The following is a 144,179-nucleotide window of genomic DNA, read 5'->3' as shown; positions in this document are numbered from 1 at the left end:
CTTTCTGAACTGACTGGGTCCTCTTCAGTGAACTTTCTGTCTGTCTGCCAGGTACAGTATATAAATAGAGCTTGAATATATCTACATCTGTTATAATGGTGAAGTTACAAATAATGAAAATTATTTAAAGCACACTTTCTTTGGAAGTGTAAGTGAGTAGTTTCACCTTTATTTATCTCTGTGGGTGGGAAAATTACAATGTTGTAGCAGCAAAACAATTCACAAAACAACAAGGTCAAAAATGTTTTGCATGCATGCCTGGAAAATGTACACTAGGCCAGAAGTATCCATATACTTATACATCCACAAATATATAATAGTAATAATAAAGTAATACCTTTAATAATAAAGTAATGAAAAAAATGCAAATCTAAATTCTACAGCATACAATAACATTCCAGAGAATTTTGGGCTTTCAACATTGAGGCAACTGTTCAGGCTTTTCTGTTTCAGCATGAAGGGTTCACATAGCCTACTGTCCATTCTTCTGGCTTCTTCTGGCTATCATAACAATAATTGCTTTTACTTAAACAAAGGAAGAGACACACAGACTCAAAAAATTGTGTATTTCTACCCAGATTACCAACAAACTCATCATCTGCAGGGAGAAACTGCCACTTAATTATACCAAAATAATGATGGATGTAAACTTTATAAAGACATCATTGAGGATTTTGAAGATATTTCAATTGGCCTTCATTACATCTGTTTTGAGTTTCTATTTTGTCTTTTATTTTGTTAAGTATTTATTCATGTTCAATTATTATTAATCTATTCAGCTACTAACATTGTCATTTTTGATACAATATCCAATATCAATAAAAAAAGGACCTAATTGACATGACTTCTGGTCAGTTTTTTAAATGTAAAACAAAAATAGAGACTATAAGGTCTTATAAGACCAGGCAGAGGGTAAAACATAATATCAGTAAATAATAATAATAAAAAAAATAATATCAATAAAAATAAACTATTATTAAAAAGGTTCTTTACAAATCAGATAGTTCCAGTCCTTGATTATGATTGGCCGTTGTAAATTACTCTACAAACATACACCTGTGGCCTCATTACATCAGTATTACTGTGTGTGTTGCTTGGCAATCATTCCACATCTGAAGAACTACATTGCTTGGTGGAAGAATTTTTTTTTTTATCAATAGCATTACATATTTGTGTCTGTGTTTATATTTTATGAAAACTTGTCAGGCAGGTGAAATAACCGTTTTATAAAGGTAAGAAGCCCAGTGAATCCGTGATTTACAGTAAATTTAGAACAGCTGAGAGGTTTTGAGGGTTTTACCAAAGCCTGGGGGTTTTACCTTAGCTGTTCTAAATTCACTGTAAACCATGGCTTCTTGGGGCTTATTGCTTATAACAATATATTGCTTATAACGCCATTAAGGTCATTTATAGCACAGTTCAAAGCATGGTTCTTTATGGGGAAAAAAGGGTTGCAAAAAGAGTTCTATTTGGCACCAAAAAGGGTTCTGCTATTGTTACAAGCCAAGGGACCCTAATCAGGTTATGTTTAGAATTATTTTTTCTTTAAGAGTAAACATACTAATGGCCATATAGACTAGTAGTGGATGCATGTGTGTATTCCTATGGGCAGAGGCTAGTCATCACAAAGGCTATGCACCTAAATCCTAATGAGCCTACTGCATTTTACATTATGGCATGCCTGGAAAATGTACACTAGGCCAGAAGTATCCATATACTTATACATCCATATACATATAACATCCTCATCTAAATAATGGGTTTGGCTATTTCAGTCATAAAAAAATACAAGTAATAATAAAAACTAATGAAAAAAAATGCAAATCTAAATACTTCCGGTTTGGGGAAGTTCCACTCAAAAAGACTGAAACAAATCATTTCAAACCATAAGGATTGAAGCTGTGTTTACTGGAACGTTTCTAAAGCAGGTAAACACAATATTTATTGTCCGTCAAAATGATGGAAATCACTGAAATATTATCACTCAATGTTCCAGTTTATGAACATTTTTGATTAAGGTAATGTTACACAATACAGACTGCATAAAAGCTTTTTGTCTGGCAATGATTATCTACGTTGTCTTCAAACACCTTTTTGCCACATTCAAACATCTGTTTGCGATTACTTTATTTATTTATTTTTAAATCAGCCATGGAGTAAACTTGCCCAAAGGCAAGGCAACTTAAGGCAAAGCTCAACTATATTACTGACCATTTAACTGAAAAGTTGGAACAGTGTTATTATGTTATCACATTGATTTCTCCTACTCATGCATAAACACACTTTTCTTTTTTGTTTCTTTTGTACTCATTGTAATTTTATACAAATCAATAACTACAATTCTGGTAGTCCAAAACAATGGCTCATTTACAACTTTTCAAAAATAAAACAGTAAAATATATCCAATAGACTTGCAATGAAAGAGGGGCCTGAGCAGATCTAATGAATTTCAAAGAGAATTTGGGGTAGGCTCGTTTGACTTGGGCCAGTATAGCAATCACCAAGCACACTCTAGCAACAGCATAGCAATATGCTAACAACCACTGAAAACACCTTACCAACTGGATAGTAACACTATGGAAAGCACCCAGAACAATCTAGCATTGTGGCAGTGAGGTTTCCTTGGACATGCACCACTGACATTTTCTTCCTGAAATTCTACTTACTTGCTTTTTCCATTTTTGAGCTTTTACAAAATGTATTTCCATGAGATTTACTGGCTTAAATTATTGCTAAAACATTTGATAAATAAAACACATTAAAAATGTTTCCTGAGTCAACATTCCTCATATACTCCACTTAAAGGCATTAATAACAAATGGTCACTGTGTGTTAAACTAACTGTATCTGTTTTCCTGGGCAATAATGATGGAAATGTTTGTATACAATACATAGTATGTTTCTATAAAGAAATTGAAAAAAAAAGGAGAAATATTCACTGGGTTAAAAACTGTGATATATATGACTTTCCGCAGTCATATATATATATATATATAGTACAGTTAGATAAATGCTCAACATTTACTGCCAGTTAGTAGTAATGAAATAAATACTAATTGGCTTTGAGTAATTAATTACTTTTGTCATTCCATGCAAAAGTTGGATGTTATTGAAAAAATTAAATATACTATGCTTTAAGCTCCTTACCACATTCAAAGCCATTTCCTTGATGTTTCAAAACTTGCTTGGCATCCTATTTGCACGTTCCTGCAAATGTTGCCAAATGTCAACTGTGACGACTGCCCTGTTGTGCCCTGCAGCTCAGTCTTGTCCGAGCCAAACAGTCTACAGAAACATGCACTAAATATACACTTGCTTTCTTGGCCATATCTCTTGTAGGACACGTTATATATGCCTGTGTGGTGCAAGAGGCTAAAAAAAATTTGGAGGGTGGGATCAATCCTTGTTCAATTATTGTGATTAATCCTATAGAAAAATATGCATTTAAAAATCAACCGCTATTCTGAATGTTGTCAATGTCTATGATGGTTACAACCCTGCCTGAAACTAAATAAAATAATAATAATTATGTAGTAACTTTTTCTTTATCTGAGGCAAAAAGTGGGTAAAGAAATATACAAGACATTTTCAATGTATGGTAGTGACAAGATGTTTGTAAGGGACAGTAGCGTGAATGACCTGTGCATAGATGTGTATACATTCAGCCCTGAATTTCAATGCCCTCAGAGTGTGTTCACAGTCCACTGTAATGAACCCTGTGTATGAAAGTACTGTCAGTAACGTGGCAAAACTTATTGGAGATGAATGCAGTCAGGCAGCTTGGCTTCACAGACTCTTAACATTTAAAACGCATTAAGATGAGAGGTTGACAGCTTCACACCTGCTGTGTTTTTTACTGTTTTGGAATAGCTCTCATTGTGTAAATAGTCTGAGTTCAGCAGCTCATCAAGGCTTCTCTACAGCAATAACTGATAGCTACAAACCAGCCAACAACTATCAAGCTTCTCATCACTCACAGCCTTAAATACCTTCAGGAGATATAGTGTTTAGCCCAGACATTAACAGCTAAAGCAGAACATGATTTACAAATAACATATACTGTGTTTTGAGTTCAAAAAATACATTTTATATTAAATGTTTTAACATTTTAAATATTAAAACTCATGGAACCGCCCTCATTTTGAGTAGATAAATAAATATCATTTTGCTTTATTATCATTTCTAACTTTTTAAATCAAAGTTAACATTTTAAATTATCATCCACCAACTGAATAATTCAGCTGCATAAGGTTTCAGTAGAAAGAACAATCTTTTCGAACAACATTTTCTTTAAGTCTTAAATGTTTGATTATTTCGTTTATCACGTTTGAAGGAAAAGTGTTTAATACCTTTTTATCAAGACATCCAGAGTTTGTTTTTATTGGTCGTGTTCCATATAAGGTCCTAAATTATGAAACTTGGGTACAGTGACCCCAATTGAATGACTCCTGTCCTGACATATGAAAAGTGTCTGAACTGGACACCCACCTTTCCCTATCTAGTTTCCGCTGTCAAAGCTACATTTATTTCTGACCATGCCAACTGCTAGCCATAAGTTCGAACAAACAGCTGCAAGCTTAACTCAGCACAAACTGATTACCTAGAATAATTTAGTTAACTGCAGCTCTGAGCTTTGTATATTTGTATATTAAATAATTTCAAATAAATTATCAATAGCAACACATTATGACATAATTAGCTCTGAGGCCCTTCACAAAGTTAATTTCTTGATAACCAACCTAAAGATACCATATAGTTTAATTTAATGGTAGCTTATTTTTTGTAAGTATTGAATTAATCAGACTCATTTGTTGCAGAATTGCTTAAAAGTAAACCTCTCTAGTGGAGGAGTTCAAAGATTACTTTCTAGAGTGGTCTGATGCAGTGTAAATGAGATTAACTTATAATGACTCATGGATCATTTGATATTTTATATAAGAAGGGTGTATGAATTCCTAACAAGTGTCAGTCTATATTTTAGACTGTTATTCTATATTTTCTAAATATTCTATATTTTGAATGTCATTTTTATTTCATCATTAAATGTAGACTCCAAGTGGAAACAAAAAATAGTCATCCTGTTGACTGATACTATAAACCACATTTTAGAATAATAGTGAAGACAAAAAAGAAGTAGTTTTGATATGCAGTGTTTTAAAATCACAAAACTTGATTCTTTAAAGTAATGGGTCCATTATGGATGCTTCTCCTTCACTCTTGTACAATTAAGCCTTTAACGGAGTGTAATTTTTTAGAAACATCCAGTCGAGTGTATCAGAACCTTTGGCTGGAACTGTAAAAAGGAATTATCAAATATTCTGTTAGTTAGAAAAATTTGCCTGCTCCCTCTTGTGGTCAACAAGTGTAATTGAGGAAGGGAACATTAGGCTGAATACTCGCCAGCTACTGTGAAGACAGACAAAGTTGTCTTCTGCCAAGGGGAGTAATGGGAGCTCAAATAGCCACATACTCGATCCAATTATCAGGAGGTTGTTTGTCTCATTGGTCACATTACTACACTAAACTGTAATACTTTAAATCCTATAATAATTATTATACAGTGCAACCAGTCTAAGGACTGGCACATGCCATATTATGACAGTATGTTGATTAGTCCAATCTGACCAGCCATGAGAAATGTAACGTTAGAAGCAGCAACCACAAACCGTTTGCAGCTGAACCACAGGTTCATATTCACTAGAATAATTGCGTTGAGGAGCTTCAATAACCCATTAAGTGAAAAGGACAATTTTAACCCATCGTACCTGATTCATTTGTAACAAATTCCAGACCGCTAAACTTCTGCGCTATAGCTCTCCTTGAGTTAAACACTGCCATTCGTTATTGCGTCCCCCAGTGGAAGAACAGACTTTCTCCAGATGGAGTTGTCCCAAATGTTTAAGTTAACATCAATATATCGATTTGGATCTGAGTAGTGTAAAGCAAATATACGACACCCTTATAATTACATTTACATGTATTTGTTAATAATAAGTTTTAATGTCTTCTTTAGAAAAAGGTTTCGAATATTTCTAAGTAGAATATTACCAAGTAGAGCGTTCGGTGTTTCTGTAAGGAATGTCACCATCTTGTGGTCAGTGGAGAGACTGCATATTCGAATTTATTGTTTTCACCATTATGGAATAATAGACTGCTCCCAAAATGCTTCCAGGATAAACATTTTAAAATATGGGCTGATAAAGGAATTTCCCGCTTAGAACAGTGTTTTGAGGATGAGATGATGTCTTTTGAGCAGATTAAATCCAAATACAATTTAGGCAATAAAGAGTTCTTTGGATATCTGCAGTTGCAACATTTTTTAAGAGTTTAAACCCAACTGAAATGACCTAGATTAACATAATTGAAGCAATTTATCTATTCGACTCAACCTTTATACAAAATAACCTCTAGAATACATAACTCCCTTACGATAAATAAGCCGCTAACTGAATTGGATCAATCTAAAGTCAACTGGGAACAAGATTTTGACATTAACATAGATGATGGAACATGGGGTGAACTATGCAGGGATGGTGCTACATCGTACTTGAACTCTAGATATAGAATGATTCAATTTAACTTCCTTCATCAACTTTATATCACACCATCAACACTCCATAAGTTTAATAAAAAAAAATTCACCTCTCTGCTTTAGATGTGGAGTGGATGAAGGAACATTTTTACATTCCACATGGACCTGTCCATTAGTTCATTTTGGCAAAAAGTATGCAACACTATCTCTGATATTCATGGAGTCAGTTTTCCAATGGATCCAGAAGTATGCCTATTGGGTAACTATAACATTTCTAATCTTCAACAGGTTTACACCATAAAACGTACAGAAATTCTGCTAATAATTGCCAAGAAATGCATTGCAATGAAGTGGAAATCTGATACTGCTATCCGTATCAGTTTGTGGCTGTCTGAGGTCAACAACTGTATACCTTTGGAAAAACTAACATACTTGTTAAGGAATAAAATAACATTTTATAATTTTATAAAATTTGGCAACCCTTTATCAGCTATATGGAAGATAGAACAGATGGGCTCTCTTTTTGAGGTCTTACACTGTACTAATAACAATACCCTGTATATAACATTACCCTGCACCCATCTTATTATAAATTTTGTTTTTATGCTTATTTTAAGTAATTTATCATTTCTTTTCCCTTTTTTCTCATCTTGTGTATCATGACATGTATAATGTGTTTTGTACCATCTTGTATTGTTTTATGTTACAGTTCAAAAGCAAAAATAAAATATTCAAAAAAAAAGATTTTGTTTTATATTGGGAGCATGCACGAATTGTTTTATATTGGATGAAATAATGTGCAATCTGCTTTATTATTATTATTATTATTAATATTATTTATTATTATGTAAAATTGTTATTACTATTGGTGGTCTTCTGGCCAAGCCATACAAGAACTGAGATGGAGATTTAGTTTTTTTTAATCATATTTACACTTACAAAAGGGCATAATGAGGTCAAATACCGAACAGTATGAACTTTAAGATGCACAGAAATGCAATATTTTGTTGTGTTAACATCAGCAACCAAAATAAATGAATTAATATAATAGCCTTGGCATCAATCTATTACTTTTTAAAAACGGATCAATATTTCCTAGCATGCTATTAGCCGATCAAAACTTCATTGTGTTTATTTGTTAAAACCACTTAATTTGTGCACTGGCAGTTTTAACAATGGCTTTGTTGGAGAAGCCCTAAAAGACAGTAGCAGAAAACACCTCAATGATCACTAATAAAACATTATGAGACGCTCATGAATAATGAGGGGAAAGGTCAGAGTTTATAAAGATAGTAGTTGGTCAGGCCCAAAGAATCTTTTATTACACACCATAAATCTGCCTATAAAGTACATGTTTTTGTGAATTAAGAATCAACTGAACCCCTTCTACTAGTTGCTGGAGTGGTGTCTTTCTTAAATGACAGCAAGCCATGAACTCTGTTACACAGAGGTGTTCACATTATAGCTCCACCAGACATGAAGGCTGTCACATGATGCATGAGAATATAAGTTACTTTCTATTTTACTTACAAAAATAAGTTTGCGTTCCTCTGCCTTCACTGAACAAGAGTTCCATAGATCTTTGTTGGCAATGATTGATCAATACATATGTAAACCCTATTTAGGTTATCATATACAAATATTTATATAAAATTTTTACAACACAAATTGCAACATTTTCCCTGTACAAGAGCAGTGATAAGTCCACATTGAATGAATCACAATTCAACAAATTGTGCAAAATAAGGAAAACAAAAACATTCATCAACATAACTTAAAGGCATTTGGCAATTTGGCGGGTATTTATATCAAAGATAAAGCTCATGTTCAGTATCAATAGCCATGAAAACAAAACTGTTATGACCACTTTTATTTGTACACGGCTAAAATCTCTGACAGATTCATGCTCCACTTCACAACCTGAATTTGTCTTTTAAAGTGCATGCAATAATACCAGTAACTCTGACAGAACTGATTCAATGTAATAAGTTCACATCCTGATAAAACTAATGCCAATTAATTTAGGATACTGAACAATGAATACATTTTTAGTTCTTTTTCTTTTCTTTTTCTAAGTAAAAAGAAATAAAGCGTGGGTTCCACAATATGAAATTAATTAAATGCTCTTAATGTATTCACCATATTTTAAAATCAGACACTGCTTGAAAATCTGCTTCTGTGTAAAGTTTTCATCAACAGTTGTCACATTCTCTGTGATACATACAAAACAGCTAATAGCCACGGTGAAGATGCAGGACACATTCTACAGTCGCAATGTCCTTTGATGACACCAAAGGCATATCCACCTAACATGATGGGATCGTACTTAACATATCAAAGTGCTTACTTGTACTAAAATATCCTGAATTACTAATTTAATACCAAAAGTGGGACAATGGCATGGAGAAAAGGTCAGTTTGTCTAGATATTTCTTCTTGGTTTATGAGCTCAGTGATGCACCACCAAACCACTTTTGTGTTTGTGGCTGTTTAGTTTCTCCTTTCAGAATATCAGTGAAGTTCTCACAGCCGATATGAGTTATAAGATATTGAACCAGCATGGTCACTGTTTGGATGATCTTGGTAAATCCATCAATCAGGGACAGTGCAGGCACAATGTGTCCAAAGACATCAGTGTTGAACAGTCCCTTTCACTTCTGTTGGATCATCTGGCCTCATCCTTGGGAAAGTCAAACGAGGCCAAGCTTCCGAATCCTAGCCGCGCACTCTCTGAATCAAACATCTCCAGTTCTCGCTCTTGACGCTCAAATAAATGCTTGATTTTTTCGGTCCGTTCCTTATGAAGTGAGGCCAGCTCTTCTTCAATCTGTAACAGAGGTTTGGGAAATATTTCAGTCAAGATTCCTTCCATTTTTTTACTACCAAGTTCACAGTTTGACCAGTTATGGCCAAATCTATCCTATATGAATAGGTTCATTTTAAAAAACAGCTCACCTTCTGTTCCAAGTGAGCCCGGCGCAAAGACGCCTTCTGTTCCAACTTCTGCACCTCACGCTCATGTTGGGCCTCCATCTGCGCCTTGGTTTTGTTCTGGTAGGCATCGAGGAGCTCCATCTCCTGATGTAGCTGCTGCCTTAAAGCCTGACATTCAGCCTCCTGCTCTTCATCTAAACGTAACTGAGAGAGTTATATGCTGCAATTATTATCTAAAACGCTCAGTGATGCCTCATTTTCTATACTAGTCCCTACTGAATAAAAACAATATTGCATATACAAGCAGCAATATTACACTTAACAATCAGTGTTCATTTGGACTGTTGGTGTAAGCAGAAACTTTTGGTTTGGTTGTGGAAATTCAATTTGTAAATCCTATTTTAGCAGTTCCTAGCAGAACCACTAGAGGGAAACTCTGAAACGGTTTTAGCCAGTAGCTAGTTTTTGATATATTTCTAGTTGGTAAGGGAAATATTAAAAGAGACCTTCTGACTGTATATGAAAACAAACACTTAATCTCTATTTTAACAGGTTCTCTCAAATTCCAAAGAGGCAATGTGAAAAAAATTACACTACAGATACACTCAGTGAGTAGGCTACTTTACACTGTAAATTTCAAAGTTGTAAAGATTATTGGAATACATAACAAGAAAATTCTATTTAAGTCTTTCTACTTCAAAATGTTCAATGTGTTACATTGATTATTTGTGAATTTGCTAGCAAGTAAGTAAATCCTACTCCTTTTTTGGCAGTGTATGTTTCAATACATTTATCAGGTGAAGAGCCTAAAATTCAAGTTTATAACCTAGGTTACATTCTAACAAAATAAGGACATTCTAAGGACTAAATCTTTCAAAGATTCTGCTAAATCTTTCAAATGTGGTTTGGAACACATTTGAAAGATTTAGCAGGATATCCGGCTACAAAATAAACTTTCAAAAAAGCGAGTTAATGCCAATCAATGCAGCTGCTACATGTATTTCTTTAAATTCAATTCCTTCCAAAGTTACCATAAAAAAGATTAAATATTTGGGAATCTGGGCTACAGGCAATTACAAGGACATAAATAAAGCTAACTTCCTGCCCTTAATAGAAGGTCTGAAACAGGAAATCAAATGCTGGGATCTGCTGCCCCTCTCTTTAAGTGAAAGAATTAATACTATTAAGATGAATGTATTGCCTAAGTTCCTATATTTGTTTAAAAATCTTCCTACTTTTTTAACCAAATATTTCTTCAACTCCATAGAGATACTTATATCAGCATTTATCTGTAACAACAAAAATCCTCAGATTCGGAAAAGTGTATTACAAAAGCCCAGTGCCCTAGGCAGCATAACACTTCCCAATTTTATGCTTTATTACTGGGCGGCTAATATGAGAGGAATGACTTACTGGATGAGGGACAGTGGTAGCCCTGACACCCCTAAATGGCTTAGTTTGGAGAAAATCTCCTGCAAACCTGTTTCCCCATCTTCTTTAATGTGCTCTGAACTTCCAATGCTTGAACCTGCCTCTCACTATTCCTCTAATCCTATGGTGACACAATCCCTGAAAATTTGGAATCAATTTAGAAAGTAATTTGCTCTTCGTAGCCTCTCTTTATGTGCCCCATTAAGTAAAAACCATATGTTTACTCCTTCAATATTAGATAAAGCCTTTGTGGGGTTTGTACATTTCAAGATCTTTATATAAATATCACTTTTGCATCTTTTGACAAACTGGTTAATAGATTTAAGATTCCCAGGTCCCATTTCTTTAGATATCTGCAAGTACGAAATTTTTTCGGTTTCACATGATTGTTTTCCTTCATATCCTCCTACATTTCTATTAGACACTATTTTTAAGATAGGAGAAGACTTAAAACAAATCATAGGCAAAATTTATAATCTCCTTAATCAACATAGCTTGGCAAATTTAGATCATTTGAAAAATGAATGGGAGAAAGATTTGAATTAACAGATTTCGGAAACAACCTGGCAGAAAATTATTAAACATATTTACTCATCATCTATATGTCAACGTCATGTGGTTGTACAATTCAAGGTGGTACACCGACTACATTGGTCAAAGGTTAGGTTATCTAAATTCAGACCAGAGCTAGATCCTATTTGTGATAAGTGTAGGCAGGCTCCTGCAAGCCTTTTACATATGTTCTGGACATGCCCAACTTTGTATAACTTTTGGAAATCGATTTTTGATTCATTTTCAGAAATAATAGAATTGCCAATAGACCCGTCTCCTTTTATTGCTATATTTGGTGTCACAGCACAGAACATGCACCTAAGTAGCTATAATTGTAAAATGTTGGCCTTTTCCACATTACTTGCCAGAAGATTAATATTGTTTAAATGGAAAGACCCTCTTCCCCCCACTTTTTTTCACTGGATTAAGGACGTCATGCATATCTTAAACTAGAAAAAATAAGATACTCACTTCAAGGGTCTACCCAGAGATTCTATGCAATCTGGCAACCCTTTCTGTTATTTGTTGAAAAACTCAAGTAGGGAATACAGTCCCAAATATGTATAATTCATGTTTTGTTTTTTTCTTCTCTCTGTATGTAATTGATACTTTATGTCTGATGGGTAGAGGGATGGGTTGTGTTGGGTTTTTGACTGTATATACTGTATTGTTTCGGTCTTTTGTTTTTTCTTGCATATTATAAAATTTTAAATAAACAGACCTTGTTCAAAAAAAAAAATGTGTGGTTTGACTACTAAAGGGACACTTTCCTCTGGTGCTTGTGTACCTTACCGATTGAGAGGCCATCATCTCATTAATGCTTTGCTCATATTGTTCTGCCAGCTGTGCGAGCTTGCGGGTCTGCTCCTCCTTCAGTGACTTCAGGATGGCTTTGTGGTCACTCTTAGGGGAGACCTCCAGCTGATGGTTCCTCAGAGCTTTGTACTGCTTGTTTTGCACCTTACATGTATCTTGGAATTGCTTTTTGATCTGCATCTCCAATGTCTATAATGAGATGAGATTAATTAGGTATAATTTTTATAATGAATCATACAATACGTTTTCATCCTGTGTTATTGTGTGTACTTTCACTGTTTCTAAGAGAGAAAAACATTTAACATTAACATTTAAATACATTTGAATCAATTTAAAGTTAAATTTGTGACTTGTTCATCCAATGCTGCTACATATAATTGTTATCTTCTCTTTTTGTCATTTTTCTTTTACTCCATATTTTAAGTTGGTTCTACCCACAAGCTGTTTACCTTAAGGTTCCTGGGCTGCTGTCGGCGTTCCAGTGCATGCTTCCTGTGTAGCTCCCTCTGCCGGCGACTGTTGTACTCCTCCTGGTTCTCCAACTCAGTTTGATGCTGGTGGCGCATCAGCTCAAAGCGTAGTCTTTGTAAGGTATGTAGATGCCGCTGTTCCAGCTCTTGGGTGGACTCATCCTGCCTGATCATCAGTGCATGCTCCATTTCTTTTTGTGTCTTCTTCTTGTTAAGCTCCTTTAACAAAAAGAGCAAGTCAGTAATGAATAATATTCCATTAGTATGTGTGACATCAACAAAAAAGAATAAAGTGTATAAAGTAAAAAGTGTTGGGGTTTTTTTGTGCTTTTGGAAACAGATTTCTGATTTGAAACAGCACAAATGCTCTGATCAACACTACATATCACTATATAAAATATATACACACATGCTACCTTTCAAAAGTTTGGGGTCAGTAAGATTTCTTTAAAGAAATTAGTACTTTTATTCAGAAAAGGATGGATTAAATGGAATGTAAAGACATTGTTACAAAAGATTTCTGTTCTATTTATCAAAGAATCCTGAAAAATGTATCATGGTTTCCACAAAAATATTGAGCAGCACAATTGTTTTCAACATTGGTAATAATAAGAAATGTTACTTAAGCACCAAATCAGCATATTAGAATGATTTCTGAAGGATCATGTGACACTGAAGAACTGGAGTAATGGCTGCTCATTCAGCTTTGCCATCACAGGAATAAATTACATTTTAAAATATACTAAAATAGAATTTTTATATATTTTATTGTATTGTATTATTTTCAAATTAATACCATCTTGGTGAAGTGAGTACAATAAAAAACAATAAAAAAACTTAAACAACTTTAAACTTTATTTAAAAAAAAAAAAAAAAAAAAAAGGAAATTTATGTTTTAAGACTTAAGACTTTATGTCTACATGAAACCTCAAAATTCACAAGAACAAAAGAATATGCTTGAGACATTCTTTGTGGTGACTCATATTATTTCTTGCCTCCCGCATTTGCTCTTGTTCAAACTCATGCTTCTTGATAAGGCTTCTTCTTTTTAAAGCACGGCAGCTCCTTTCATAAACCAGTCTTTGCTGGTTCAACAGCTGGGCCTCCTCCTCAGCCTGGGAGCGCTGCATTGTTTCCTTATGCCGTGACAAGCGCTCCTGTTTCTCCTCTTTTGGTGTGTCAGAGTCTTCGTTCATTTCCTAATGTACACAGAAATTTTTTTTTTTACTGCAATATTTTACTGCAAAATCATGTTAATAGAATATAATTGGCATAAGGGGCAATGGCATTTTACTGTATATAATAACATTATAAGGGCATAAGATGCAATGGCTTACATCTATTACAGGTAGTATGAAACAATTAGTCTGACATTGTTCAGGGCCCTGTAACAAAAGGGGCCCACTAACCTCGTCTATGGCAGTGGTTCCCAAACTTTTAAGAGTGGCGTACCCCCTGAGGCATTTAACATCACTTCCACTTAGACTGTATTTCACACCTTTTCCATTTCACAAGTTTACAAATAATCAGATAGAGTAAGAGAGTATGTGTATCCGGCATGCCGTCCGAGGGGAGGGCTCCGAGCTCAGAATTTGGCCCAAACCCAGAGTACTCCCCGTATCCCTGGCTGGGATAGGAACCAACCAATAGTGAGGAGTCGGGGTGGGATGCAGAAATCTGTCGAGGAACATAGGTGAGTCGGCTATGTGTATATATATATATATATATATATATATATATATAGACATATAGAGATATGTCTAGATCACTTGAATGTGGTCCTCCCAAACTTTGCTGATAAAACATCATTAAGGGACAATATTTGCTCCCTTAAATTGATTTTGCAGTGCATTTTTTACCTTTATAAATATCTTTATAAAATAAATAATGTTTTAAATAAAAAAATGTTCAACAGAGAAAAATGCAATGATGATAAAAACGAAGTGATACTTTTGATACTATTAACCAAATCCACCAGTAGGTGGCGGTAAGTCATTGTCTTAATGACAATGAGTCATTATGAGTCATCGATTCATTCATTTATTCATTCATTCAGTAATGAAGCAAGTGACTATATTTATGAATAAGTCATTGAATCATTGACTTTCACGATTTGTTCAAAGCCACAGATGGTTCACAATACACCGCTGTGTTTTGCAGTTTTGCTGTGCCTTTCGCTGAATTTATTTCATTGCAAAATAGTGTAAACAATACTGACAATACTGTTTAAAATGTACATCACTTAAAGTGTCCCTATTATGAATTTTTGAAAATTACCTTTCATGTAGTGTGTAACATAGCTCTAAGTGAATGAAAACATCATGCAAAGTTTATTTCTGAAAGTGCACAGTATATAAAGTTATTGTCTCTCAAAAGTAAGAGTCGACTCAAAGTCACTTAAACGAGTCATTTGTAAAAACGAATCCCAAGCGGTTTCGTTGTGACGTCAAAACGAAACATTAGCATATTGCCCGCCCACTTATTGCACGCGCAGACACCAGGGAAAACTTGAAACCGCTCAAACACTGCCAATACGTGAAGAATCAGTGGTTAAAGTTCATCTTTACAACGATACCACAGCAGTATAGCCCGAGCCTTGTGCTGTGTTCCCGTCATTTTACTGACGACTGCTTCTTCAACTTAAATGCGTTCAGCGAGGGATTCGCAAGATGGTTGTTATTGAAGGATGGGTCAGTACCCAGTTTAATTGTACCAGCTTCTTCCTCCTCCGAATTACAATCTGTAAGTATGATTAATAATTGTTGCTGTTATGTTCTCTGTAGCATGCACAATACGTATTTAGTTGTGTGTGTTGTGTACGCTCCGCGCAGCTTGTAGGTCTTCGGCTAACCAGCTAACAGCAATATGTGTTCACTCGCAGTTGTCTAGAAATGTGTCAAATGTTTGTCATTGTTATAACTTAGAGTTATGATAAAGAGTAGAGCAATACGTTGGTGTACAACTGCAGTGCTTTATCAATACGTTTCTGCATTGGGCTAACGCATATACCATGACTGTTTGTGTGTTTACCACTGAGCTGTGGGCTAGGTTCACTAACATAAACACAAAACAACTTATTTCCTCTCTGAGTCTTTATTTTTAGAACAGAGCGGAGCACCATCATTATTATAATACAATGGAAGTGATGTAAGCACTGTATACTGTACTCCGTGTTAACCAGCAGAAGTCATCTGACCAATCACCGCAGATTAGCGTCACGCAAACGAGGGGTTTGGAAAAATGAATTGTTGAGTGAATCGTGTGGGAGTCGTTGAGCAAATAAGGTAAAATTAAATGCATATTATAAGACAATGAAAGTGTTTTTTGACTTTGCATGTTTGTAAACCTGTTGTTGGGGACTCTCAAAAGAAAAATAGGAAACTTTCAAATTCCATAATAGGGGCACTTTAATATTACCCTTTTGTTTGTTGAACTGGAAAAATTGCATTCTTGCTCATATTATATAATATTATCAACATTACAAACAAGAACTCACACAGGGTATGTTTTTGTGTCGAGTTTGAGTCTTAAAACGATCTGTTTGCACAGTCTGTGTTTATATTTGTTCTTCATGCTAGCAAGTGCTAAATCCCCAATTTTGCAAAGCTACATCGTTGAGAATTGCAGTAATGTAGCGCGATTTTCTAAGGCAGCATACTCAGCATGCAACCAATCATATGCACACTGCTTGTGTGGATGCAGTCAGTTTTGACCTCAAAAGATGAGGTAATTTGATTGGATGTCATGTATTTATGGCATTTTGCCTGTTAGAAATACATGCTCCGTTTTAATGTTATTTTAAGGTGGGGTAGAATTAAATGAATGGCAAAACTCAGCATTTTGTTCACGTACCCCCTCTGTCACCTCACAAACCCCCAGGGGTATGCGTAACCCAGTTTGGGAACCATTGGTCTATGATATACTAGTGGGGCCCATACGTAAAAATTTGTCCTGGGTTTGTCCTGTGAATTTATTGACTGTCCTGATCTCACCTCTTTCATTCTTTCTCTGCATAGTCTGTACTGCTTTTTCTGTGTGTCCAAGAAGGTGGTCAGTTCCTTCTTCTGCTGGACCAAGATCTGTTGCTGGATTCTCTTCTCCTCAGCTGCCGAGGCCTTCATCTTTGGAGAGACAAAATGAAAAAAACATCTAGTTTTGCAACATTAATCACTTACAGATGAATCATGCAGGACCAAGGGAGGAAAAGTGTCACAAAAAGTTCACTGTGGTCAGCTGTGCAATAGTAAACTGACAATATTTTGTCATCATAGTGATTTGCTAGTTTTAATAAACATACTAAACTAAGTCATTTCATTAAAAATCAATTTAAAATAATCCATGTAATCCACACATAGCGGCATCCAGAAGTCTAAGACCACTAGTGAAAATCCTTTCACATAATAATTGAATACAGTTTAATTTAAATACAAATGATAAAAATGTTTTAAACTGCAGAATTTCTTAGTATGTTCACCTTTTGTTTTAATCACAGCACCACTCAATCTGCTTGAACTCCACAAGTTTGTGTAAAACTTGATGATCATTTTCTCCAGTATGATCAGAGATGATCCAAAGAGATTCTTGAGCTTCAATGGAAGCAAGAACATCTGACCGCCTGTGCAAAGGAGTTCAAGTGATCAATGTCACAAATGTGCTTATTTGATAATACTGAAAATACTGAAAAACTTAAATATTTCCAATTAATTTTAATTCATAACCTTTATTTGTTTTACATTTTTCATAATTATAAAACTTTCTGTTCCAAATTTCTAATGTGGTCTTCAACTTTTGGACCCCACGTCATTTTCACCATATATACAGTAGCAACAAAAATGTGACATCTTGTAAACTTTGCATAACCCTCTCCAAAATGTGTAAAGTAAAGTAGCAGCACGCACCTCCTTGTCCAGTTGTGCAGCTTGCTTCTTGGCCAGCCGCTCCAGTTCAATGTAAGTGTTATTGGCCTGGGTCTCCACTTCCTTCTGCAGCCGGAGCTTGTGCTCATCCATCTCAGCCTTTAGCCTGTTCTCCAGGGCGATCAGCTGCTTCTGGTGCTGCCGCCGCATGCGCTTATACCCTGACATCTGCTCGCGCCGCACAGCTTCCTGCTCATGCTCCTGGATCTGCTCACTGACCTGTAAACACACAGTGTGTTGGGGGTCAAAGGTCAGGTAAGCCAAGAAAGATTATTTTCTCTTTGCACCTTTTAAGCCACAAGATATAAGATATTATCTTAAGAAATCTATAAGATGTTCATTGTTACCATTCAAGTTTGCAATTACTTTTATCTTCATTATAATTTCTGTAATATGATTCATTCAAAATTGAAAAAATTGAAAAAATATGTAACCTTATGTACCATACAGTATGTATGTCAATTATTGTATAACCATTAAAAATGAGTATACCATCTTGTTTAATGCTGTTTTTTTTGTGTGTATATAATGATCTTAATTGTTTGATTTATTAAGCCTTTAAATTATCTTCCTTTTTTTTCACCACTAGCATGAGTGAACAGAGTGAACCCCTTATAAAACTCTTAAAAATCTTAAACGATTTTTCTAATATTAATCTCCATACAGTATATACATTTCTGACAGCAGAAGCTACTGAATACATGAAAAGTTGATGCATAATGCGTAGTATAGTTTTTATCAGTATCAGAATTTTGGGTTAAAATTAATATACATGCATAAGAAAAAGCAAGTAGGATTTCACTGTTTGGTGTTTCACTTTTTTATCACATTATTGATTAGTTCATTTTAAATGGTCTTGTGGTGTAACAAATACATTTTTAAAAGTACAAATATGCCATGTAGTTTGTCATTTAATAAGAGATCATAAAAACTGCATACATACAAATGTGCTGCCTGCATACAAAAAATAGCAGAATAAAATAATTTTAAATGCATGTTACATTTTAGCACATGTCAAGCTATTAGTATTTAGGTTCATTTCATTTTACATTGAAGAAAAATATGATTTCAGAGCTAATCAGATTTATCTTGATGGGTTGAACACACTTTGTCTAAGTAAAATATAATAAAAATATAATATGTTCTTTTAATGATCACACTTTCTTCTCTCTCCATATACAGTGGGTACGGAAAGTATTCAGACCCCCTTCAATTTTTCACTCATTGTTATGTTGCAGCCATTTGCTAAAATCATTTAAGTTCATTTTTTTTCCTCATTAATGTACACACAGCACCCCATATTGACAGAAAAACACAGAATTGTTGACATTTTCGCAGATTTATTAAAAAAGAAAAACTGAAATATCACATGGTCCTAAGTATTCAGACCCTTTGCTGTGACACTCATATATTTAACTCAGGTGCTGTCCATTTCTTCTGATCATCCTTGAGATGGTTCTACACCTTCATTTGAGTCCAGCTGTGTTTGATTATACTGATTGGACTGGATTAGGAAAGCCACACACCTGTCTATATAAGACCTTACAGCTCACAGTGCATGTCAGAGCAAATGAGAATCATGAGGTCAAAGGAACTGCCTGAAGAGCTCAGAGACCGAATTGTGGCAAGGCACAGATCTGGCCAAGGTTACAAAAAAATTTCTGCTGCACTTAAGGTTCTCAAGAGCACAGTGGCCTCCATAATCCTTAAATGGAAGACGTTTGGGACGAACAGAACCCTTCCTAGAGCTGGCCGTCCGGCCAAACTGAACTATCGGGGGAGAAGAGCCTTGGTGAGAGAGGTAAAGAAGAACCCAAAGATCACTGCGGCTGAGCTCCAGAGATGCAGTCGGGAGACGGGAGAAAGTTGTAGAAAGTCAACCATCACTGCAGCCCTCCACCAGTCGGGGCTTTATGGCAGAGTGGCCTGACGGAAGCCTCTCCTCAGTGCAAGACACATGAAAGCCCGCATGGAAGGACTCCAAGATGGTGAGAAATAAGATTCTCTGGTCTGATGAGACCAAGATAGAACTTTTTGGCCTTAATTCTAAGCGGCATGTGTGGAGAAAACCAGGCACTGCTCATCACCTGTCCAATACAGCCCCAACAGTGAAGCAAGGTGGTGGCAGCATCATGCCTGGTCGACTGGTTGCAATCGAGGGAAAGATGAATGCGGCCAAGTATAGGGATATCCTGGACGAAAACCTTCTCCATAGTGCTCAGGACCTCAGACTGGGCCGAAGGTTTACCTTCCAACAAGACAATGACCCTAAGCACACAACTAAAATAATGAAGGAGTGGCTTCACAACAACTCAGTGACTGTTCTTGAATGGCCCAGCCAGAGCCCTGACTTAAACCCAATTGAGCATCTCTGGAGAGACCTAAAAATGGCTGTCCACCAACGTTTACCATCCAACCTGACAGAACTGGAGAGGATCTGCAAGGAGGAATGGCAGAGGATCCCCAAATCCAGGTGTGAAAAACTTGTTGCATCTTTCCCAAAAAGACTCATGGCTGTATTAGATCAAAAGGGTGCTTCTACTAAATACTGAGCAAAGAGTCTGAATACTTAGGACCATGTGATATTTCAGTTTTTCTTTTTTAATAAATCTGCAAAAATGTCAACAATTCTGTGTTTTTCTGTCAATATGGGGTGCTGTGTGTACATTAATGAGGAAAAAATAATGAACTTAAATGATTTTAGCAAATGGCTACAATATAACAAAGAGTAAAAAATTTAAGGGGGTCGGAATACTTTCCGTACCCACTGTATACATATGTATATGTATCTCCATAAATATATATATATATATATATATATATACATATATATAAACGTTTGACTAAGTTTGCAATCTGGAAAAGAATCTATATATGTGGGGGGGGGAAGCACAGTACATTATGTATAGCTCCAGAAAAGAGCTCTAAATCACAACAAAATGATTATCTTTACGACAAAAAAAAAAAAAAAAAAAAAAATGAAGCGGAAAATAAGCCTGCGCTCCGGAGACAGAAAGACATGGGGGGGGGGGGGGGGGGGAATGAAAAAGCGCTTATTAACAGGATGTGGTTGCCATGGCTACTGATGTGGGGTTGAGTGGATGACCATGGCAGGCCTGCATTTCTTATGCAAAAACGGCGAGCAGAAGAGGAGAGATAGGCTGCCTACCAAATATGCTGGTGTGATGATGGCAAAGCGTTGGCGGATGCTGCTGCTGCTGCTGCGATGATGGCGAGCCCGGCTCTTGTGAAAAGAAGAAGGCCGCAGCTCTGGCCTGATGTCCCTGTCTCCAGCCTCATCCCTCACGCAAGCATGCTTCTGCAGGGGGGGAGGAAAAGACGAAGTGAGTGGGGGTGGGCGCTAACCGAGCGCCCTGCTGCTGATGCTGAGGATGAGGATGATGCCGCTGCGTCTCCCTGCTGCCCGCAAACAGCCTGCTGCTTCCAGCGCATCCTCTTCACCCTTCATCTGTTACTGGTGTATGTCGCTCACAGGTGCCTGCAAAAGGCACAGCATCGCGATGGATGACGCGCGAGTCGCTCTGTACGGCGAGAGCGGGAGTCCGGAGCCTCTCTTCAGACTAGCGGCTGCACTTCCTGAGAAGAAAGAGGAGGAGGAGGAGGAGGAGGAAGCATACAGATCCGGTGGGATAGAGTGAATTACGCAATGCCTACCACGGGCAATCAGCGGAAAGAGTGTGCGCGCGTGCACGCGTCTTAAACTTTTATCGTTTCCAACTCTACACACTTAAAGGTGCACTCAGTGATTTTTTTTATTTTATTTTTTATTTTATTTTATTTTATTATTATTATTTGCTAAATAAAAAAGTTGTACACGTAAAGAAAGCAATAGCACTTTTGAGAAATGTGATTAAAATTAAATACACTTACAATGAGTGTCATTTCAGTATTCTACTACATGTCCCTACATGTTGAGGCTGTTTCATGTAATCGACGAAGTTACTAATCATAATAATATAAAATGTAATAATTATATATGCCTAAGGAAATTAAACCCAAAACAATGACCTGCAGCATTTGAGGAAAAATTGGCGCGAACAAAGGTGCGTCATGGCGTCACAGCAAAATGCCTCCATCAACACACAATAAGAACTATAGCTAAATTAAACATACTTAAACCTTTTGCTTGCACTTTTAAACACCCAATTCGATAATGTCAACTGTTTGTCATATATGTTTATGAGTTCTTACGCAATATCAAGATTCCATCATCAGTTATGATAGAATTATGCTTCTGTTGCAATTGTGATTCTTATCTCTGGTGCAACAGAGTCAGATTCTAAGTAAAAAAAAAATTTGAGGTGAGTGTATAATAGGTAATTATGAGAAATACATAAAGGAGACTGGGGGATTTCCTCAGACTCTCAAGTAAAGCATTTCCTGTGTGGTTTAGAGGTTAAGAGAAATTATCTTTGATCTTTTTGCCCCATATTTAAACGCAGACTGACACTTAAAAGCATGAATACTGCTGAATTAACACAGTCATCATTCCAAAGAGTTGGCTGAAGTTAATAAACATTTGAAGCCTCCTTGTTAGAGCGTCCAACTCCCACACTGGAGACCCAGGTTCAAGGCTCATGCAGAGCGGGGCGAGTAGGACCTGGGTGAGGGGTTACATTAGTGCCGTGACCTGGATAGGAGAGAGGTTTAGGGGAGTGAGTGTAACAGAGGCCAGCTAGTAGTTGCTGTGTAAGTAAACCTCACTTCTCTGATCTCAAGAGATGCTCTAGCAACTGATGCTAGAGGTTGCAGCCTTTAGCCTCCTTGTTAGAGCGTCCGACTCCCACGCCGGAGACCCAGGTTTGAGGCCCGCGCAGAGCGGGGCAAGTAGGACCTGGGTAGAGGGGTTACACTGAGACTGGGCTGCTATACCAATGCACATGCAAAACCCAGAATGTTAAAACAACAAAAGATATAAGAGAAAGTGACCACAGGCAGCATACAACACTTCCAGCGTAACCTCGTTCCCTTCACACTCTACTTATTGTGCATGCTCTTTGGTAAGAATTGTGGAAAGTACCAGGTACTGAACTACTATTAGGCCTACCTGTGTTTTGCTGAGAAGACACTGATTTCCCCTGTGACACAACTTACCACATCAGTACCACACTTATGCTTGAACAGACAGACTTCTAACCAAAGAAATTACATGAATTTGTCTAAGCATATAAATTTATTTTTGCATATGTGACTGTGAGATCAGACTTAACTGGGTGGACTATAGGAAGTTTGTGTAAATTCTAAACTTTTGGCTCTGGGATTTCCATTATAAGCCTGAGTCATAAGGGGCAAAAATAAAGCTTAGCTCAGTTAACATCAGATGTGTTTTTCTGTCCACTTAAGGCATTCTGCATGCAATAAATGTGCAATTGCATCACACAAGTTGAATAGAAGTACAGCAAATCAAAGCACAGCAAATTCTCTGTCATCTTCCTTCTTTGTCTGAAGCTGATAGGTGGCTGAAATTCCTAACTTTGTGCTTTTGCGTCAAAAGATCGAAAGGTATCAGTGAAAATCTAGAGTTGAGAAACTACCTTCCTATTACAAGACCACTTCCTGTTGAACCAACGGGCACAGAGTTCAGAGCATGGGTGGAAGAGCGATGTGCTGGACTGTGGCTACTTTTCTCATTTTTGTTGTTTTTAGCATGGCATTGTCAAACTTAAAGCAATGTTATCGACTGAACATGATGATAAACAGAATGTAAAAATGTTCAAAAAGTGTGATCTCATAATGCAGAGTATACTTGTATATAAATATTTGCATAAAAAACAAATCTTAATGTAGATAATGTAATTAACATAGAGCCATTGTTGTCATGTGGCATTGCGCAACATAAAAATCTCTTCAAGATTTCAGATAGAGGAAGCAGTAAAATGACATTTTTACCTATAAGCTCATTTGACGTAATTGCAGTTGAGTAAACAGACATGATTGCTCAACCTATCCAGACTCTGCATCACATAAAGAGATGCATCTACACAAAAACTGGGTGGCAGCTAAAGAAGGAGGGAGCATTACACATAGTACATGTGATAATGAAGACGCAAAAAGAAAAAAAAATTCTGGGAACTCTTGTTGCCTCAGAAAGCCGGCCACGTCATTTCCTTCCAATGACATGTGTGGTTTCAGTCTTTAAAAACTTTTTCAGAGTTATGATCATGACCAGTTTGAAACTTTGTCTGTGAACGGAGAATGAATTGTCATGTTAGGAACATGGTCTGCCTATCTCAGAGATCACAAGCAAAATTCAGTAAGTATTACTGCCACACTGCACACATAACAATATGCTTACAGTCATGCTTAACAATGGTCAAACATGGAATATTATTAATGCTGTGATTCAGTCAATGACCCAATTAAAATACACATAAACAAAACACGCATATTTGTTAAAGTGTGTTGCATTTAATTGATTTACATGTACTGATTATATATGTGCACTAATAAGATCATCATCTGGTCATTCTGACCCCAGTGAATGTGAAACTAAAGACATCTATCTGTGAAAGGGTGCACCATAAAATATAAATTTGCTTTGACTTGAGCTAATTTGGTTTGTTGAATGTGACTTTAATTACATTTTATTTTATTCAGGAATAATCCTCCCTCTCCTCATCTTGATTGCTGTTGAGTTAGTGCAACCAACAATGTCATGCCACAATCAAAACTGCAGGCAGCATCTTAAGCATACTCTGAGTCTCACTACGTATACGAACAAAAAGACGGCAGCGCTCTTAGAAACATATGTAAGTACTCTCTTTCTATAGTTACTTTTTTGAATGAAGTACAATGATTAACCTTGCAAATGACGTTTACGTCAGTAATCCTAGTTCAGTTATGACTGGTACAAGAAAGAAGAGATTCTCTGACAATACATGCCTAATATGGTCAAAATTTGCTTGGGTGGTTTCTATATCCAATGAGGTGATTCCTTCCATTGATAGAACTGGTTTGTTTCTAGAGTGGGTGGGAGTCTGCGGTATGTGGGAAGTGTAAATATAGCTATTTAACAGTATATAATGTGGAAATGAGTCTTTCAACAGAATATCTACATTTATTTATGGTCATATGTTCAAAATAGCAAGACACTGAATGGGGCTGGTTATCACAGAGAAATTATGAGTGAAAAAACATTTTTAAAAATTCTTGTTCTTAATCCTGTGTGACATTGACAGTGGGGGGCCTTGGAATAAAAGCTTTATTTAACAACTGTGGGGTATGTTGTCACAATAGGAAGCTGACATTAAATAGCCATAACGGTGTTCACTCATTTACCCAAGAGCTGTTATATAAGACAATATTTGAATTTAATATAAGGAACAATATAACTTCTTGATTCAAAACATAGTTCTTATAGACTCATCTCTTCTTTCATTCAGAAAGCCAGTCAAGGAGACAGTGCAGACCTGATCTGTGATATGCAAATGGACAATGTTCCAGAATCAACGATCTCCGGCCAGACCATATCGGAGCGCATCTTGAGTGTTTACACCCGCCTGAAAGAGTTTCTGCCGCACATGAAGACAGTTATGGAGCAGCAGAAAGACTTCAATCCTCCAACCAACCCTGTGGCAGAAGGGCTTAGCGAGATGATTACACATGTTCACCGCACCGCTATGAGGGTGAACTGTCTCTTACAAATCCTGCAGCCAAATATACCCATTCCTGAGCCAGCTGAAAGGCCAACAGGAATTCCCCCTGCACAAAATATTTTCCAGCAGAAGGCCTATGGATGCATTGTCCTGTCTCGGCTTCAGGAGCTCCTTAGCAAAGCCATTAAAGAGCAGAAGTCTATTAAAGGGAAAATGTGCAGAAAAAGGACAAAAAATGGTTATTTTTGAACTAAAATGCCTTCTGTGTCATAAAATGATGTTGATGTTATATTATTAATATTTATTTTTGTAAATCTATAACTGCTGAAGAGATGTCGAGTATTTGTTTTGTTATATTTATTGATATAATTTATTTATCAATGTTCTAAATGCTTTATCCATATATGTAGACAAAAAAGTTCATCAAATTGATCTCTTTTTTTTTTTTTTTACTTCTATTTGGACCAGAATGGATAATCTTATTTGGCTGTCATGGACTGCCATGGGTCCTTTATTATTAATTTTTTTTTTTTTTTTTTTTTTTTTTTATTGAACTGGGTCCTTTATTATTTGACAATAATAACACTCTATGAGGTTATGTATGTCATCAGAGGCAATTGTTTTGATTACACAGAAATTTGCAGTGATGAACTGTGATGTCACACGTTAGCCATATTGGCTTTTGTGGTTTGTGCTAACGTAGCACGACCTGTATAACCTAGTAAATGTATATGTACTTTTTGAGACATAGCCTTGAGTTGAGACCATTTTAGAAGTCAGGAAGTGCAAGAGACTTATATCAGCCCATAATGACGCATTCATTTCACCACATCAGAAAGGGGAAAAAACTGACTAGCCGTCTCCCCTGTCACAAGGTATAAGTGTGTGTTTGTGTCCATGTAAGTGAATCTCAAGCCATTTGCTGGATAGTTAACATACTTTGGTTAGTATGTTTCACTCAGCACAGCTATGAACGCTTTTTATAATTTTCATTGTTAATAAATTATGAATGTAATTTTGATACTTATTTATATGAAAACTGTATGTATAGTATGTCATGGTGTAAATGACTTTGCATTCATATCTTCAAAATAAACTCGTCAAAAAGAAACTTCTGTTCTTGTACTTACACTGTGTAAAAAATTTTGCAGAGTTGCACACATGGACATTGAGAACTGCTTCTTCCTTTCTTTCCATTTAGTATATTGCTGACACTTTGAATGACGGCAAAATCAAAGCATGAACACTAATATTAATATCATAATAGTTTCATCATAGTGCCATATCATACCAAACAACATGCAAAACAACATAACCATTAAGGATACACAGTATCAGTAATTAATATGTTAAATGTTTCATCTGATTTATTATATTATGTAAGTAATGGCAGTAAAAAAAAAAAAGCCATTTCAGGCACTTTGCCCTAGTCACATGCTTCTGTGGAAATGGAAGTAGGAAGATTCATTATAGGTCAAGTTCTGCATGGCAATGTTTTTAAGGAAAAACGGGGGGAGCTTTATCAGCATTTTCCCTCCATTTTGTTAAACATGTTTTATTATATGAAAAATGTCTTTTTACACTCATCTCAATGAAACATATTGGATTCACAGACAAGGCTTAAGATATAGTCCCAGACTAAAATGCATGTTTGAGCTGTTTTAACTGAAAGCAACTTGCACTGACATCTCTTAAAATATGTCACTGCCATTGTTTTGTCTCAAGATGCACACCAGTAATGTTTTTAAGGCACGTTTATAAAAGCTACTTAAATGCCCTAATTGAACTAAGGCCTAATCCTGGCTTAATCTAAGTCCTGTCTGTGAAACCGGGCCTTAGAAGCATAATCATGCTGAATCAGGGGAGGCCCTTCCCAACACAATACTACTTGCTGCAGGGTCATGATATTCATGCAGTAACCATGGATATTCATGAAACTGCCAGATGGTAAAATGGCCGAAAATTGCTGTTCATCCTTGCTCTCATCTAATTTGGCAGGGTAGGAGTAGATTTATGATGAAGAATGCCTAAAGAATGCCTAAAAAAGTAAATGTCTAATGCTTTAGATCCTGTAATTGCTGCTAAATAACTTTTATAAATGAGAAATGCAAGTCTTCCAATCTGAAAAAAAAAGAAAGAAAAAAAATGAAATCCCCCATCTCTTTTAAATGGAATACATGTTTATGCACAGTGGTGTAATGTAACGAAGTAATAATACTTCGTTACAGTACTTAAGTATTTTTTGGGAGAATCTGTACTTTACTTGAGTTTTTAATTTTCTGTCAACTTTTACTTTTACTTCACTACATTTCCTAAATAAAATGTATACTTTTACTCCGATAGATTTTCCCAAAGCATTTTTGTTACTTACTACAAAATAAAGCCGGAGGAACACAGACCGCAAGCAGGCATGTCCAAACTAGTGCTCGCACAACCGCGGTTGATTTCATTTTCCGGGTTGCGTCCGTTGCTGGAGCAGCTGAGAAGAGTGCGCTGTCATTATACAGTACGAGAGCGACCTCTAGAGGCGAAATAAAAATCGCTGATGCCTCGTAGAGTTTGTTTTGACACGTGACGTGAGGCTGCGCGCTGCACAGAGCGGGACACTTCAAAAACGGATTTAAAACATAGACAACAAAACGGTATGTTATACAGTGTACACTACAGTTCATGTTTTCATATTATTATAAAGTAATTAGTTTGTTGACTAGATGCTGCATTAGTGGAGAACAGTAGTATGTTTGCCATCGAGGCTGAGAGGATGCTAACATTAGCAGTACCTCAAGAGGTTAAAACAATGTGACAAAAACACCAACTGTTTAATGTCACGATTGTTACCATTCATTTGCATTAGTTTATATCCATTTGTTCGCTTTTATGCATTCATTATCCAGCGAAGTTACATATTTAAACTGTATCCTCATGCAGCAACAGAAACATAAATCATAAATGTATTCGATTTCAGTTCTTTTTTTATCGGCACTGTAACACATATTTTGATTAGTTAATCATCAAGTTTTCTAAAATAGAGGCAAATAATGTGTGAAAGTACATATAATGGACCTATGCTATGCCTTTGTGTGTAAAGATGGAAATTTTTAAGCATGACTGGATTTGAAATGGTAACACTTTACAATAAGAGTCCATTTGTAACATTAAATAAGGTTAATAAAAGTATTGTTCATTGTTAATTACAACATTTTAACATTTTAAAGTTGTCTCTTACATTAGTTGTAATGCACTATGAATTAACATGAACGATCAATGTATAATTAATATAAGTATTTTTTACATTTAAAAATTACAATAAACATTTAGCCATTTTTTTAATTCAAAGAAACAAAATGTAAGAGAGTTAAAACTGGACACAATCTTGCTGCTCAAACTGTGTATAGAACAATTTTTAATAAAAATTTTTTTTGTTCCTTCTGTATTTTACATTTACTTGTACTTTTACTTTCAATACTTAAGTACGTTTAATATCAAAAAAATACTTTTCGTACTTAAGTACAAAAAATATCACATACTTTAAAACTTTTACTCAAGTAACATTCTAAACAGTGACTTTAACTTCTACCAAAGTCATTTTCTGGTAAGATATCTATACTTTTACTCAAGTATGGATTTCGAGTACTTTATACACCACTGTTTATGCAGGTAAAATGATCTGGGGATCCACCAAACTCTACCAGTGTACTGCAAGATAATCTAGAAAGCATCTTCCCCTAGTTCATATTGGCAGGATGTTTTAAAACTTTCTAATGAACACGACATTGTGCATAATATTCTCTAGAAGCTGAACAGTCCTGGAAACTTCAGTCCTCAATCAAAACAAGAGCTGCATTTTGTTCATACAAAACAGTTAAAACAGTCCCAGTGATATTTGTTATGAGACTTTGCCTCAAACTTCCTGATGTCTAAAAAGCTGATTTCTGTAGAAACACAGATGGGGGTTTTGTAACGGTGCAAATGCTTACTAGCAAAGGGAGTGGCACATCTTTTCATGAAACAGGAAAAAAGAGGGTAAGGTACAAAAGCTGTCACAGGGGCAGTACCCTTTTAAAATGTACACCTTTCTACCTAAAGAGTGCATATTAGTACCTTAAAGGTACATATTGGTACCAAAAGTGTACATTTTAGTATCCAAATGGTACATATTAGAACCTTTTTAAAGAGTGACAGCTTTTGTACCATTGTTTCTGAAAGTGAGAGACTTTCACAGGTAGCTTGTGGTGGGGAAGACCCCCTAATCAAATAACATACAATCAAAACAGGTGCTCATGTGAGAACTTCTTTCCTGTCTTGTGTTGGCAACCTCACTTGACACTTTCACATGAAATATGAAAGTGATCATTGCCTTTTTACCGTCAAATACTGAAGAGATCTGAGAAATGCTTTGAATTGTTTCAGGGGGAAAAAACTGCATTACAAAAAGTGTTGCAAGATGCCGTTTTATTGTGGTAAATGCAAGTTGCAGATTCAATTCACAGTGAGTGCATGTACAGTCTTTTTTTCCTTTTTAAGGTTAACGGGAGTAACATTAATTCATTTCTTCATTCTGACACATTTTTTGCCCTTTCACAGAGTTTCATTTTTGCAAAAATGCTTTATGCAAAACATTCCTACCTTTAAAACTACATCAGTATGATCCATGCACAACTGCTAACACAGCACAACTTGAGCTCTATGTCTCAAAGTCTGTTATTACTGAAATATACGTGGCTGCTAATATTGATTAAAAGTCTTTGGTGTCCACTAGCACCTACAGATCATCATTGTCATGGTGTCATTCATTGTTTTAGAATATTTTGTATTTTGTATATCTCTCTCTCTTTCTCTTTTTCGCTGCTTCTGGACCCTGGTTGGCCGTGGCATACCAGTCCCTGCCATGTGCGGTTCTGATTAGTTGTAGGTGGGTGTGATGTGGGGCCGGGGGCCTTGGGCTTTCGCCCTCCAGCTTGTACCTTCGCCTGGGATTTCTTGTCTCCGGCTGGTTTAGCACAACATGTCTCGCTGTTTTAATGCATCACATATAAGATGAGGTGTATAGACATTCATTTGGAGCTTAAAACAAGTTTAAAGCAAAAAAAAAAAAAAAAAAACACACACACATAGGGTAAGTGTGGCGTGGGCGTGGCGGCCTGGGCTTTGCACTGGGCTGGTTCCATGCTGCACGCCATGCTTTTTTAATGCATTATACACTAGTTGACATATGCCTATCATGAGTATAACAATGAATGTAGCCATATTTAAAAACAAAAAAAAGCTAAACAACAGGGTAAGCGTGATGTGTGGGATGGCCAGAGATGGGTGTGGATTTTGGGACCCTGGGCCCCGTAGCACCTCACCTTGATGGCCCGTTGCAACATGGCACTGGCGGGGGTCTAACCTATGCCGTGGCCATGGAGGGATCAGAGGCAGCTTTATAATACCTTATCATTAATAGCTGTATCAATATTACCATTATTAATATTATTACTATTATCATTGCTATTACAACTACTACTATTATTATTATTATTATTATTATTATTATTATTAATAGCTGCATCAATATTACCATTATTAATATTATTATTATTATTATTATCATTGCTATTACTACTAATATTATTTTTATTTGTCCTCTTCCTGATCCTTTAACCTCCCCCTCATTCTGGATGAAATGAGTATATTTGTTAATATGGTTATCATTACTACTATTACTAATACTATTATTACTATTTGTCATTTCTTATTAATTGAATTTATCATTATTATTATTGTTATTATTACTATTATTATTATTATTATTGCTATTACTATTGCTATTGTCACCCTCCTCATCCTCCATTCTCCAGTTTTTTTTTTTTTTTTGTGTGATACTTTTATTATTGTCATTAATCTTTTTTTTTCTTTATTTCATTTATTTATTTATTTATTTTTTAAACTCTGGTTATGTCTGTTGTACTTCCCTACATGCGCCTTTATTCATATATTTCCACTCCCACACCCAGTTACACTTACACTTACACACACACACAAATCTTATTGGCTGTTATGTATGTTTTGTTGGTCTTTGTATTTGTATTTTGCATTTAATTTCTCATCTGTAAATATTGTAATTGTCTGTTTGCATAATTAATAAAAAAATAAATAAATAAATAAATTAAAAAAATAACAGCTCCCTTCCACGTTGTGCCTAACCTGTTATAAATTCACTGTAAAAAAAAAAAAAAAAAAAAAAAAAAAAAAAGAATATTTTGTATTGTTTATAATGTAATTTTTGTTGATACACTTCTAGTTGACCTTGCAAGAACAGGCTGAAACATGTTTATCAGTTGTACAAGTACCTGAGTTTTTCTATATCCACTGACACAAACAAAGCTGTGACATTAGCTATATCTGCTGGTTGATAAGAGTAACTGCAGTTCTTTATTTCTGATCATGGATTTAAATTGTTTAATTTTTTTTAGTATTATGTTCAGATTACACAAAAAGAGCACACAAAATATTGCTATTTTCTATATCACAGTGTTAATAATATGCTTGTTCTATTCAGTATTAATACATTCAAGTTAAAATATTATGATTGCATTTGGATATAAACATACACACTGTGTGTATGTATGTAAATATTATACATATATAATTTTAGAATAAAGAGGAAATAATTACATAAAACAAGTAAAATAAAAAAATAAATGTCTGCATAGTATTAATTGTATTGTACCATAATTAAGTAATATCGGCATGCAAAGCCAGGAGTTTTAGATATCATGAGACTTTTTTCTTATTGCTTGTTAACATTTGTAAAATGCACACTCTGGGCTTCCTACAATTAGTTCATAGAACTACAGATCAATCCGAACTATTCTAAAACGGCCTCATCTAATAAAGTGCTTATTTTACTAAAAAGTATACATTTAACCAGCAGTATTTAGACAAGATGTTACTTGCACAATGCAGTTGTGTCCATGTTTAAGAAGCGAATGTGCATACTCGTCTCGATTTCAACTCCTTTAAGAATCTGTTGAGCAGGAAAACGAAAGAAAGAGTGAAGGCAGGTTATAAAAGTTCAGACCATGCTGTCTTATGTTTACGCATATTGTATGTGATGATGTTTAATGCAAATACAAAGTAGTGAATTTGCCTACAAGAAAATAGCCTAATGCTAAATTAGACCATCTGGGTTGTGCATAAAAATATATGTTTACAAACCTTCAAAAATTGCTCAAATGTTATTCCTTCATAGAACTCATCAGGTCCCTGGAAGAAAAACAAACAAGCAAGCAGATAGATTAGCAAGAGATTGTGTGTGTGTGTGTGTGTGTTTTTGTGATTTATGAGGACACAAATTTGTATAATGACATGGGGGGGGGGGGGGGGATTCCTGGTATTCCTGGTATTCCCTACATTCCTCATTGGTCCCCATGAGGAAACAAGCTTATAAATCATACAGAATGATGATTTTTTGAAAATTTAAAATAGCAGAAAGATTTCTGTGATGGGTAGGTTTAAGGGTAGGGTTGGGGGATATAATATACAGTTTGTACAGTATAAAAATTGATGTCTATGAAACACTTGTACATGTTTAACTATACCCGTGAGTGCCACATTACCTCACTTAACATAGTAAAATGTCATAACCAACAAGTGAGGACATTTTACTATGTAAAAAGGCGTATAAATTGGCCCAAATCATGTTTGTGTTTAAATCTAATGCTTTGCACATGTTTCTGTGAGGGTTATGTTTAGGGGTAGGGGTCGAGTTGGGATATATAAAACATCATTGATCAGAAGTCTATGAGATGTTCTCACTAAAATAGTGAAATACTATGCGCCCAGAAGTGAGCTAAATGTTCCATCCAAGCACATAAAAATCCAAGAACATAAAAATAATGAATGAATGAATGAATGAATGAATCCTAGAGTGCACCACCACAGTACAGGTAGGAAAAATTCTTACAAATTCAGGTTACAACTTGCATTGATATAATACTGATATTGTCTGGTATACTCCTCACACTGTTGGTGATCCAGCCTCTAGATAACATACCATGGGACCTACTGAGATATTGGCAACCTCCAGCATTGCAGCATCTGCAATGCCCTTAGCTGTCTCCCTTCCAACAGCTCCACTACGGGACAACAACTCCTCGACTACCTATAGAAAGACCACAACACTGCTGATAATCTTTAAAGAGGATCATGAACTACACACAGTTCAACATACATTTCATAAATGCTTTACTCAGATGGATTGAATTACACAAAGTAATTTCTTACATGTCTGTATTCCTCCAGTGTTATTGTTCCATCATTGTCTGTGTCATGCATGTTGAACAGAACTACAGTAGGAAGAAAGAGAAAGTATATTGCATCACTAGTATTGTGAATTCATGGCTTAGTTCACTGGTATTTATCTCCAAGAATCCTGCTTTCCAGAGAATGTTTTGAATATTGTTTCTGCATGTTCTTACAGCGCAGTTTGGTTCTCCTCATTTCTTCTCTCTGCTCCACTGTGATATGATGGGTCGGTGCTCTGAAGTACGACATTACGGTAAGGAATTCCTCAAAACCAATTTCCTCCACAGATCCCACACCATCTTTCTTGAAATTTCTGTTAAGGACAAGCAAGTATAGTAACATGTTATTGCTCCATTTTAGCTTTGAATGTTAAACTTCACTATTAACCTTCAGGTTTTTGGTTGTCAGATGAATTTTTGACAGAGAGGACTTGGAAAGAATAAAAGACAGTAAAAATACTATACAGTTTCAAAGCTTGCAAATTGTTATTGAGATCTATCTTTAAATCTTTGTTTTCTAAATGATATGAAGAAGGTAGTCAGCCTATCATAATTAGAGATATAAGTAACAATTTTAAAAAAAAATCAAATATAAATTGGCATGAATTGGAAAAAAATTCTTAAGCCACAAAAGCCACCTTCCCAAGTGATGCTAGCCATATAGGGAAGGAACAACCACACAGTGCAAAAAGACTTCCCCTTTCTATAAAGGTGTAGTTTCACATCCCTTATGAAAAAAGACACTTTTTTGCCATTTGTGATGTTGGAAAAAAAAAAAAATTAAACTTTAAAAATGTGACCTAGTATTCAAATGAATTATCAAATTTGTGATGCTGAGGGGATCATTTCAAGCCTCACACAACTATTGTCACTATTAATATCAAACATATACAGTATATAAACAATTACAAACCTTCTATCAAAGAAAGCCTCAATAATCTGGGACCGAATTGGGTTGCTTTCCAAATCTTGGATTGTTTTAAAGTCATCTCTCCTTTAAATGAGAACACAAAACAATTAAGTTTGACATGTAAAGGCAGGCATTATGGTTTGCTGTATAACCAAATTAAACCACCCAAGCAGACCCATTACTGAAGCATAATTATAATTCTGTCATGACAACTCTCAGAGTGTTTGGCATGGTAATGTATATGACAATGTAGATATGTTTGGTCTTGGCAGAATAGATCTGTTATGGTGCTGCGTCTGCTGTTATTGCTGCTGCTGCAGAGCAAGTACAGGACCTTCTACCACCTATACATACACGACACGCTGCTGTAAGCAATATAGCATACATGAATTACCTGTAGCAGATCTATACAGGTGGAGCTGGGGAAGGAGGAGGGTTTCTGAAAGCTAACAAAACTGCTTCAGGAAATGCTAACCAAGTATTTGAAGATTGAGCAGCGAGCTCATTGGCTACTGATACAGCAGGAAGCAATCAGCTGTGTGCTCTTTACAGAATGATGTGATTGCAAGCAAACTGAGTTAAGGACCTATTAGTCTGCACCATCTAGAGTTTTATGACATAACTTTGTATTTTTTCTAATAGTAAGTACCAGCCAGTGGCGTTTCCACCGAGGAGGCAAGGGAGGCAGTGCCTCCTTAAAAAAACTGGATGAGAAAATAATCGATATTACAAAAATAAAACAATGCAAATATTACAAAATTTGACATTAAAAAGTTTAAAAGTGACTAATTTATTAAAAGAAACACTGTCCAACAGCGACACCTGCAGGTGAAGTTACAGAGGGGAGCCCGCGTCTCTTGTGCCTCCCTTGAGCTCCATAGAGTTAAAGCAGAACCCCTAAAGCGTGCGGTGGGTTTAGTGGGGGGTAACTGAGAATGAACGGGGGAAAGTCACGTGAGAGGAGGCAGTGCCTCCATCGCGCTATGATTGGATATGATCGTTATGATTGGATTTGATTGGTTCGTGCGATAATTCCCGCCTTTTGTTTTTGTGCGCGTTCTCGTCGAATCGGCCTGAATGAAGACAACGATACCGTTAATGGGAAGACTAATTGAAAAGTATGTAAACAATTCACCCTCTTACTGCATCGTGTCACGTCAAAATCAAACTTGAAATGGCAGAAAACATGATGACTGCGGGGCTTTTAGTGAGCAATCAGCTTGGGGAAATTAAAGGTACATCTTCGTGTCTGTAACCAGTGTGTACAAGCTTGATGACTGCTGAAAATAAACTGACTATTAAAAAGAAAAGATGACCATTAGTTCACAAATAATATATATATTGTTTAAATTGTTACTGCCTTTAGTTAGCCTATTATTTGGGAATAAATGTAAAAATGCATTAAAACACTAATTTGATTAAATTTATACTTGGTTTTAATAAATAGAACATTGCATAGTGTAAAAATACAAATTAGAATTGTATTTGGTCTCTTTTTATATGTAATGTTTTTTTAACCAGGAAAATTGTGTAACAGGGACATAAATTTACATTTGATATACAACCCGAATTCCGGAAATGTTGGGACATTTTTTAAATTTGAATAAAATGAAAACTAAAATACTTTCAAATCACATGAGCCAATACTTTATTCACAATAGAACATAGATAATATAACAAATGTTTAAAGGGAGAAATTGTATATACTTTTTTTCCACAAAATGAGCTCATTTCAGATTTGATGCCTGCTACATGTCTCAAAAAAGTTGGCACGGGGGCAACAAATGGCTGAAAAAGCAAGAAATTTTGAAATGATTCAGCTGGGAGAACATCTAGCAACTAATTAAGTTAATTGATATCAGGTCTGTAACATGATTAGCTATAAAAGGGATGTCTTAGAGAGGCAGAGTCTCTCAGAAGTAAAGATGGGCAATCTGTGAAAGAGTGCGTAAAAAAAAGATTGTGGAATACTTTAAAAACAATGTTCCTCAACGTCAAATTGCAAAGGCTTTGCAAATCTCATCATCTACAGTGTATAACATCATCAAAAGATTCCGAGAAACTGGAGAAATCTCTGTGCGTAAGGGACAAGGCCGAAGAACTTTATTGGATGCCCGTGGTCTTCGGGCCCTCAGACGACACTGCATCACCCATCGGCATGATTGTGTCAATGATATTACTAAATGGGCCCAGGAATACTTCCAGAAACCACTGTCGGTAAATACAATCCGCTGTGCCATCTGCAGATGCCAACTAAATCGCTATCATACAAAAACGAAGCCATATGTGAACATGGTCCAGAAGTGCCATCATGTCCTGTCGGCCAAGGCTCATTTAAAATGGACTGTTTCAAAGTGGAAAAGTGTTCTATGGTCAGACGAGTCAAAATTTGACATTCTTGTTGGAAATCAGGGACGCCATGTCCTCCGGGCTAAAGAGGAGAGAGACGCTGCAGTGTGTTATCAGCATTCAGTTCAAAAGCCAGCATCTCTGATGGTATGGGGGTGCATAAGTGCATACAGTATGGGCAGCTTGCATGTTTTGGAAGGCACTATGAATGCTGAAAGGTTTTAGAGCAACATATGCTCCCCTCCAGACGACGTCTATTTCAGGGAAGGCCTTGTGTATTTCAGCAGGACAATGCAAAACCACATACTGCAGCTATTACAACAGCATGGCTTCGTCGTGGAAGAGTCCGGGTGCTGAATTGGCCTACCTGCAGTCCAGATCTTTCACCTACAACATTTGGCACATCATTAAACGAAAAATACGTCAAAGACGAACTCTTCAGCAGCTGGAAACCTATATCAGACAAGAATGAGACCAAATTCCAACACCAAAACTCCAGAATCTCATAACCTCGATGCCCAGACGTCTTCAAACTGTTTTGAAAAGAAGAGAAGATGCTACACCATGGTAAACATGCCCCCGTCCCAACTATTTTGAGACCTGCAGCAGGCATCAAATTTGAAATGAGCTCATTTTGTGCATAAAATTGTAAAATTTCTCTGTTTAAACATTTGTTATTTTATATATGTTCTATTGTGAATAAAATATTGGCTCATGTGATTTGAAAGTCTTTTAATTTTCATTTAATTCAAATTTAAAAAACGTCCCAACATTTCTGGAATTCGGGTTGTATAAAAAAAATCGTTTTGATTTGATTCTTGAAATTCATTCTGTTTCAACACTCAAGCTGGAACAGTTCTGCAGAATCATCTGCTAAACAGAGCACTTGCAGATTACCGTAATGTTTCCTCATTTTGGCTGAGCTGCTTAAACCGACTGTGGAGGATTCCAATCTGCTTCAGTGAAACTGAAAGAGAATGCAAAGAATGAAGGTGTTTAACAAACAGATGACTCACTGACTGGCACAGTGCACAGTGTGTGAACTAAAACATAATTGCTAAAACTAAATCTAAAATGCCTCTTCTAACTGAATTATGAACGATCATGAGTCATGCAGAAACCTTAAAAGGGATCGGTCAACCAAAAATACAAAATTCTGTCATAATTTACTCACCGTCATGTTGCTCCAAACCCATATGACTTTATTTCTTCTGTAGAACACAGAAGGTGATGTTAGAGACTGATCAGTCATTCGTTCACTTACTTGAAACAAAATGGGTGGTGATTGAGGCTTTCATTCTGCCAAACATCTGTCATATGGGTTTGGAACAACATGAATGTGTAAACAATGATAGGGGTGAATCATCACATTTTTAGGACACACACTGTATTCTTTATTTTTCTTTCCCTATTGTGGGTATGTAGGACAGGGGTATCAAACTAAGCATCCATAACCACTTGTTTAACCAGATCTCAGCACAATTTGCTATACAGTTTTGTCATCCTTTGTCTAATTGTGAATGCTAATTCACAAAAATCCATATTAGGTAGGCTACTTCATAGTTAATAAAATAAATAAAATAAAATAAATAAATATTTCAAGAAGTACATACGCAGTACAGTAGATCTAAGCAGTTAATTACACCACTTCATTGTGTAAGTTGTGAAAAAAGACATTTCCGATATGTCACTGAATTATCTCACTTTACGTTTCCTGAGTCAATGGTGCTGCGTTTGTCAAACATTACATTATAAGTAATTGGATATTAATGACATTAAACCCTGCGTAATAGTTATACTCACAGCCTGTCTTTTGTGACAGGGTTCGATATTGATGGTCATCCGGCAAAGACTGAAAGCTTCCCATCACGATAGAGATCCTACACCAATATGCGTGTACGCGAGTCTGTTCCTCGATCTTCCGGTGGTTTGGGTTTCACTCATACAGCCGTGTTTGCCTTGCAGAACAAACGCATGCAAATTGCATTGTGCCTTGTGAGAATGAGAACATGTCCCCAGGGTCCTAAAGCCGCATAAACATCATCTGCAGGAAATGCTGTAAGAATTCAAGCCTACTTTGCTAATCCAGTTTGTAATCGTGTATCACACCCAAACAGACATTAAAATATAGTCATATATACACAATGAAGACTGAATTGAACGAAGCCATCTCTGCCACATTCATTCATAATACATGTAACCGTGACAGCAGCAGCAGCAGCCGTGCAGCACTTTTCTGGAAAAGAGAAACGAAACACTTTCTGAGAAGGCCACAGAAAAGCAACCTTCGACAAATTGGCAAGATAATAGAAAGAGAGATCCATTTATTTTGTCACGTCAACCATTATAAATTATTTCCCTATAAGCGGTTTATATCAGCGGCAGCCTTTCATGGAAAACAAATACAAAATCGTGCAGCCCTTCACTTCAATGACTATTTATTTTTATTCATGGATAAGCATAAAACTAACCCATAGAACTAGACTATCTTGGCAAAAAGCTTTTTAAACAAGGAGAAGCATTTAGAGGTAATTTCCTAATTTATTACCAGGCTAAACTGAGGTAAGGAAGTCTGCTTTTAAACCCTACTGGGGGGAAACTACATAACATTAGATTGAATAGTTCTTTTAATATTTTTTTTAAAGCTGTGTCTACAAGACTTATCTTTTATCTTCTTCAAGCCATATCACTGATGTTCAGGCAGAGCTGAAAAGCAGTACACAGGTGCAGTGCTAAATCTATTTCATTTTGTAATGTATTAATCCACCACACGATGGCAGTAAAAATTAATCAGATGACAAATAACCCATGGTGCTCGGTAGCTAGACCACTTACCTCACTTTGCAAGCACAGGATTTATAATAAAATGACAATACAATTGGTAATAATGAAGATATGACTTTGATTTGGAACGCGATTTCCAAATTGGCGTTGACTACTTACTGTCAAAAGCTACTTGGAAAGACGGATTTTGCTTTGTTAAACCTATAGAAAAGAAAAACATTTGTGATTATTCAAATGTTGTTGTTTTTTTTCTGCTACTTTTAAGTGTAGATTTTAAGAATAATTTAATGTAGTCATACTGCATTTTAGTGTTCTTAGATCAGCTAATTGTAAAGGCACTCCATTTTTCTATATTTAAATAATCCATTTTTAGATATTGTAGATAATTTATTTTCATCGTTGCACAAGTCTGCCAGCAATATACCCAAAAAATGAATAATGTCAATTTTACGCAAGAAAAGTCATTATTTTTTCATAATTGTTTACAAAATAAGTGAAACAGAGGCTTTTAGTAACTATAAGTGGCTGATAAATTATCATATAAATTGGCTGATAAATACATGCAACCTGACTTGTATCCAACTGAGCCTTGATCTTACACAATGAAGACTTTAAGACAAGACTTTAAAATAAAGCTGACAGTCTGACCTAATTCAGATCTGATGTGTTGGTTAAAAATAAATAAATTTAAAAATCTTTGACGAAACTTCAATTCAGCAGAGGACCACTTGCCTTGACCTAGTTTAGAAGAGCTATACATTTATGTCCACTTGAGAGAGAACACACCAACAGCCCAAAAAAAAAAAAAACACATACAAACATACGTAAAATTAATTATAGATTTTTCCAGTTTTCAATTTCTTAATAAACCCAAGGAAGTTTTTTTTGTCATTGACATGCTTAATATTTTTGCAGAAAAACAATATCTTTGCACATAACACCTACATGACCTGGCAAGTCTAGAATTTATCATCTTTATTTGGTAGAAATTTCTGTGACTTTCCCACAGTGACATCTGACAGAGAAATACTTCTCTTTATACTTCAGTGCTGCATTTAAAAATGCAAATCTTGATAGATTAACTACGGAGAACAAGTTTATATGAGTTAAATTATTTTACTTCAGTCATGTTCATGTAGAAAAACACCTTCCTTGAACAACCCATTACATTTGTACTATACATTTCATTTAGCTACATTGAAACACCTCAAACGCCATTAAGAGGAAAGTATAAATACAATTGTGCACACACTAGTACATTTAGTGTGCTAAATATTTGCAGCATAATGATTCATAAAGTATTAAACAATCTAAAAATCTTCAGTTTTATTTGAAAGATTAGTCAAGGTGATTTATATCAGTATAACTGGTGATGCAAAATAATAAAGAGAATCATATTCTGATTCAAGTTACAAATGGCTGCACCTGCTCTTACGTTAAAGTCACCTATATTAATATAGCACTTTATACAATACGGGTTGTTTCAAAGCAGCTTCAGAGTAACAAATAAGAAAATAACAATCAATGATTCAAACTTCATCAAATTGGAGATAAAATTAAAATTCTGCTGTAAAGCAGCTCTACAGAAGACTCCAGAAGACCTTGATATGAAACTGTATACCAAGATAGAAAGGTTTTGTGGATGTACCATGAAAACATAGGCATTTTGCCTTAGTGCTTTCAAAAACTTTTCACAATTAAACCATAAATGTTTACCTGCATAATATTTTGCCTCATTATATTAACCAACAAACCCAGTACCAATAACAGAATTCACATGCGGTCATATACCTGTACGTTCCAAACAAGTATAGCACAGCTTTAAAGAACAAACATTAATATTAGTTTAGAAAACAAAGAGAATAATTCCAGTGCAAATCCTGGCTCTGGCTCTCGGCCAACTTCTGATGCTCCTCACGCTTCGGCCGCCCCCACCAGCCGAGAAAGTCACTGTCTGTGTCTCAGTACCCCCAGGACGCCCTCTCATTCAGAGCAGCTGTTGTCTGAGAGCTAGAGGCAGCTCTCTGACACTCTGTCAGACTCTCCTCTTAGAGCCCCTCCTCTGCATGCCAAACAGCCAGTGTGTCCTCACGTTCTCATGTTAGTGGTTTCATTAAAAGCAAATATCTTCAATTAAATCACCATAAAAGTGCACTGAAGGCATGGAATTGTGCGATGACCCCCGCTGTTTGATCTGTCAGCCCATATTAGGAATGCGACATCTAAAAATTGGAATTGTTTTTATTCAAAGCTTTGTTATTATTCGGGAAGCAGAGAGCTGCCTTCTTTCATTGTCAGTTATGTCAACTTTTACCGGATAGGAGTGGACATCATGTCCTTGAGCTTTATAGCAAAGCTGCAGTCCAAAGAAAAGAAATTCATTACACCTCCGAGCAGACAGCCTACTCCTTCGGTAAACAGCATAATGTTTCAAAGCTCATGAGAGGGTCTTACTGATCGGCCTACATATTCCATCATATTGGAGTCTTGGCCTTCTACAAAGATAATGCATTCAAAGGGGATTAAAACACCTTTTTTCTCATTTCATAAGCACAAATAAGTGTAAAAAAAAAAAAATAAAAAAAAACCTATTTAAAAATAAACGTTCATATTTTAAATGATTCTCTGGCTATAGGTGGAAAATACTGAAACTGGTTACATTGCAGACTGTAGTTGATGTGTTCACATCTCTTGCTGTAAGACTGTTTACAGTGCTGGCCCTGTCCAGAAACTTTAAGCAGTTACATAAGCCTCTGTGTATATGCATAAGAGGGGTGTCCAAACTTAAGCCTAGAGGGCCACTGTCCAGCAGATTTTAGCTCTAACTTGCCTCAAAACACCTGCCTGGAACTTTCTAGTATGCCTAGTAAGACCTTAATTAGTTGGTTCAGATGTGTTTAATTGGGGTTAGAGCTAAACTTTGCCGGACAGTGGCCCTCCAGGGGCAGGACTGGACACCCCTGCATAAGAGCGAACAGGACTTCTCATAATGCAGCGCAAACTTTGCTATGACACCAATTCAAGTACGCTTTGATTTACAATATCATAATTCCAGAATGTAGAACAAAACAAAGTCAACTACAATGTTTTGCTGGCCTGAGTTCCTAGTTAGCTTCCCTGGATGTTAATTAGTTTCCACACACCTGTTTCTGTTCACCTTGATTACGTTCCCCATGTATTTAAGCCCTGATGGGTACGTTTACATGACAACGATATGCTAAATGGAGAAGTTTTTCCTTTGAGTTTTCCACGTGACACCATTGTCAAAACGATCGAATCCGTGAAAATTACTAAAAACGCTGTATTCTGCCAGCAGGCCATTAGATGGCGATGAAACACTATTTTGTTTTTTGTTTTGTTTTGTTTTTTTTGTCAAAAGAATGCGTTTTCAGGCCACCAAAACGTTGTTGTTGTTGTGTAAATGAATGGCCAAAACGCATAAAAAGTTTTCCGTTTTTAGCTGAAAACAGTGTCGTGTAAACGGCCCCTGAGTTTCATTCTGTTCTTTTGTCCAGTATCGTCTAAAAGGGGCTGTTTACACGACACCGTTTTCAACTAAAAACAAAACTTTTTGTGCGTTTTGGCTGTTCATTTCCATGACAACAGCGTTTTGGGTGCCTGAAAACGCAAACTTTTGAAAACAGTTTCAAAGTGGAAGGTTTTGAAAACGGTCTCCGTGTAAACAACAAAAACGTGAATCGGTGAAGACGATGACGTCATGCACATGCGTATTACATGTCCAGTCTATAGCGTTTCATTGCCATCTAATGGCCTAATTGTTTTGACAATGGTGTCGTCTGTACGCGGAAAACTCAAAAGAAAAACATCTCTGTTTTAAGCATATCGTTGTCGTGTAAACGTACCCTGAGTTTAATGTGGTTGTTTATGTTTTCTCCAGCGATCTGTGTTCTGTGTAGATTTAATAACGTTTTTGTTCCCTATTTTTTTCGTCTAGCGCATTCATTACAGCCAGAAGTGACAGTTTTAGTCTTTACAATGTCTGCATCTTTTATATCCAGGCACTGATCATAACTGCTTGATATCAGATATGGGAAAACTGGTCTATTTAATTTTGAGCATGCATGCCAAGTCACCCCTCCCTGTCCCATTTCACTCTTGAAAACTTCTACTTAGAGAATTGATCAAATTTGACTAAAATTTACATTCAGTCAAAACACTGTGCAGGGCATTTAGAAAAGTTTAAGAAAAAGACCTAAAGGGACTAATGCATTTTTATGTTCCCAACATAAAAATGCATTAGAATTGTGAGAGCCATTATAGGTCAGATCTAAATGAGTGGTCTTAGCGGCTGCCTACGGTGACAGCTCACACCAGATAAATATTTAAATCAAACATGGTAGAAAACATAAAAGTAAGAGCACTGCGTTTGAGAACAGGACAAGGGAGGAGTACATAAACAAATATGCCATTGAGCAGCACCAAACCTCTTCTACAAGAGTTTTACAGGAGTTAAAACTCACTTATTATTGTATGTATTAGCAAGTATGTGAGGCCATGATATTAGAGCATCTGTGGGAATTGATACAGATCAGAATGAGATCACTAACAATTTGGAACAAAAAAAATTTAAGTGTCAAATTTACTGCAGCAAATGTGACAATGACAATTCTAAAATCTACAAAAGCTCTCAACTGCAAAACAAAAATATATATCATGTGACTGGTGGTATTCATGTTAATTGCAGTGTAAGCTGTTTTACTGTGACATTTTGAATTTTGTAAAAATGTGTGCGACACTAAAGGTCAAATGCAAGCTTGAGATAAGAGCACGTCATACATTTTTGCATTAAGTGGAGTTTTAGACAGGAGCTCCTCTGTGAATCCCATTAGCTCTCCAGAGGGGATAAGCATACTCCAAAATTCATACATTTTCAAAACCAGCTTGCGCTGCGCCATAAGAGAGGAAGCAAAATTATTAATCAGATCTAGTGTTACCTATACAGATGATTATTCATGATAAACTTCAGTGACTCTGAACAGCTGACTTTATTATAATAAACAGTTAATAGTGTAAATGGTTAGAAATTTGAATAATTGTAAGTTAAAGAATAATTTTTTATATAGTATACAATGTATTTATATAAATATCATATTTAAAATGAAATACAAACATAAGATATTTGATATGAAAATGTTATATCAATTTGTCCATAATTTTTTTATATGATAAGTTTCCTTCCTCTCTTTTCCTCTGTCTGTGTATGCAGGCATCAGACAGCTGTGTTAAACGGCAGTCGCCTCTCTAAAATGTTTCCATCCGCTTCACATATTCATGAGTACAACACAAACACATTAAGTTACTTGCAGCGAGCAGAACATTTCCACCTTTAAACCAGAAGAAGTTCACATTCAGCCCATGCCATTCCGCCAATTAAAGTGTGACATTGTTCCATGGCGGCAACAAGATTAATCGTGCGACAGTAGCTTCTTGAATTAGATATATCGGGGCTCTTGAAATACCCCTTTCAAACTGGTCTTTCCTAGGGATTGCCATATTAATCTCCCCCTCTTTTCATTCTTCGGCGGGGAGCTCATCTGCTCCATCCCTGCGTGCCATGAATCAAGCATTTGTGACTTGCATACAGAGGAAGCTTCCTCAGGCTGTTCTCTCACGGTAATCCCTGACAAACGTCTTCTTCCAAAAGAAACTCGCATTTAGCCTAATTTTTGGCGGGTTATGACGCAGACAGCAGGAGACAAGCAAACTTGTCTTTGTTTTGAGAGACCAACTGAACTTCAGGGCTAACATTTGACCTTGGGGAATTCATTAGTACAGTTACAAGAGATAATAAAACCATATTGGCCCACTGTTGCAGATCTTTCAGGGAACCAGAGGTTTCTTTTACGATGCCTCGGTGGCAATCGATCTGTCTTTTTGCTTTAACACTACCCAAATGACCTTTCAAGAGAGAAGATGAATGTAACGAGGAAGGTGGATGACAAAGAATGTTAAAACAGTTCTTTAAACAAACAGTAGTAAAGACTGCCCTACATTAATATAATCAGAACAATTAATCAGTTCACACGGTCGTAGGGAAGACCGTCCCCTTCACTTGCTTAATTCAAGGTCAAAACCCATAAAATATCAATGGATCACTCAATTAAATGCTCTGCGTTGTTCAATGCATGCGTGAAGGGCGTATAATGAGGACACTCATCTACAGCATAACCAGGAAAAATTAAATAGGCAATTTAAGGTTGATTCTGGTAAAAGTGTAATAGCTTCAACACAGTATAACAATGCAAAGAGCTCAGTCGAGCTCCTTGTGAATAAACCATGAGGTTTGTCCCTTGGGTCACCTTGCAGGAAACAATAATGGTCAGACTGCCTGTATAAACTCCTGCTTGAGAAGGAAGGGCTGAATTTACTCAGACAATGGCTAGCAAAGTGGATCCTTGAGGACAATGAATTAGCCAAAAGTTTCAAGGCCACATTATAGAATACCGCAGTGCAATTTACCTCCCAACAGATGAGAGGCTGAAGGGTTTCCTTTCTGTCCATTAGGTCAAGGTTTTATGTTGACATTGTCTGTGTATAAGACATCTAAAACGGTTCACAATAGCCTATACCTGAAAGAAAGAGGAACATCTGAAAAATGTAGCCAATTACACACATAACCTTGCAACGGGAAAGAACAGAGAAATTGATTGCAACGTTAACTGTGCCAGTCCTGTGCTGGGTCTCAGGTAACTTTGTTGACTTTGAGAACAATGCTGATAATATTTATTTTAATTAATTTTTGATTTTACATTTTGTGGTATGTGTATGGTATTGTTATGATTTTAAAAGGTGGTAAAAAAAAAAAAAAAAAAAGTCAAGCAAAGAATGTTATTATTCAATTAAAGTTTTTGAAATCTGTAATCCAAAAACATAAGACTGGGGAGGTAAAGGATGTGCCAGAGTAAATGACATGAAATTCAACATAAATCCATTCATAAAAATGGCTTAATCCACTAACACATTAATGCAAATTTGAAAAAGGACAAATCACCTTCTCTGAGGGTGACCTGTGGACACTGATGCTGACATAAATGTAACTAGCATTTCATAAAAACCATTTATCAATTTCAGTTGACCTAATCTGTCAACAAAGTCATCCAGAATCCTTTTAAAGGTGGGTAATTGAGTCTGCTTAAAAGGTAAAGTGTATTGAGGCATGTGGAGGCAGTACAGCATTTAATGCTTCCAGCAGTCAGTCACCAATTTCAACAAAATACATTGTTTTTAAATTACATGCTTGAATTTACTATTAACCCACACTGTAAAAAAATAAATATACGTAAAATAACGGAAAAGTACTGGCAGCTCATTACCTGGACATTGTCTAGTAATTTTATGGACATTTCCGTTAATCCCTTAAAACACAACTCAATGAAGTGCAAAACTCTAAATACTGGTAAAACACCTGTAAAATGTGTACATTGTACCCTATTTTTACAGATTTTTTTTAGAGTGCAGCTCTGTGCAAGAAGATGTGAATGATGGTATGAAATGTTTGAAATCATTTGTAACCACATCAAGATATAGACAATAATAAACTGCATCAGGCCAAACTAAGGTAAATTTATTTTCATGGTATTGTACAACTGAATATATAGCGAGATCCGAGTAAAAACATTATATGCCTTGGACTGGAGGTATGGGGTCAAAGGAATTTGAAAAGGACATATTGTCAAGTCAGTTCTGCTACACAATTCCCGTGGGTAAGCAAAGATATCACCTCACTCACTACATGAGCGGCTTGGGAGAAACTCCCGTCAGGTTTTGGAAACCTCAGACAGGAACGAGAGCAGAATGTAAATGGCTTTCCTTACTCTGAGTAGTGAGAATTTTCCATTACAACAGTGAGCCAAAAAAAGGATTTGTGCCAATGATGTCTGCAAGAACAAACAGAATTAGACAGATGCTGCTGAGCTTTTCCAAAAGACTGATGTTCAGTAACTTGCTACATCTCCATTTATTTCCTTCTGTTCATTGCAACATATAGTCATAGTCATATTTTATATAGTCATATACTGTCCCGTGGATGAGAAGGCTATAAAATCGCAAAGAATTTAAATTGTTTCTATGCACGACTACTTATTTCTGCTAAAATCTCAGTTCTACGTGAGCAGATAGATAGATAGATAGATAGATATTATTAACAATTGTAAACAAAATTGTATTATATTATATGAAAACATAAGGTTTTAGAAGCTTTAAATACCTTTAGTGTAAAGATTGATTGTATCAGCATTGCTTAATTTTCTCACAATTTCCATTCACAGTGTTGTACTGGAAGTTGTAGTAACCAATCAAGCACAGTGTCAATTAAAAAAAAAAAAAATTGAAGGTTTGTTGGACATGTTTTAGTTTTCATCTACTTCACCTGTTCTTTTATAAATAACAAACTACAGTTTTGATCAGTAATAATGCAAGCTTCTGCTGCAGGTCTTCTGAGATGTGTGTTATGAACTTGTATCTCGTATGACCTTTTGAGCTTAATGTCACCACAGAGAATACTTTTGACCTTTTGTAGTAAGTAGAAGTTATGAGAAAACTATATTACGCTTTCTTTCTTTTTTCCTTTTTGTTCCATACGTTCCTTATAAATATTTGGGTCCCACTTTATATTAAGTGTCTTTAACTACTATGTACTTACATTTAAATTTAAAAAAACAAAATAACGACATATAATGATGGCCGATTTCAAAACACTGCTTCAGGAAGCTTCGGAGCGTTATGAAGCAGTGTGTCGAATCAAACTGCTGAAATCACGTGACTTTGGCGTTCCGAACCGCTGATTCGACACGCTGATTCACGCTCCGAAGCTTCAGGAAGCAGTGTTTTGAAATCAGCCATCACTATATAAGTCGTTATTTTGTTTTTTTGGCACACCAAAAATATTCTCGTCACTCTATAATATTAATATTGAACCACTGTACTCACATGAACTGATTTAAATATGTTTTTAGTACATTAATGGATCTTGAGAGAGGAAATGTCATTGCTGGCTATGGAGGCCTCACTGAGCCATCGGATTTCAACAAAAATATCTTAATTTGCATTCCGAAGATTAATGAAGGTCTTATGGGTGTGGAACGGCATGAGGGTGAGTAATAAATTACATTATTTTCATTTTTGGGTGAACTAACCTTTTAAAACACCCTTAAACCTACCCATACCACCAAACCTGTCTCTAACCTTACCCGTATCAACCTCAATAGCAGCAAGTGTTTTGCAATACAGTATGAACACAAAGTACTTATTTTTTGATGTAAGTAAATAGTAGTTAAGGTAACCTAATATAAAGTGGGACCAATATTTGTAACTGACATTCCTGCTTAAAATGTATATCAAGCTTTTTTGTAAAAGCACTAAAGATATTACTTTTGGGATCCATCTAAATTCTTCAGGTAAAGAGCCTTGAGAATAACACTTTTTTACATTTTGCTTTGAAATGGTCATTTACCACTTCAGAGAGATGTGACTAATAGGGTCAAACTGCAGTTGTCCTTTCCATGTGATATCTCACCATGAGAGCCAGATCAGCAGCCCTCTCTGCTCAGATTCTATGAATAGCGCCACTTCCCTTAAATGCTATTAGCAGACAGATCCGACAAAATGGAGGGAGGCTGATACAATTATTGTCTGATTCAGACCATCCAGTCTTTTGGCCTTGAATGTTTACAGGTCAGTTTCTTCTGTGCACACACACATGCGCAATGAATGGTTTAAAGTTTTCTGGTTTCTCATATTATTTAAGCGCACACACATAACAGCCAATACGTCCAGTCCTCTCTAGGGTGGCGCATATTGTGCCCTGGCTGGTACAGCTCTCATCCAACATTAATTGAACTGAGGGACACTGAGGACTTTTAGAGCATGTATTTCACGCCGTCCTGATAGGACATCAGAAGAGCAGGAGGAGAGAATTGCTTTGAAGTGATTCATTTGTGGAGGACACCAAGTCATACATTACCAATGTCGCACTGAGTATATGAGTCTTCACTCTATAAACAAAAGATCGCTTATGCAGCGACAGTTTTAAGCATCCTAATCTCTTGTGACTTTGTTTATCTTACACATAAATGCTTGTTTTATTTTACAAGCTAGAATCAATTCCACATTTTGCAAAACATTAATTTTACGATTTAAAATTGTGTAAAATCATTGCATCTACAGTATTTAATAACAAAAAAGTTGCAAATTTAATTTCCAACCAGAATGCCACAACACATTTAGTTAACAACAAACTGCAAATTTACCAATTATTAATAGCCCTTTATATTAGAGGCTCTTCTGTGTCAATTAATATAGAGAGTCAATTCAAGTTTGCTTCATCCCTAAATCACTAGAAATGTAAAGCATACCAGAAGTGCACGTTTTCAATCAAGCTAAATAAATTATTTACTCAGTTGTAAAGGTTAGTTGCCCCCTTCCACATGTAAATGAGAGGGCACTAATGAAGTCAAATAACGATGCCAGCACTGAGTGGTTACACCAGATGTGTAAAGAGATTAGATGAGGCTGAATCAAAGTCAATGCCAATCTTATCTGATCAGCTTGATGAGAATTGTACACCAACTCCACCATTCCAGAGCAACTCTAAATAAATTATTGTAACAGTTGAAGTGTTCTAATTGCATCACGAGGACATTTAGAGACTGTGGGGGTCCTGTAGGACCTCAGAACTCATGTGAGCAAAACACAGAGCCAACAGTAAACAAGGACGTTCAAGGACAACATCCAAGCTGTGATATCTGCAATGAAGCAGCAGTGTTCATAATGATGACAGAAACAATTTCACCCACTAACACAATCTTCTTATGGTTTACTTGATGTTGTCTCCAATAAAGACTACGGGCAGTTAATAGTAAATAATGAAAACCTCATTGAGAAATTCCTCTTGAGGTTCAGATTAGTCCAGCCAACAGTGTCATTGCTGAGTATTTAGAATGGAGAGGCTGGGGGGAAATGATTTTAAAGTGTTTTATGTATTTGCATATACAGCTCCAACATATTTTTGTTGTTCAAAAACAAAACATATAAACACTGCTTACCTCATAAAAATTGATTATTTACTGAAAAAAAAAAAAAAAATGAGAATGATAATCAGCTACATTCATGTTCAAATGAGCTTAGTATTTTTCCTATGCTGTGATAGCAGGGACCTGACCGGTGGTAGTGCAAAACAAAACAAAAAAAGTTATTGTTTAATGATGTCATTATTGTTTGACCTGATTGACCTTAATAAAACATTCACAAAAAATATCCTGAAGATAAGGAGACATGACGAAAGTGTCATTTCAATATGTCAGACTGATTTCATGCTATGACTGATTGGAGACTTATTTGCATTATGTCTGCTCTCCTGAGAGGCATAAATATCTTTAGCTGAGCACATTATGTGGTATGTTTATGCATTCACCAGGAATCTTATGCAAAATACATTCTTAAATAAAACACCTGACTTCCTGAGTGATATCTGCATATTTAGGAAAATTTAAATGGCCTTATTATTTATATTACTGAGGTGGGCTGAAGAATTATGTGAACAGTTACAGTGTCCAAAAAACAAGTTTTAAGTGTGATCAATTGAGAAAACAACTTTCACATGGTAATTATTAAGAGACCCAGACTCAAAGCAGAAGAATCAGGTCAAATTATCACAGAGCTTAAATTATTAGAGCATTTTTCACATTATCAAGACTCGCTGAGCCTCTTTAATGGGTTAATTTATCTGAGTCGTCTTTGTTTGATATAACCCAAATCATTACTGAGCTGAAATGAATCATTGCCCTCTACATGACACTATCTAAGTCATAAATCTCAAGCAAATATGCCTTAATGGAACCGTTTGTAGGAGAGAATTTAATTTAGAATATTTCATTACATTTCTGTTGACAAAAGACATTAGAAGAGAATAGGAGGTACAAGCAGAGACAAACATAGATTCTTATTTTTACACTCTTGAGACAGATCGTAACATACAATGCCATGGCATAATATTTCACTTTCTGTCTGCATGAAAATTTTAAGGTGTATTTCTTTAGAATGTAAAAAATATGTTTATATAAAAATATACATCAGTATTTCCATGCAAGTGCCAATTAGCAGTTTTATCATATACTAGATGCATTCTGCTCAGTAGACCCTAAGCTGTTTTCTCTCTTGATAAACTGATTATATTCTGAACACATGAGGATTTCTATTAAAAAAAGAAAAGGCGCCAATGAACAGCCATCCGTGTAAATGCCTCTCTAGGCAATTACAGAGGCAATCAATATTCCCAATAGCGTTTGGGACAGTAAACGGTTACAATGCAATACAGGTTGCATTTATGAGTTTTTGAAGTATCTTTCTCTGCTCTGTTAGTTTAACAGATTACATTTTTCATGCTGTGAAATATGGTACTGCTTTGTTTTATCAATGATGGATTTGTCTGATGCAAGCAAAATTGTCAACAAGTCAAAGACAAAGATATGAGCTGATATTTTGCTACATCATTTTAGAACACTCAAAAGAAAGTGTGCAAGAGTACAAAGCAACATAACAGATTCTACCATTCCAGTCGCCCGATCCAGTTTGTTATAGTTCTGGACCTTTTTAGAAAGACTAAAGACTATAGGCTGAAAGAGCTTAGGAGATTTCAAAGAGGGTTTGAATTAAAAAACAAACCACGTCAGAGGCAATTAAACAAAATCAATACATGTATCTCTACTAGGAGTGAAGAGGAATACAAGAGCTGCTTTTGAAACTTAGAATGCTTTGTTTTCTCCAAACTTTAAAGCCCAGTCAACATCAGTAATCCCACTGATATTGTGCCCTTGACCAAGGCATGTAACCTCAGGTCATTATAAGAATTTGATCTGGAGTTAGTGTATTATAAATCAACCTGGATTAAAAAGTGACTACTAAATGCCAAGTTTCTACCTTGAAGTTTGAGCAGTGAAGAAAAAAATGGAGTATAACTTCACTATATTCAAATGCATGCTAACTGCTTCCAAACTTAATGATGGCAGTTGTCAGACAGACATGTGAGAGACATGGGAAAAGATTCAGGTGCAATAGAGAGAGACCAGTGCTGAGACAAGCTGTCAAACAGTGAAACACCACAAGCTGAAAGCCTAGACAGGGCAGCACATTCTGAACCAGAATAATGAGCTGCTGCAAGCCCTCAACACATGCAAAACAACCTTCATATATACACAGAAAAGATGACTTGTGCAGCATTTCTCTTAATTTAAAAGGCTGGATTTCAAGTGATGATACACAAACACACATCTTCTAATAGAAAAGAAATACACCACGTGTCAAGGGCAGCGCTACAAATGGGCCTAATATTTTTCCTCAACTGAAATCATTCAGAGCTGCAGTTCTATTCTAGTCTATAAATCAAGTGTAGTTTTGCAAGTAACATTTTAACTATTTTTATAACTTCTGGTCCTTTATTCTGCCTCAGAGTGAAAGCTAATTTCATTAATTGAAGACAACACTGAAGAAATGTCAAAAGGTCTGTTGTACCAAACTTGTACCAAACTTTGTTGATCTTGCTTCATTCAGATGCAAATTATCGAGACAAAGCAGAATATAAGTTGGCAAATTCAACTAATTTTATCTCAACTATATTTATCTCATTTATCTGATATCTAAACAAAGCTTAACAGACCGCTGAGAAAAAGTAATAATAGTCTACACTCACCTGTATGCAGTTGGAGTACGGAAAGCCAAAATAGACACAATAATTTTTACCTATCGCGTTTTAAAATATACAGTCGTTAAAAAACACGCAACTGAGGCTGAGACTATTGGAACCTTTTTATAGTTTAATACAGTATTATTTTACGAGTTTCTTCATATAAATTACACCAAGTACACGTAACATTTCAAAATGTATTATAAAGTGTATATTAATAGCATACAATACCTTATTAAATGACAAAGCCCCATACTCAGCATATAGAAACCCTGAATAAACACTGACTCTAGTAGACTACACACTCAATGAGTTAACGACAAACAACAGAAATAAAGATAAAAGATTTTTGGAGAAATCGAAAGAATTTGATTGAAAGTGGGCTTTGGTATCTAAGCGCTTTTGAGCGCGCGCATCTATAGTAGGCTAGGCAAGTGACTTTGGCTGTAGGGACATGCATCAGGCGCTCGCGCATTCGTGGATCAGACCTCACCAAGGACACATCTGCGCAGAGATTTCTTGGATTTTTGTTTAGCATCTCGAGCTTCCGCAAATCAACTGCCATCAGTAATTTCTATTAGTAAATGAGCACGTTATTTCTCATTGTGTAATGGAGGATCCCTATTTCTCGTGTGCTTATGTGTTATTTAGCCTACTTAAGTACATGCCACATTTCATCCGATATACCTAATGGACAAAAATGATTCAAATGTTAGAAATCTCGGTGATTGGAATGCTTCAATATATTCTGATTTGTACAACTCGAGACCGTTCGACTACCTGTAGGATTGCATCAAGCGCGTAAGGGAGGCGGTGATGCCCAGGAGGTAATGCGCATTAGTATAATGTGACACAGTTCGGTTTTTTTGCACTCGAACGGAGGTTTTTGTGTACATCGTGTACATTTATACCCTGCAATTACATAAGCTAATGGAGCCACCGTAATCTCAAGGAGAAACGACAACACGTTGTTTTTGAACAGGCGTTGGGATGCTCTACGTTTATCCTTCAAACCCAGTTGAAGATGTACAGAATACGGGGCCATTTCCAGCAATATACGCGTACCTGTACCATACAAGCTCCGTCTGAATGGCAATACTTGAATGTTTGATTTCGTGAAATCATATGGCAATAGTTTTTGCACCTGATGCAAAGCAATCCGCAATCGATCGAATGAATGATCATTTCTGCATGTGTGCAGAGTGACTAATCGCACCTGGACCACAAAAAGACAGGAAGAAGATGAATCAGACACGCGTTTTGATTGTTGGCTTTGAGCTTCCAGAAAGCGCTCTGTAGTAAAGTTGCAGTGGCCGAACTACAGGTGCTTTATGAAGATCAGGATACAAGCGTTGGTTTGCCTTCGCAGAAATGCCAGTGCGTGCTGTGACTTCCAGGTTCATGTACAGGGGACTTTGCTCTATTCCAGATATCCTCTCCTACAAGGCTCCCGTCAGCCTCCCTGAGGATGAAGTGGAGGGTGAGTGATATTTCATTTTAAGTTGAAGGGAAACGTTATCTGTGGCGATAGTGCTGCCAGTACTTTGTGAATGTGGGTTTCAGTACCATGGAGAGCGCCCTGCGGCAGCCTTTACTGCCCACAATAAAGAAAGTGCTTGTTTTTTCCTACACGCTACTGATTTTTTTTTTTATGTATACGCTACTAGTTTGCGACGACAAAATATTTTGAAAGAACTGTACATATTTACATTTAGATTGTGGTTTTGCGTATGAACAAACGCAATCAGATTAAATCTATAGTGGAGTTCAAAGCTTGCGATATGAAGGGTGAAGGTGGGCGTTCATATCTAAAAAATGTCGCAAATGTTTTAACACTTGTATGACATTCAGCAATTACAAATAATACTGAATCTTTTGACAGTCACATTTAATAAATTGCAAATTACTAATCATTTTGATAGATGCTCACATCATATAAAAGCAATTAACAAACCATTCCATTTTTCCATTCTGTCCATCCAAGTGATTTCAAGAAAACACATTTTGTGTGATTTTATGCATATTGTTTCTGTGTACAGCCTTCCAATATGTGCATGCATGTGATATGCAGACCTAGCTGACACTTAATGAGTTCCTAAGAGATAGGGGCCTGCCTCTTAATGTTTCCTTGATTATATATAGTGATGTTGGGAAGCATTTTCTTTTTTTAATTTATGAAAAGAGACAGGATAGAATATGAGAATATCAGATACCATATCTAATCTCATGTCTGCTTTAGCTATATTATAGTCTGTTGTGTTGTGTTAGTTCATAAACGTGTGATGATAAGTGTTTCCTTTATTTAATATGTTAACAGACTCTCACAATAATTTACTTACATTATATCACATATAATATATCTAACATCCACTATGATTATGTCATATGGCAAATGAAAATATTTTCAGAATTTCCTTGTGACAATTATAAGTGACTTTTAATGACAGTTATTAGTAATGTTTTATTTGATTGTCTCCTGATATTTAAAGGACAATCAATCATGGCACTTATTTGTCCAATTTTTTCCCACTGTAATTGATTCAGAGGAAGTGGTCCAACTTTCCAATCAGGCATACTGATATACTTAAAGGGATAGTTCACCCAAAAATGAAAATTCTGTCAACATTTATTCACCCTCAAGTTGTTCCAAACCTGTATGAATTTTTTTGTTCTGATATTTTGAAGAATGTTTGTAACCAAATAGCTGTGGGGCAATATTGACTTCCATAGTATTTTTTTTTTTTTCAAACTGTGGAAGTCAGTGGTGCCCCACAACTGTTTGGTTACAAACATTCTTCAAAATATCAGAACAAAGAAATTCATACAGGTTTGGAACAACTTGAGGGCGAGTAAATGATGACAGACTTTGGAAGAACTATCCCTTTAAGGCTAATGTTAATATTAGAATCATTCAAAAAGTTTACAGCATTGTATGTTGTGATATGGCAATGTATCACTCACATCTGCAGAGATCCGTGAAGCCTTCAAGGTGTTTGACCGTGATGGGAATGGATTCATCTCAAAACAGGAGCTGGGAGTGGCCATGCGGTCTCTTGGTTACATGCCAAATGAAGTGGAGCTGGAGGTGATCATTCAGAGACTGGACATGGATGGTATATCAGCCCTCACAAACATTTCATGTTTTGGACACATTTCAGTTCTGCACATTTCAGCACATACCATCCTTTGCTAAATGATGTGATATTCTCTGGATCACTATTAATTTGTCTTGTTTTGATTAGATCTAAGCACTGATATGGGAACATTAATCAGAGAGGTATGGCGGAATTGCAAATTCAATATAAAACCACAGCAAGAGCAAAACAATTCAATATTGTAATGGTTAGAGTGAATCATTGAACAAAGACCTGATGTTTCTGATAACGATTCAAAGATTAGAGTCTGACTGTTCTGCTGGATCAGCGTAAGATTACAATCTCCCGCAAAAAAAAGGTTACAGTGAAGCTGGTCTGTGTTTTCATATCTTTTATTTTGCAGGCGACGGTCAGGTTGACTTTGAAGAGTTCGTAGCGCTTCTCGGACCAAAACTGTCTTCAGCTGGTATGCCTGACAGGTTCCACGGAGCCGAGTTTGACTCCATATTCTGGAAGGTGTGGAGGTTTTCTTTGAAATAAGCTCAATTATTTCCCCCATAGTCTCAATGATTAGTTCTGTCTGGCTTCAGCTTTACTTTGTCCCATTGTTCTGTGACTGGTGGATGATTACTGGTGGAAAAGAAGATTATTCATACATTATTCACACTCTGCAATTAACTTGCTGACATTCCTTTGGTAGTAATAGCACTGAATTAAAATTAAAGTTGAAAGTGCTGCTTCAGTCCATTAAAAGGCAATATTCTCTTAAATGTGCTATTTAGTATAACTCATTGGTGCATTAGCCGCTGATCATTTATAGTGGTTATATAATCATTTACAGGAGAATTCGACATTTTGAACATTGTTACTTTAATGAAAAGGTCAATTTTACTCTCCTTTTTCCTTGTGTCATTAGTGTGACATGCAAAAGCTGACTGTGGATGAGCTGAAGAGACTCCTGTATGACACCTTCTGTGACCATTTGACTATGAAAGACATCGAGAACATCATCATGACAGAGGAGAGTCATTTAAACAGCCCCGAGTGCCAAGTAGATATTGACAGTAAGTCTTTATATACTAACAATTCTCAAAAGAAAAGGAAAAAATTCATAACAAAACTGTGGCAAACATGATACACTGACCTTGACTGACTCTAGCATATGCGCTCCCTGTGTGCACCCACGCATCCGTTTCATTATGAAGTGTCTGGGCATTATCATGTCAATCAAAATTGTCTGTCAACTCCATTAAAAACCCAAGACACAGAGGCCATTGCTGCAGTGTAGAAAAACGGTCTATTTTTAGTTGAAATATATTCTGTTGATAGTTCTGGGGAAATAAAGAAGCTCATGAATCTTTTTGAAGAAGGACTGTGGGGAGTGTATCTGCAAATGAACTTGAGTGTATCTGCAATTGAGAACTCATACTCTTTGGTACAAAATATATTTTTATTGAAAGCCAGCAACTGGTAAGTGTTTATTCCTTTTTTTTGCAATAAGCTTATACTCATATCTAAATGAAGGGGAAAAAAAAAAAACTAAAACCCACTTGAAGAAAAAGTTGAGAAATATAAAGTTCACCACAGCAGCCAGAAAATTACAGTACAATTCAAATGTGGGTACTTTTATACAACAGCTTAATAAACAAGTTTTTTTTTCTTAAATGAAATGCTTGAGTAGATTGTTGTTGAATGAATGATTCAATGACTCACTCATAAAGACGGGGGCTGAATTCAGATTAGCATACTAGAATACTACTCTTATTATTTCTGCCATGTAAATATATAATCATTTCAGTCATATCCAGTTCTTGGCGATTCTATGGCCATCTCTTGCCATACGCGAGAGACTGTTCATGAATTTTCTTGGCAATGATTTTTACAGGGTATGTTGCCAGGTCTTTCCCCAACCCTCCCCATTACATGGCTTTGGACTCACACACACGCATAGTCTAAAAGGGTTGTCCCTATTCTCTTAATTAGTAATGGGTGTGTTTTGGGGGTAACGTGCAATAAACCAGAGTCTCATCTCCCATTCCCTTTAAAAGACAGTTGCGCTCGCGCCATGGCAGATTCGCTGTTTACATGGCAGAATTTGCAAGCCGAAAAACTGAACGCTTCTCTAGCGAAGAAACGGATCTGCTCATGCGCGAGGTTAAAGCGTGCAAGCAGACCATCTATGGGACAAGCCGAATTCCACCAAAGCATTTTTATCTTTATGCACACAATAATAATCTTTTACATTGTAATTCTTTTATTTTTAATATTTGGCATGTTTGTGTGCTGCTGCACATCCCTGTGCGTGTAATAAGCAGAGTGTATGCACGCCTATAGGCGCATGTTACTAACGCGCTCTTTTAAATAACAAAAAAAAAATATTGCGCCATTGAGTTTAGACCAGGTTTCAGATGGTCAGTGGCGCAGTCTATTTCAGTTGCTTCAAAATAGCAATGCGCCAACAATGTGCCTGAGCACACCTCGTTTTCAGACCAGCACGCCCATGGGCGCACAAATGCATTTGCTATTTAAACAACGTGGCGCAGGATGTGAAAATGATAATTGCGTCTGGCTGAAACTAGCAAAAACCACTTGTGTCGCACCTGGCACCGCATTGCACCAGGTGTATGATAGGGGCCATAGTATTCAGTAGTAGGGTCCTTTTTGCCCATAGTAAGCAAAAAGGACCCGGATGACCTACTACTTCTGTCGAGATTCTGAAGTGCGTATTTGATAAACACTTTACTATCCCATGAGGCCACAGGAGAGGATTTGTGAATGGCGGTGGAGCGACCCAACTGTAAGTCATATGACTGTGATAAAATGGCGGATATAGTACATCCAAATTTCATTCATACTACCCATATTCATATATAGAACATACTTTTTTTAATGGTCATGAAGTAAGTTTCGAACCAAATGTAGCTACTATACAGTATGAGATTTCGGACACAGCGACAGATTCATTGACTCACTTTCAAAAACAGTCACTTGTTGCCACCTACTGGTGAAACTATGAAACCTACAGAAAGAGGCACTGACAAGTTTCTACTACTAATAGACAGAATTCAAGTGGAGTGATACAAACAGTGATAAGTCCAAGAGTTTTTGGACTGTATCACCAATCAGATTAAAGGACTGATGTTGTATATATGTCTGTTGAAAAAGCCCAATGATATGTATAATAATCTTTTCTCTTCCGTTTTTTCTTCAACTTGTCCTCAAAGCAAGTCCCATGCAACAAGTCAAGCACACCTGTGTGCGCAAGAGCTTGATTTGTGCCTTCGCCATTGCATTTATCATCAGCGTCATGCTCATCGCAGCCAATCAGATGCTTCGAAGAGGAATGAAATGAAGAGTTCTGTTTTTAAGACAACAAATGACTGCGAAAAGGAAACAAGGTAAAAATGCAAAAAAGTCCACTAATGTCACTAGTTTCTATGATCACAGTTTTACAGAAACACCAAAGGCTGCACTTTCATTCTACTATAAACTCAAGGTGAAGACAGACTGTTGTTAGACAGGCAAAAGAACAATTTAGCCCAAACAATATAGTTTAAAAGTGTCACGGTCATTATTGTGTAGAACTAAAATAGGAGCAATTAGTAATGATCATTGTCCTATAAGATATCCTTGGCTTATGTTACAAAGTAGACATCTATTGTAGCACATTATACTAAAAATATGATATTATATTGTATGGTTGTAACCCACTTTAAATCAACACTGTGTCAGAGTCATTATATAAAATGACACTACGACATTGACAAAAATATTTCCCCAATGTTTAACAACGTTGTGTCACTGGATCATGTATGGTACATAGTTTTAGATACAGTAGATTTATTTTACAAACATGGTCCCAAACACCACCGGTTTGACCTTTGGGGATAATTGTCTATACAGAAAGGAATGACAGAATAAATAATATTTGTCTATGTCACCAAGAATAGTTAGGCTCAGAGCAAATTAAAAAAAAGAAAATGAATGTACTAGAAATTTACCAGTAATAAACTGTGATGGAAAATAGAGTATACATTTGGTGATAACCCAAAGTGTTACTGAATTTAACCTGTGCAATTGTCTTTTGTTAACTTGCAAAAACGGTATTTCTTCCAGTCTTGACTCTCAGGATTGTTTGTTGACAGGTCTTTTATTAATTTGTCTACTGGTTGTGTGAGAAAAAGCAATGTGAAAAATGACTGAATATTACTCGTACTGTGTGCCACATGAGGCTAAATGTTTTTGTCGATATCCTGCAATATAACTGTTCTCAGTGTTAATACATATGATTACATATTTGCATGAAATGTTTCCTAGCATTTTGATAACATCAGTATTGTCAGTGAATTATCAGTCTGTATCAATATTATTATTATTTTCTTTAACAACGTGTGGTTTTCATTGTTCTGGGGTGTTGTAATCTGTATAATGACTTAATTTATATGTCATGCAATTAACTTTCTCTTATCGTTTACTTTTAACCTAATATGGGTAACACTTTACAATAAGGTTTCATTTGTTAACATTAGGTAATGTATTAACTAACACAAACTAACAATGAGCAATACATTAGTTACAGTATTTATTAATCTTTGTTAATGTTAGTTAATAAAAATACAGTTGTTCATTGTTTGCTCATGTTAGTTCACTGTGCATTAACTAATGTTAACAAATACAACTTTTAATTTTAATTATGTATTAGTAAATATTGAAATTAAAAATTAAGATTAAGTATTAATTCTAAATTAGTTATGAAACCTTATTGTAAATTGTTACCCTAATATGTTTCCACATTATCCTGATCAACTGGAAAATTACAGATTAAGTTTAAAGCATTAATTTCTTTTAAAGGATTAGTCCACTTTCAAATAAAAATTTCCTGATAATTAACTCACTCCCATGTCATCCATGTCCTTCTTTCTTCTGTCAAAAAGAAATTAAGGTTTTTGATGAAAACATTCCAGGATTACTCTCCTTATAGTGAACTTCAATGGACTCCAAACGGTTGAAGGTCAAAATTAGTTTTAGTGCAGCTTCAAAGGGCTTTAAATGAAACAAGATGAGGAATAAGGGTCTTATCTAGCGAAACGATCGGTCATTTTCTTAAAAAAATACAAATGTATATGCTTTATAAACACAAATGATCGCCTTGCAAGTACTTCCGCCATTCCGTCTTCCGTATTCTTCAAAAAGCTTACGCTGTATGTCCTACGTCTTCCCTATTCAACTTACGGAACTAATGAAGAATACGGAAGGCGGAATGGCGGAAGCCCTTGCAAGGCGATCATTTGTGTTTATAAAGCATATATATTTGTGTTTTTTTTTTAAGAAAATGACAGATCGTTTTGCTAGATAAGTACCTTATTCCTCGTCTGGTATCGTTTAAAGCCCTTTGAAAACTAATTTTGAGCTTCAACCGTTTGGAGTCCATTGAAGTCCACTATAAGAAGAATAATCCTGGAATGTTTTTATCAAAAACCTTAATTTCTTTTTGACTGAAGAAAGAAGGACATGGACATCTTGGATGACATGGGGGTGAGTAAATTCTCAGGAAATTTTTATTTGAAAGTTAACTATTCCTTTAAGTGTATGCATTCATAACTCAAAGGGAATGAACCACCAGGGCACATTATTCAAAAATACTATTTTGATCTTAATAGCTTTAAGTTTGGTGTGAGTTAATGGTAAAAAGCAATATTTGGCTTATGCATACTCTGAAATAAATGTATGCATCCAGCATCTATCTGTAATTTATGCATTTGTCAGTAATCTCAGTGCCTAAACAGTAAGTTGGGTGGTGATGTTTTGTGAGTCCAAAGTCTATATTTTTGTGCACTTTCCCAGTATTTAATTCACATGTGTTTGTGCTATACCACAGATGACACTTAACTGATATGAATAAGTTTTTGTCTGACCTCATTCGGAAAAACAATGTCTGTCTGTCATGACTAAGCATTTAAATGGATCTGCAACTGCATATGATTGGAATGATTGGAGTATTGCATTAATTTAACAAAGTTGTAAACATATCTATATACAACTTAAGACTTGATTCAGAGTAATATTAATAGTATACATTAGAGAAAGTATTTTTATTGTGTAATCAGCAAACTCAAGACATTCTGACTTGCTTTTTACACATCGAACAGATCATGACGATAATACAATGCTGACACAAACTTTGTGTAAGATAAGCAATGATGACAACCTGTTTCTTTGCAGTTGCATGCATTTGTAATGTTCTGACATGCTGTATTGTGTAATGTTAAAGTCAGCCTTTGTTCTCAAAATATGCAACTATGCTTATTTGATGACAATTTACTGTGATATATATACAAATTGAGATATACTGATTTCAGGACATCAGAAACATATCATGCTTTTGATTTCCAAAGCTCAAGCATGTGATATGCTGTGCAAATTGTTTTTTTACACGCTAATGAGAGTACTATTATTTAACATGGCAATATGTTTTTTCAATTAAAGTAACAAATGGGTAAGACTCCTAGAATTATATGAAATATAGCTTTATTTTTGTATTTTCCCAATATTTCTTTAATATAAATCCATCTTAATTCACATGGAAAAATTACAGCACATTTACTTAAATGACATCAAATTGCATTGAACTGCATAACGGCTGATACACATTGGCAGTTACAAATTAGCTCACATAATTATATTAATGTAGTGATGTAACAGTAATATATACAATGTATGTAACTTTATATTGCATCAATGTAGCTCTAGAAAACCACCTTGAATCTATGATGTGCCAAAATGTGCTGATGTTACATTTAAATGTACCACGTGAACAACTGAATTAAAACAGTGGTGCTTCTTCTTTGGTCTTTTTCATTATTCAACGCATTCAACATTTGAGAGTACAAAATCAGATTGTAAGTATCAGACATTACAGAAATTATTATAGTAAGCAGCACTAAAGTAAGTGCAGTAAGTTTGGCTGAATTTATTTGGTTATATTTACACCCAAATATGCATGTAAATATATGCCTTGGTTGAACGGGTCTCTTTTCTTTTCTTTGCATGTGCTCCATATAACTGATGCTGGTTACTAAACTCTACTAGACCAGCAAAAAAGTATCTAGGAATGACAGAGTTATAGACAACTAATTTTATCTTTGCTCCAACACATAGGACCTTTCATCACAAGGCCTGTAAATCAGTGAAGAAGATAATGGGAATTTAGTAAGGCCAAGCAAGCTAACATTACAAAACATCCCTGCAACAAGCAATCAGGACTAAACTGAAAACGCTTGCCTCGTCTGAATTTAAATCTAACCACAGAAGGCAGACAAAAATAATAGCGTTCAGCCTGAGAACACTGTCTACTTCTTGATAAATAGCAAATGAAAGCAACCAATTATGTTAACTCCTACCTTTAACAGAAAAAATAACATCATGTGCTCCTTTACAGACACACAAGTTACAACTCCACATTATGAAATTCACTGCACTGGATTTATTCATAATATATATTAAAAAAAAAAAAAAAAAAAAGCATTTTCTTTCAGCATGCACCTCAACTTCTATTGCTATACAATTTCATACAAATATGTACATTGTTTTCACTTTTTAAATACATTATAAAAAGGCCTTGTAACAGTAACAGTTAGAAGCATGGTCTTGAAAAAAAAAAAGATTTAAAAAAAGATTTTTTACAAACTCCATTTCAACCCCATTCATTTTGCAGTGTCACTCTCCAACCACCAATTGGTGGGGGATGGAGAGATGGAGGAAGATCTGGAATAGACAGCAGATACGGAGGTATCTCGATGTTTTCAGTGCATTCTTCCTCTTCCACCTTTAAAACTCTGAAAATAAAAGGAGTAACAGGTTAAACTGCTGAGCTCAAGAGTATATGTGTGTATTCTCTAGCAGTGCAAACTATATGCAGGTAATTATGCAAATGAAACAGCTGCAGGCATCAGTCTCATTTTAATGCGTCAAGGTGACCTATAAAACAAGATTTTCTCATGTATTTTGAATGCTCTGAAGCACACTTGCACCCAAGCAGCTGGAATCCCTCATACATAAAGATAAGAAACATGTTGAATCATAACATAAAACTGGTTGTAAAAAGTCTCTCTGTATGTGCTATAATACTGAACCCCCAAAAAAACAGGTAACATAAGCATCATCTTTCATGGTAGAATGTAAATTTAGAGTTCTGTGTGATCAGGGCTGGAAATGGTGGGGACAAAGTCTGCGGAGAGTTCTATGTTCGCTTTCATTTTTTACGGAAATGAAAGGGACCTTTATCTTTTACTCACTCAGTATCATACGAATTCAGCACAAAAACATAGCGCAATAAAAATATATATATATAATTTTAAAAAATGCAGCGGTGATGTATCATATGTCTGTTAAACATTTGACAAATGTAGCTACGATCACAGTGGAGCATTCAAATCTGCATTGGCGCTGCCGCTGACTCAGAGAGAGCAGTTGTCATGTATAGGTATGACACAGCTCACAAGCAATCTTTTCAACCACATAGTATCATTATTTCTGTGTTACAGTAATTCAAATTATCAAAGAAGTTTGTAGTTCGGATATAAACACTGATGTCTATGGTAGCAATCAAAATAGACTAAATCAACCTCTGAAAGTAACTTGATGCTTCAAATAAAGATTGTATCAATTACATCGCAATTAACATTTTCAGAACCTCTAGTAAATTACATGTTATAGCTGTCTATTCAGAATCATGGCAAAATTCTGCTCTCGGTTTTAAACAAACAAAAATTGTGATTCTCAATTTCCAATTTTGAGTAAAATCTGTATCATTACATATGTGATGAAACAGGTTGTGAGAAGGAGGGGGATAACAACTCAATACTCCTTAATTTCTGAAAATAAATAAATAGAATCAGCAGTTGAAATTATTTCAGACAATTGACCCTTCGCGGGGAGTTTGATTGACAAGCAATCTAACCAATCATAACGCCGAATCCACCATTTTGTCCGACAAAGCAGTCAGGAGTTAGAAGATTAACCTCGGTGGACTTGAACTTGAAATATGGTGTGTACTGACGTCTATCCGCGTTTGAAACAACATTCCTTCTCATGTTCATTCATGTTTATTTAATGCTATAAATTAACTAGTAAGAAGAGATGATTGGTTCACGAGGCGCTTGTGCTGAGGCGCTACAGCGATCTGTCATGACACATTAAAGAGCCACAAAATGGTTTTTATTGTTCGAATTTCTTTAAAAAATTACACAATTTGAAAGCTGAGACTTTGTTTAATATCATAAGTAACCTGCTCTGTCTTGTCTGTCGACGTGTTGTCAGTGTCCTCTTTGCTCCGCGATGTATTTTTCACTCTGTGTGGCGTGACTGCGCCACGGCTTGTCGGACAAAGCAACAGTAACCAAGGGGGGCGGGTCTTTGCGAAGGGTCAGTTATTATATTAGAATACAACTACATGTTTAAGTAGCAACATGGTTCTAAAAAACTCATGTCTATTGTAACATCCTCAAAACAAAAAGTTTTATAAAATGATAAACATCACATTTCAACCCTTTTAACCATTGTTTAAGAAAAAGGAAGTCAATTTTATTATATATTCCATATACATTATTTTCCAAATTATTTTGATTTTTCGAATGCACATTAACTTCCCCTTCCCTTAAAACTGGATTCACCTTTAAAGTGTTTAATTGTTGATTTTCAAAGCACTAAACTGAGAGGTCACCAGCCAAAACATTCTACAGTTTTCTGTAACCTGAGGACAAATATATTTAAAAGGTTTGTGTGACATGTTAAAGGGTTAATTCACCCCAAAATGAAAATTCTGTCATCATTTACTCACACCCGTAAGACCTTCGTTCATATTCAGAACACAAATGAAGATATTTTTGGATGAAATCAGCGAACATAAACAGATGCAGAATGAATCTCATTGGTTACGCAGCACGTTTGAGCTTCTGGAAGAGGTTTGTTCTTGTGCGTCATTCAAGTTCGGTTGAGCATCTGTTTAGCTGCAAAAGTAGTCTATGGAAGGACAGAAATCTCAGATTTCATCAAAAAGATCTTCATTTGTGTTCTGAAGATAAACAAAAGTTTTACAGGTTTGGAACAACATGAGGGTGAGTAATTAATGACAGAATCTTCATTTTAGGGTGAACTATCCCTTTAAATTCTGCATGCACCACATATGCAGATTCCTACAAAATATATCTTTAAAGGGATAGTTCACCCAAAATTGAAAATTTGATGTTTATCTGCTTACCCCCAGGGCATCCAAGATGTAGGTGACTTTGTTTCTTCAGTAGAACACAAATGATGATTTTTAACTCCAACCGTTGCGGTCTGTCAGTCATATAATGCATTGAAACGGTAACACCATCTATGAGAGTAAAAAAACATGCACAAACAAATCCAAATTAAACCCTGCGGCTCGTGACGACACATTGATGTCCTAAGACACAAAACGATCGGTTTTTGTGAGAAACCGAACAGTATTTGTATAATTTTTTTCCTCTAATACACCACTACGTCCAACTGCCTTACGCATCCGGTTGGTGAGATCTGAACGCGCTCAGACAACGGAAGTAATGTCTCGCGCCTATACTTCAATGAGTGCAAGACATCACTTCCGTTGTCAGAGCACGTTCAGACCTCACCAACTGGATGCGCAAGGCAGTTGGAAACCGATCGTTTCGTGTCTTAGGACATCAATGTGTCGTCACGAGCCGCAGGGTTTAATTTGGATTTGTTTGTGCATGTTTTTTTTACTCTCATAGATGGTGTTACCGTTTCAATGCATTATATGACTGAAAGACCGCAACGGCTGGAGTTAAAAATCATCATTTGTGTTCTACTGAAGAAACAAAGTCACTTACATCTTGGATGCCCTGGGGGTAAGCAGATAAACATCAAATTTTCATTTTTGGGTGAACTATCCCTTTAAGTTGGCCAAAATTAAAAGGATAATTATCACAAAGCAGAGATTCTGTTGAATGTTTGTGACACATGCTATTCATAAATGTTGTTCACTAACTTTCATGTGCCTGACTTGATACTCAAGAATTTTTTTGTATAGAAACATGAAATATTATTATAGATTATAGAAGATGTTATATTTAAATTAATCTGAAAGGCCATTGAAAGTAAAAAACAACAACAACAAAAAAAAGATAAAAATAAAAATCTTCCCAACTAGAGTCCGCCCAGTGAATCTCAGCCATTTCCAGCCCTGTGAGGAAGAAAAGTGATCTTTTGCCAACATCAAACTCAAAATAAATGAGACCTGAGCCCAGATTACCCATCTTAGTGAATGAAACACTTATTGGCAACAATCCAACCTTTCAAAATCACCATTCTGTGCAGTATCCTGCATTAAGTACCTTCCTGATGACAAAGCAGCCCGTTTCTTCTCTCTTCTGGAGAGCCATTCATCAATGCTGCACTTAGTAGACGATCTATCTTGGTCATGGTCTTCCTTCCGTCGCTTTTCATCTTACAGGAAATTACAACAATGTACTCAGTTTAACAAATTGTGAAAATGTATGTGTATGTCAACAGCCATCAGCATTTAGCATGCCTTCTCATTAAACTTTAAACTATGGCTTAAAAATCATTGATACACATAAAAGGCATCAGGAGATCACTGTAGCACCTCACCATCAATCTTTTGCTCCAGCATCTTCATGTACCTCTCAGACATATGCGAAAAACGACAGTTTGTACCAAATACACACTGTCCTGGAAGACAGTAAGAGGAACAAGTACACTTATCAGGTTCATAAAAGAAAATCTATTTAACTAAAGAAGCAACACATTGGTTTACTCTGTCAAATGTCTTACCTGTCTGAAGAAACTTTCTGCATGGCTCCTTTGTCCGCTCTTCATTTAAAACTGCGGCAGCGTCTGAAAATAATTAAAAACTTGTTTTACCTTAACATAATTATTCTAAGACCTCATACTGCTGTGTTTAGTTTTCTGCGAGACTTTCATTGTTATTTTTCTAATCGCGTGATTAATCGTGCAGCCCTACTGCGAGTACCTCTGAAGTTGTCAAACCAGGCTTTCTTCGCCCGGTGGTGCTGGACGCCGTTCAGGTGCTTCTTTCTGTTGTGTAGGTTGTCCTGAAAGCTGCGGTCACAGTAGTCGCAGTAATACCTCTTCCCCATTGTTCTCGATGCAGAAAAGACTACAAATCAGACTTAAATTAAAATAAACGTTAATCAAGCAAATATGTATATATAACAAAATTAAGTTTAAACACGTCTTCGATTAAAGACATGCTTCTCCTGGCAGCCACTTCAATATGGCGACGACAACATGCTGACTGCGCAGACTCAGAATTAAGTGATGTATAGCACCCTCTAGCGGAAAAACGCCTCACCTTCACCACATTAAAACACGTTTACATTTCCCACCGGTTACATTTGGGACTGAAATTTAGTTTGAAAAGTCAACAATTGTGTGTTGTTGTTTTTTTTTTTTACATTACTGGTCAGTTGAACAATTTTGCCAGTGTACTTTCCACCGGTTATAAATGTGACCAAGAATTAAACACATACTTTTACAGATCACACATAAAATTTTAAAAACGTTTTAATGCACATTGCTTGCAATGGGATGCTATGTTTCATTCCAGTTGTATTTTACATGAGTAAAATGCATGTGCTCACCTAGCTGGGAATAATTTGGGTTTAAATGATTTGATTTAAAACTAAACTTCAGTCGAAAAAAATATGCTGCACTGTGAAAAATAAAATGATATTTAAAAATAAAGTGATTTTTTAAACCTTTATTGTGTCGTAAAAACAGCGGTTGGTGCAAGTTAACTTTAGACGTCATCATGACAAACAGGACATTTGGACAGCATATCTCATAAAAAAGTGGATAAGTATTCATACACAGCGCAGATCATAATCAGCGAGCATGTTTTTAAATAAAGTTGTTTTTTAAATAAAGTTTGAGGAAGCTTGGTGGTGGTGACGTTGATCCGCGACCATGGTGTGCTGTAGTCCGTTTATAGCCTACTGTTAGCTTTTTATATCTGCTGTGTTAACTTGTAAAGATTATTTTGATAGACAAAACGTGTAAGTGTCATAACCCTTTGTTAAACACAGAGCTTATTTTTTGCGATTTTCCAAAAGTCTATGGGAAAAATGCATAGGCTTTCGATCAAGGGAACCCGTGCGCCGCTAACTTCCGGGTTGGCCTACAAAAACACGTCATCTCTGAGGTACTCTATAGACCTTATGTAGCCCCGCTCCTTTTCAGCGCTGCGCTCATTGTCTTTTGACTTCCGGCTTGTATTTCCACATCGATCTTTTTTATGAAAGAACTGCTCATTTTAAAATCTTCCCGGTCTACTGACATTTGTTAAGACATCTGCTTTAAACATAACAATGCTCATGATAACTTTCATTAACTCTACAACAGGTAAATCCACTTCACCAGCTAATTATTCTTCAACAGCGATGCCATAGAAATATACAGAAATATACAAAAACGGAAGTTCAAAGACAATATTCTAAAGATGGCGGCGCGCTTGTTTCTCTGGTAAATAAGGTCTATATTCTCCTGAATAAATATTGACAGAATTTTAATTTTGGGTGAACTGTTCCTTTAACTGTAAAATCCCTTCACACACTCCCACTCAGTAGGTGGCAGTAGAACTCAAGCTTTGCTATCACACCTTTCATAATAAATATGCGGCTCAGCATCGGTACACACTGAAACAGCTCATGTGCTGGTGTGTGGTGGTATAACACACTGAACGCAACCCACTTTGACTAATCTACTCGTCCATCTTTGGATGTATTTCAATGTGGTGTCCCTGACGCCGACTACAACCAGAGACTGAAATCTCCCATTGGAGCACAAACGCTGTTACAGCACACGGGACCGCTGGTGAGTGACACTGGCCCCGATGGCCAAGAACACGCTGTCTTCGCGCTTCAGAAAGGTGGACATTGATGAATTCGACGAGAATAAATTCGTGGACGATCACGATGAGGCTGCAGACCAGCAAGGACCCGATGCGGTGGAAGTCGACAACCTTATCAGGCAATATCCTTTAATGTGAGCGCAGTGTTTTTGGGGATTGAGACATGAGCGTGCGCGCCTCACTCAGTACAGTACTAGGGCATGGTGACGTGATGGTTGTGCTGCTTTGTTTACAAGATTTTAACATTGCGTTTTTTTGTGTTCATTTAAGCTGCAGCGACAGTTTGTTATTGTTTATAAGTTTATATAAAATGTATAACGATTTCCACAAAAATATCAAGCAGGACAGATGTTTTTAAAGTTAATAACAGTAAGAAATGTTTCTTAAGCACCAAATCAGCATATTAGAATAATTATAGTTTACGTAATATTATAGAGGAAAGTTAACTATTTATAACGCGTATAATTATCTAATTTAATCCCAATTGCTGCCTAGCTAAATGAATATATGTATTTTACTCCTTGGATAGCCTAATGAAATTCATTTCGTGTACTTTTTGAAAAAGATTTAAAGTTAGTGAAAGTATGTTTTATGCCTTGTTACAACTATAAATGTTGGGGGAAATGGTCAGTTGCTCAATAAGGCGCAACAGAACGTTGCAAACAATAGATTAACGTTTTTGAATAGTCATCTGTGAGGGGGATCATTTGATGTAACAGTAAATTTCATCATGTAAATCAATAAGTTACTTATTCTAAATGGAACTGTTTTTCCAAAGGTCATAAATGTGACCACTGTATTATGACATTTTAAATACCATTTATGGAGCTTTAACACAGACATTATCTTTTAGAGAGGTAAACTGGAAGTAAATAGCAGGTCATGTGAATATTTACAACAGCCATGTAAAAATGAAATTGAAGACATTCTTTCATTTATTTACAATTGAGAACTCTGTATAAAATATATCAGAAACTGTTTTAGACCCTTAAAATCTCAAAATACACTTTGTTTACAAATGTAACCAATAGGATAAAAATGATTAATTTGCATTCAACAGTTGATGGGCAGCTTATTTTTATTTTTTTAGAAGCAGTGAAATGTTTCTCCTTATTTGAAGTGGCTTTCAAAATTTAATTAATGTGACTGAATATTAACTTTTATTTTATATTATATAATGTATTCTTGTATTCATTCAGCTACTAAGAACAAGAGCGGTCTGACATCTCAGATATATCATTCTGTCACAGTGTTCCAATTAGGTTAGACTGCGCTCATCGTAATAGGCATATGAAGCAAACAGTCATCTGCATTGTTTCACCATAATAAACCTGGTAAGGAGGGTTGTGAATTCACACGCTATTGTCACGTTGCCATTCTTGTTTCCTTGTACTGTATAGGCTGAGGTATACAATGGTGTGATTGTCTGTGTGTTCTTTCTGTTTGTTTGTGATCTCCATGGTGCTAGTTTTGCTCATCATAGGTGAAATGTGCCCAAACATGAACTCCTCTAGTTTTTGTATGAAAAGCTGTTGCCAATAATGTGATCATTCATTCTGCTGCTATTACCCTCTCTGAGTTGTCTTAAGGGGTTGGGATTTGGCCCTGGCAGGATGTGAAATGAAATTTGGCTTCCATATCTGAGGCCAGTCACCTCGTGACTTCTCCCCTCATTGTGCCACTGCCCAGAGACCTCTGATTTGCATCGGGCTTCCTCTTCCTCTCTGCTCTGCCACCATGGTACCTGGTTTAGTAAGTTCCTGCTGATGTTATCTTGAGTTGATTTGGTGGAGCAGCGGAAACCAGCGAGACCGAATATTTTACGCAGAGTTTACTCTCACATGCCACAACTAGGAGATTCATTGTTCCAGTGTTTCTCACCTGTAATAAGCACTTATTAACCTTCTCTATGGACAGTAGAGTATCATGTGAAGGTCCTCTAATGTGAGACCCTCAGGCTAGATGTGCAGCTTTTGAGTATGATGGTCTGTTAAGCAGCTCTTCTGTGCAGTGGGGCAGAATGCAAAAAGCTTGATCTTGCTGAACTGCAGGGTGTTATTATTAGAGTGCTTAGCTGCACTTTGAAAAACAAGAGGTCCCACAGGAACCTTACATGCTCCCTGTAGAGTTTGATGGTGTTTTGAAGGAATCCTTGGCAGTGCATGCTTTTACCACACTCTTGATAATGGGGTATATATATATATATATCAGGGGCGTTTCCTCCGAGGAGGCAAGGGAGGCAGTGCCTCCTCAAAAAAAAATAGGATGAGAAAATAATCCATATTACATATAAAAAAAACAAATATTACAAATTATGACATTAAAAAGAGCGCAAGTCACTCGTATTTCTTAAGGAACACTGCACAACAGCGACACCCGCAGGTAAAGTTACAGCAGGAGTCATGCCTCCCTTTGCTCTCATAGAAAACCATCAGACCCCTGGCGTGCGGTGGGTTTTGTGGGGGGTAATTGAGAATGAATGGGGGAAAGTCACGTGAGAGGAGGCAACGTCTCCATCACGCCATGATTGAATGTAATTGGTTATGATTGGATATGATTGGCTTGTGCGATAAATCCCACCTCTTGTTTACGTGCACGATCCGCGCGTCAGTTTGAATGAACAAATGATGGCGTCAATGGGAAGACTAATTGAAAAGTAAGTAAACAGATCACCCAGTTAGATATTACCGCTTTATGTCACATCAAAATCAAACTTGAAATGGACTGAAAACATGATGACTGCGGGGTTTTTAGTGCATTCAGCTTGGTGAAATTAAAAATACAATTCGTGTCTGTGACAGACAGTGTTTACGGAGCATGACTGATGATCCAAAATAGCCTAAGTTGACTATTAAAAAGAAAAACATCAATACACAAATAAAATATATTGCTTAAATTATTATTGCCTTTAGTTATTATTTTGGAATGAATGTAGAAATGCTTAAAACACTAACTTGATGACTTGGTTTTGATAAATAGAACATTACTACACATTACTTATTACAATACATTGTTAATGTAAAATTACAAAATAGAATTGTATTTGGTTTCTTTTTTGATGTAATGTAAAGTAATGTTCATTTAACAAGGAAGATGTGTCAACGTTAAGAGTAATGCACATGAATTTACATTGATTCATAAATAAAAAAATTTGCCTCATTTCAGAACACCACTGCACGCCACTGAGATATATATATATATCTCAGTGGCGTGCAGTGGTGTTCTGAAATGAGGCAATTTTTTTTTTTATATATATTTTGTTTATATATATATATATATATAATATAACATACAATTTTATAAATTTATATATACAATTGTTTTTTTTTTTATTCTACACTATTTAACTACTTCAAAAGTTTGGGATTGGTAAATTTGTTTTAATGCTATTGAAAGAAGTATCTTATGCTCACCAAGGCTGCATTTATTTAAACAAATATACAGTTAAAACAGTAATATTGTAAAACATTATTACAATTTAATAACTGTTTTCCATTACAAAATGTAATTTATTCCTGGGATGGAAAAGATGAATTTTCAGCATTATTACTCCAGTCTGATCCTTCAAAAATCATTCTAATATGCTGATTTAGTGCTCAAAAAAACATTTCCTGTTATTATCAATGTTGAAAACAGTTGTGTTGCTTATTTTTTGTGGAAACCATGATTTATTTGAAATAGAAACCTTTTGTAACATTATAAATATCTGTCACTTTTGATCAATTTAATGCATCCTTGCTGAATAAAAGTATTAATTTCTTGCAAAAATCTGCAATCTTACTGACACCAAACTTTTCATGTGTGAAGTTAACTGGAAGTTTTTGAATTCTCATTTATGGTTCTCTTGAGACTGGTTATTTTGGGACATGTTCAGTTGTCTTCAAGCAGTAATGCAAATGTGAGTGTGTCTCTGACAAAACTTAATTTAAACCATGTAGACACATCCGCCTTGTAAAATCTTTCATGGTGTTTGTCATGAAAAAGCAATAAGGCACATGAGTTCCTTTTTATGTCTTATTTTAATTAATGTCTTTATTTTGTTTCTGAATAGCTGAGTGAATTGCGATCTTTATACTGCAACTAAAATCGAACAGTCTCATATTACAATGCTTTGATTGAGAAAACACATCCGGTGTTGGATACGTAATCCCAAACTTAAGTGGAACATCCTCAGCACAGCACGGAAAAGGACATCTGGAGACAAGAAGTTAGAAATATTCTGGAACACAAGGGCGTTGAAAGACGAGTGCCTTGAGACTCAAGAGTTTTCTGTTTTGCTTCTATGTTGAGGCCTTCTATTTTTATTATTGAGGTCACAGCGTCTAAAATTTGAATAGTTAGATTAAAAGTTGATATTAATGTCTCATCTAATTCGGAGACTGAAATTAAACTAGGGATAGCCGTTTGTCTCTCCATATTAATGCAGTGTGTCATTCACAGTTGTTGGAGAATGCATTGGCAAGCAGCTGCAGCGTACCAGACAATCAATCATCCGCGTTCCTAAGAGTTTAGTCCCGTCTGAGAGAATCATTTGTTTTGAGTAATTGCTTAGGGTTCAGCTTGAGTGTGTGTGTGTATGTTTGTGACAACTTCATCCGAGAAACCTAATTCCCCTAGTCAGCTTATGCAAAATTTAAAGCTTCCTTTTCAATTTACTGTAGGTATGATAAAAGCTAAGACTATTGATTGTCTTCCATAACCAGCTCTAATGCACAGGGGACATGATGGCAGCCCTTCATATTGCTCTTAGGAACCCTCCAATCAACAGCAAGAACCCAGCAATAAAGGTACACAGACCGTTTTAACAAAAACTTCTTTTCAGAATGAAGTATACAGAGCACAGATTGCACGACTGCTTGAAATACGCCATCTTTTCATTCCCTCAGGAAAGAGCTCAGACTGTGGTATTGAGGGTGCTGACATCATTTAGGAGCAGCGATATAGAGCCTGCTGTTAAATCTCTCGACAAGAATGGAGTCGATCTTCTCATGAAGTATATCTACAAAGGCTTTGAGAGGCCTGTAGAAAATAGCAGTGCCATATTGCTGCAGTGGCATGAAAAGGTACACCCAAGCTGTCAAATGTGAGGTGTAAGGGGCATTTTGTATTTTCATTTCACTTTTTTTCACTCAAGTTGTCACATTTCAGTCAGTATTTTACAGTGTAGGCACAAAAACCATCAGATATGTAATACATATTTTTGGAGGGCTATATAGAACATGAATAAAAAATTATTTTTTTAATGGTTTTTTTTTTTTCTGTCTTTTATAACAGGCATTTGCCATTGGAGGACTAGGCTCTATTGTTCGAGTTATGACAGCCAGGAAGACTGTATGACTACCTGAGCAGACCTGGAAACAATATCGCTAAGAGACGCAGAGGACATGAGGCAGGTTTGCCTGTTACTTAAAGGAAAGAACATGAGGCCATCGTTTTGAATGCTACTGCCTTGAAAAAAAAAACTGAACTGTAAACAGTAGAGAAACACCAAAGCACTTGTTTCAAACTGAAAAAATATGCTTGTGTAAAAGTGAAGTAACATTCATGTCAATATATCATAAATTATTCTATGATATACTGGCATCAAAAAGATTTCAGTCACACATGGTTTTTTGAGGGGAAGACAAAACAATCCCGGTGTACATGCTATGAGGAACATGGTGAATACAGATCAGGTGACTGTGAGCAGCAAAAGTGAGTCAGTCCATATGAGGTTGTTATTTGATTAGTTAGATTTAATCAATGTTTTATTTTCTTATTTTATTTCACATCTTTGGTCCCATACTCCTTTTTGTTTTTGTGCAAAGATTTAATAATGGAACCAGTGATGTACACCAAAGGGGTAGAGTGGGGATCGTTGTAAAGTGCCTGCTACAATAAAGTAAATGGATCTCCTTTATGTTGTCATCTGTGGTGATTTCATTTTAATATATTTATGCAGAGTATGAACATGTCATGATTTGCCTCACCAGCCATATAATAAAATGGTAATACTGTACCACAGACTTGTCTAAACTGTTGGACAGCTTTATCAGGATGGTGACCTACAGAAGCAGGAAAGGCAGGGTAATTAAGATAACAAATATCAGGAAAAGAAGATAAAAAGGTCCTCAAAGAATTCTGAAGAATGTGCTACTGATAACTTCTATCATGCCAAGACCAGTGCTCCTGGGATATCATTCATGAAACACAGTGCTGTAATCTCACTGCTGGGCGGCACCAGGACCAGGAGCTGTATTCATCTATAAATATCAAATGTTTGTGTATGGGCTGAATTGAATATTTGGGGTCTTTTTTAGGGATGCACTGATATTAAAATTCTGTCCAATAATACATTTTGTTGCAACCAATAACTGATAAATGGTCTATTAAATCATACAGTATTTTGTCTAAATAAAATATAAAAAATTCAGTCATTTAAATGCTAAAAGAGAATTTAGACATCACAACATTTATAATTGATATTGGAGTTAAAATTAATATTGAGATTTGATAAAGAATTCATTTAAGTGTTAAATTATTAGTGTTTTTTAATGATAAGTGTTAGATGATGGCAGACATAATCTAATATTAAAAAAGACAAAATGAGCATAATTAAATATCCAAAATGGGCCAACACTAATGAATGGAATATATGTATAAAATCTATAATTTAGATTATATTGATCTAAAATATCATGTCAACTATTCTTAATCACTTGTTTTAGTGCACATTTACTAACAGAATGTATAAAGGAACACCAAAAATTAAGCAAAACAGTCATAAACTTTTTAATATTCTTAAATAGCATTCTTAAAAACAAAAAGCTTGCATGTTTTGGTATCATCACTGTTTTTTTTTTTTTTCTGCATTTAACAACAAACATCAAATATAATTTGGCAACAGATAAGACAAAACAGTTAAGTGATTAAAAACACATGACAATTGGACAATGCAAGTATGTTCAACTAGCAACTCTAGAACCCCTTAACTTATAAAGAAAGAGTATTCTGACCATTACATCACTTTTGAAAATGTTCCCTCCCACAACAGTAGGAACTGGTAGAAATCACCCGTACTACACCTTAGATCTGGCCCCATGTTGACAATAGAAAACAAATGCAGTTGATTTTCTTTCTGTTCCTTCCAATCCTGGCCACTAATGCATTTACAGCTTTCATTAAAATGGTGCAGAGGGCATCAACATTTAACAGATTTGCTAAATAACATGCATCTACTACAATAATGTGGGCAATTGGTAAGAAAACGCATAAATAAACTTATTTAAAAAGGGTATTGCATTTTCCCCTAAATTTTAAGTTGGTAGGTTTCTGTTGTGGTACATTTCACGTACAAGTGCTTAAAGTCCGTATTCACCCCTGTGCTCTCAGGTGAATGGTGCGGTGTGAATACAGCACTGTCCCGGGACAGTCTGAGCGAGAACTTACAGGGCTAATTTATAGGATGCTGAGAAGTTAAGATACTCATACACACATACTAACACAAATTAAATCAGGCAAAAACATTCGACAGTCCACCAGTCAAGGTCAGACAAATAGACAGAGAGGAAACGGTGACATCCACCATCTGTTTCCCTCTTCATCTCTATCCAGCCCTCCTCCTTTTGGCAAACTAAAACAGCATAATAAAAAAAGCTAGGCCATGAAACAATTTGTGCCTGCAAGAACCCGGTTGTCTGTGTAATTTGGGCAGTGGATATTCCATGTGAAGTTTGTTTTTGTTTGGCAGTGATTTGTTCGTTTGCAAACTTCTCTCTTTTTATACAAGAGAATTATTTAAAAAAAAAAAGGCAAGTGGAAACAGCTATGACTTGAAAACGTGCAAAAATATATACTAGAATAAAGATGGCGGTATTTAACGGGACCTTGTGCTCTCCACATGCAAGAATCTTTTGGTCCTATTCGAATGGCTATGATCAAACTTGCAGTTCAGGGGAAGAGTTGGTAAACGTTAAAAAATCATTGTCATGTGTGCCGTTTCACAACAGAGATCACAGATGGAAAAAAGGATGAGCTTTTTGCCAAAAGTGTGACATAACAGAATGATCAGACATGCCTCTTGCCAACAGCACAATAAATAACATCAGAATCAAACTTAAATAGTGCAAGTAAAGTGCAAGGCTGTTATTGTAATCATTATCATTGTAATTATATCAACATCGTGACGTAATGAACCGAACGAAACACTGATCACATCACTTCTTACTAGACCAACGCAGTGCACTTGTCCTTGAGACAGATGGGTCGTGAAGGAGGGACGCTCTTATGCCATGATCCTTGGAATGTCAGCTGACTGCACTTGTGTGAAGTGGCGGGAGGGTGCGCAGTTGAGACAGTGGCATGGTCCATTCACAGATTAGACAAAACACTGCCCCTGTCACATGCAGAGGGTCATCTTTTCACAGATCTGCCACGACGAACAACCCAGACAGACACACTTCTCTGCATCACATTAACTTCTTATAGAACTATACATATATTTATATATATATAGATATATACACAAATTTGTACTTATATACAGGAGTACGCCTGTACATCTCTGTGACACTATAAAAGAGAACTTTGTTGGCTATTGGCGTCCACTGCACACATGGAATAAGACATCAGGTTATTACATCAGCTATGCAAGTATGGGCTTACCACACTACTGAGGCATGCTAAAAAAGAATCTCTTTTGAAGAAACGCTCAATAAAATGGAGATTCTGGTGTCAACGTAGCGATTAATTAAGAACCGGTTAGCTGATGACCACAATAACCCAAAAGAGGCACAGCGCGGTGGACCTCCTTCAAAAGGCCAGGCTAAAGTCCACGAAATTTGTGTCGAGACGAAAAAACGAACACGTTTTAATGAACGAAAACAAACAAGAAAGGCAAGACAGAGCAAATAAATGCAAACATGCTGCACGGTCCCTACGGAAAAAAGTTGTGTAAACGTTGCAGAGGCAAAGTGTTGAGAAGGAAACTTCTTTCTCCAAAATGTATTTTGCCAAAGCCTTAGGCTCATCTTTTTGGAAGAATCTCCCTGGAATTACACCAATTGACATTAAAAAATGTTTCTAAGTCTCCTCTGTTATCTTGTGCTCTCTAATCACCTTCAGAAACGACGATAGCTGCCCTCAACAGGTCTGAACGCCCGTGTGCCTGCGCCCGTACACTCATACGGTACATGCATGTAGTAAATCTCCGTGTTCTCCTGTATGTTGGGAGCAACGTTTTCGCATCTGGGTGTATGTAGTTCCTTATAATCTAGAAATACATGTGAACTTGACAAACTGTAAATATCTGCCCACAAAGATGAGATATTTTCTCTTGAATAGTTATTAAACTATCTAGATCTAAATGAGATTAGGTTAAACAACCAGCTTATTCAGAAGAAACTACCTACAACTTGTGTATGCGTGTATGGACTTGAGCATGTATGTGTGTGTGTGTGTGTGTGTGTGTGTGTGTGTGTGTGTGTGTGTGTGTGTGTGTGTCTGGAAGTTGGCATGGTGCCACCATGTGGTCAATAGTTATCCAACATGCCATCAGAGAAGAGGTTTTGCACGTCCAACATGGCCGCCAGCTCCAGCACATGTTTCTGTAGAAGGCTGCTCTCCACCATCTCCTGTTTCGGCAGTGGGGGGTACGATTCTGGAAAACTCCTCGCTTCCTGTAACACACGCACAGAAACAGCATCCTCATCCAACTGCTTTGTGACAACATCTTGAATAAAACATGGCTCAAAAACTGTGTTAAACTGCTGCAGTCTTATAAACGTGATCTCTATTTGCTGTTATATTCTGTCACTTAAAAAATTACACTCATCTGAAAGGGTTTGGCTCTGAAAAGTTTGGGCCTGTTTACACCTGGTCACTTCATGTGTTTTTACTGACTTATCTGATTCCACTTGGCCACATAAATGTGTCACCACAAAACGGATATAAATGCGATCTTCAAATCCTGCGCTATATGCAAATTTAACAGAGTTCACACCAACAAAAGCAACAAATATAAGATGCATTTTATTAATCATCACCTAATTTCAAGGTCAAAGACTGCAATAGGACAGTGACATCAGCACTGGTAAAATCATTTAGTGTCACTAGTTTTAATGAAGCTGATTGCGTGTTGAGCGTCTGCAACAAACTTTCAGTTTCATTTGTGGCAGTTTGCATGTCGGCTTGCGTATTACAGTAGCACACTTTTATTTTTTGTTAACATTTTGGGAGGAGAAAAATTTACATATGTGGTTTCAACAACCAGATGCTTTTACACTTGTCCAGTTTCGTCTGGAATGCGTCTCAAGCCACCTTCTGAGTGGTTTGAGTGATCAAATTTAAATGCTTCTCGAAAGCGTTTTGGTGGGCACTCACACCTAGTCTTTTATGATCAGATAGCTATCTGATCAGAGAAAACGCATAAAGTGACCAGGTGTAAACAGGCCCTTTGATGTGACATTGACTTGATTTGATTCTACTTTCGGAGGACCTGAATCTTTTTTGGTGATGTGGCTGCAGTTTTCAGCCAGTAGTTCTCAGACTGTGGAGTGTGTAGTTCCACCAGGAGGTTAACAATACATAAAATGTATATTTCAAATGATGATTTTTCAGTGTCGTATAAATGTTTTATATATGTTTAATGCAGCTTTGTATGTCTAAGAATCTGAATATCTCACCTAATTATTTTCAGGATTGTGGGATACAAAGAGTGTTGCTTTGGCAAATAACTGAAATAAAATAAGTTTAAGTAAAAAGAGTGCAGCAAAAAAACAGGTGATTGATATAATATTTTTTTTTTTTTTTTTTTTTTTTTTCTCCCTATTGGACCTCAACTGAAGTCAATTTCCTAAAGGCAAGCTTTCAAGAAACACTGGATTCACACTGAGAATAGTAGCCCATTAATAAATGTAACCAGTCTGTTTCAAGAAGAAGTTTAAAGATTAGCTGCAATACTAGCTGCATATTTAAAAGTATATTTAGTATTTATTTATGTGAACTGTACTGCATATTTACACATGACTAATATACCCAAAATGTTTTAAAATGATTAGACTAGTTCTTAAAAATATTTGTTGCTTTAATATCAAGTTCATGAGACAATTATGACAAGTATTGACAAATGAGACAAATATTTTTTCACTAATTATTATGAATCAAATTGTGTTTATTATAGTAACATATATAATATTAATTCAATTCAGTCTCACCCGAAAGAGCTTGTGTAATCGGAGCGTGGTGCAGCAGAACACGAAACGAATCATGAGCAGACGCAGAAACTCATCGCCATAAAATTGCAGATAGGCCTGATCTGGAAGACAGACAACAGAAAAAGTATGAAATATATACAGTATCTGTCCATTGGTCCAACCTGTCACTGATGTATAAAAATAAATGAAAGCATAAAAAAAAAAAAAAAAATACCAGGGATAACGGCACATATTGGCATTACCTATAACTCGGGAACTCGTGATCATCTGGCCAATGTCATGGAAAAACTTCCGCAGGAGTTCCTGGGCCTTTTCCCACAATCCATAGCGCATGCTGCTCAGTCCACAGACAGACAGGAAGCCCATGAGGGGGTTGTAGAGAAAGAGAGTAAACAGACTCCCACGCTGAGACTGGTCTATGAGCAAGAAAACAACAGTATAAAAATACAATAGACAATCAATATAATAACAGACAATCTTACTTCAAGGGGAAAAAGCTAAGGAAATTTTCTTTTCTCCCAACACATTGTCAAAACAACAAAAAAAGGAGACCTTGCATGCTCTTCGGATATACTGTCGGAGAAAGCAGGCATACAAGTGGTTGGCCGAAAAGATTGGAGAAATTCTGTGAAAAGACAGGAAGAAGTCAGACATGAAAAAGTCTATTTAATTTTTAACAATAAATGACTCTGTTAATGAAAAGGTGAATGTGTTATAAATGTACACTAGGGGGCGCTCCATTACTGAACAAAGCAGCCAACTAAAGAAAATCAGTTGAGAAGGAAAAACTGAAACAAAGGGTGGTCAAATCAATCTATGAGTAAAAAGAAAAAAAAACTACAACAGAGCTGTCTTAAATCCCTATTCAAAGTATCTTACTACTTATGTTTATTCTAGTCAAGAAGTCAGATTTTCTTATTTATAGAGTAACCACATGGCTGCTCTTGAATAATAAATGGCCTCATGATGTCACAGAATGCTGCAATGATGGAACAAATGTGAGCATGTGCCGTGTGACAAAGAAAGAGAGACGGAGAGTTTATGTCTCACCTTATAAGCTGTGCTGTTGGATGAGTCGACAATGATAAACAGAGGTTTCCGGGTGAAGGGGAAAAGATCTCCTGGGTGGAGGCTGAAAAACAAACATTTGTGCATGCATGCGTGTTAAAATAACACCTCAATGTCTCAAACGTGTAGTAAGCACATTTTGGTTTCTATGTACAGTAGGCTAGCACAGAATGGATGTCAATGAAGGCTCACCAGTGCATCTCTTTTTGTGCCTGATTTCTCTTCTGCACCATCTCACCGTTGACCACATCTCGGTTAGTGTTGGTAAGGACACCTCCAAAGTCATAAGGTCCTGTAAATAAATGTTAAATGTGATGTGTAATAATGATGGGACAGATTTTACTCCTTCCCGTATGCATCGAAATGTTGCATCATGATTCTTTTTGCAAGTGGGACAACTTTTCCGGGTGGATCAACTTTTGTATTCAGCAAGGATGCATTAATTTGTGTAAATTAAAACTGACAGTAAAGACATTTATAATGTTACAAAAAATGTTTCCATTTCAAATAAATGCTGTTCTTTTGATAATTAAAAATCAAAGAATTTCCACAAAAATATTAAGCAGCTCAAGTTTTCAACATTGATAATAATAAATGTTTCTTGAGCACCAAATCAGCATATTAGAATGATTTCTGAAGACTGTTTTTTAATGCATTTTTGATCAAATAAATGCATTACGGTGAAGATAAGAGACGTCTTACAAAAACATAAAACAAAATCGTATGATACCATACTTTGGAACACTAGTGTATATCATTTCTGTGGGTGAAATTTCCTTTAAAAAAAAAGTAAGAAAAGTAGGATTCCCACTTAGCATGTTCATGATTTACAAGATTAGATATTATTGTGCACAGAAAAGGCTGGTAAGTGATTTGAATCTGTGTTAATGCAGATTTGTTTTGAACATGACAGAATGTTTGTGAGACAAATCATACATGACATTACTCAAGTCTTCCTCTAATGTGATTGACTGAACAGCGTTACAAGAGTGCTTATATCTAGTTAGTACTTATGTAAATATTAAGAGAACAATATTCCATATCATCCAGTGATGTCAGGCAGAACAACAGTGTGCAAAAACACCTCGGCATACCTTCACACTCTGAGCGTCCAGTTGGGAAAACTCCAGTGGCAGAGAGATACACCAGCAGGACACTATTGGCTGGCAGCTCCTAGCAATGAAAGAATCAGTGAAAGAAAAGAAAACTTTCAATGACTATAACAAAAAAAATTAATCCTTTAAATTGGCTAATTAAATCAGAACACTTACAATACTACAAATGGTAAAGCAGTGTCATAGCAAGCTTAATTATTAAGTTCAGTGGCACACTAAGTGCTGCACAGCAAGAGTCTCTCAGTACTGCCCTTAAGACTAATAATACATTTCAAAATATAACATTTAAGAATTCTGATGCAATCTTTGCACATAGGGATACACACACACACAAACAGCTAAAGACAGGAAATTGTTAAAGAAGCACATGCAAGAGCCTTATTTGTCATCATGTATCTAAACAAAATATGAAGCAAGATGAAAAAAAGGCCTAAAAATAGGAGTGTCTGAGAGTTAAAAATGAACTGCTATACAGCAAAAGCGTGCAAGGATCTCAGTCATGTGCGTGTGGGTTTTCCTCACACTCTTGAAGTGCTACGCTAAAGCAGAGCAACAGGCAGAGCAGATAGTAACACGCTAACACCCCTGTAGCATGCCATGCTGCCACACACACACACACACTCACACATGAGGTGTTACTCTAGAAAACTGAACAGAAAGTAGCGCACATGATAGACAATAACCATAATGCAATTATACAGGAAATACCTGTACAATTGTTTAATTTTTTATGTATCTTTGCCCTTGACTGTTATAATGAGATCCAAAAACTTTAAAGGCCCCATAAAAGCATATAACGAGCCATGTTAATGTGTTTCCTATTGAAACAGGTTTAGGTGAGGAGTATTAAAGGGTTTCTCGTTTTTTAAAAAGCCAATAGGCTGTAGTCTAGCTATGTGTTTTAAGTTTTAGGGGGAGATTGGGCATAAATTTGTGTAGTGCAAGATATATTTGGTGTGTTTTTGCAGAAGAGAAAGACTGTAAATTTTAAATAAACTATTAAACTTTTGAACAGTAGTGTAAGTTTAATGTTTTTGAAAGAAGCTTTTTTATGCTTAATTTAAGACTCAATTTATTTTATCAAAATACAATAATATTGTGAAATATTATTACAATTCAAAATAACTGCCGTCTATTTTGATATATTTTAAAATGGAATTTCTGTGATGCAAAGCTGAATTTTCAGCAGTCATCAGTGTCATCACTCCAGTCTTCAGTGTCACATGACCCTTCAGAAATCATTCTAATATGGTGATTCGGTGCTCAAAAAACATTTCCTATTATTATCAATATAGAAGACAGTTGTGCTGCTTAATATTTTTTTGCGGAAATCATACTTTTTTCTGGATTTTTAAATAAACAGAGTTCAACGAACAGCATTTATTTGAGATAGATATTTTTTTAAAACAATGTGAAAGGTGTCACTTTTCTAAATAAAACTTAATTTCTTAAAAATTAAAAAACATACTGACCTCAATGGTCAGGGACTTTTGAACAGTAGTTTATATTTGCTAAAAGTACCTTTTTGTCATTTAAGAGTCCACTGGCATAGCATATATATCACATTTGATTTAAGCTTAATCGCTATGATTGAAATGTCACTGCTACAAGGTCTACGCAAATATAGAGTCAGAACAGGACGTAAATGACAGGATGGATGGACAATAAATTGACAGGTGCTAAAAACTGCAATGACATCAGACAAACCTTGAAGGAGGCAGACAGGAAAGTGTAGAGCTGGCTGAAGGTTGGTTTGTAGAGGAGATATTTATGAGGGTTCTCTCTCTTGGCAGGCTTTTCATTGGGCTCCTATAATGAGAGAGATAAATGAGTGAGAGAGGAATAGAGAGACACCGAGAGCAGGTGGAGTGAGAAAGAACAGTGAGAGGGACACTGAAAAAGGTGAAGTACTGAAATAGCGAGGGAGGAAGGGTGAAAATACTCAGAAACACTCAACATAGAGAGTGACAGGGAGAGTGTAAGAGTCTTCTCTTACAAGTGTCCCTGGTTTGGAGCTTTGTGTGGCCAGGTTCACTGGTTCCCTCTCAAGCGCTTGAAGCATACGAAACATATCGATGGTCAGCTCGCTAAACTTCACCTGCAAACCAGGAGAAATTCAACCATTGCAAAAACCAATAGTTGTAACCTACACAACAAGTTTGAAGTGTCTAATCATTTACATAAGAAAGCACTGCTTGAATTTGACATATTATGTAACTTGTTCAGTACTCCCACCTGATTGTTACAGTTGCCAATGATGAGTGCATCTGCCAAGGTGAGCTGGCCAACCACCATGCCCTGTTCAAGAGGGGGCACACCTCCCTCCTGCAACCGATTGGATATGACCACCACGGCATTGTCATCATTTAGGATCATAAGAGGATCTGCCTGTGTAGGTAGAAAAATAGTTGATGAGTAAGGCACAAAGGTAAAGAAAATATGAATATTTGTCATAAACAGTCTTACAGAGTGAACTACATCAGACATTTGTAATAGTAAGTCATGTAAGAAGAGGTACTAAAACATCTGAGATATTGTTTTTTAGAGAGCACATTTGATAAATTTCAACATGAAATAAAAATTAAACTGATTTACTATACACTACTTTTCATTAAGTTTAAAAAAATATTATAATATTATCCAGCACAACTGTTTTCAACATTGACAATAATAAGAATGTTTCGTGAGCAGCAAATCAGCATATTAGAATGATTTCTGAAGACTGGAGTAATAGCTTTGCCATTACAGGAATAAATTTCATTTTAAAATATATAAAAACAGAAAGCAGGTTATTATAAACGGTAATAATATTTTACAATAATACTGTTGATACTGTATTTATGATCAAATAAATTACCCCCAAACTTTTGACTAGTATTGGTCTGACTGTGAATGATTTGGTGTATATTATTCCAAAAAATGCTTCATATTCTTTCTTTACAAATTATAATTTCTCAATGACTTTTCTGTTGATGTACACAATATTTTTTATATTATGAAAGGGGGTTGTGAATAGCATTTCATGTTAACTTTAATTGTGCAATACTAATGACACTTTATGCACATTATAGACTTCTTAAAAAAAAATTCTTACCTCCACAAAAGCAGCAACTTCTTGCAGCACCAGGTTCCACTCTAACTGGTCCTCTGTGTTGAAGCGCTGGGTGTAGTCCTCAATCTCCTCAGACAGCTCCTGCAGAAAGACACCACAGATGGTCTCAGACACACTGATATAGACCATACTGTGTTTTTCTTCTTACGAACAGTGAATTGTTGCCAGTATATTTATTAGTCCTTTGTAAAACCAAATATAAATTAAAAAAAAAAAAAAAAAAAAACATTCATTTCTATAATTATGAGTATATGAGTAATGGCTGACAGTGTGTCATTTTACTTAAACAGTGCCAAAATTGATGAGGCATGAATTTTGTATTAATTCCAGCTGCATAACTAGCCAACAGACTGTCCATGCTGACTGATCCTTTGGCAAGAACCTCTGTTCGACTGAATACCTATAGTGAGCCATGAACTAAAAATGTGTAATTGGTCCATTTGGTCTGCCATCCTTGACTTACCTTAACTAGCACTTTAACCAGGTCCATCTTGTTGAGCAACAGACAAACAACGATAAACCGAGCATAATACCTCAGCTTTTTTACAACCAGCTCAGGCCTGTGGAAAGGAGATGGGACAAGATCAATGAACTGAAGAGAATACCATATAAGACAGAAATTAACGATCTTTACTGCTTTACTTGCTCATAAGTATATTACTTCAAAGAACTTTCCAGAACATAATAAATAAAAATCAAGTAAACATCAACTTTGTTCATTACAGTTCATTGTAGCTTCTTTTCACCTGTCTTCTTTGTTGACTTGGTGGTAATATGATCGCTGGCGTATGGCCGAATAGAAAGAAAAGGCTTCATTTAGGTAGCTTGTTTCTGATGTACGGAGGCTGAAGAATACAAAAATAATGTGCAAAACAATTCTTGAAGCACACTTTGAAATAAGCTGAATAAGTAGTTGTGTTAAAATGTTCCTTACTAGTAATGGTAGTACAGCTGGCCAATTTTCGAGGCCACTTCACCTATCTGCCACCTCTTGAGACCATACCGGTTGTCCAGGACTTGTCTATTCTCCAGTAACATAAACCCAAATAAGAATCATCAAGAATCATCTGTCATTAATGTTGACATCATTGGTGCAGAGGAACTATCAGAGGGAAGTTTGATCATGCATGTTAAATTTTCAGTCTTATGTAGTTCTAAGACAAAAAAACTGCTTTATTTTTAAGCTTTTGGTAAAAACAGACCTTTCAGTTTCAAAAATAGATCTATCTAGAGGGCTGACCTGTGCTGCTGCTGAAACTTCCACAGCTTGGTGTATACGTCAAATGTTCGGCCAAAATAGGACTGCCACTGCTTGTGTCCATATTGAGGCAGATCCCTGCAGGAGTGTGAGAGAACAAACAAGAGAAACACAGCCAAATTTACTTAATTCTCCTCATTTATTGGTACTCAAACAACAATTTAACAGGTTTAGGAATTTAAGCCATTAAATCATAAACAAAATCAAAACAAACCAATTTTTAAATGCTTGTGTTTACAGTCGATATTTGGAATTGACAGGTGTACATCCATTTACAGTTGATTATAAGAAAAAGGCAGGGTTTAAGCATAGTAAATGATTGGCGAAGTTTAACACATTTTGATTTACAACATTATACACTGCCCGACCAAAAAAAAAAAGTCGCTGTTTGGATTTAAAGGGGACCTATTATGCCCCATTTTACAAGATGTAAAATAAGTCTCTGAGTGTGTATGTGAAGTTCTAGCTCAAAATACCCTACAGATAATTTTTTATAGCATGTTAAAATTGCCACTTTTTGGGGTTGAGCAAAAACGCGCCGTTTCAGTGTGTGCCCTTTAAATGCAAATGAGCTGCTGTGCTTGGCCTAAGAGGGCGGAGCTTCAAGAGCTCATTCTCCAGTGCAAGGAGTCAGTCAGGACGCACTATAATGTCAGAAACTGTGAATATATGCTGCATGGAGATAGCACAGGTATAGTTTAGTTCAATTACGGTTATACAGTATCTCACAGAAGTGAGTACACCCCTCACATTTTTGTAAATATTTTATTATATCTTTTCATGTGACAACACTGAAGAAATAGCACTTTGCTACAATGTAAAGTAGTGAGTGTACAGCTTGTATAACAGTGTAAATTTGCTGTCCCCTCAAAATAACTCAACACATAGCCATTAATGTCTAAAACACTGGCCACAAAAGTAAGTAAAAATGTCCAAATTGGGCCCATTTAGCCATTTTCTCTCCCAGGTGTCATGTGACTCGTTAGTGTTACAAGGTCTCAGGTGTGAATGGGGAGCAGGTGTGTTAAACCGGTCACTGGAAGTTCAACATGGCACCTCATGGCAAAGAACTCTCGGAGGATCTGAAAAAAAGAATTGTTGCTCTACATAAAGATGGCATAGGCTATAAGAAGATTGCCAAGACCCTGAAACTGAGCTGCAGCACGGTGGCCAAGACCACACAGCGGTTTAACAGGACAGGTTCCACTCAGAACAGGCCTCGCCATGGTCGACCAAAGAAGTTGAGTGCACGTGCTCAGCGTCATATCCAGAAGTTGTGTTTGGGAAATAGACGTATGAGTGCTGCCAGCATTGTTGCAGAAGTTGAGGGGGTGGGGGGTCAGCCTGTCAGTGCTCAGACCACCACACACTGCATCAAATTGGTCTGCATGGCTGTCGTCCCAGAAGGAAGCCTCTTCTAAAGATGATGCACAAGAAAGCCCGCAAACAGTTTGCTGAAGACAAGAAGACTAAGGACATGGATTACTGGAACCATGTCCGGTGGTCTAATGAGACCAAGATAAACTTATTTGGTACAGATGGTGTCAAGCGTGTGTGGTGGCAACCAGGTGAGGAGTACAAAGACAAGTGTGTCTTGCCTACAGTCAAGCATGGTGGTGGGAGTGTCATGGTCTGGGGCTGCATGAGTGCTGCCGGCACTGGGGAGCTATAGTTCATTGAGGGAACCATTAATGTCAACATGTACTGTGACATACTGAAGCAGAGCATGATCCCCACCCTTCGGAGACCGGGCAGTATTCCAACATGATAACGACCCCAAACACACCTCCAAGACGACCACTGCCTTGGTAAAGAAGCTGAGGGTACCTCACATCACCATTTATTTTCATCAAGAAGTGCACCAATTTTTGGTCAAGATCTTGTATTGACAATGTCAAGGTCTGGATTCAGAGGTGCCAATTCATGTGTGAAAAAGATTCTTCATGCTCCTTCCCTTTCACAATTTGAGCCTGATGAATCTTGACATGGTCATCCTGGAATATGAGCATGATGTGTCTTCCTACATGGTTGCTTCCGAAATGAAAAGCTACACACTCCACCAATTAGGGTTAGAAGAAATGTTGCCAAACATATAACATGTTAGAAACATAATAGTCACTGCAATAATGGTCCAGTCATAGACTCTTAAGAATTTTCCTATTTAAATCCAAACAGCGACTTTTTTTTTTTGGCCAGGCAGTGTAGTTGATAATTATGAGGTCAAAAAAAAGACATGGATGGATGTGTCATTCACATAAAATCAACATGGATTTCAAAAATAGATACTTTCAATTTAAAGAAAGAACTGATATTGAAGGACCTCGTCAAAGTTGTTAATAACCATAATTACAAAAACTGAAGCAAATATAAAAAAGGTGTCCATAACACTAGAAAAACTCATCACAATTAATTTGCTTAAAAAAAATAAAATAAAAATAAAAAAAGTTTAGCAAACAAGTCAAATAGAGACTTCCACAATACAGATAATAGATTCTTCTGCAGAACACAAAAGAAGATATTTTGAAGAATGTTAGTGACCAAACAGTTTTGATGACCATCGACTTCCATTGTATATAAAAAATAAAAAAAAACATTTCTCAAAATATCTTTATATTCCACAGAAAAAAAAAAATAGTCATACAGGTTTGGAATGACATGAGGGTGAGTAAATGATGACAGAATTTTCTCTTTGTTTTTTTGTGAACTATCCCTTTAAATGTACAACTGTATATAGAAAATTAGACTAGGGATATGTTATTTTCCCTTTATTACCAGACTTCTATGCAATGGAATTTGCTTTATAAATATTTTCAAAGTACTGTGACTCATTGCTTTAATCACCGGTTCACTATAATAATCAAGGTTGTATTCAAACCAAACCTACGACCTCGATACCCACATATCATTATATAAGGCATTTCTGCACCTCTGCTTTGACACTCTTATTGCAAGACATCATTTTGGACAACAGCAGATGAGCCTTCCAAATATACAAGTGGTCATGGTTGTCATGCACTTAATTAACATCATCATGACAATGATGACAAGACATTGGTGGTGGGGGAGAGCAAAAACGGAGCAATCAGAGAGAGTCAGAAAGTGTGAGTGGGTTAGAGTGTTTGGGCAGGGCTGTGGTGAGTCATAGCGCAGATGATGTGAAGGAATTTGACGAGCTATGGCAATCAGCTGGAGAAGTAGCTCTTTTGCCTCCTCCGCCTCTACTCGCTCTTTTTCTCTTTATTCCTTTCTCGTCCTTTTCCCCCTGAACCCTCCCAAAACACCTCTAGGCCCTATTGTTATCATCAGAGGGTTGCTATGACAACAGAAGCAGGGACTGGGGAAGGAAGGGAGGTTGCGAATGCAGCAGGTAAATGCAAAAGCCCTCATTTACACATGCTCACACATGATTACAGTAGATGATGCTTCTTTTATGAACCTGTAACGGATCATTCAGGGAAAGGCAAGGGGACAAAAATGAATGTCAAAAAATAAATCATGTCCATGAGACATAAAAAACACACACACACACACACACACACACATCATGCAATGCAATTAAACACCAGCACACAGACACGCCCCCTTTCATTCATGCAGACTCGATGCAACCCAGCACTGTATTTTATTTCCACAGCTTTCATTCACAATGTGCATTCACACATGCTGTAAAGGTTATAGAGATGGATTTAAGATTTATGGTTCACCCGGTTGCCCTTGTGGGCTGCAAGAGACAAGGTCAGGAAGGAGATAGGTGCAGTCATTAGGCAGGGCTTTAATTTCACTACACGCACCATTAATTTCCCATCCTCACTGACAGCATTAATACCCACAAGACAGATTCACTGGCAGAGCACAGCCAGGGACAGACCTGTAAATTAGGGAAGGAGGAGAAAGGAGGGAGAAAGGAGGGAGATAGGATGGTGTATGTGTGCAGATGGGGTCAGATGTGGTGTAGTTGAGTAACAGAGAAATATTACATCTGTACAGTATGGCTGAAGTCCAATGTGTTGATGATTCCATTATTCTGAAATATATTCTAGAACTGACACTCCCAAAATGTTAGTTTAACCAAACAAAAGAAAGTCTACTAACACTAAAGGAGCATTATATTGGTATTTATATTTATTTTTTATTAAAAATATATATAATATATTTCTAAATATTTTATATATATATATATATATATATATATATATCTCACAAAAGTGAGTACACCCCTCACATTTCAGCAACCATTTTAGTATATCTTCTCAAGGGACAATACTATAGAAATAAAACATGGATATATTTTAGAGTAGTCAATGTGCTGCTTGTATAGCAGTATAGATTTACTGTCCTCTGAAAATAACTCAATATACAGCCTTTTTGTCAAAATAACTGGCAACAAAAGTGAGTACACCCTAAGTGATAACAGCTGAACGTTGTTTAACCATGCAAAGCCACATGTCCTATTCATCATGTTCATGTTTTTGTCTGCTTGACAGGACCATACAAATTTGTGTATCTTGTATTAGAGCAGTTCAAATTTGGTGCTTTGAGTACAATTCTCTCATACTGATCACTGGATGTTCAACATGGCACCTCATGGCAAAGAACTCTCTGAGGATTTGAGAATTAGAATTGTTGCTCTCCACAAAGATGGCCTAGGCTATAAGAAGATCGGTAACACCCTATAACTGAGTTACAGTACAGTGACCAGGGTCATACGGAGGTTTTCCAAGACGGGTTCCACTCGGAACAGGCCTCGCAAGGGTCGATCAAAGTATTTGAGTCCTTGTGCTGTGCGTCAGGTGCAGAAGCTGGCTTCAAAAAACAGACGCATGAGTGCTGCCAGCATTGCTTTAGAGGTTGCAGAAGCGGAAGGTCAGCTTGTTAGTGCTCAGACCATACGCCGCACACTGCAACAAGGCTGTCATCCCAGAAGGAAGCTTCTTCTGAAGCTGGCTCACAAGAAAGCCTGCAAACAGTTTGCTGAAGACAACCTGTCCAAGAGCATGAATTACTGGAACCATGCCCTGTGGTCTGATGAGACTAAGATAAACTTGTTTGGCTCAGATGGTGTCCAGCATATGTGGCAACGCCCTGGTGAGGAGTACCAAGAAAACTGTGTCTTGCCTACAGTCAAGCATGGTGGTGGTAGCATCAAGCTCTGGGGCTGCATGAGTGCTGCTGGTACTGGGGAGCTGCCCTTCATTGAGGGGAACATGGATTCCAACATGTACTTTGACATTCTGAAGCAGAACATGATGCCCTTCCCTTCAGAAACTGGGTCAAACAGCAGTTTTCCAACATGACAACGACCCTAAACACACCGCCAAGATGACAACTGCCTTGCTGAGAAAGCTGAAGGTGAAGGTGATGGAGTGGCCAAGTATGTTTCCAGACCTGAACCCTATTGAGCACCTGTGAGGCATCCTCAAGCGGAAGGTGGAGAAGCGCCATGTGTCTAACATCCAGCAGCTCCGTGATGTCATTATGGAGAAGTGGAAGAGGATCCCAGCAACAACCTGTGCAGCTCTGGTGAATTCCATGCCCAGGAGGATTAAGGCAGTGCTAGATAACAATGGTGCTCACACAAAATATTGACACTTTGGATACAGCTTTGACATGTTCACTTAGGGTGTACTCACTTTTGTTGCCAGTTATTTAGACAATAAAGGCTGTATGTTAAGTTATTTTTAGAGGACAGTAAATCTGTACTACTATACAAGCAGCACATTGTCTACTCTAAAGTATATCCAATTTTCATTTCTATAGTATTGTCCCTTGAGAATATATAATAAAATGGTTGCTGAAATGTGAGGGGTGTACTCACTTTTGTGAGATACTGTATATATTATATATATATATATATATATATATATGTATGTGTGTGTGTGTGAAAATGTATAGATTTTGAATTTTCTATACTTTTTTTTTTTTTAAATTGGACATAGCTACACTATATGGAAAGTATTGGGACATACCTTATAATTATTGAATTCAGGTTCAATCAGACCCATTGCTACAGGTATATAAAATCAAGCACCTAGCCATGCAGTCTGCATTTACAAACTTTTGTATATATATAAGTTATTTAGTTGATGACAGTCTCTACCTGGTAATCATTGGACTCACACTCTTTTAAAGATTCTTGGAGAAAGTAATATTGTGTGGTTCATTGAAGAAAGCTGATTGCCGAAATGTTTGATTGATCTATATGTGCTTTGTTACATAATGAAGAAATTTAAGGGACAGTTCACTCAAAAATGAAAATGATTCCATAATGTACTCGCCCTCAAGCCATCCTAGGTGTATATGTCTTTCTTCTTTCAGCCATACACAATCAGAGTTATATTTAAAATATCCTGGCTCTTCCAAGCTTTATAATGGGAGTGAATGGTACAATTTTTTGAAGCCCAAAAAAAATGCATCCATCCATCATAAATATAATCCATATGGCTCCAGGGGGTTAATAAAGGCCTTCTGAAGCAAAGCAATGCATTTTTGTAAGAAAAATATCCATATTTATATCCATATGAAATAGAATCACTGGCTTCCGTACGAGAGTCGAGTGAACTTTGACCTGGCGTATGACGCATTGACGAAAGTGGAAGTGTAGAGGATAGAGCAAAACAAAACTCCAGTCACGAATTAGAGATTTTTTTCAAGAGAAATGTCGGAGGAGCTTGAGTTTGTTGCCCAGCCCTATTTATTTGAACAGTGAGAGGCGTCTACTCTCACCTAAGCTTATGCTACGCCTACGTCATACGCCAGAAATCGACTCTCTCATAACGCGCAGATGGTGGTTACTGGAAGCTAGCGATTATAAAGTTTATAAAGTTGTAATTATAGATATTTTTCTTACAAAAACACTTCGCTTCATAAGACATTTATTAACCCCCTGGAGCCATATGGATTACTTTTATGATGGATGGATGTGCTTTTGGGGGCTTAAAAAAAAATGGTACCATTCACTCCCAATATGAAGCTTGGAAGAGCCAGGATATTTTTTTAATATAACTCTGATTGTGTTTGGCTGAAATAAGAAAGTCATATACACCTAAGATGGCTAAATTATGGTATAATTTTCATTTTTGGGAGAACTATCCCTTTAATAATTCATTAAGAGGACAAGTTAGTGCAGATTTTCCATTTTAAATTTGAAAATAAGTCAGTTAGTGAAATTTCATCCCTGCTAAATATTTATCCACAGTCAACTGTAAGTAGTATTATTGGAAAGTGGAAGCGTGGTTCCTAAATGTTTCCACTTTCCAAAACGCTTCCACTTTCCAATAATACTACTTACAGTTGTCCGCAGCTACGAAGCGGAAGACCACATTAAGTCACGGAGCTGGGTCACTGTGTGCTGAGTAGGGTTGGGAATCGTGAGAAATTTCCGGTTCCGGTTCCGATTCCGGTTCTGCCTAACGATTCCGGTTCTGGTTTCTGGTTCCATTAAAATAATTAAACGACTAATAAAAAAATAGTAAGGGAAAAATGCACAATACTCGACTCAAACAGTCCTTTTTGTGTTTATTATTCTTGTAAAATGACTGTTAATCTCAACAAATTCACTAACACTTTACAATAAGGTTCATTAGTTAACATTAGTTAACTACATTAACATGAACTAATAATGAACTGCATTTCTACAGCATTTATTAATCTTTGTTAATGTTAATTTCAACATTTACTAATACATTATTAAAATCAAGAGTTGTATTTGTTAACATTAGTTAATGCACTGTGAAGTAACATGAACAAACTATGAACGGCTGTATTTTTATTAACTAACATTAACAAAGATTAACAAATACAGTAACAAATGTATTGCTCATGGTTAGTTCATAAATGAACCTTATTAAAACGTGTTACCTCAAATTAGATAAGATGCTTGAACACACATGTAAGATTCAGACAGGTGAAACAATATTTTTGTGAGTTGGATTCATAAAGACTTGTTTCTGAAAGAATGATTCAGTGATAGACACATTTTTAACAGTAAATTTGTTGCCACCTAGTGGCGTAACAATGCAATCGATACAGTCGTTATTTGAAGTCCAGTTACTTCCAGAAGGTAATTTATTATACATAAACATCAGCGTTTCTATCTGAATAATAAGTTTTTGTATACCATAATTGGAATAGGCCTATTTGTCACACAGAAATAATGATACTGTGCGTTTGAAAAGATTGTTTGTGAAGCTGTTTATATCTACACATGACAACTCTCTTTAGATCAACGGCAGCGCAAACGCAGATTTGAATGTCGCGATTTTATTTTGTTCAAATGTTTAATATACAAATCGTTGTCATTTAGGAATTAGATCATGTGGGTGATAAAATCGAGAACGTGATCTTTTAAAGATTAATCGTGCAGCTTTGGGCACCTCTCTCTCTCTCTCTCTCTGCATTGTAATCTGACGTATATGAGTAGCACGAGGGCTTTTCAGTGCATTCATTGCTATAATATTCATGATGTGAGATGTCTCTATTAAAGGATACGCTCCCCTCACTTCGCCCACCCATCACACCAGAACCGTTTTCAGAACCGAAACTTAGAAATCTTGCACGGTTCCAGTTCTTTTCAAAAAACACTACCGGTTCCGGATAAGAACCGGTTTGCGGTTCCCAACCCTAGTGCTGAGGCACATCGTGCATAAAAGTTGCCAACGCTCTGCTGATTTCATAGCTGAAGAGTTCCATACTTTCACTGGCATTAATATCAGCACAAAAACTGTGCAGCGGGAGCTTCATGGAATGGATTTCCATGGCCGGATGGAGTGGTGTCACTTCTGTGGAGTGACAAATCATGCTTCTCTGTTTGTCAGTCTGATGGATGAGTCTGGGTTTGGCAGATGCCAGGAGAACGTTACCTGCCTGACTGCATTGTGCCAACTGTGAAGTTTGGTGGAGGAAGAATAATAGTATGGGGCTGTTTTTCAGGGGTTGGGCTAGGCCCCTTACTTTCATTGAAGGGAAATCATAATGCCATTTTGGACAATGCTATGCTTCCAACTTTGTGGGAACAGTTTGGGGAAGGCCCTTTTCTATTCCAGGATGACTGTGCTTCAGTGCACAAAGAAATGTCCATAAAGACATGGTTGGATGAGTTTGGTGTGAAAGAACTTGACTGGCCTGCACAGAGCCCTGGCCTCAACCCCATCAAACACCTGTAAAAAAATTATGTTTTTGATAGAAGTCTATGCTCACCAAGGCTGCATTTTGATCAAAAATACAAGTTTTTTTTTTTTATTATTATTATTGTAATGTGTTGAAATATAATTTATTACTCTAATGGTAAAGCTGAATTTTCAGTCTTCAATGTCAGATGATCCTTAAAATCATTCTGATATCATGATTTGGTGCTCAAGACAGATTTCTTATTATTATTATTCATGTTGAAAACAGTTGTGCTGCTTATTTTTGTGGAAAGGGTGTATTAAATATTCAATATATTCATATTTTTCGCATAGTTTCAAAAAAATAGTATATTTATGTGACTTTTTTTAAACTGTGTTGCACGTTGATGAATATGAATACGAAAATATCAAAGCCACTTTAAATGTCTCTTTATTGAGTCAAGCTTGTTTAATAAAGAGTTACTAAAGAGGTAAAAGATAGTGAGAGCTATCAAGTACTGAAAGTATTAGGAAATGAGACCAATTAATAATAGCTGTTTCATTACTGAACTCTTCAGGGTGTTGCTAAGCATCAAATGCAGAAGTAGGCCGCTACTGGTTAGACAGCCTAATTAGTATAGAGAAACAGGGCATGGGGGCGTGGCCTTATAACAAGCATCTAGTCCTGTATTTGTAGTAGACAAGTTATTATTAAGGTAAGAAACATAAATGCATAAACATGTTTATTGGTACTGAGCATCATATGAAATCCTTCATCCAGAAATAACAAGCAAATTAAGAACTAAGATGCTACAATTCTAATGCTGACATCTTCTGAAAAAAGTGAGTGGAATCATTTTTGTTCTTATAGTATTAGTTGGTTCTGTTTGGCAATGCAGTACACTAAATAAAAATATCCCAAAGAGAAAAGAGTGACTGTCACCTCCCACCAAAGTATAAACACTACCTGCTTCTGACTAACAATAGACAAAAATAGCAGGAAATACTAAAAAGTAAACTTAAAGTCTCATAAAAATATTGTTTTCCCAAGATATCGACTTGGGTCCCTCCTTCAATGTAAGTATACAGGATTTGTTTTTTGTCCACATGCTAAAAATTAGAAAGTCATTTAGAAAAGTAATAGCACACCTCTCTGCATCGTGCCACAAAATTTGAGGTTTAATTCATGTCTGTAGCACAAACACAGTAATAAAACTATAATACTTATGTTTTTTGTCAAATAAACTACAACCCGAATTCCGGAAATGTTTGGATGTTTTTTTAAATTTGAATAAAATGAAAACTAAAAGACTAGAATTTGGTCCCATTCTTGCCTGATATAGGTTTCCAGCTGCTGAAGAATTTGTGGTCATCTTTGATGTATTTTTCGTTTAATAATGCGCCAAATGTACTCTTTAGGTGAAAGATCTGGACTGCAGGCAGGCCAATTCAGCACCTGGACTCTTCTACGACGAAACCATGCTGTTGTAATAGCTGCAGTATGTGGTTTTGCATTGTCCTGCTGAAATACACAAGGCCTTCCCTGAAATAGACGTCATCTGGAAGGGAGCATATGTTTCTCTGAAACCTTTATATACCTTTCAGCATTCATAGTGCCTTCCAAAACATGCAAGCTGTCCATACTGAATGCACTTATGCACCCCCATACCATCAGAGATGCTGGCTTTTGAACTGAATGCTGATAACACGCTAGAAAGTCTCCCTCCTATTTAGCCCGGAGGACACGGCGTCCATGATTTCCAACAAGAATGTCAAATTTGGACTTGTCTGACCATAGAACACTTTTCCACTTTGAAACAGTCCATTTTAAATGAGCCTTGGCCCACAGGACATGACGGCACTTCTGGACCATGTTCACATATGGCTTCCTTTTTGCATGATAGAGCTTTAGCTGGCATCTGCAGATGGCACAGCGGATTGTGTTTACCGAAGACCACGGACATCCAATAAAGGTCTTCGGCCTTGTCCCTTATGCATAGAGATTTCTCCAGTTTCTCTGAATCTTTTGATGATGTTATGCACTGTAGATGATGAGATTTGCAAAGCCTTTGCAATTTGACGGATTTGAGGAACATGGTTTTTAAAGTATCCCACAATCTTTTTACGCACTCTTTCACAGATTGCAGAGCCACTGCCCATCTTTACTTCTGAGAGACTCTGCCTCTCTAAGACATCCCTTTTATAGCTAATCATGTTACAGACCTGATATCAATTAACTTAATTAGTTGCTAGATGTTCTCCCAGCTAAATATTGTCAAAATTTCTTGCTTTTTCAGCCATTTGTTGCCCCTGTGCCAACTTTTTTGAGACCTGTAGCAGGCATCAAATTTGAAATGAGCTCATTTAGTGGATAAAAGTTTAAAATGTCTCCCTTTAAACATTTGTTATGTTATCTATGTTCTATTGTGAATAAAATATTGGCTCATGTGATTTGAAAGTCTTTTTGTTTTTATTTTATTCAAATTTAAAAAACATCCCAACATTTTCGGAATTCGGGTTGTAAAAGTGGACTTGGTTTTAAAGGATTTAATAATATTTGACAGCATTATATAACAGTTAAAGGTAAACGAATAGCAAAGTGTTTACACTACAAGAACACTGTAATATTAAACATGACAAGAAATATCTAGTATTTAATATAAAAAAAAAAAAAAAGATATGTAATATACTGATCTGCAGGTATCATACCAAACTCTGTCCTATGAATTTTCATTGATGCGCAAAAAACCTACCCCAAGAATATATGAATGTCAGAACATGTGGCCTACTCTCTGAACCAACCTCCTGGACTATAGCAGTCTCAGTCAGTTATGCAATATAAATGTAACAAACACACATCCGGTACATAAGGACAGGGCCTGGATACAGAGAGAAGAAGGAGGGAAGGAATACAGATTGTGAAGACAAGAAGGAAAGAGAGAAAAAAAGATTGGGGGGGGAGAGAGAAGGCTAAAAGAGAGGGAGATAGAGCCCACAGCTACTGACATACTTGTCCTATAAATAGTCTTAGCTAAAAATGACTGATTAACTCAAACGCAACCTACTGGCCACTGAGAAATGGTGATAAACACGGAGTGACGTGATTCATTTTTTTAAGGGAGTGTGTAATGCAGAGACAAACGCTGGCAGATATGAGGGGGTGGAAGAGGAGCGCTGAAGATTCATTCAGATGTAAAACTGAGCTCACTTCACCCAGACACTGGAAAATATAAAGGGCTCTCAGTTCCCTACGGATGAACAGGCAAACATCAACACATACATAAAGCACAGCACAGATAAGACACTAGAACCTGCTTATGAATAGATAGAGAAAATCAACCACACCCACAAAATATACTACGTTCATACATGTCAAATATACGGTCGTCAGCCTTGTTTTAGAGTGCTAAATATGGTTACCTTCACACACAGTTCAGCTATAAATGAGAGTGACACCCATTTTCTAAAAACTGCACTGACTTCCTAAAGGGAGTTCACCCAAAAATGAAAACCCTGTCTTCATTTACAGCTGTGGCCAAAAGTATTGGCAGTGACAAATTTTATGTTTCGTAAAGTTTGCTGCTTCAGTTGTTGTGGTGTTAATCCATATTGTTTCTAGATTATTGTGCAGAGTGAGCTGAACTATTTTAAATAATTAGAAAAAAGCTTCATTTGCCAAAAAATGAACTAACACAAAAACCCAAATTTCACTTTTTTTTTGACCCTGGCACTAAATGACCAGCTAACATAATTTTACTAATCATATCATCTGCACATGTGAAAGTGTGAACAAGTACAAGTCAGGAGAAATGACTCTATCATTCTGATTGGATTATAAGAGCAGGCTGAATGATATAAAATGAGAGAAGTGTTTCCAATAATTGTGTTCTTGTGTTAGCAATGGTTACCTCCAAAGAAAGACATGGAGCCATCATCGCTTTGCATCAAAATGCCATCACATGCAAGGCAATTGCTGCAAAGAATATCACACCTAAAAAGAACCATTTACTGGATCATCAAGAACTTCAAGGAGAGAGGTTCAACTGCAATGAAGAAGGCTTCAGGACGTCCCAGAGTGTCCCACAAGCGCCAGGAGGACCGTCTCCTCCTGAAGAATCAACTACTAAATAGTGTCACCACCAGTGTAGAGCTTGCTTAACATTGACAGCAGGTGGGTGTGAGTCAATCTGCATGTACAGTGAGGCAAACACTTTTGGACAATGGCCTGGTGTCAAGAAGGGCAGCAAAGAAGCCACTTTTCTCCAAGAAAAACATCAAGGATAGACTGAAATTCTGCAGGAAGCACAAGGATTGGACAGCAAAAGACTGGTGGAGAGTTATTTTCTTTGAAGAAGCCCCCTTCCAACTGTTTGGAACATCTGGAAAATCAAGTGTCTGGAGAAGAAAAGGTGAACGCTAGTCCTGTGTCATACTAACAGTGAAGCATCCTGAGACCAGCCATGTGTGGGGTTGCTTTTCATCCAAGGGAGTGGGCTCTCTCACAATTCTGCCCCAAAACATTGCTATGAATAAAGAATGGTATCAAAACGTCCTGCAAAAGCAAATTCTCCCAATAACCCAGGAGCAATTTGGTGATGATCCGTGCATTTTCCAGCATGATGCAGCACCATGTCACAAGGCAAGAGAGATAATGAAGTGGCTCGGAGATCATTACATTGAAAATTTTGATCCATGGCCCGGCAAATCCCCGGATCTTAATCCCATAGAGAACCTGTGGTCAGTCCTCAAAAGGCGAGTGGACTAGCACAGATTGTGATAAACTCCAAGCACTAATAAGTAAAGAATGGATCACCATTAGTCAGGATTTGGCCCAGAAGATGACATACAACACGCCGGAAGAATATTGAATGTTTTTGCCAATAAAAGACTTTAAAACTTATGAAATGCTTATCATTGTTTTCCAGTATACCATAGAAACGTGAAAAAATAATTATAAATACTAAAGCAGCAAATCTGAAACACAAAATGTCACTGCCAATACTTTTGGCCAGGGCTGTACTCACCCTCATGTTGAAAGTCTGCGAGCTTCAAAAAACACTACAACTTTTATTACAAAACAACAACAACAACAACAAAAACACTGAAACATCTTCTTTGCATTCCACATTAGAAATAAAGTCATACTGATTTGGAACAACAAGAGGGTGAATAAATGATGACAGAATTTTAATTTTTGGGTGAACTATGTTTTCTCAACTCGCAAGGAATTAAACCTGAGCTGTATGAATTGGGCTGTGCTGGACAATCATCTTTCGAGTCATATAACGCGAGAACTATTTACGGTTTTTGTTCATATAGGATTTCAGTAACTCACATAGATGGGAATATGAGCTTTATGTTATCCAAAGGTTTTAGATTTTGTCGCTGTCTTCTAACAGTGGAGCTCCCATCAGTCTTGTGGTCTGAGTATAACCCAAGCAATGTGCTCAATGCTGTCATAAATTTAAAAAGCATTTGAAGCTGCTGTCGGTTAATTAAGATTTGGCTGCCTCGACCAGACTTGGTTTTTAAATAATGTTGTCTCAACTGTGATAAGACATTCCAGTGTCTCGTGATTCCTGGCTATTGCGAGAATAGAAAATTAGCTTGACTTTGGTATTCGATTTACTCCTAAACTGTAGTATAAACAGAGCAATAGGTCATACTCAAAAACTGATTAATAAATGAACAAATGGACAAACAAAAAGAAAAAAAAAACAAGAAAAATAAATTTTCAAAAATAAATGAATGGAGGGATGAAGACAACAGTACGAAAGAAATGACAAATGCATGAGCAAAACAATAAACAAACAAAAGCAAGAACAAACAAATGAAAGGCAGAAAAACAGAAACAAGAAACAAACAAATAAGAAAGAAAATATGAAAACAAAAAAAAGAAACAAACAACTGGTAAAAATTAACAAACAAAAGAAAATTAAATCAAACAATGAAAACAAAATGAACAAAGAAAGAAAGAAAGAAAGAAAAGAAAAATACTGAGCTGAGAGTAAGTTTACATAAGGTCACTGCATGATTGGATCCAGACAGCAATCTGGAAGGCAAACAAATCCACAAATAAACAGCAAAATGCTCAGACACCAAGAAGAGACTGACCTTAAGCCATTGAAAAGCTGTTTGGACTTGTCCAAGAGATAGCAGAAGTCAGTGACAGTTTTCCTCTCACAGAGAGGGATGTCATCCTCTGCCCCCACCCCTGTCATGGCAGCTGCTGTAAACAAAACAAAGCAAAAAAGTGAATTCAAATAGACTGTCGTTATGCAAAATCAAGTCGTTAGCACAAGCACGTCCTTCGAGCCGCCATCAGTGAAAGAGGCAAGTTTTATGAATCACAGTTAAACGAGCTCCACATAACTCTGAACTGACATACTGTGGGTATAAGAATCTGCATCTGTGACGTGGGCAGATGTTGAATCAGCTTTGACGAAAACTGACTAATTCCACCTCCGAACCAACTGATACGCTCTGACGAATTTGCATTTGAGTTGGAACAAAACTTTCACTGAGGAAGTTAAAATAATCAATTTATCTATATATGAAGTTCATGGAGATGAATAAAAAAAAAAAAAAAGATACATTCAGCTAGAAGTAATTTTTTTGTTTTACTAATCAGTTTGACAGTGGTGTTGGACTGATATTAAGTTGGGTAAGTGATTTTGTTGTGTCGAGGATAGGAATGTTAATTTCATTTTATTTTCCTGACTGTTAACCGACATTCGTTAACCGGTCATTAACTGTTAACCAACAAGATGTGATAAATTAGAATTAAATTAATTTAGAATTAGAATTAAAATTAAGTATTTGTTTTACAGGAGTTTAGTTTTACATGTGCAAATAGCAGAATAAACAACAGAACATGAGGATTCACAAATCGCCATATCACACACCTGCAGCACTTCTGTGAATGGAGAAAACCAGAATAAAATTATATATATATACTGAGTTTCAGTTCCTTTTTTTGACACGCTCCACAAACAAGTTCACGGAAAGTAAACCGAGACAGCAGAAAGAGGCATCGTGTTTGTTTTCTTAATTTTACAAAACAACGTTTTGTTTTTATTGTGAGTGTACACAAATAAAAGTAAATCCTTTACAGTTTTGAATGATGTCTTAGGCCATTTTCATACCTATGGATCATTTGTTTTGTTCCGAAACAGGGACTAAATTTGTTACTATATTGCATTTTCTTCTTGGTTTGGTTCACTTTCACAAGGCAACATTTCAAAGCGTACCAAAATGTGTTTATGCAAGTCACATGCGAGTACAACTGTCCTCTTATTGGTCAGTTTTCTCAGCGTCATCCATCTAAATGAGCTATGTGGCTTTATTTGTAACTCTCGAGACACATAAAAACACTATACGAATGTGGCCGTCATTCACCAAATTCTATACAACATTTGTATTAATAATGCGGGAAATTCAAACACGCTCTCTCTGGATCTCTCAGAACTGTCTAGTAGGCTAACTGTGTCGAGACCATATATGAATGCTAATGCAGGTAGAGCTGGAATCAAGGCTTTATCGGGACAGCATTCTTGCACGGAGAAGCGCAATTACACAACATTTTTAGATGAAGAGGCGTTCTTTGGTTTTAAACTACAGGTAACTAATGTGCTCACTCACAGAATCAGACACTACTGCTTTTTATACAACTCATTTCCCATTATGAATCATGATATCGTTTGGTTCGTTGGTCCGTTGGGTCGGATTGCTTTCACATCTCAAGCGAACTGCTCCAGAGTTCGTTTGAAAGCGTACCGAGACCACCTCTCAAAAATGCAATTTTAAATAGGGCTTTTCACCCTGCGCTTAACCCCGGGTTATCTTCGTTCTAAACACCGCTTTTAACATAGGGTAAAGGAATGTTTCACACTTGCAATTTCGAAGAAGAGTTAGTTTTACCCAGGGTTATGAAACCCTGCTCCGTAGCAGGGTTAGCACCGCTTTTGCGGTGCCAAAATTGTACAATGTGAAAACATGCGGTGTTAGAATGTAACAGCTAGACGCTTAGCAACAGACAACCATCACGGAAACACCTCGCATTGCATATAAACAGTAAATTCAATGTTTGACAGGAAAAATGTCAAATGCTGGCAGAAAACGCGACAATTTGAGTGAAAAGACTTTCATTTTTACTTTTATAGTCCGAAATGTCCATTCAGTATGAACTCAATAGTACAGTCGGCAATACGAGGATGTGCAATGCTAAAGCTTTCATGTAAACAGGGTGCATGCTGTGTTCATCCAATCAATGACACTGACACCGCAAATATGCAAATAAGAACGTTAACCCAGGGCTTAGGAATGTACAGTGTAAAAACGCCATCTTACGAATATCCAGGATTAGTTGTTTACCCAGGATAAATTATGAGCAGTGTGAAACGTGAAGCAAGATAACCCAGGATACTGTTTACCCGAGCTTTAGAATAACCCAGGGTTAACTATTTAAAATGTGAAAAGCCCTTATGTGTAGCATATTTTTTAACCATGCAGCAAAAATTCTAAAATATCTCGAAAATCTACTTTAAAAATTACTTTAATTACTTTTTAAAAGGTTTAACTGATAGTGCTAATCTGTCAAAATGGTTTCTGTCGGTTAATGGTTAACCAGTTATTTATGAGCACCCCTAGTCGTGGAGATGCTGTGTTTTTCACTGAGAGGGCAAAAAAAAAAAAAAATTATGGATTTCCAATACTGATACCCCTTTAGGCAGGGGGTGAAAAGAGGTGCTGCAGCAATGGAAAGTATTAGAAAAATATTGTGTTTTTGAACTTTAATTCTCAGTTTCACAGACAAGGCTTAAGCCTAGTCCCAGAATAAAATGCATGTTTGAACAGTTTTAACTCAAAGTAACTTGCACTGACATATTTTAAAAAATGTCAGTGCCATTGTTTTTCTCAAGATGCACACCAGTAATGTTTTTTCTAAACATTTTAAAAAAACTACTTAAATATCCTAATTTAACTAAGGCCTAATCTTGGCTTAATCTAATCCATGTCTGTGAAACCAGGCCTATATCATGTAAATGTACTTTAGCAGACCTCAAAAATAAAATGATGTCTTTGCAAATGAGCATAATATGGGCACTTCATTTAATTTGCAGGAAGAGCCCATATTAATAATTTAATAACACTGTAAATAATGTACATTATAGAGTTGTGATGCCTAAATTCACTTGTAGCATTTAAAATGATTTGAAGACCAGGAATGTAAAGCAAGTAAGGTCAATTTTTATTTCATGCTACTTTTTTAATCCCACCGGTCACAATAGTGACCGTAAATAAAGTGTTCTTTTATGAAGCTCTAAAAATGTTACTGACTGCTGTTTTAGTGCATTTCTGGCAAATATGGAAATAAAGGGTCTCAATTAAATATGTGCAGTTTCACATGGTTAGTGCAAATTGTCACATGACCAGAGCAGTTTAATTCGTTTGCACCATCAGTACTGTAGATGATGGCTGCATCAAAGCTCCAAAAGGTTTACACAAAAGGTTAAAAAAGTATTTTAAAGATATGACAAAGTTTTTTGGTACACATTATCTTTAAGGTGTCTAGTATTAATATATGAATTCACAATTATTCAGTTTTGTTGAGTGCAGTCATAGAATGAGTAAACATGGTGATGTAAACAATAATGACCGATGGGAAAATACAGTGAATGAACCATCCAATTGCAGTTGTTAGGGAAGGCTGCAGTAAAATGTCACAATGACAATACTGCACTAAATTAAAAGTTCAAATGTTACAAATAAGTTACAGTATTGATGTTTTAAATACTGGTTACACTAATATAACAATATTAGTATATATGTTACAATAAAGTAACATTTTTGAAATTCGTTGATGGTTGTATTTTTATTTATTTTTTGTCTTGTATAAGTGTTGTATAAGGGTTTTTATGTATAATAGTAACCCTTCAATGTGATGAAACAGAGTTTCAAATGTGTTAATATTTTCAGTATACACATTATACCACCGGTCACAATTGTGATCGACCATAAAACAATTTTTCACACCCTTTTCCATAAATATTTCAAAAAATAATTATTGATTATTTCAAGGGGTTACTATTGACACATCATTTGGATATTTTCATGTCTGGGAAAAATTTGGGATTAAACGTGTTCATTTAATTTACTTACCACTATAAATAAATAAACCACTAAAGGACAGACGAGGTTCAGGTCATGCCAACTGCCTGCTACATATGCCATCATCACCCACTGATCTTTTCTGGCTGAATAATGGGATTTCTCCATGGCCTTTCCTGTTCAGAAACAAGCTCAAAGCTTTTAATGGCCTATAAAGACGGCACATAGTCTACTCTGTGCAGTTAGAAGAAGGTCAGCTCTTACAGAGGACCAATTAATCTGCATGTTTTCACATTAAACAGCGAGAAAAAGAATAATTCACTATGCTAAATAATCACATTTCTGTTTCCATATGTATTAAGTAATTGTGAAAATGGCTTAGCCTGTGTGTTTCTGTGAGACTAGATGGTGTCAACCAAACCAAACAACACCACACATGGCCTCTCTGTGGTGGCAAGAGATAAAATCGTGTGGCATAGATGTGTCATAGGGAGGACATGTGCACCTCTTTTGGCTACACTGAGAGGAACCAGGCGTTGTGTGTGTGTGTATATGTGTGTTTGAGGGGTGGATTGGGGGAAAAAGAGTGCAAGGGACGTCAATGGCACAAAGGAAAGTAAGAAAGAGAGAGTGTGACAAATACACACCTAAGGCTGAATGTGCAGTACCCACTGCTTGGATCAGATATTAAATCGGACCAGCTGAGGACAGAGTGGGGGAGAAGTCCACACAAAAGAATGAACATTGAAAAAAAAATCCATAATACACATGTAAAGCAGGAATTTTAAGTGAGCTTTGTGAAACAACTAGAAGCTCAGATGAGGTTCATTTATAACTGTTAAGATACTCAAATAGCCTTGACTCAATGTGGTCAACAATTCACTGACGTTTTTGAATGAAGCATGTCTATTTGTATGGAAAGCTCTAACTCCATCAAATCTGTGAGAATAAATTGAAAATTGGTATGTTGAAGGCCTGTTCTTACCAATAAGAGCAACTAATGCATGATGTATTGTGCTGACATTGGAAGCCACTGCAGGGAAAAACATCATTTATTGCCTGAAACTGTGTACAATGTCAGCTTGTGTGTGTGTGCGTGTGCATGTGGTCAGGCCTGGTGGGTAGTAAGACAAACATTCAGCTGTCAGTCTAAGGTGGCCTGAATGGAAAAGACCTGGGCATGTCCATCACCCCTGCTCAGCCTCCAGATGGCTCACCATGGTGCACGTATGGACTGTATCAGCCCACCTTTCAAGTGCTGTCAACAAATTCAGAGAATAGTTTGGGGATATTTCAACAAAAGTAGAAATTGTCACAATTAAAACAATTGATAATTTAATTATCATCATAGTAGCAACACCTTATTTATATAAGGTTGTGCATACTCTATCAAAAAAATTAAAGAATAATATTACAATACAATCGGTAGTTCAAATTTGTAAGGCATGTTAAGATGCTGAATTTAATTTAATGTACAAATCGGGCTGACTCAACCCAGGAAATCAAGGTTTAGATGGATACCAAAGGTTACCCTGTTAGCTCCTGCTGGTAATTACACCACCTGGCTCTAAAAAGCACCGTGGCCATTCAAAATCAGTGATGTATTCTGACAAAATAATCTGTTTTTTTGTTTTGTTTTGTTTTTTGTAGGCATTTATGTCATATATTGCAAATATTTTACTTTATTAGCTCAGGTAAGTAACTGGACCAAAATGCTCAGAAGGTCTATAAGCAAACAAATTTCAAATGTGCACACAGATGATATCTTGTATCATCCCTGCATTATTTGCCTCAAATGTGTATTACATCATGTTTAACATCTGAACATGCTTCTATTAAGCAAGCACATTCAGCATTTCATAGTGGTTATTTGCTGCTATAGCTCTGCATACAAAACAGAAATTTGTTGAATGGAAATGCGGTCTGTCATACACACGGTTCATTCAGTCTGCAGCGATTTTCAATTCAATCCATCCTCTTTTTTCAGCATGAGACAGATACTACAGCTGTAGCTACTTTATCAAAAATCATCTCACTCTCTTATTATCTTATGGTGTGATTCAAAATTATGAAAATATTTTGACAGTAAAATATAAAAATATTAATTGTATTAATACAATGCTTTTAAATTAATTTATAAATTAATGTTTTATAGTGTAGTTTGGGCAAATTAATTTTCCAACAGAAAGGTTGATCTTAATCTGTAACTACTGTAAATGAATGTGTGAGGTGTTTCTTTAAAAAAAAAAAAAAAGGGGAAAAAAAATTCATACACTACCATTCAAAAGTTTAGGGTCAGTATTTATTTTTATTTTTATTTTTAATTAAAGGGATAGTTCACCCAAAAATGAAAATTATCCCATAATTTACTCACCCTCAAGCATCATAGGTTTATATGACTTTCAGCCAAACACAATTGGAGTTAAATTAAATAATATATTGGCTCTTCCAAGCTTTATAATGGGACTGAATGGTGGCATTTTTTTTTTTTTTTGAAGCCCAAAAAGCGCATCCATCCATCATAACAGTAATCCATACGGCTCCAGGGGGTTAATAAAGGCCTTCTGAAGCGAAGTAATGCGTTTTTTTAAGAAAAATATCCATAATTATAACTTAATCTAAATATATAAACTAATCACAAGCTTCCGGTAATGGCTATCTGCAGGTTCACGAGAGAGTCGAGTTCCAGCGTATAACGTAGGATGTAGGGGTACATAAGCTTAGGTGAGAGTAGCTGCCTCTCGTGGTTCAAGCAAATAGGGCTGGGCAACAAACTCAAGCTCCTCCTACATTTTTCTTGAAAAATACTGTTTTTTGACTTCTAATTCGTGGAACACTGGAACTAGACTCGAGTAGGGCCTGTTACCGGAAGCCAGTTATTATAGTTAATAAAGTTATAATATGGATATTTTTCTTACAAAAATGCATCACTTCACTTCAGAAGGCCTTTATTGAGCCGTATGGATTACTTTTATGATGGATGGATGTGCTTTTTGGGCTTCAAAAAAAATGGTACCATTCACACCATTCACCATTATAAAGCTTGGAAGAGCCAGGATATTTTTTAATATAACTCCAATTGTGTTTGGCTGAAAGAAGAAAGACATATACCTAGGATGGCTTGAGGGTGAGTAAATTATGGCATAATTTTCATTTTTGGGTGAACTAACCCTTTAATACTATTATTCAGCAAGGGTATATTAAATTTACATTTCAAATAAATGCTGCTCTTTTGAACTTTTTATTTATCAAAGAATTTCCACAAAAATATTCCACAATGTTTTCAACATTGATAATAATTGTTTCTTGAGCAGCAAATCAGCATATTAGAATAATTTCTGAAGAATCACTGAAGACTGAAGTAGTGGCTGCTGAAAATTCAGCTTTGCCATTAAAAGAATAAATTAAAAGAATAAATTTTAACACATCACACACTCTCAAGGAAGCAGTCTTAAAACATGCCACAAAAATCAAGCAATATTCAATACCTTCAGTAAAAAAAAAAAAAAAAAAAAAAAATCACAGCTTTCCTAAGTGGCACATGTATGCACAACTATTTCATGTACTTCTCCCCAATACATTTTTGCCCAAATTTTATCTGGTGGTTAAAATTTTAGAATGGTGTAAAATAACAATTACGAGGAGACACTTGAATATTCATGGCAGTATTTAAAAAAAAAAAAAAAAAAAAATAAAAATCAAATAATCAGATACTATTTTGTCCAGTCTAAATAAATTATAATGAATCATAAAGATCTCTCTGGGGTTCATTATGAAAATCTTGACCCACAAATCCAAATATATCCATTTAACAACATATTTTTTAAAAGCTAAATTAGATTTATATATCTTCATCTTGATCATTCATAAAACATGCAAACAGCAACTGGCACCTAATGAGAATAAGCAAGTATATTAAAATAACTGTTATTGATCAATACGCAGATCAATATTGACACAGAGCTTGAAAGGTTTCTATTTTCTGGTTGTAACAAGTGGTAACTGAAATGATCAGGATGTATATATAGACACAGAGCTAGAGGGTGGAATCAGCCATTAGTCTCAGACCAGAAGATGTGTGATCTTATGCTGAAACAAAAAACCTGTCCACTAAGACCCAATGGGTGCAATCTAGGAATGAATGAAAGATGGGCTTTAGAGAACTGATGATTAGAAAATAATGACACGAGGCATGTACAAGAAAGATCTCCTTGTCTCATGAAGAAAATGCATGTATGCCTTTTCTCTAAAGCCAGCAGTGGTAAAAGGCTTCTGAACAGAGATGTGTGCTTGACCCACATATCCTCTCCTTCCATAAAAATGCATGAGCTATGCATCTGCAGCAAAAGAACTGCAGGATGAGGCAGTGTGTGTATGTATGACCTGTATGAAGCCTACACATGCAACTGAAAATCAATGCTAAATCAATATCATATTATCTATCACTTTTTTGCAGTCACTGCATCATCAAACACATTTTATAAGAAGTACTGAAAACGACTTTCATCATGTTATAGTAAGGTCTACTTTCAACATGATTTATCATGCTGAAAGTACACCTACTATGAACTAATAAAAGACCAGCCTAGTTGGATACACAAAGTCCAAATAAAAAAAAAACACAATATGAAAGAGCGATCATTACATAAAATTAAAACTGCAATCGCTCACTCAGTTAAAGAGGTCACGCAAACACATATGCTGACTAATGCATTTACCCTCTGCGCAAAAGCATACATGACTGTTCATGTTAATGGAATACCATCACTGTGAAATATCAGGACTCAAAATAGAGTGAAAGTGAGTGATGAATACATGGTGGACATGGTGGCTAAAGAGTCCAAGGCTCTCTAATGGTATTCAGATCCACAAAGGAATGAGGTAAGAAGAACGCAGAGAAAAATAGGACAGGTGTCCTATATAAACAGAGGGAGCTATAATTATGAACTAGCTTGCAATCTTGAAAGTTATTTCTAAGCTAGAGGAACTGTCATTTTTCTTTATACAACAGTAATTTCCAGTCCACAAATTTGATTGGCTGACCAAATTGGTGTTTCCTCTTGAACGCTATGATAGCTCAGAGCAGGGTTTCTCTCATTACTTGTGTGAGGAGAGCGGGAAATGGAAACTAACGTTTTGAGCATGGGAGGGAAAATCTCTGTTTTGTGACACAGAAAGCTTAATGTTTGGTATCTATTTTACTAGGAAAAAAATTCTAATTTTACAGCAAACTTGCAGTTGGTGATTGGTAGACAAGTGGTTCACCACAAGGCTAGTAATGTGCACTAACAAAGTAAATGGAGTCAATTATGATTTCACATAGACTTTAAGAAATATCGCTTTTACAATTCTGCTGTTGTACTGAATATCAGCGTGACCTGTGGTACTTGAAACACAGCTGTGTTGATATTAAATGTTGAAGTCGACATGAAACAGAAGTTGCGATAATCTTTTCTTTTCTTATTGTGATGTATCCGAGTGAAACGGCTTCTCTGACAAAAAAAAATAAAAAATAGGGTGGGACTTTATTTTGTCCATACTCCATTGGGAATTTACTGGATCATTGGATGGTTGTGGTTTGCTATTGCTGTGATCTCATGTGATTGACAGGTTTTCCTGTCCTCTCGCTAGTAAACACATCATGAGAGAAGACATGTCACTTCAAGAAGGAGGGAAAGTTATTTTGATTTAATATTACGAGTGAACATGAATTAAAAAATAATAATAATGATGTGCACAGATAGATCATTTATAATAAATACTGCAATATTCAATTTTTTGATTTCATGGTGGCTAAATAAGACACACCAAAAAACAAACAAATTGGGTTTATAATAGATTTCAAATGAAATGGTCATTTTAAGATAAACTACACACATAACTGTCCATAACTAAATAAGAAAACACTCACATACTAGTACCTATAGTAACAGAAGAAGAATTCTCATCCACGAGCTCATTCTTCCATAACAAGCCAGTCTGTATGACGTCATTTCAGCTAAGCAACCTGGTGGCTCTTTCACAGATATGTGTGAGAGGCGAGCTTATGCTAGAAAACATGCTTGTCTGCAACAAATCTGCCTTTTTTATCTCGGTTTCAGTCAAATGATGTCATATATTCTCGCATAATCATCATAGGACCTCATTTGATGTTCAATGCATATTCATAACACGTCCATAATAAGATTGCTATACAATAATACACAATTCGCGCTTGCTCTTACAGTCAGATTATGCATGCACGGCCGATGCAGCCTTAACGTGAACAATAAACGGAGCAGACAGCGAGCGCTCTGCAAAATTCAAACCCGTGCTGTTGCAGGACAAAATGAACCCGGACTGCACATACTGTAATTCTTGCGACAGCCAATGATTTTTCAACCGTCTTCATTCAATAATAATACAGAGATGCTTATTGGCTCCGGTTCCATTCACAATATCACTCCCAACTTGAATATCTGGGTGAACTAAAATGAACAATAGACAAAGGATGAAAATCAAAACTAAACATGAAGCGTTTGGCAGCGTGCATTTCTGCGTAACAGTTCATTGTCCAGGAACGCGGACTGACTTACTGACTGAGTACTGTTGTTTTACATCAATTAGCGGTGTGAAGAACAACAACGGTCATTTCTGTGACACTTCACACCATTAAGCACATCTAAATGCATTTACTCAAGAGCACAAAGCCTGTGTCTCATCTATAATGACTTACCTCTCACGCGACGGCTGTCTCTCTCCCTCTATCTTAGATCAGAATGCGGTAATACACGACAACTGTGTGACTCTGTCAAAGATGAAACTGTAGGTTGGGTCGTGATTTTACAACGCTCAAGAAGCAGCGGCGTTTTTGTCCTCAAAATGACCATCAGAGTTGACAAAACTGTGGCTTTAGCAGATGCTGTGACTGCGGTTTCCTGGCAACCTAAATTATGTTGCGCTGAGGACTGACTGAATGGAGTTGACGTACTGTTATTGATGGTTTTTAATATATATACACACACACATGTATGGGGATATATGGGGATCATATACGTATACCTTTTCTGTAAATATACAGCACTTTGACTGAAAGCTACGGAACAAAATTCATATTTTAGTGACTGTGTGTCTGGCTGACTGGCGCTTGAATATCGTAGTCCACTAAGACGTGTTAACTTCAGCCGTGTTTGTCTTTTACCTAAACCGCCGAGCAATATGTCAAAAAGTCACTGATTTGAGACCCAACCTGAGCACTGGTGTAGTTTAGAGCAGCTATCTTCTGTTTCAGCTCCTCAACAACAGCGTTTCCAGGTAGCGCGCGCCTGTGAATCTCGTCCCGACACAAATCTAGACATCCAGTGCGGTGGCGCACCGTCGTTTACATCCAGCTCATTCAAATCACCCTCCCAGGGAAGAGCAGGGAGTATCTGCCATTCGGCATCTACTGCAGTCCACGGTTCCGTCTGGCCAGTTGAATCTTCATTGACTATGTTGTGGCAACCCGCTCAAAGTAACATGCTTGTCAGTTCCCCACCGGTCTGTTAGTGACGTTCGATGCATTCCATTGGTTGGCTGTGTTGTCAATCAGTCTACTACTTACACATAGAGGCGGGACTAACGTAGTACTGTCCTCAATGGCACTGCCCGTTGGATTTAAAAGGGACGTGTGCCGCCCAACGGTATTTTACAGTAGTGCCTTTAAATTTGTCTTATATGTAAGATATTTTCATGCATCCAATGATTAGGAGACAACACCAGAAATTTAACTTAATAAAGGCGTTTATTTTCAATATTTAATTGGTAAATGGGCTGCTGTTTTCTACAATAATAAAATACAACAAATCTGAAAAAGAAAAAGATGATTAAATCAAAACAATTATATTAATGTACAAAATAATCACAACCTCCTTTGTCCTGTTGTCTGATCATCACCTCAAACTTTTTCTACACTTGAACGCTACGAAAAAGAACAGTGTCTTTGTCTTGGAGAAAATAGGAGCAGATTGACCAGCACATAGTTGTTTCAGTGACCCTCTTTCCAATCTGTCCTCTTTATAAAAAAAAAAAAAAAAAAAAAAAAAAAAAACACAAACATTGTTCTGATCAGGTAAGTTGTTAGACCATAAACTTTTGTCATTAAATGGTCAATGGCTGTTAGGTCTACATTTAAAGCCCTGTAAGAAGAGAGGCTTTGAGAACAGCATGAGGATGTCCACTTAATTACGGTCACACACTGACATTAACAAGATTATACTGACCAAATAATGACCAACTTCAACAGTCAACTTCATGATCCTGACCATAGTTTACAGTTATTCTGGAGAGCACTTCAATCTTTACAAAAATATTTGTTTAAAAAAAAAAAAAAAAAAAAAACGCAACAGAGAAATTAAAGACAATAAAAGAGCGCTTGATAGAACAATGAAAAGGAGAGGTCTGGACCCAGGCGACAATGAAAACCTCAGAGGAAGTAGGGTGTTGTTGTTCTCGGTGGTATGACCCTTTCCGAGTCAGGAACGGCCCGGAACAACTTTGGCTCCCGTGTGTTCACATCTTTGAAGACCATGATGGAGGCTATGTTACCACAGCGGTAGCAGTAGTTTGGGGCTGACCAGACGGTTACCAGCTTCTCATCAAACATAAATTTGTAACCCTCGTGAACCAACTGATGTGCACGGCAAATCAGCTTCAAGTTGTTGATGTGAACAAACTTTAATGGAAAGAGAAAAACAATTCAGGCACCGCACAAAAAGTTAAATTTACTGAATGTTTTTTCCCCCTTTTACTAGTATTTCAGACAATTATAAAACAGCCAATAAAATTAAATTAAATATTTTAGTTGACCGCTAATTTAATTGTCAAACTAATATTTAACTCACAGCATGTTTCATCAAAATTTAGATCATTCCAGAGGCTACAAATTTGAAATGACTTAATAGTTTTTGCTTTAATATGACATTTTTGTGAAACTTCACTGCACTAGTAAAGTATATGGAGGTGCCAACAACTACATCTCCATTTAATAACTCTGACAGTGAGTGACAGCCACAAAAGAGCCATTTTTTTTTAGAAGATTTTACCATTTCTGTGTAACGCAAAACATATCAACATGATTTTTTTTTTTTTTTTTGCGTATTTCAACCTGTAATTGTAGAGAAATGTATCAGGCCAGAGTTCTGTAAACACAAAGGGATGAGTGTTAAAAGAACTAAAACAAACAGTGCATTTAGAGAATGCTCTTACCTCATTGGTAACCTTAGCACCAAAGAGCCATCCAGCACCCCTTGGGCTGATAGCCCAGGTGTCTACATCCTCTGGGTCAGACCAGACAAGATCACAAAATGCTCCCTTGTGAGGGATTTCCTGATTGCGTTCAATGGTGCGTATCTGGTCCAGAGTTTTGATGTCAGGTGAAAGGCCACCATGTACACAAAGGATTTGCTCATCTATCAACTGTGGGAGAAATCAAAACATCACAATATGTACAGTATAAGGAAGATACATGTTAAGCAGTCTTTTAGACAATTAAGTGCAAAATGGTATTTTCAGTCCAAGAGGGTTTTTTTTTCAGTCTGTCCTTAATGATAAGCAAACAACAAATGACAAAGGAAAATCACTCACTAATCTTGAATAAATAACTTAAGTAGCTTTAATAAGGATAATATATTAATTTTTTAATGTGTACAGTAAGACTATGAAGCGTTATATGCAATGTTATTTTGCATTTGACCATTACCTTTTCTTACATTAGAAAACCTAGTAGTTTTTGCTGAAATATCGATAAATGTGAAATTTCACTGACATTTAAAATTACTCATATCGTGAAATAAGAGTTTGATCATGTCGCCCACCAATAATCATAATTTCAATATTGACCAAAAATAATCGTGATTAAGATTTGCCATAATTTATATGCCACAGATGAGATCTACAAGTATTGTAAAATTGACTCTACTATTATCAACCAACCAAACAACAAAAGATCAAATTATATGCTTTAATATTTGGTGATCTGGTTGATTTTAAAAATTGCACAGATAATGTATAAAGCACATAATTTACTTTGTAACTGTATTCAGAGGCTGTTTGAAATAAGTGTCAGTATAAACTTAGGGAAACACAGAGTAGGTCAAATAAGCTAAGGCTTTATTTAAAGCCTACACATTTTTAAATGACTATAGAGTGCAACAGCCGGGATCCGGAAGTAAAAACTCAGTCAAACATTCATTTTTATCAAAAAGGAAGTTGATTTTGAACAATAACTTATAAACCTTTAAAGACAGAACTACTGTGAAGTACAAAGTTGTTAATCCATGGTATTTGCTTCTGCTGAAGCCGTTACCCTGCATTATTTCAGCTTATTTTTAAAATAATTGTTTAACAGCTGCATTCCTGGTGAAAAACTACATTACCCATGATGCTGTACAGAAATTTACACCAGAGAGTTGGGGAAAAAGCAACACCAAAATAGCTCTTTAGCTCCACTGACTCCCATAAAGCACTTTTATTACCAATTTGCAATAAAAATCATTTTTAATATATATTTAATCAACATTTGTAACTGAATCATTTTAAATTTCTCCACCGTTTTTTATTACATACGCTGTTCGCAGAGCTTCATGGGATTGTAGTTCTTTCCCCTAAGTAAAGCTGTTAAGTACACAGTCTTGTACCTTTGTCTTTTTTTCCCCATTTTCAAAAATGTTGCTTCAAATTAAAGTTTCTAATGTTGTTATTCACCTCATAGCTGATTTGCTTGGTTCAGGGCTTATACCTCTTTAACAAAGACTTTTTTTAAATCCCTCTGGTAAAAATAAATGGAAAAAATACTTCTGGAACAAGTGCTGCTGAAAAAGGGGACGGGCCCTGTTGCACTATAATTATGAAATTGTATATGTAAAATCTTGACAACACTTACGGCAGCAACAGTCAGCATGTCAAATACTTTAGTGCAGTATCGCCAGGCATTAGCATTTCCATATTTAGTTTGGCACTCGTCTATAGACAGAAAGACAGAACATGAAAACCTAAAATGAATGTACAACAAAATATCAATACAGTAAGTTTATCATGATAGGCATGCATTTTATTTCTGCAGTCTCACCATAAAAGCCATAGACTTGTGTGATCTGCCTGCTCTCGTGATTGCCACGCAACAGTGTGATGCGGTCAGGCCACTTTGCTTTAAGTGCTAGCAAATATGTGAATGTTTCTAAGCTGTAGTATCCTCGGTCAACAAAGTCACCCTAGAGGAAAGAGAACATACCAACGTCTCTTCAATAAATGCTTAGGGGAAAAGGTGCCGTTTCCAGTGAGTCACCAAATATGAACTACAATACAAAATTATGCATCACATCATGTTTAGAGATACAATACCATGAAAATGTAGTTTGTGTCTGGTACTTGGCCCCCAGTTCTGAAGAGTTCACATAGGTCATAAAACTAAGGACAAAGAAAAGGTTTAGGTCAGAGGTTCCTGGAAATCTATCTTCCTGCAAACCTACCTCAATCCTGTTTCTGGAAGTCTACCTTCCTGCAAAATTCAGCTCCAACCCTGATCAAACAACAGCTAATTAAGATCATCGGGAGCACTTGAAAGAGATTGATTAAGGTTGGATCTGAACTCTGCAGGTAGGTAGATCTCCAGGAAACAGGATTGGGCATCCCTGGTTTAGGTCAATATGCAGCATGTTATGGCAAAGAAAAGAACATCATCACAAGATCTGCACATAACAGAAATGCATTAATAGTGCCTGCTCACACCTGTCCATGAATGTCCCCGCATACAGTGACTGGAGTGGATACTGGCTGTACATTTGATTCTTCAAGCAGCAGGTCACATACATAGTCACACAATCTCTGTCAAAGCAATAGAAGACAGTAGGTTTGAACAAGCTGGTAAAAGGAATGGCTTCACTAATGATGACAGCAGAAGCAGCAGATTACTGCATCTAAGGTCACGTTAATTCATAAGGAAGTCAAAACTGAGCCTTTTCAGGTCGCATTTTTCAAAATTACACATTAGTGGCTTGGGCGATACTGTTATGTACTGCATTGCTGCATTATGGACTAATTCAGAAGCCTAATTGTAGGCACAAGAGATTTATTTTGAGACAGGGGAGTGGAGAATGGTTCAGCCAAGAATGAAAACTGCTAATGAAAACGCAAATATCATGAAATAAGATTAACGAAATAGATGGGCGTTTCAAATTAGTTCGCTTGATAGCAACATAAGTTAGCCACCCTGGTGTCCACAAGAAATAATCGGTTACACAACTTTATGATGACTAACTGCTTTTTTGGGCCGTATAACCTGTTATTTCTGATCATATGTATAGAGTAAATCCCGGAACACAAGCTAACTGATTGGATTCAGACGCAGCGACTGCCTACACTGACACACTATTTTACCGGCCTTTACCTGATCTACATGACTTTATAAATATACCAACAACTAATATGTTTAACATTCTAATAAAAAAGAAAAATTACATATGATAGTCACCTTTAAGTCGTTCTCTGGAAGATATTTGCACTGCCTCGCAATTTCAACATACTTATCCAGGTCCAGCGGCGCCATTTTAAGAACAACAGTCGATGGAAGACGCGAAGAGGAAGTCTTTCCACGTCATAGAGGGAGGTGATGATTGACACGGAATCGGCCAATCAGTACTTCGATACGGTCCTGAGCGCCACGGCGCCACTTGCAAGTCACTCGTTTCGGTAGTTTTCATCACGTTTCTCAAAATAAAGTTGGAAAAACATACTGAGCAATAGACAGAGGCTGATATTTGTCAAAAGGTTAAAACTTTTTTTAAATGATTAAATAGTTTGAGTATCGATATCTAAGTCCCTTAAACAAAATATTCTCCATCTCCATTCATTCACCACGAGGTGGCAAACTGGCAACAAATTTACCCCCAGTTTCACAGACTAGGCTTAAAAGCAAGTCCCAGACTAAAATGCATGTTTGAGCTGTTTTAACTGAAAGCAACTTGCACTGATATATCTTAAAATATGTCAGTGCTATTGTTTTGTCTCAAAATGCACATCAGTTGTTTTTTTCTAAGGCACGTTTATAAAAGCAATTTAAATGTCCTAATTGAACTAAGCCCTGTCTGTGAAACCAGGCCATAAAGTTTCAAACTAAGATCATGACATGTAAGCCTACTTAGAAAATTCTCAGTATGATCTATGAATCATCATACATTAGTTTTTTTTTTTTTTTTTTCCTATGTTTATGCTTTTATAGGAAACAGGATCTTATGTTGAATGTCCACAAAGCAGCCTACTAAATAATGAACCACTTTATTCACTGCAGTCATAATACAAATAGTTTACACATGGCTGAACTGAATTTGGGGGGGTGCATCACAAAGACATCACAAAGACATCACAATAACTTTTTAAAAAAAAAAGTATGATTCATAATCATTCAGTCAAACATCTTGATTATATGGAGTTATACAAATGCTAACGGTTGTTGTATTTTAACACTGCAACAGCTACATAAATTTGAATGCACTAGGCTAGATAAAGTATTTAAAGGACACCTGCCTGTTGTGGACTTATGATTATTAGATCTATATGCAGATATTACATGTGTGTTCTGTCTCATATCAAATGGCATTTTTATATTTGAATGTATAAACAAATGTTGTGCTCCAGTGTTTCAGATATTTGTAATATATTTGTTATATATTTGTCAGTGCAAAGCAGAAGATGGCATGCCCTATGTTGTGAGGTTTTGGCAATATGGGATAAAGAATACACTAACAAAATTGACACAGTATTTCGATAATTTTTGTTTTTGCACACATATTTGCTTTTTTTTTTACTGAAGAGTTACCTTTTATGATTTTCAAATATTAACAAGTTAAATTAACATCACTTCTTCAGTTGGGGGAAAAAAGGTTTGTGCTTTGAATCAACTCATTTTCTATATTCTGTCTATCAGAAACATGCACAATTAGCAAGATCCAAGACACACTCAATTAATTTGATAAAAAAAACTTAGCAATTTACATTAAAAGCTGGATGCTTACAACAAAACATGGGCTTATAAAATACACAACAAAGACAATGTAAAGTACACAACTAAAATACAGAATTTAACCTGATATTATACAAACAAAACAAATAAAAAAATAAAAATCCAACTACTTCATACACCAGTCTGACTTGTTTTCCTTTTCCTCTTGGTGAATAAATTACAATGCTATTTCATGATTTGTCCCTTGAAAAATAATTTTACATTTTAGTGTTTCCCAACCCTGGTCCTTGGGTGCTTCTCATTTCTGATTTGTGCATCCTCGTTTCCTTTCCTCACATCTTAGCTCCACGCCCTTAGGATGTGAGGGAAGGATACACCTGTGTGTCCTCGCTCATGACTCCTCAGGAAGCTTCCTCGCTCCTCGCCTCCTCACGGTGAAATAAGAGAATTGAGATGCCCTTCAAGATGGCTGAGTTCGATTGGTTTCCGGGTCACGGGCTAAAGGACGGAGAAGCGGGTTTGTTTGATTAGGGAGACTGTTAGGAAACACTGTTCTAGAGTGTAGGTTCTTTTAGGGCAAATTGTAGTGTTTAATTTGTGTGCCTCTATCTAAACTTGACTGAAATGCATTAATTGGGCCATTGTACAGGAGGTTTGAAAGGTCAAACGTGTCACCGAGATTTTGTCCGTGCAGATTCCTGCAATAGAAAAATGTAAATGCCTTCAAAATGACGAAATAAATATATGTAACTAATTTCAATATCATTTTTCATAGTAATACATTTTATAGTGGTATATATTGATTACGGATTACAAAGATATAAATATTACACTTTCAGTATATTTTATGTTTCCAATGTATTCATTATGTTGTATACATTGCATTTATGGACCCACCACCATCAAGTGTCCATTCTTGGCTCTGTAGACCATGTATTCACTGCTGCTCTTAAAATCCACAAAGCCCTCTTTGCCAGGCTGGATGTCAAACCTCACACTACAAAACAACAATGATTCAGTATATGTATAATGCATGCTTTTTAAATACAATAAACAATATATCTCTGAGAGCAGGACTGAATATCCAAAGGCAATTCAAGTAAAAGTATATCTCACCTCCCTTGTACAACTTTGATAAGGCTGTGGTTTTTTGTCACTACACAGATTTTTGTCAATGCCTCAAATAGATAGCTGCACTGCAAGACCAGGTCCCCCTAAAAGTAGAATATTTAATGTAATCCTATATATTTCAATGGCAGGTTATTGTATTCAATTTCTGTTAGTACAAAGGAACTTACTATACATGTATTTCTTCTTTGCTTTGATGTATGTAAACAAAAGTTTTTTTCCCCCAATTTACCACATGACAGTCATTTAATACAGTTACTCCCTCACAAAGATATTTGTTCACCTACTTTTTGCTTTGTGTCATCACATGTGACATGGAGAATCAGGAAGTCGTCACTTAAATTGCTGACAGACACCCCTGCAAATAAGCAAATATATCTTATGTAACCAAAGTTATTGTATGGCATAATATGGAACTTGACTATTTAGTAATGGTATGTTACAAGAGTTTAGAAAAAAGTTAAAATATAAAAATAACACTATGAAAAATTACCTATTCTGAACCAAACAAATTACTATATCAAGAGGTATGTTTTGCCAACTGCTTTTAATGAAATAGGACCATTTCTAGTAGTTATATTTATATTCAAATGCATAGACTATATTAAAAAACTATATTTAAATTAAAAATGTCACAATCATAGACTTTTAATTATTGGGATTTACCTTTAAGGGAGCTGTAATTCACCCTCTGTTTAATTTTGGCCTCCTCCACCAGATACGCAGCAGCCTGGGTGAAGATCAGCTGTCTGAAACGTGGCCGAAAGCCATTCCTGTCATACTTAATCACTGGAACACTGTACTGCATAGAGGGAGATATCACAATTAGTTCCCCTGCCCATGATATAAACATTTGTCTGACTGAAAAAAAAGCCCAGAAATGTGTACATACATGCATATGCATACAGTTTTATGTACCTCAATGCCCTCAGGACAAAGCAGCTGTGAGACTTTCATGTTTATGTCCTGTTCATCTGAAGGCAATAAACATAGAAAAGAGCAAAGTGTAGTAATGTTTATTCATAAGGAATAACCTGATCTTTGCATTTACAGATTGAAAGGTTTACAGCAGCAGCAGTATATCAAAAAAATCATAAAAACGTACTTATCCTAGTGTCAGCGAAGGGTTGGCATACGCTCTGAGGGTAGTTCTCTTTTCTGCCTTTGAATATGTCACTGGTCAGTGCTTTGATTTGCAGCTGAAAATGAAATGGAACTCTAAATGGATTCCAGCCAGAGAATAAAATATGAAAATAAATGTTCAGATAAATGAGAGGTGAAAATGACAATTTTACCTGCACCTTCCGCTGTGCACTGATCCCTCGAACATACTTACGTACGAGGAGACGCGTGTGCAAATTACGCAGGAGCACTGAGGCCTATAGATTCATTTATGACAATATAAAGTTTCATTAGAGTGAAACCATGAATCTCAACAATAACTTTGCAGTATTTCAATGATAATGGCTCCAATAATGTATGGACTACCTCTTGCATTATTGGTGGAGGAGTCAGCCAGGTAGTTTTGTCTAATACCGATTTTGGCAGATTCTCTTTGAGTCGAGTGAGGTAGCTCTGTCTGACAAAGGCCAGATATTCAGAGTTGTCCATGCTTACTGGCTGATTCCTGTTCATGAAGCCCTTAATAAACCTGCAGGATTGGGGGAAAAAATATCTTACAGCTCAAACATCATAAAATTTGATTATATTATTCTAAATATTTATAAACATTACTGTTCAAAAATCAGTAAGATTTTTTTTTAATGTGCATTCATTTGATCCAAATTAACTTTAAAATAATTTGAATAAATACTTATTCATATGAAATAAATTGATTCTGATTCTGATTATTCATGTGATGGCAAAGCTGAATTTTTAGCAGTGTTTACTGGTCCGTATACTGGTCCATATTATCAGTGTTGAAAACAGTTGTGCAGCTTAATATTTTTTTTGTGAAAACCATGATACATTTCCACATACATGTAAGTTCAAGAGAACAGCAATTTATTTGAAACAGAAATCTTTTGTAACATTATAAATGTCTTTACTGCCTTGCTGAATAAAAGTATTCAATTCCTTCAAAACTAAATCCTACTGATCCCAAACAGTAGTGTACATTTAAATAAAATCATATATTTATATTTAGATCAATAAAACTTTAATTTGACTTTCATTCAGTGCCTGTATAGAAAGCTTTTCCAACATTACTTTGGTCACGTAAAAGCAGAACTAACTGACAGGAAGGATCTGACATGATAATTGTCTCACTTCTTGATGACTTTAACAGCCCAGGCTCTTCTTTCCCTCTCTTTTCTGGCCTGAAGGCCCCGCCAACATGTTTCAATCTTGGTAGCTGTTAAAAATGAATTAAAAGTGATGTTATGTACAGGGCCGTCGCTAGAGGGGAGAAAGATGGTGATGATTCTTGTGACCCCTGGCTTTCAGGTGGGCCCCCCGAAATTTCAAGCGAGCCCTGGTTATGTATACAAGTGTATTGTTTTTTTAAACAAGAAAGGTTCAATACCTGCTTCTCTCTGCCTCAGGTAGTCTCCTTTAACCCTATAGCCTTTGTATTTGGCCTGAATTCTTGTGGCTGTAACAAAAAAGATTTGAGATGCCAACCAATCAGGTCAAAGCTGGCATTGCAAGAATAATCGCTGGACCTTCAGGGGATCCCAGTCTTCTTTTGTCAGATGTTGCTGGTGCCTTACCCAGTTCATGCTTGCAGACCTCAAATGCATCTTCAGTGGCAAAAAGAGTCCTGGGATGGCGAATGAAGATTTTTGTTCTTGAGAAATTAGAGGGGAAACAAATATTTTATAAAACATCAGGAGGCAACAGATATTTTGAGGTCCTAGAAGAACAACACAGTATCATAGCAGTAGCCTGGTACAGTTTGTACCTTCCCATCTTGTACTCGTTTGGTTTGTAGCCAAGGTGTTTGATGAGCCGCTGCACTCCCTCTGCTGGTGTCCCCTTCCAGTGTGGCCATGTGTCAGGACATAGAGCCTTATATCTGCAAAGAAATCAAGAGGTTTGTCAGACGGTTGCAGGGTGAGAAGGTGAGAAGTGAGAACAAGCATCTGATACAAAAGACAAAGGAACAAAAAATGTCTGCCAAATGCTTGGAGGTGAATAAGATCATTGAAGCTGCATTGTTGGAAACACACACAACGCAAATGCACCTTTTCAGGAAGACTTCGTATCTTCTCCTATAAGCAAACCCAGCACGCCTGACTCTCAGGTGCTCCATTAACCCCAGGTACTTGACTTGATGTCTCACCATGACATCATCAAAGTGATCTGAGGTTAGGCGAGTAAGAGAAAGGTCACTGGCACCGTCTTGTAAAACATTCAGCAGACAAAACCACCAACACAAGGTGTGAAGTGAAAGGCTCACCTGGCTGCTTGCAGTGGTTGGGTTTCAGGCACCGCACATACCATGGCTCCTTGGTCATGAGGATTTCAGTGAGGCCTGCGAGGCTGTTCTTAAACTGGGTGGCTACCTGTTCACAAAAACCTGGTCAACAATGTCTTTTTGATTCCTGTACATTAAAGTGCTGCCACAGCTTAAATACAGTTAAAGCTGGAAATAATGTCATACATACTCCCTAGTCAAACAATCTGCAGTTTTGTTTCTTATAGCCAGAATATCAAGCTTGTTTTAATTATCTATGTAAACATCTTTCACTGTACCGTCTCAGGTCTTTTCTTGCCGTCAGGTTCAATAGCATGGAAGCAATGCTGGATAATACTGTTCTTAGACTGTCGCATGACCTTAAACAATAACAAATAACTTTTATCTTTAGGTCTATTTCATAGTCATTATTTTTTCAGAGAATACAAGCTGTGGTGAAACCTCTTACCTCTTTAATGTTCCTGTACAGAAGATCATTATTTTTGTCAAGAAATCCTGACATGAGGAAATCAAAGAGGTCAAGATAAATAAAGAAATGTAATAATAAATAAAGAAATTTTAGTCTTAAAACAGTTTGCATTGAGTAACTTACCAACAACTGAGTAAGTAACTTCTCCGGCATAGTGTAGGAGTCGAAAATCCCCTCGTTCCAAGGTCTTGCGTGTTTTCTGGTCAGCCAATTTGTGCCTAAGAATTAAAGACAGTAAATTGGATTAATTAATGAATACAGTACCTTACAATGAATACAATGCCTTTGCAGCAGTACAAATTCTACTGTACCATGGCACTTTGAAGGTTTTAGCTGTTGTTTAAATTAAATTTAATTTAAACAACATTTGAAGGTTTTAGATGTTGTTTCAATTTTAATTATTGCCATATCAGTTTCACAGGTTATTACATGGCAGGTACAGATTCAACATTCAACAAGTCAAGTCACCTTTATACAATACAGATTGTTTCAAAGCAGCTTCACAGTAATAAACAAGAAACGATACAAATTCCAATTTTGCTGTAAAGCAGTTCTAAACAGACAATAGTGTCATTATTCAACTCAATTCAGTTCACTGTTGGTTCAGTTCAGTAGCTGTGTGAATGTTGCAAAATTTGTCAGTTATGAAAAAAATTTGATTCTCTACACAAGACAATAGTCATTATTTAAGTTTTGTTCTGATCAAATTGTGTCAGTGCAGTCAAATTGACAATATTACTGAATATTAAGTTAAGTCTTTTAAATCCCATCTAAGCAAGCAAAAGGTGGCAGTGGCAAGGAACCCAGACTCCATCTGGTGACAGAAATGTAGGAAAAAACCTTGGGAGGAAGAAATCAACCAACCAACCAACCAACCAACAAACAATACAATAAAAACACACATTTGCTAAAATTCAACTTAGAAAAAAAGACTAAACAATTTTCTCTATAAAAGATTCTTTAAATGCACTTGTGATTTAAAAAAAACAAACAAAAGTAAAAAAAAAAAAAAAAAAAAAGGGTAAAAAGTAAAAGGTTTTCTGGTCCATCAAGTCCTTCAAAGTTTGTCCTGATAAAAATTGTTGCCTCATGACATTAAAATTTGGGCAGACCAAAAACATGTTTTACAGAAGTCAGTGCTACAATATTGTCCTTCACCCTTCAATAAATACACATTAGTCAGTTTAGTATGGGCTATACAACACCTTGTATACACAATTTGGTCACGTCTGTATTTGAAAAGGTAAATGCGTATTTTTCCCACCATGAGAAAAGGTTTTAGCTAAGGCATTTGATTGTAATATCTATATAAAAGCAAGTGATCTGTATGTAGGATCTACAAAATTAGCTATATTTTTAGGAATTTAATTTAATGCAAGGGTGTACAATCCTGGAAGGCCGCCTTCCAGCAGAGTTTGACTCCAACACATCTGCTTGGATGTTTCTAGGGATCCTGAAGACCTTGATTAGCTGCTTCATGTGTGTTTAATTAGAGCTAGAGCTAAACTCTGGAAGGTGAAGCTAAACCCAGGAACAGGATTGGACACCCCTGTTTTAATGCCTACAGAATAAAATGAATAAAATCACCCAAGTACTACAGTATATGATAGCATTTAAATACTGTCAGTTTAAATGGAATTTAAAGGGTTTACCCACGTGACAAAATGAGGGTGACCGCACATCTTCTCCTCTAGCTTCTCCAGGAATGTAAAATCTGTGGCTTCTCCAGGACGCAGGCATTCTTCATCCTTTAATGTGGGATACATGACATAAAGACTGTGACTTAACCATGTCATAACATGCATGTCAGCTTGAATTCATTCTACTCACCAGTACTGATATGATGCCTCTATGTTTCTCCTCCACCAGGTCACAGATGATCTTATTGTTGAAGTATGGCACTGGCTCCCACTGAAATATGTCAACATGGGGGGAAAAAAGTTCAATGAAAACATGGCAAAGCACAGAACGTGAGGCGGATCTGTGTCACAAAGCATTTACATAACATTACTATCTGTAAATATCTGAAAAGGTCATGTTGAAACAAATGTTGTATGTACCTCAATTCCCTCCATCTCGTACTCCTCTTGCTCTGATTTGAGCGTGAGCTGGATGAAAAGCTGCTGAAGCTTTTCATTGCAGAAGTTTATACAGAACTGTTCAAAACTGAGGAGCAAAGCAACAGTAATCATACACGTTAAACATCAATCCATCAAAATATATATCTAGTACTTTAAAAACATAAGACAATGCAATAGCAATAATGTCATCAGTGTAGCGTGTTTCTACTTTACAGTAATGGCCTATTTATTTGTGTCTAGAGGGCTTGTTCTGAAACCATATTGATAAGAAGGTTACTAATTGGTTTTAACTAATTAACCCATTTTAAGAGCTTTCTTGAAGGAAACCGTGACAATAAATGCAAGCTGTGAATGTGTATGATTGCAATGCTTCAGTGTCACCTGTTCACATCAAACACCTCAAATCCATAGATGTCAAGCAGTCCAATCACTGTCTTTCTTGTTGAATCCTGCATTGATAGTATAAATAGATTGATAACCTAATAATCTATTGACTAATTCATGTATTTTTATAAACCACTATAAAAAGCAGAATTTGTAAACCATGCATACCTTATTTGCCAATGATTCATTAATTTTATTAACGAGCCATGAGAATGTGCGGCCATAGATGGCTTTGGCTAGTGCATCCCTGGCATACTTTGCATGTTCAGCGGTAAAAGGGCTTAGAACCTGAAAATGATAAATACTACATAATCATGCATTTTCGAAGTACAGAAATATATCACCTCTTGATAGAAATAACATCACAACATTTATTTCCATCAAGAGGTGCATAAATTTTTGGTCAAGCTCTTGTATTGACAATGCAAGAGTCAAGCACTCTGTAAAGTCTAATCCAGCACATCCCAAAGACTTTCAATGAATTTAAGGTCTGGACTCAGAGGTGTCAATCCATGTTAAAATTAGAGATGCACCGATGTATCGGCTAACAATCGGTATCGGCCGATATAAGCCATTATTATCACCATCGGCCGATTGTTTAAAAACTGCCGATGGTCAGGGCCCATTATATCCTGTCAATCAAAAGGGTGCGGAAAGAAGAAAATCACTCTTGTGTTGAATTTTAACGCATTAACAGTTTAAAAATAGTGCCGTTAAACCAGGCTCTTTTTGACCCTATGAATCACCCATAGTTCAAGCCAGGGTTGCCAGGTCTGCGTTTTTTTCCCCCTACATATTATTTGTAGCGCCTTCCATCCAATAATCGCAAAAAGATTTGTGCTTTATTACTTCTGATAAGAAATAAAGTTTCAGTTTTCAAATTCTGTCCATTTTATCATGAAATTCAAACAATAAATGGCGTTTTGACGCTCGTGTCAGATCGCTGTAATGCCTCAGTTCAGGCGGCAGCTCGGAGCGCGAGTCTTTTCTTCCTCTTCAATACAAGTTATATTTCGAAAAACATGAATGAACATCAAAGGTATGTTGAAATATATTGTACAACTTACCAGAATGTATCATGTCTCATGTAATCACTTTATTTGTGTTTCAACCGCGGAAAGACGTCAATAAAACAGCTTGTGAACAATATGTCACATCATGTCACTTTTACCTCAGGAATGTTTTCCAATGTTCACACTTCCTTAGCTATCGATATATAAAAACACTAGAGAGGAGCTTATTTACTGTTAATTATATGTTTGTGCAAATTTGCCATGAAGACAAGTGCTTATGAAAACTACCTTATGTGATACTTAGTTTTATTCATTTCGGTTTTTATTTAAGTGTAATTATTATATCTGAAAATAAACAGCAGCTGAATATAATACTTCTGCTGTTAATTTTAACCTCTAATATTGTAGTGTACCAAATAAGAGGGTTCCCTGTATATAATTCGTAACCTTATTTGGGAGAGATTTTTTTTTTCCTTAAGAAAAATAAAACTATCGGTATCGGCCGATATCATTCTGAATAATCGGCTATCGTATCGGCAGAGAAATTTAGTATCGGTGCATCTCTAGTGAAAACGATTCTCCCAACCACAATTTGGGCCTGATGAATCTTGGCTTTGTCATCCTGGAATATGGCCATGATGTGTCTTGATTTACTTGGTATAGGTAAAAGATCTAAAGTGGACGAGTACTAATACATAGGCAGTACTAATAAGTCAATGTTCAGAATCCTGCTTTCATCACCTCTTCTGCTTTGGCTTCAATCTTCCTGTGAGTTAAACCCTCCTGTAACATGTTTGAGGGTATGCCTAATAACTGAGAAGAACATGAATAAAGAAGAAATGAGTTGCAATAAAAAACAAAAAACAATAAAACAAAAGACAAAGAGGTCAATTTTGGCATTACAGTATAAACTATCATTTTTTTTAATGCATAATTATTCTAAAACTTGATAGATGTGACAGTGGAACATACCTTTGACAGCCAGTGTACTTCTGCACTGCTGTTTAATGTGGCATAACCCAGAGAACTGGCCTCAAAGTGAACATTCCCGAGATGAAGGACACTGGCAATGATCGCAAACAGATGCTAAAAGAAGACCAAAAGGTATTAAACAATGACCTCTCTTTCTAAAAATCAGCCTTCTACACTAACCCACCAGACAAAAACTCAAATCAACATGCTCTAAAAATCAGCATGCTCTAACTCAAATCACTCTGAGAGCATCTTACCTCTATATCTTTTTCACTGAACTCAATGATAGTAAGAGCTTTCTGTACGGTTTTCCAGTCGCTCTTGTCATTAATGGAGCTCACTTTGGCACATTCTCCCTGTCCAGAAAACAGATTTTGAACAATAAAATTATTATACTTTGTTTATGGCTCTGATAAGCCTATGCAGCTATTTTAATTTTAAAAATAGTTTGTTTCTTACCTGAATAAGATAGCGGTAGTTCTGACAGTTTCGCTCCAAACCAAGCCAGCGAAGAAGCTCATCCTCCCCTCCCTCAACTAACTGATAGAAGATGTGGAAGTTCCTCTCTCCACGATTTTGGTGGACCACCCTTGACTTTTCCAGTAAGTAGCTTAAGATGTGGCCACCGACAGCTGCTCCCTAAAAGAATAAGCATGTATTTACATTTGTAAGGAATGCTTTTCTGCTATTCTACTTCTGTCCGAATCTTACTTTACCTGATGGTCAAACTGTATGTCCATATACTTTCCAAATCGACTCGAGTTGTCATTTTTCAGGGTTTTGGCATTTCCAAAAGCCTGTAGAGATAAAGCCCTCATTAATGTTCTCCTTTACTTTACATTGTGCTACACTTTGAGAATGTACACTGAGAATTTTCCATTGTTTTCAACTGATCATTTTAGACAAAAATTCTGACCTCCAGCACCGGATTGGAAAGAAGGAGCCGATCTCTCACGTTGTCCAGGAGTCTAGTGCTGGGACAGCTTACTGCATAGAACTGCAGGACTTTCTTACAGGCCTCTGTCTTACCAGCACCACTCTCACCAGAGATGAGGATGAAGTGGTTGTTGGTTTCACTAATCATTGTCCGGTAAACGTTATCAGCAAGTGCAAATCTGAGAGGTCAGAAAAATAAACTACATTTAAAACTGATCTTTAAAGAAGAATATAAGTAAGAAAAAAAAAAGAAGTTAGTAAAGTTTCAGAACAAACAGTAAGTGTGTGTGTGTGTGTGTGTGTGTGTGTGTGTGTGTGTGTGTGTGTGTGTGTGTGTGTGTGTGTGTGTGCCATTCAAAAGTTTGGGGTCGGTAAGATTTTTAAATGTTTTTTAAAAAAAGTTTTTTTTAAATAATTAATAATAATTTGAGATTATATTTTTTGAATATCTTTTGTAATTTTTAATCTTTACTGTCACTTTTGATCTATTTAATGTACCCTTGAGGAATAAAAGTATTAATGTGTTAATGTAATCTTACCCTAAACTTTTGAACAGTAATGTATATTTCCTGTGTATACATGCACACTTACATATGAGGAGGCAGCTCAAAAAAGTTGACTCCCATATAAATGTCCATTTGTTTCTTGGTATAGATACCCAACTCCTTATATGGATTAACTGACACTAGGAGGGTCCCGATGTAGGTCTAATAAAAATAAGAACATTTCAGAAAAAAGGACATTTCAGAAAAAGTCCAGTCCTTTGCCTCAGAGTATTGAGTTATGATCTGAGCTCATTAAAACAATAGAAATATGATGTTTTCAACTTTTAAAAATTTTGTTCTGGAATAATCTGCCAAAAAAATATAAACTCACGAGTTAAAGAAGGATCATAATGAAATATAACTGCCTCAGCAGTTTCGATTAGGAGGTTTATCCTTGTAAGGTGCCCTTGATAACCTTAAACAGCAAATTCTCCATGCTGAATCATCAGCAAAGTGAGTTTCCAGTTCTTGCAACAAGGCAAATTAGATATATAGAGAACATTTTCACTTAGTAGGCTACCTGCTGTGTGCAGTGACCTGTGTTCAGCATGAGAGTCCACATTATTCTCTCCCCCATCTCAATAATGAAAGTAACAGTGATACTGGATATTGCATTGCCGTCCTTTATAACAGTCTATTCTAAGAGGTCACATGAGTCGGTGTAGGACTCACATATATGAGGTTCTCGTTGAACCGTTTTCTGAGGTTGTCCATAAATGCTGTCTCACTGGTGTAGGCGTCCAGGAGAACAAAGTCCTGAATGCCCACCCTGTCCCGAGCCGTCAAAGACCCCTCCATCTCCTGCAGGATCCGCTGGCAGCGTTCCTCTAAACTCTGTTAATCACAGACAAGAAAAATAAAGAAACAGGTGTTGATCAGTGATTCCAATAAAAGGTTTATGTGTTTTACACATACAGTTGTACGTTCTTATTTCAAGAACAATAAACTGCATAATAATAAACCGATTTTTAAACTTTACTTTTTATTTTTATATGTCGCAAATATTCATGATTTTTCCTGTTTGACATTAAGAAATTAATTACCTTACCGTAGCTTAAAATGTTTTCACATTGTTTTCAGACTATAAGTTCACTGTAACAGTATTAGAAGTTGCTTGAAACAACTGCTTTGTATTTTAAAACTTAAAACACGTATTTGTTTGACCTAATTTATTATATTACCTAATTTATATTCTTCAGGATAATTACTAAATTAAAAAAAATTACTCAACAATAGTCTTTCAAAGATGTACACAAATGACATCACTGACTTTCCTTTACTCTGACTTTATTATTATCACCCTACATCCAGTAACATATCATTTCGGATGTGGCCTTGAACAAATCCTGTCAACAATATGCCATAAACCGTATGAGCCCAGCCTTACTTATCTAAACTAAAATGTTTTTAGATTAGAAAATGTTTTTGCACAGTCCATTAAAAGGAACGTTCATCAATCAACACTGATAATGGCAGGATCTACCTTGGTCAGGAAGGATATCGTTCATGTGTGTTGATAAAATCCTATGGCCTCCAAAAAACTTTTAGTCAATGGCTATATATACACACACATACATACATTTATTTATTTATATATATATATATATATATATATATATATATAAGGACCATGTTGGACCCCCTTTTGCATTTAGCACTGCCTTAATTCTTTGTGGCATTAATTCTTAATTCGTTCCACCACATCCCAAAGGTGCTCTGTTGGTTTGTGATCTTGTGACTGTGGAGGCCATTTAAATATAGTGAACTCATTATCATATTCAAGAAACAAGTTTGAGATGATTTGAGCTTTGTGACATGCCGTTGTGACACCCATCAGAAGATGGGTACACTTAGACATAAAGGGATGGACATGGTCAGCAACAATACTCAGGCAGGCTGTGGCATTTAAACAATGTTTAATTGGTACTAAGGGGCCCAAAGTGTGCCAAGAAAACATCCCCCACACCATTACAGCACCACCGCCAGCCTGAACCGTTGATACAAGGCAGGATGGATCCATGCTTTCATGTTGTTTACGCCAAATTCTGACCCTACCATCTGAATGTCGCAGTAGAAATCGAGACTCATCAGACCTCATAAAGTCCTTCTATTGTCCAATGTTGGTGAGCCTGTGCGAATCGCAAACTCAGTTTCCTGGACTGGCACCCGGTGTGGTCTTCTGCTGCTATAGCCCGTCTGCTTCAAGGTTTGATGTGTTGTGCATTCAGAAATGCTCTTTTGCATATCACGGTTGTAACAAGTGTTTAGTTACTGTTGCCTTTCTATCAGCTCAAACCAATCTGGCCATTCTCCTCTGACCTCTGGCATCAAAAAGGCATTTTTGACCACAGAACTGCCACTCACTGGATATTTTCTCATTTTTCGGACCATGTTGTGCATGAAAATCCCAGTAGATCAGCAGTTTCTGAAATACTCAGAGCAGCCCTTCTGGCACCAACAACCATGCCACATTCAAAATCACTTAAATCACCTTTCTTCGCATTCTGATGCTCAGTTTGAACTTCAGCAGATCGTCTTGATCACTTCTACATGACTAAATGCATTGAGTTGCTTCCATGAACAGGTGTGCCTAATAAAAGTGTACTTACCATATTCGTTACCTTATTAAAAAATTTAATGTAAAATATTATCAAATTTATGTTTTTTGGAAATAAAACCTATAAATTACATATAATTTATGGTGAAAACAAATTTAATGAGATATTTTTTACAGTGTACAAATACTGCAAATATTAACTATATTCAAAGGCTAAATAATTTATGTTTTGAAAAGAGAAACACTACATTTTATTTGTTGCGACAGTGTGATTCTCGATATGACACTATTCCTGAATCATTTTACTCCTATACTGTAAACACCATTAAAATAACTGAGACACATTTACACAGTTTATTTTATGAGAGACACATCACAGTCAGCTGTATTGTACTCAGGATTCACTTCAGGAATATGTTTAAATCTACATCTGCGTAATAATTTACACAAACAATATGTGTGCATTTTTTGGGTTCTCTCGTATTACAGGCCTATCTTAGACATCACAACAGTTTTTTGACAATGTATCTAAATAATAATGTGAAAGATAACACAAAGTTAACACAAAGTAAAATAAAAGTGAGAACCCTTACCTTCAGTGCAGTGATTGTTTCTCTGTGTACTGATGAGGGAACTGTGTGATCGTATCCAGTTTTGTAAAGAGCATCTGCGATTATTATAAGTACAACAGGAAACAATGTCATATCACACTCACCACTTCCACCATGGGAAGTCATTAATAATAAGTTTGCTAAGGAAGCGGGGATCTGTGTGTATGTGTGTGTCAAGAAACATCTGTCTAAAACAGAAATCGTTATGGATTTATTGTCTCGCATCCTAAAAAGCTCTGCTCAGCATAGGTTTGTCCTATCTAAACCGGAGGGCAAATCTATTTCTATCTGAGATTACACGGTTCCTCTCCATTCCTGTCATGGAATGGAATTTGGGCCAAGGTCACGGACATACAAAAAATAAATGAACCATTCCTGTCTGGTGCTACTGATGCTTGATTTACCTCTAAGAACAGATGGAACACACACATCTCTTTCTTTTTGTCTCTCTCTTTCTCCCTCTCTCTCTCTCTCTCTCACACACACACACACACACACACACAAATGTCAGTAATAATATCATTTTTGAAGTCCAGTTGAAACCAAAAGATGTGCACAGCAGCAAGTTTAATTTTCTAAATTGTCCAGTGATTATTTTAAACAGATTTTGATTGCTAGTAAAAAAAATAAAATAAAAGGTTACACTATATTTCAATAGTCCACTTAGACATTCTACTAACTATAAGTAACTTTACAACATGTCAACCAACTCTCATTAGAGTATTAATAGACTGTTCGGTTGGGGTTAGTGTTAGTAGAATTAGTTGACATGTGCTTGCAAAGTTACTTATAGAATCATTAGAGTGTCTGTTTTTGTTTTTATCTATATTACTTATAGATAGTAGAATGTCTAAAGTGGACTGTTTGTTACCAAATAAAGATCGCTAAGTAAGCTGTCAGTCTATTGTGTACCACAAAAGCAAAAGTGCAGAGACTCGGAAATGTTCTGAAAGATAAAGCTGGCATCACACTTGAGTCCTGTCTATCAGCTGGCAAAGAGCACTCAAACTAGAGCCAAGAGGGGATGCCAAGCTTCTGGCAGTCTGTCAGTGTTCCTCTCTTATTACACACAGCATGTCATGTATTGCATCCGTTTAAAAGACAATCATCATTTCTTTCTTGGTACCAATAACCAACTGAAAGACTCTTACTATAAAATTACTAGGTTGCAACGTGAATATTTATATACGCATATAAATGATACAATATGATATATATCATAATAATTTAATATAATAATATAGCCTAAACACTATACTATAGTAGTGTATATCTAGTGTATTCACATATTATTTTTCATTGGGTACAGATTTAGCTTGCTGATATTTTCCTCCTAATCACACAACTGATCATGTCTGAATTAGGGCTGTTATTGATAAACAATATCATATGGATTAATTTAACAGCTTAGCACATAGCAGAAATAAACGCGACAACAGCCTGTCAGTGCATGTTGCTAATAAGTTATTTCTGCGGGTCTCTTTGTGAATTAATGGCGCGGTTTCGTCTGATACACAAACACACATGTGATGCATAGTGTTTTCAGCGTCTGCAGTCTCAATTATGAGGATATGAACACACTTTATCTCCAGAGCTGCTCTGAGAGCCTCTTTGTTTCACCGTTTCACTTGAGAAAAACTGAAAAATACACACTGAAACTGAAACTAAAACAGTCAAAATAAAAGTTTGGTTTAACTTCAAGAAATTATTATAGAGTATCACTACTGTATAGCCTACTAAAATGTACTTCTCAAAGTAATAATATTATTTCTAACGAATCACTAAGAAAGCTGTCAGTCCATTGTGTACCACAAAAGCAAAAGTGAAAAGACAAGGAAATGACACACATTCTGTCACACATTCTTAAAAATGATTTCATGGGGCCCTAAATTAAAAGACAGGCATATAGCTCTCTGTGGAGTTTAATTGTGAACAAACTAGTTTACATATTTACATTTAGATCTAACAAATATGTGGAAAGCATTTCCTTCCCTATTAATGGTAAATTAATATCGTGATAAATATCAGTATCGTATGATCTGGAAAAAATATTGTTATAATATTTTTGGCCATATCACCCAACCATAGTCTGAATTGGAAGAAAAAAAAGAAGAAAAAAAAAACCCTACAGTTTAATTTCCATGATGACTTAGATTTCCACTTTGGTGTCAATGTTATTAGATACATCCTGTTGTATTTCAGTGTGAGTCACTGAGACATTAAAGCTGATTTTGAGTTGAAGGAAAGTCTATCTGGCTAACTGACCATCATCTGAGAGGCCATGCTATTGTCCCAAAACTCCAGTATGTCACAGGATCCCAGTGCTCAGCTCACAATATGGCTTGAGACTTCGGAAAAAGCTAACACTAATCTTTGGTCACTGACCCACATTCTTCACTACACAAAGTCTTGACAAATATTTGCAGCTGAATTACCTTCTTGAACCTATTTACACAGTTTAATTGGATTTCTCTGTTTTCTGGATTTTCTAAATTTTTTATTTATTTATTTATTTTTTAAGTATGAGGGAGAACTCTATTCTCCCAGCCCCCGCCCCCAAATAATTTAAATTAGCATTTTTTAAAAAAAAAATATTTTTCTGTGCATTCTCACTGTCATCTGCAGTCACGTTTTGAGACACATTTGCATAAAATATTAAAAGTGTAATGTAAAAAATACAAAGAGTATTAGTGATTGTGTAGTATTGTGTGTATTATTAACTTAGCATTCCAATATTCTTGTCATATGATCTAATTTTCTGTTAATTATCTGATAAGAACAATCTTAAGACAAACATTTGTAATACACACAATACTAATTAATCTTATAGGTCAAAAAAAACAAAAAAAAAACAAGCATTGCTACAAGCATTTAAATTTTACACATTTTAAACACATTATTTCAGCTGCTCTCTCAGCAGACACATGAAATATTCCTGAATTACCTCATTATCCATTGCTTTTTCCAGAATAGATGAAACTTTATTCTCCTAGTATTAGTCCAGTGTTCAGTTTAAAGGGCCTTCAGTGCCCAGTTTGCCCTGGCATGATGGAAACTCAGACCAGAAGAAGACACATCTAGAGTGATCCACTTCACATTCAGTCCTGATCAGTTCTGCTCGTTTTGTTTCTTTCTCACCGTTCTTCTCTTTCTCTATCTCACATTTCTATCCATGGTGAAGAGCTCTTGTGACATTATTTCACTTTAAGCACCACTACTAAACTCAGCTCTTGGTCTGCTCCAAGATGCTGAATGATTCATGGAGGGGCAGCAAGAGAAGATCTCATTCAGCGCCTCTCCTTAGCGGCCGCTGCCCCACCATGTGTAACACAAGGCTGTGGAAACCTGAGCTAGCACCCTACTCCCTCCCCTCCTACCTGCCTTCTTCTGCACAAAATTACATCGTTGGAGTCTAGTTACTGATCTTTGATTAGGTGGATCCGTTTTCTGCTAATTACTACCCACTCACCAACACGTGGCCCGTGGCTCATAGCCCATTTGGTGTAAAATTGCCTCTGTTTTATTTTTACAAACTGATAGATGTGTAATCCCTCCGACTGCTAAGACGGTCATTTGAGGTTCTGATGGAACCTGAGTCAGCGGATGTTTACCTCATTACTGTAAAAGTGTGTAAGTACTAGCCTTCCTCAGGTAATGTATGGTTCAGATGCCCTACTTAATTCACTAGTGCATTTTTAGTTTCATGTCTTGAGATATACATTCCCCCCCAAAATCATGACAGTCCAGCACATGAGTAGCTAATCCAATCACATGTGAATAAATGCAAATATTCCATAAAAACACCCATCAAAGACAGTGAGAGTGGTCAGAAACCCCGCTCCCCCAACACCATTGGCCTAGGGTACCATCAATGCCAATGGATCAGAGCACTGTCAATCACTGACATAAGGATTGTTCGAGATGCATCGGCACTGCGCAGACCGATCGGCGTATGACATCAAAGTACTTTGCTGTACTTTGATGTCATACGCCGATTGGTCTGTGCTGCGCCGATGCATCTCGAACAAGCTCTTCACTTGTTTCATTACTGATGATTCAGTGTTTTTGAACAAATCTCTTGAATCATTGATTCAATGACAAATAAATTTAGATGTTTAGATGTTACATTTATAGCCCATAATTCACACATGTTGTTGTTGTTTTTGTTTTTTATAGACACCAAATGACTGGCCAGACCTGTGGACAGCCAAACAAATCCAATAACCCCTGGTTAGGATACAAAAACAAAAAACTGGGTAAGTTTAGGCAGATTATGCATTGGGTTGAGAAAGTGTATCACTGTGGTTTCCATGAATATGTTGTAAAATGTATATTTTTTGTTCATTATATTTAACTGAATATTGTTTTTTTAACATTGTTTTGAATATATTGATTAATTCTTTGAATGATGATGATATTTTAATGTTTGTTCTATGGCTAATATTAATTAATATTAACCTTCTGTGGCTAATATTAATTTCATAATCATCCTTACTCCATAAAGTCAAGCAGCAGAAGTTAAGTGACAATGTGCAAATACTACTGGCCCTTCTTTTCAAGTACAGGTCTCTGCAGGACATTAATGATTGATGGGCAAGGGCATAAACAGAGGGGCGTTTTTGAGAGCGTTACCTGATTTACCCACGTCAGAGTGTGGGTAGGGTTTAGGGGGTGCTGTCGGGTGAAGGGGATCATTTTCATTGCATGATATATAAACACCCACCAGTTTGAAAACACCCACAAATACAGAAACGCCCACTTTTGTTCAGCAGAGACCTCATACTCCTCCTTTTTGGGGTGAACTAAACATGTAAGACTAGTCTTACACGTCACTGTTTATAACACAGGGCGTTCATCCTTTGCTGGGCCGCTTTAAAAAAAAAAATTGGGTGCATAAATTAATAGTATACCCACTTCTTCAGGCACCACTACACCACTGATCGGATTCATTCAATAGGGTGGCAGCAATCTTTTTTAAAATTTAATTCAGGATTATGTTACTCTTGATAAATATTTGAATAATTATAGTATTTACTGTATTCACACCTTGTATTAATGATGCATGCTGCCACTATTTTTACATTGACATATTACATTGATGTGTGAATAATATTTTTTTAATTCATGTTTTATTTAACAAAGATTACATTCCAAATTAAATTATCCAAGCTTTCTGTCAGTACAACATTAGCATCCAAGGTCTGCCTCAATCCCTACCAGCTTTTAAAATTGGTCTGCACAGTAGCGTCGCTACAAGTAGTGACGTTACTAGTTTAACTAACGTTACATTTCGCAATAGCGTCTTGGTAGCGTCGCTGTTTTCTGAATCAAAAAGCTTTTCAGTAGCTAAGCTCTTTTGATGATCAAGTAGTGCGGCCGGTAGCGTCCACACAAGCTACATTTCCCCAAGCATTTCTGAAGCTCAAGCACAAATCGGAAATACAACTGCTGGACCACTGATCCTGGATCAGTAAGTGACGCCACCGCTATACACGGACCTGTATGTGAAACTGTCAGTCGCCACATGGCCGGTAAAATTTTTTTAATTCTGACAATGCAGTGTTGTGAAAACATGAACGACGCTCTGTACAGTTGACGGTCAGTGCTTCATAATCACGAATGTTTAAGCCTTTCCACTGTAAATATGTAAGAACACGCAAAAGTGAATTCATTAGGCCTACTCACGCGCTATGTGGGAAGTTCAACATCCCAAACATCCGAAGCGCGCAATACGAAGTTGAACTCTCTTTCATGCCTTCCTGTGCTTGAAAAAACAAATTCACACAAAATTAAGGCAAAAAAAATGCCCGTCTCAGCGAGTAAACATGGTCAGTTATGTCTTAAGTTGAGAAAAAAAAAATGCATGATCCATGCGGGCATTCGGTCTTAAAGTGACAGCATCCTAATAATCCTGCTGCTGTGCTGTCTGCCTTTTCAAAGGGTTAGTACACCCAAAAATGAAAATTCTGTCATTAGTTACTCACCCTCATGTTGTTTCACACCCATAAGATCTTTGTTCATCTTCGGAACACAAATTAAGATATTTTTTTGATGAAATCTGAGTTGTTGTTTTTTTTATCCTCCATAGACAGCAATTGAACCACCACTTTCAAGGTCCAGAAAGGTACTAAAGACATCATTAAAATAGTCCACGTGACTGTAGTGGTTCAAACTTAATTTTATAAAGCGATGAGAATGCTTTTTGTGTGCAAAAAAACAAAACAAAAATAACGACTTTATTCAACAATATCTTCTCTTCTGTGTCATTCTCCTACGCTGTTTACGTCCAGCGCTTCCAGGTTTTACATCTGAACACCGACTCATTATTGGGCGGCTGCTGCATCAGCATCACATGCATGCATCGTGCTGCTCGCATGAACAGCGTCAGCCAATACTGAGCCGGCGCTATGACAGAATTATTAGTAGAAATCATTTAATAGAAAAAAATTGTCTTGTGTATGCATTTAATGTGGTTAAATGTGTAAAATTGAATGTGTACACGTGTAAAAGATGAACCGACTTTTTATTGTTCCGAGGCAATATTTATCAAACTTCCCATTAATGTGTGATGTGTACCACACTTGGGCTAAATCATATTTACTTACGAAGCGCCATGTCATCTAAATGTTGCCTCTCGTGTGAATTCCAAATCAAAAGGATTTCCAGTGAAGTATTCCTGAAGCCTGGCTCTGCTTTTATTGGTTTGACATTGATTCCAAGCATGTTTCCTGATCATCTGCCAATTGGTCAGGCCAAAAGACAGCCTGCCCCCAAACTCACGCCATTGGCTGGGCTAATGTTGCTATATTGGGACAATTGGGAGCAACGTTTAATAGTATCACACACAGTGTTTGCTATTTCAAATTCTTAACGATCGGTATTTATCTGAAGCCTTGTGCAATGACTTTGCAGTAGCCAAGATTCCAAAGGTAAACTAACCATCCACAAAACATCTGATTACTAATCATTTAGCTTCTGATAACACTTGGCTTCAAAACAGGTCATTTTTAAATGAATAAAAGTAAAATAAATTAAAAATAAAAAGTCTTTCAGTTAGCGAATAAATACATCATTGTGTTAAAATGATCCATGAAATCATAGCATATAGCTTAAAGATCACCATGTTAATGTTCCTAGCCCTAATTAGTGTCCCCGACTACACCTTTGACCTAATTTAGTGGTGCACAATGGTAAAACAGATATCCTCTTGTAACTAAACACGACACACTTCAGATAAATAGGAACTAAACAGACCGTGATGGTAGATCCTCAAATATTACATGATGTTACAAGGTTTATAATGCAAACACTATAGGAAATGATTTAGTTGCCACAAAAAGATATTGCCTGCACAACCTCAAGAATAACTGTACATTTGTGAAATGTTAACATATGTATGCCATGCTGTATTCAGTAATGCATATATATATATATATATATATATATATATATATATATAGGTTAAGCTCAATATTCCAGTTTCAAGAAAATAAGCTTGAGCCTAAGCATTACTATGAGCAGTTATTAGATCTTACCTTAGAGTTCAGGCAGTACATGTTTTAAGGAAGACAAAATTCACGTCCTGTTTGGTTTGTTTCAATTGAGAGTCCCGGGAGAGAATGGGACAGTGCCAGTGGTGCAGAGAAGTGTACCGTACTGTATGTGCGTTGGTGTCCAGAGTTTTAAAAAAAAAAAAGACGAGGTCCAAGAAGAGTTGAAGTGGGACACTTCTTATTATGGCTGCATCACCTGAATTTATGGACATCCCACTATGAAACATGCTCTACATGGGCTGTCGTAGTGTCCTATTTTTCTTTTCTTTTTTTTAGTTTGCGACTGGCCTCATTCCCAAATGCTCAAGGCAGACTAGTGTTGTGATCTAAATATACATTGTGATTTCTTTTGTACAATTCAAAAGAAGCTATTAAATATCAGCTTTGCATTGTCATTTAAAAAAAATAAAAATCTAAATGACTAACTTTAATTTTTGGTCAGTACTTGAGGATTGTGTTTACACGTTTCTCTATGCTACTTCTATCTGTCCAAAATTATATTTTAAAATCACATTCACATTTTGGTTGTGTTTAATGAGTTTAATATTTTTCATATCTTAGTTTAAATATATTTAAAGGGGTGAGCTTCTAACATTATTTATATATATATATATATATATATATATATATATATTATTTATTTTATATATATATATATATATATATATATATATATACAGTAGTCAACATTTGAAGTGGATCAAAAAAGTTCATCATAGTTGTCCCAAGACAAGAACGGTATTGCATTTTGGTTTTAGGACAACTTTGAGGAAAGGTTTTGATCCACTTCAAATGTTGAGTAGCGTATATATACAGTGTGTATACAGTGTGTACACATATATATATATATATATATATATATATATATATATATACGGTCAAACCAAAAATTATTCAGACAGTAGATATAATTTATTATATTTTGTTACTAGTGGGTGTAGGACACTATAGTTCATTTATGTAAGTGAGGATAGCAAAATAAAGTAAACTGTGACATATTATACCCAAAAATTATTCATACTGTGGACTAACAGTAAAATTGATAAAAATTTGGGACCAAAAATTATTCAGACACTTTGACCTGACCATGTTTTGCTTAAGTGTTATCTGACATAATTAAGATTATTTTTTTCTGACACAGTTTAACTCTGAGATCTTGTCATATTTTATTACAATTTTTTTAAACTATAGTGAATAAACTGTATTAAAGGGATAGTTCACCCAAAAATGAAAATTTGATGTTTATCTGCTTAC

General features: G+C 36.3%; 9 protein-coding genes across 22 annotated transcripts; 3 read left to right on the top strand and 6 right to left on the bottom strand.

Moving 5' to 3' along the window:
* Positions 1 to 7,820: 7,820 nt before the first annotated feature.
* Positions 7,821 to 23,308, bottom strand: taok3b (TAO kinase 3b). Of its 3 annotated transcripts, XM_051893295.1 has the most exons (9): positions 22,719 to 23,308; positions 20,820 to 22,505; positions 17,633 to 17,869; positions 16,727 to 16,855; positions 13,730 to 13,933; positions 12,714 to 12,953; positions 12,241 to 12,453; positions 9,487 to 9,669; positions 7,821 to 9,358 (listed from the first exon to the last, which is right to left on the bottom strand). In XM_051893295.1, exons 3-9 carry the CDS (start codon positions 17,816 to 17,818, stop codon positions 9,197 to 9,199), a joined length of 1,317 nt encoding a protein of 438 aa, XP_051749255.1. In that variant the 5' UTR covers positions 17,819 to 17,869; positions 20,820 to 22,505; positions 22,719 to 23,308; the 3' UTR covers positions 7,821 to 9,196. The 3 variants fall into 3 exon arrangements, with proteins under 3 accessions (XP_051749255.1, XP_051749254.1, XP_051749256.1); XM_051893294.1 differs by having other exon boundaries at positions 20,820 to 23,308; XM_051893296.1 differs by lacking the exons at positions 20,820 to 22,505; positions 22,719 to 23,308 and adding an exon at positions 17,209 to 17,349 and having other exon boundaries at positions 17,633 to 17,779.
* Positions 23,309 to 23,691: 383 nt separating this feature from the next.
* On the top strand, positions 23,692 to 26,377 carry m17 (IL-6 subfamily cytokine M17). The gene is made up of 3 exons (XM_051893317.1): positions 23,692 to 23,924; positions 24,269 to 24,420; positions 25,054 to 26,377. The coding sequence occupies exons 1-3, from the start codon at positions 23,867 to 23,869 to the stop codon at positions 25,513 to 25,515; spliced, it is 672 nt and encodes a 223-aa protein (XP_051749277.1). The 5' UTR covers positions 23,692 to 23,866; the 3' UTR covers positions 25,516 to 26,377.
* A 3,324-nt stretch (positions 26,378 to 29,701) lies between these two features.
* Positions 29,702 to 38,912, bottom strand: tescb (tescalcin b). Of its 2 annotated transcripts, none has more exons than XM_051893319.1 (8): positions 38,617 to 38,912; positions 37,711 to 37,780; positions 34,468 to 34,548; positions 33,729 to 33,868; positions 33,535 to 33,596; positions 33,317 to 33,412; positions 32,467 to 32,514; positions 29,702 to 32,275 (listed from the first exon to the last, which is right to left on the bottom strand). In XM_051893319.1, the coding sequence occupies exons 1-8, from the start codon at positions 38,678 to 38,680 to the stop codon at positions 32,198 to 32,200; spliced, it is 639 nt and encodes a 212-aa protein (XP_051749279.1). In that variant the 5' UTR covers positions 38,681 to 38,912; the 3' UTR covers positions 29,702 to 32,197. The 2 variants fall into 2 exon arrangements, with proteins under 2 accessions (XP_051749279.1, XP_051749278.1); XM_051893318.1 differs by having other exon boundaries at positions 33,305 to 33,412; positions 38,617 to 38,878.
* A 14,829-nt stretch (positions 38,913 to 53,741) lies between these two features.
* On the top strand, positions 53,742 to 61,156 carry cabp7b (calcium binding protein 7b). The gene is made up of 5 exons (XM_051893320.1): positions 53,742 to 54,776; positions 56,266 to 56,409; positions 56,795 to 56,907; positions 57,308 to 57,455; positions 59,616 to 61,156. Exons 1-5 carry the CDS (start codon positions 54,668 to 54,670, stop codon positions 59,741 to 59,743), a joined length of 642 nt encoding a protein of 213 aa, XP_051749280.1. The 5' UTR covers positions 53,742 to 54,667; the 3' UTR covers positions 59,744 to 61,156.
* A 1,746-nt stretch (positions 61,157 to 62,902) lies between these two features.
* Positions 62,903 to 68,725, bottom strand: zmat5 (zinc finger, matrin-type 5). Its single transcript, XM_051893324.1, has 5 exons — positions 68,426 to 68,725; positions 68,227 to 68,289; positions 68,044 to 68,124; positions 67,767 to 67,878; positions 62,903 to 64,226 (listed from the first exon to the last, which is right to left on the bottom strand). Exons 1-5 carry the CDS (start codon positions 68,550 to 68,552, stop codon positions 64,085 to 64,087), a joined length of 525 nt encoding a protein of 174 aa, XP_051749284.1. The 5' UTR covers positions 68,553 to 68,725; the 3' UTR covers positions 62,903 to 64,084.
* A 1,319-nt stretch (positions 68,726 to 70,044) lies between these two features.
* Positions 70,045 to 76,223, top strand: arpc5lb (actin related protein 2/3 complex, subunit 5-like, b). Its single transcript, XM_051893326.1, has 4 exons — positions 70,045 to 70,447; positions 75,040 to 75,111; positions 75,211 to 75,387; positions 75,599 to 76,223. Exons 1-4 carry the CDS (start codon positions 70,307 to 70,309, stop codon positions 75,659 to 75,661), a joined length of 453 nt encoding a protein of 150 aa, XP_051749286.1. The 5' UTR covers positions 70,045 to 70,306; the 3' UTR covers positions 75,662 to 76,223.
* Positions 76,224 to 77,071: 848 nt separating this feature from the next.
* scai (suppressor of cancer cell invasion) lies at positions 77,072 to 114,805 on the bottom strand. 5 transcript variants are annotated; one of them, XM_051893272.1, is made up of 17 exons: positions 114,512 to 114,805; positions 103,288 to 103,399; positions 88,052 to 88,147; positions 87,746 to 87,832; positions 87,558 to 87,656; positions 87,275 to 87,371; positions 86,794 to 86,892; positions 85,935 to 86,087; positions 85,657 to 85,797; positions 85,407 to 85,508; positions 83,679 to 83,757; positions 82,777 to 82,876; positions 82,567 to 82,648; positions 82,069 to 82,141; positions 81,759 to 81,932; positions 81,517 to 81,617; positions 77,072 to 79,980 (listed from the first exon to the last, which is right to left on the bottom strand). In XM_051893272.1, exons 2-17 carry the CDS (start codon positions 103,392 to 103,394, stop codon positions 79,834 to 79,836), a joined length of 1,737 nt encoding a protein of 578 aa, XP_051749232.1. In that variant the 5' UTR covers positions 103,395 to 103,399; positions 114,512 to 114,805; the 3' UTR covers positions 77,072 to 79,833. The 5 variants fall into 5 exon arrangements, with proteins under 5 accessions (XP_051749232.1, XP_051749230.1, XP_051749234.1 ...); XM_051893270.1 differs by having other exon boundaries at positions 103,288 to 103,402; positions 114,512 to 114,804; XM_051893274.1 differs by having other exon boundaries at positions 85,696 to 85,797; positions 103,288 to 103,402; positions 114,512 to 114,803.
* A 221-nt stretch (positions 114,806 to 115,026) lies between these two features.
* On the bottom strand, positions 115,027 to 119,937 carry ppp6c (protein phosphatase 6, catalytic subunit). The gene is made up of 7 exons (XM_051893311.1): positions 119,771 to 119,937; positions 119,029 to 119,124; positions 118,642 to 118,707; positions 118,370 to 118,511; positions 118,184 to 118,263; positions 116,509 to 116,718; positions 115,027 to 115,975 (listed from the first exon to the last, which is right to left on the bottom strand). Exons 1-7 carry the CDS (start codon positions 119,843 to 119,845, stop codon positions 115,727 to 115,729), a joined length of 918 nt encoding a protein of 305 aa, XP_051749271.1. The 5' UTR covers positions 119,846 to 119,937; the 3' UTR covers positions 115,027 to 115,726.
* Positions 119,938 to 120,556: 619 nt separating this feature from the next.
* myo1hb (myosin IHb) lies at positions 120,557 to 143,141 on the bottom strand. Of its 7 annotated transcripts, XM_051893253.1 has the most exons (33): positions 142,908 to 143,141; positions 141,978 to 142,174; positions 135,355 to 135,428; positions 132,877 to 133,038; positions 132,251 to 132,366; positions 131,640 to 131,838; positions 131,440 to 131,520; positions 131,183 to 131,362; positions 130,981 to 131,079; positions 130,724 to 130,837; positions 130,493 to 130,564; positions 128,907 to 129,026; positions 128,736 to 128,803; positions 128,334 to 128,439; positions 128,104 to 128,184; positions 127,930 to 128,021; positions 126,397 to 126,491; positions 126,253 to 126,299; positions 126,083 to 126,163; positions 125,787 to 125,892; positions 125,572 to 125,689; positions 125,289 to 125,402; positions 125,098 to 125,174; positions 124,911 to 124,979; positions 124,655 to 124,739; positions 123,875 to 124,037; positions 123,492 to 123,765; positions 123,305 to 123,360; positions 123,053 to 123,188; positions 122,674 to 122,744; positions 122,375 to 122,472; positions 122,156 to 122,255; positions 120,557 to 121,956 (listed from the first exon to the last, which is right to left on the bottom strand). In XM_051893253.1, the coding sequence occupies exons 2-33, from the start codon at positions 142,093 to 142,095 to the stop codon at positions 121,930 to 121,932; spliced, it is 3,399 nt and encodes a 1,132-aa protein (XP_051749213.1). In that variant the 5' UTR covers positions 142,096 to 142,174; positions 142,908 to 143,141; the 3' UTR covers positions 120,557 to 121,929. The 7 variants fall into 7 exon arrangements, 6 of the variants coding, with proteins under 6 accessions (XP_051749213.1, XP_051749217.1, XP_051749218.1 ...); XM_051893257.1 differs by lacking the exon at positions 135,355 to 135,428; XM_051893258.1 differs by lacking the exon at positions 141,978 to 142,174 and having other exon boundaries at positions 142,908 to 143,140.
* Between the last annotated feature and the right edge of the window lie 1,038 nt (positions 143,142 to 144,179).

The sequence above is a fragment of the Ctenopharyngodon idella genome, chromosome 5 (genome assembly GCF_019924925.1).
Source record: "Ctenopharyngodon idella isolate HZGC_01 chromosome 5, HZGC01, whole genome shotgun sequence".
Taxonomy (NCBI): domain Eukaryota; kingdom Metazoa; phylum Chordata; class Actinopteri; order Cypriniformes; family Xenocyprididae; genus Ctenopharyngodon; species Ctenopharyngodon idella.
Note: the sequence above shows the minus strand (reverse complement) of the source record. Positions and strands in the feature narration are given on the sequence as shown.

Excerpts from the sequence above, each read along its gene's own strand:
- taok3b (XM_051893294.1), bottom strand. The coding sequence starts at position 17,818 with ATGTCAGGGTATAAGCGCATGCGGCGGCAGCACCAGAAGCAGCTGATC. Across the intron at positions 16,856-17,632 it reads CTGCACAACTGGACAAGGAG|ATGAAGGCCTCGGCAGCTGA; the intron begins GTGCGTGCTGCT and ends GTCTCTCCAAAG. Across the intron at positions 12,954-13,729 it reads AACAAGAGCAAATGCGGGAG|GAGCTTAACAAGAAGAAGAC; the intron begins GCAAGAAATAAT and ends TTTTTGTTAAAG.
- m17 (XM_051893317.1), top strand. The coding sequence starts at position 23,867 with ATGAATTGTCATGTTAGGAACATGGTCTGCCTATCTCAGAGATCACAA. Across the intron at positions 23,925-24,268 it reads GAGATCACAAGCAAAATTCA|GAATAATCCTCCCTCTCCTC; the intron begins GTAAGTATTACT and ends TATTTTATTCAG. Across the intron at positions 24,421-25,053 it reads CAGCGCTCTTAGAAACATAT|AAAGCCAGTCAAGGAGACAG; the intron begins GTAAGTACTCTC and ends TCTTTCATTCAG.
- tescb (XM_051893318.1), bottom strand. The coding sequence starts at position 38,680 with ATGGGAAGCTTTCAGTCTTTGCCGGATGACCATCAATATCGAACCCTG. Across the intron at positions 33,869-34,467 it reads GAGGCTTTCTTTGATAGAAG|AAATTTCAAGAAAGATGGTG; the intron begins GTTTGTAATTGT and ends TGTCCTTAACAG. Across the intron at positions 33,597-33,728 it reads GAGGAGAACCAAACTGCGCT|TTCTGTTCAACATGCATGAC; the intron begins GTAAGAACATGC and ends TTCCTACTGTAG.
- cabp7b (XM_051893320.1), top strand. The coding sequence starts at position 54,668 with ATGCCAGTGCGTGCTGTGACTTCCAGGTTCATGTACAGGGGACTTTGC. Across the intron at positions 54,777-56,265 it reads CCCTGAGGATGAAGTGGAGG|AGATCCGTGAAGCCTTCAAG; the intron begins GTGAGTGATATT and ends TCACATCTGCAG. Across the intron at positions 57,456-59,615 it reads GTGCCAAGTAGATATTGACA|CAAGTCCCATGCAACAAGTC; the intron begins GTAAGTCTTTAT and ends TTGTCCTCAAAG.
- zmat5 (XM_051893324.1), bottom strand. The coding sequence starts at position 68,552 with ATGGGGAAGAGGTATTACTGCGACTACTGTGACCGCAGCTTTCAGGAC. Across the intron at positions 68,125-68,226 it reads CAGAAAGTTTCTTCAGACAG|GACAGTGTGTATTTGGTACA; the intron begins GTAAGACATTTG and ends ACTGTCTTCCAG. Across the intron at positions 64,227-67,766 it reads GCTGCTTTGTCATCAGGAAG|AGTTTTAAAGGTGGAAGAGG; the intron begins GTACTTAATGCA and ends TTTTATTTTCAG.
- arpc5lb (XM_051893326.1), top strand. The coding sequence starts at position 70,307 with ATGGCCAAGAACACGCTGTCTTCGCGCTTCAGAAAGGTGGACATTGAT. Across the intron at positions 70,448-75,039 it reads TCGACAACCTTATCAGGCAA|GGGGACATGATGGCAGCCCT; the intron begins TATCCTTTAATG and ends CTCTAATGCACA. Across the intron at positions 75,388-75,598 it reads TGCTGCAGTGGCATGAAAAG|GCATTTGCCATTGGAGGACT; the intron begins GTACACCCAAGC and ends CTTTTATAACAG.
- scai (XM_051893272.1), bottom strand. The coding sequence starts at position 103,394 with ATGACAGGGGTGGGGGCAGAGGATGACATCCCTCTCTGTGAGAGGAAA. Across the intron at positions 88,148-103,287 it reads CAGCTTTTCAATGGCTTAAG|GGATCTGCCTCAATATGGAC; the intron begins GTCAGTCTCTTC and ends ACACTCCTGCAG. Across the intron at positions 81,618-81,758 it reads CACGAGTTCCCGAGTTATAG|ATCAGGCCTATCTGCAATTT; the intron begins GTAATGCCAATA and ends TCTGTCTTCCAG.
- ppp6c (XM_051893311.1), bottom strand. The coding sequence starts at position 119,845 with ATGGCGCCGCTGGACCTGGATAAGTATGTTGAAATTGCGAGGCAGTGC. Across the intron at positions 118,708-119,028 it reads GCGGGGACATTCATGGACAG|TTTTATGACCTATGTGAACT; the intron begins GTGTGAGCAGGC and ends CTTTGTCCTTAG. Across the intron at positions 118,264-118,369 it reads ACAAGTCTATGGCTTTTATG|ACGAGTGCCAAACTAAATAT; the intron begins GTGAGACTGCAG and ends TTCTGTCTATAG.
- myo1hb (XM_051893252.1), bottom strand. The coding sequence starts at position 135,597 with ATGCGAGACAATAAATCCATAACGATTTCTGTTTTAGACAGATGTTTC. Across the intron at positions 128,440-128,735 it reads GAGGTGTTTGATGTGAACAG|TTTTGAACAGTTCTGTATAA; the intron begins GTGACACTGAAG and ends TTTGCTCCTCAG. Across the intron at positions 122,745-123,052 it reads GAATTACAGCTCCCTTAAAG|GGGTGTCTGTCAGCAATTTA; the intron begins GTAAATCCCAAT and ends GCTTATTTGCAG.